This window comes from Molossus molossus, unplaced genomic scaffold (assembly GCF_014108415.1).
Source record: "Molossus molossus isolate mMolMol1 unplaced genomic scaffold, mMolMol1.p scaffold_m16_p_13, whole genome shotgun sequence".
NCBI classification, from domain to species: domain Eukaryota; kingdom Metazoa; phylum Chordata; class Mammalia; order Chiroptera; family Molossidae; genus Molossus; species Molossus molossus.
Window position 1 is genome coordinate 43,842,835 of NW_023425348.1, and position 140,894 is coordinate 43,983,728.

Genomic DNA, 140,894 nt, shown 5'->3' on the forward strand with positions numbered 1-140,894 from the left:
GCCACCCTGAACTTGTCTGGGTCCTCCAGCAAAACAATGCTCTCCCTCACTTCCAGGGCTTTGCCTAACTGACCTCCCTGCCCAGAGCACTGCCCATTCCCTGAGGTTCCCTCCTGACTTCGCTAACCCCGACTTCTGGCATGAGCTTGCCTATCACTCCCTCAGGGAAGCCTTTCCTAATCCCCTAGTATGGGCCAGGGGTCACCAGAGGTGTTCTTTCAGACTACATGCCTTTGGTGCCTCTTTTTTTAAAAATATTTTTCTTTATTGATTTTTAGAGAGAAAGGAAGGAAAAGGGGGAGAGAGATAGAAACAGAGATGAGAGAGAACATCGATCTGCTTAGATGACATGCCTTTGTGCATGCTGTTTCCTCTGCCAGGAATAGATTTCCCTCCTTGCCTGCCCAGTCCTTGCCAAGCAGCAGGATTTCTGTTACCTTTATACAGATGAGGCACAGCAGGGCCAGAGAAGAGAGGTCCAGTAACCTGTTGCTAGAATGCCACAGCGAGGAGTGGATAAAATCCTGTGCCAGCTATATGGTCTTGAGAACACCGCTTAGCCTCTCCGTGCTTGGCGTCCTCACCAGTGAAATGGGTTACCTGCTGCATAAGGTTGGTGTGAGGCTTACAGAAAAGCTGTACTGCGCGGCCTCTATTCTTTTGCTCCCGAGGCCATCCATTCAACATTGGCTCCTTCTGACATCAAAACCCTGCAATGCCTGCCTTGCGCCCCGCCTGAGCAGGGTGCTGGAACTCGGTATATATAAGTCAGACACAGCTCCAGCCCCAGGTCCCTCGGGAGGGATGGGAGCAGAGGGCAGAAAGGTCACTGACAATCCTCTGTCAATAGTGACGCTCCCTCTCCCGTATGGGGCTGAGAAAGGCGGCATGCTTCAGGAAGTCCTCTCTTTGTTTTCAAAAACTTATTTTTCACCGCTTCTTGAATCTGGACATTTCACAGCATCCAACGCTCGCCTCCTCGCGCTGAGCCCTAGCAGCGGGGGAGGGCGAAGAGCCCTGTGAGAGCTGTGTCCCACCTCTTTGGGGGGCTCCACTTAGCCCACTACCTCGGATAACCCACCTTTATCCTGCTTCTTTCCCTACCCCGACCCCTGTTCCTATCACATGACTCCCTCTCTCCCAAACAAGGCAGTCCCCATGCCCCGGTCCCAGTCATATCAGTCCTTTCCACCTCTCCCTCCATGGGGTCCCCAGGTTACTCCTCCGCCCCACCCCCGCTCGGCTCTGTAAGCTGCCCTAGCCCATCACTGCTCTCTCTCCAGCCTCACCTCTATACTTTTGGCCCCGCCCTCTCCAAGGTAGAGTCCACGTTCCGCAGCGCTCCGCTCTCTTCCCACTGTCCCATTGGCTCCTGCTGCTTGACGGCGCGGACGGAGGGAGGGCACCTGGAGAGGGTCCCGCCCCTTGCCCGTGGTCTGGACGAAGGGGGGGGGCTCGGATGACTCCGCCCTCTTTGGGCGGAGCCTCGCTTGCTGGCTCTGAGGCTCTGGGCGGTGCTGCCTCAGCTCGGCTGGGCCCGCAGCTCCTTTTGGGGTGGGCGACCGGGATGACAGCGGCGGGGGTGGCGGCTGCTGCAGCGCGGGGCTGAGCGAGCGGCGTGCGAGCCAGGGGAAGAGGAGGAAGTGGAGCCGCGACCCGGAGCTCCGGAGTCAGGGGCCGCGCCGAGATCCGCCCGGTTTTGCAGAGCGAGCCGAGTCCGGACCTGGGAAGACTTCCCTCCGGGCTCCTATCTTCCCGGCCCGGCTCCTGCCGCCGCGGGTCCTCGCTGGCGTCCTCAGCAGCCCCGCCTGCCCCGGCCCCGGATTCCGCGTCGGGACGCTTCCAGCCCCACGGTCCGGGACGTCGTGCCCGGGGCTCCGGAGCCCCCGACTCTGATTCGGTGCACCTGGGCGGGACGCCCCTGGCCCACCATACGGGTCCATGGTTGCGGGCTCGGTCCCAGCCTTTTCTAGTGTGTGTCGGAGCCCCCAGCCCTCCGCCCGGCGTTAACGCTGGTTGTCCCCAAGATCCCGACTGAGTGCAAAGGAGCCCGGACGCCCCCAGCCTCTGTTTCCCCGAGACCTGGACCAGCTGCTTCCCACCGGTGCTTAGGACTTGGGAGCGGCGAGCGCCCAGGAAGCCCCGGCCGGGTCAAGCGCCCCGAGAAGGCTCCCGGGCAGGTTGGACAATCGGACTGAAGGTCGGACTGAATCAGACCTGGGTGGTACTGCGAGCCGAAGCTGCCTCCTTCCTGCGGTCCCAGGCCAGGGACTTGGCGCTTGCCCCGAAGAGAACACAGGGGCCCCTCTGCCCCGGCGGCCGGCGGGAGCCGAGAGCTGCAGGTGAGAGAGCCCCGGGCAGCCTCCCAACCCATCCGGGCCGCGCCGGGGCCGGCTGCGGGCGCGTGCCCGGCGCTAGCGAAGGCTGGAGCTGTCTGGAAGGGGGCAAGGGAACGGAGGGGGGAGAGGAGGGCGAAAAACGGGCACTTATTGAGCACCCATTGTGTGCGAGTCCACGCTCCACCCTTGCGGAAGTGGTCCTTCATTAAGGCTCACTAATAATACTCGGTGTGATAATAGGTGTCATGTACTGTTATGGGCGCTTACAGATGGGGAAACTGAGGCTCAACGTGGTTGAGGGGCCCTGCTGTTTTCACTCTGGAGGTGAGACTGGGAGGAGGGTTAGGTTGGAGAGGGAAAGAAAAAGAAAATGAAGAGAAAAAGAAAAGAAATTAATAGCCACCAGGCAGGAGGTGGTGGAAAGTGTCAAGGTGGTGCCACTTGTCATCCTAGAGCTGATCCTGAGGCTGAGAAGGTAGCTTTTCTGGCCTCCCTCTCTCCCCTCTGTGGCCGTGTCACCACCCAGGAAAGGTGCCCCAGAGCTGGGGGCAGAGGTGGGAAACCTCTCGCTTCCCCAGCTCCCCTCCCTTTGGGCCTTGGGCCAGACAGGAGAGCATGGCCCCTGCCGCAGACTCCAGGGTCTCCTCGGCCCTCTGCAAGTCCCCAGACAGTGCTTGTCTGTTGGGGAAACTCCCTGTAGAGGTCCCGAAGTCAGCCTATCCACGAGGAGGCCCCTCAGCACCCGTTCAGCTCACCTCCTTCACATTACCAACAGGGTGTGAGTATGTGGGATGAGGGGTGGGAGTAGGGTGTGTGTGTGTATGTGTGTGTCTGTGTGCGCCAATTGTCCCAGGTCCTCAAGCAGTGAGTGAGTGGTTGAGCCACAATTACACTTTAGGAAACCTTCCCAAACATCCTTCAAGGCATCCACTCCCCCTCCCAGTGAGCATCTTCTGGGTGGGTGGCTGGGTCTTTCCCCACCCCTGATGGGAGGTCAGGCTGACCACATATGAGGCTGTTGTGAGAGTCTGTGTGGTTTGTGCTGGGTTCCAAGACATACCAGCAGCCTCATAGCCTTTGGCCCAGACTAAAGATCTAACCTTAGCCTCTCCTGGGCAAGGGGAACCAGCAAGACACCTCTGACCCGCGAGGGGAGAGCTTGCTCACCGGCTCAAGGCTGGGGCTGCCAGAGCTGGGGGCCCAGTCCTAGGTGTCTGGATTTTCAGGTAGGGGTTCCTTCTGCTACCCACCCCTCCCCACTACAGGGGAGTTCAGGGAGAGGGGTGTTGTGAAAGGCTTGGCATGGATTCTATAGGCTCTTGTTCTGGGTGGGATAGGGGAGGGGACACGAGTTCTCTGAGCCCTGTAACCTTGGCTGGGACTGTTTAACCCCTGCTGTGCCCAGCTTCCTGGAGTCTAGGGGAAACCACCTGGAAAGCCCCTGGGAGGTGGAGGAGAGTGAGTTCACCTGAAAGCTGGAAGCTCCGTCCGTCCGTGGGGATGGAAGGGTCAGGGGAACTGCAAGAGAAGGTGACTGAGGGGCTTGGGATTCCTCCCAATCCGTGGAGATTTAAATCCTCAAAATAATCCCTGCCTCTCAACAAAGCTCCTTGTTGATGAAATAATTTCACACCTTTGATCTCATTCAATGGAAAGAACCTGCACTGAGGCAAACAGGGTTGGGGAGCCACATGCACTCAAGCCTCCCAGCCTCACCTGTAAAATGGGGTCAAGGGAGGCTGTGTTACCGGTTCAGTTAATGGGGCTATCATATCTGACACACTGTCAAGTGCTAAAGAGGTGTGTGTGTTTGTTTTTTGTTTTATTGTTTACCGCGACTGGGATTGTTATTAATGCCTACCTTGAGTGGGACACTGAGAGGTGAAACCCCTCGCCTTTGAAACAAATGCAGAACCTTTGCATTTGTTTCACCAACTGAGTGCTAACTGCATACCAGGTGCCTGGAAGTTCCCCGATGGAAAAGGCAGTGTGATGACTAGCTCACAACTGGGTGGGCTAAGCGGCACAGGCAGATAGTGGTGAGACAGACCAGATGGGTGTGAGTTCGCTCTGCCTCCCACTGGCCATGTGGCACTGGGCAGATCACTTCACTCCTCGGAGCCCCAGCTTCTGCTCTGTAAATTAGAATTCTTCCTTTATGAGGTTGTTGTGAATATTAAGTGAGATATAAATATACAGTGCTTGGCAAAATATCTGCTTCCTTCCCTATAAGGAAAGGAAGCTTGAATTTTGACCAGGAAATCTGGGAAAATTCTCAGGCTTGCCTTAGATTAGAATGCAGGCTACTGTTGCAGGCTCACAGACCTAGGTTTGTTCAGTTGGGACTCTTGTGTGGGTCAGGCTCTCCTGTGCCACCTTCCTGGTCTCATGGCCCTCTGGAATCTGCTTGGGGACCCTGGCACGGGGCTTGGGAGACTAAGCCCCCACCCCAGGGCCAGGGTTGGGGAGTTGGTATTTATTCCTCTGCCTCTTTGTCTGGCCTCCCTTAGGCACAAAGGTCCAGTGAATAATTTATGGGTCCCCTCAGCTAGGAGGCAGGCTCAGAGAGAGTGCTCTGTGCCCAGCTGAGCTTCTGAATTCCGTCCTCCCCCCAGAGGAGGTGGTTTATTTCTGTTAGTGCTATAAGAAATCTTGGACATGGGGGGACGGAGACAGGACAGGAAGAAAGTGACCTGTTATCAACCCTGTCTTTTCTCCAATGGAAACCAAGTTAGCTGAGTTAGGGTCAAGCTGTGGGCCTCTGATTCCCAATGGGATGAGAAATGGCAGGGAGAGGCCCTTGATGACTGGAGTAACCATGGAAGGCTTCATCAAGGAGTAAGGGGTCTAGGCTGGGGTTAGTGGCAACTTGCTATAGAGAGTAGGGGTCCTGACATCAGCTCAGCGTTGAATCCTGGCTGTGCTGCTTACTCACTGTGAGACTAAAGCAAGACACCTGATCCCGCCAGGCCTCCATTTGTTCCTCTATGAAAGTAGGGTTGTTGTGGGTGACTGTGAGGTTATATATGTGAAACATGTGGCCCGATAGTACTTAGTGACGGGAACTTCCTTGTGAATGTGAACCACGAGTGGGCTAACAGCCGGGGAGATGGGATAGGGTAGTGAGCAGAGAAGTGGGTTGCACGCTAGGGTAGTGCTGCCAGGGGTTTATAGGGTCAGTGAGGCGTGTAGAGAACAGGGGCTGATGACCAGATGGTAGAGGGCCTTGAATGTCAGACAGATTTCACATTTCAGAAAGCATCATGGAGTACCTACTCAGAACCCTTAAGATGGAGACCGGGCCCCTTTGCTGTGTATTCAAGGCCTTGCCCACTGTAGCCACTGCATGGACCTCTGGCTTATTGCTTATCACTGTCTCCTAAACATACCACACATGGCCCCATCACTACTTCTATGCTTGTGGGGTTCCTCCTGTCAGAACTGCCATCCCTGCCTCTTTTCTGCTCACCCCCCCATCTGTTGAGGTCCAACTCCAGTCGCAAATTACCCCAGAAACATTCCTGGATTATCCAGCCCTCTGGCCACACCCCTCTGCATCTTTAACATTTCACATTATCGGTAATAAATAACACCTACCATTGCGTCCCATTCTACAGTCTATAGAATGTATCCACATACTCAATAATAACACTGTGACGATGACATTAATGGTAGCTAAAGCTTTGGGTACTTATTATGAGCCAGACACTGCTAAGCACTTTACAGACACTCTCATTCACAACTCTGGAGGTCACTACTGTCATCTCCCAGAAGTGGGGGCTCAGAGAGGTGCATTGGCTTGCTCAAGGTCACACAGCTAGACAGTGGGGAGTGAGGAGTCAAGCCCATGCCCCTACCTGGGACTAAACAGACAACTTGACAGCTTTTAGAAGATAACCTGTCTCCTCAACTGGAGCCAAGTACCTTGAGAGCATACTTTGCATGTAAAAAGCTTGGAAATGAGCCTTATTTTCAAAGCCAAGGAAGGGCCATGCTGGGGTTTACCGTGGGGCTCAGGAAGGAACCCCCGGCCAGGCATTCAGGGCCATGGGCCGTGCACTGGCTGGCTTTGTGATTTGGGTGAATCAGCCTCTTTCTGTGGTCCTGTTTTTCCACCCGGGAGTGGGGGTGGTTTCCGAGCTCCAGGAGTTCCAACTTCTGCAGTGTCCTTCATGACCCTGGAAGGTAGAGGAGGAGACCACAGCATCAGGGCCAGAGGATGTGGTGTGCTGGGCGGCTGTGATTCTTGGCCTGGCTTCTGTCTGGGACAGTGGGCTCTGTAGTTAGCTGCTGCCTTTTCCGAAGGAGGGTGGTGCCCTGTGCTGCTGGCAGCATGGTCATTAGCTGGGCAGAGGAGACTCTGTGAATTGGAAGCCAGCTGGGCCAGGCCAGGTTGGCAGTGCTGGAGGCAGGCTGGCCCAGCCACAGCAGGGTCATTGGCAGGGCAGCTGGCAGGGCAGCCACTGCTCCTCCCTTTGCAGCCTCCAGGGCAGTGGCAAGTACCCACTGGGCACCAGAGCTTTGTAGGCCAAGGCATGCCCTTGCTCTTGTTGTGGTGGTCATGGGAGTGGAAGAGTGAGGAATCTAGCCAGGCCCCAAGATGCCTCCTCCAGAAGCTTGCCAGGACTCCTCCCAAGTAGGCGGAATTCAACCCTCCTCTGCAGATCCATAGCCCTCGCTCACTCTCTGTGGTCTGGGAACGGGGGCTGTATAGGTCTGCTTTCCTTGCCAGCCAGTTGGAACTAGCTTCTGTGCCATTCCAATCCTCCCTCCCCACCACCCAGAGTGCCTAGCAGCATCCCTAGGCAACCACCTGGGCAGGAGAGGCAGTGTGCATGGCCCCTTGGGCAGGTCGCTCAACCCTTGTACTTATAAAAGGGGGCTAATAATAGGAAGTAGGAGTTAATTGGGATGATGGGAAGAAGATGCTGCATCAGCCTGAGTCCACTTGCCCATCCTCTTGGTAGCCCTGTGAACAGTGACTCAGTAGGAAGCTGACTGAAGAGTACAGCTAGTGATGCCGGGAGGGAGGGTGTGCCAGGTGGCAGGGATGGCTTCCCAGAGGAGGACACTTTGCTGTCTGGGGAGGACTTGTGTCAGGTGGGATTTGTAGAGCTATGATTCCCATCACCTTCCTGTGGATGGGAGAGGAGGAAGGCTCCGAGCTGAGTTCAGGACAGGGAACAGGATGTCCAGGGACCTGGTTATTCTCGCCTCAGCAGCAGGAGTGACCAGGTGGGAGGAGCCACCTGGGCCCAGCTTGCAGATGAGTCCTTCCTTAAGCAGCATTCATTTGCCCCTTCCCTCTTCAGCACCTAGCAGAGCACCTAAAAGACAACAGGCACTTGGGGAGGGCATATGGAGTGAATCCCAGGTAAAGGACAGCCCAGCAAGGAGAGAAGGACACAGAAACAGTGACAACACAGAATGTGGCAGGGAAGGACCTGGGCTGGGGTTGTCCAGTGCTGGGTGGGAGGAAGTCAAGAAAGGCCTCCCAGTGGTGGTGCTCCCAGAGCTGAGCTTAAAGGGTCCTTTATCACACGTGTGCACACACACGTGCGCACACACGCGCGTACTCTGGCACTGCTGTGAGGTCAGCGCTAGGAAGGAGCTCAGAAGTGGATGGTTTCTGCCTCCAGGTAGCCGGCTAAGGTAGAACTCAGGCAGACCTCAGGTCTGCTGGACTCCACAGGCCTCGCTTTTCCCACTGCCTCATGCGGTCTCGCCATCTGTGACATTCTGTTTGAGGGCACAAGGCAGGCAAGAAAGCAATTGGGGAGGAAGTGTGGGCCAAGGTCTGAGTGTCCCAGCTCTTCCCAGGCCTGGGACCAAATCTCCTACAGAAAAGAACAAACAGGCCTTGCTCCCAAGGCACACCCGCCAGCAGAGGTGGTCTTCCAGCGTTCATCCTGCAGCTGTTTAGCTCCAAATGAGAAGACTCTATTTTTAAAAATGCCAGGAAGAATTCCCCTCACCCTCCCACCCAGGAGGTTCAAAGGAAAGTTTTCTTCTATTGACTAGGGAGCCAGGGCCCCCCAAGTATCTTAAAAGTGGTCACCCCAGAGGCAGCCTGAAGTCAGGGCCTCCCTGTGCTGCTTGCACTCGTGGCTGACTGGGAGACCTTGAGAATATAAACTCATCTCGTATATTTTGTCTGTTCTTTGCCCTTCCTGCAAAATGGGGTCAGAGTAGTGAAGCCCTTCTCTCCTCCAAGAAGCGTGGGGGTGGGGCACTTGTGAGTGGGCATTTGTGCCCATGGTGCTCAAACTTTGCTGCACACATTAGCATCATTTAGGAAAATTTATTTTATTTTTATTATTTTTTCCTTTATTGATTTTAGAAATAGAGGAAGGAAGAGGGAGAGAGAGAGAGAAACATTGATAAGAGAGAACATCGATTGCCCCCTCCTGCATGCCCCCCACTGGGGATCAGACCCTCAACCTGGGCATGTGCCCTGACTGGAATCAAACCGGCGACCTCTTAGTGCATGGGTCGACGCTCAATCACTGAGCCACACTGGCCAGACTCATTTAGGAAACTTTAAAAGTCCTTCTTGGGCCTCACCCCACAATCCAGGGCAAGACCCAGGCATCAATAGTTTTCTAAAGCTCCAGGCAACGTCCACACTGTGCAACGGGCCTCCTGCAACTTCCCTCATGGCACCTGCCCATCCCCATGACAAGGAGCTCATTGCTTTCAGCTGCCCCCTCCTCTGTGGCACTGCCCTCCCTGGGACCTCCCTGCCTGGCAAAACCAGGGAGTGGAAAGACCTTCCCATCCAACACAGTTGGGTTCCAACACTCCTCTGCTCTTTGCTTGGGTATGTTCTTGGAGCCTCGGTGTTCTCATCTGAAAATAGGAGTGACAATAGTCCTTCTCTGAAAGGGCCATAGAGACCAAACAAGGCCACCCAGGAAGCACTTGCGCAGTGACCGACACGTCTACCACGTGCAGCACAAGGTCACAGACTGGCAGGGCCGGGCTGCACTCAGATCCTGGACTCCCCTGCATGCCGATCCTCCTGCCCTCGCCACCTGAGCCTGGAGTCTCAGAGATGGCTGCTGGGGGGAGGGGAGGGACTAACACCCAGTCTTGAGGCCCTTTCCTCCTGTTCCCCTTGTCTCTAAGAGATAAGACAGGACAGAAGCATTTTGTTTTGCTTGGTTTTGTTTTAATGGCCAAAGCTCTCCTTAACAATGAAGCCTTGTCTGAATCTGGTTGTTTTTCCAAATGGACACCCAACTGCACCGCCCGCTTGGGGCCCCCACCTCCCATCCCACCTGGAAGAATGTCAGAGGGTTTCTTTTTCATCTAGGGGAGGGGACTGGGGAGACACTGGAGGCCTCTGTCTGGCCCTCACCAATAATTGACCCCAATTAAGTCAGCTGGAAGCTAGTTCACTAAAATGATTTCAAGGTAGTTACCGGGATGGATTTTGGAGGCAGAAAAACTTGTGTTTGGGTCCTGGCTTTGTCTCTTACTGGCAATATGACCCTGGGTGAGTCATTTCAGCATTTTATTTTATTTTATTTTATTTTATTTTATTTTATTTTATTTTATTTTATTTTATTTTATTTCATTTTATTATTTTATCCTCACCCGAGGACATTTTTTCATTTTTTGTTCAGATAGAACGGGAGGGAGAGAGAGGAAGAGAGAGAGAGAGAGAAACATCGACGTGAAAGGGACACATCGAGTGGCTGCCACCTGCACGACCCAACCAGGGCCGGGGACAAACTGCAACCGAGGCACATGCCCTTAGCGGGAACCAAACCTGGGTCTCTCTGGACCGCAGGCCGACGCTCCAGCCGCTGAGCCAAACCGGCCAGGGCTCATTTCAGCTTTTTAGCACCAGTGTCCTCTTCTGTGAAATGCATAAATAGGATGCACTTCCTGGGTTGTTCTGAGAAGCAAATGAAGTGCTTGGTGTGTAAAGCTGAGTGCCTGCCATATAGTGAGCGCTCAGAAACGGTCAACAATCATTCTCACTGAGAACTGAACTCTGCCTTTGCCCCTTCCTTCACTGGGAAAGGTCCTGCTCCCTGTGCCCAGCCTGCTCCACGTGTGGGGCGGGGCGGGCTCCAGGTGGAGGCCTGCATCCTGCTAACTGCTTTTCTGTAACTTTGTTTCATGCACACTGTATCTAGAGAAGGCTCTGAGGGCCGTTGGTGGTAGTGCTTGGTCTCCTCTGTAACTTTGTTTCATGCACACTGTATCTAGAGAAGGCTCTGAGGGCCGTTGGTGGTAGTGCTTGGTCTCCTCTGTAACTTTGTTTCATGCACACTGTATCTAGAGAAGGCTCTGAGGGCTGTTGGTGGTAGTGCTTGGTCTCCTCTGTAACTTGTTTCATGCACACTGTATCTAGAGAAGGCTCTGAGGGCCGTTGGTGGTAGTGCTTGGTCTCCTCTGTAACTTTGTTTCATGCACACTGTATCTAGAGAAGGCTCTGAGGGCCGTTGGTGGTAGTGCTTGGTCTCCTCTGTAACTTTGTTTCATGCACACTGTATCTAGAGAAGGCTCTGAGGGCTGTTGGTGGTAGTGCTTGGTCTTCTCTGTAACTTTGTTTCATGCACACTGTATCTAGAGAAGGCTCTGAGGGCCATTGGTGGTAGTGCTTGGTCTCCTCTCTGGCCCAGCCAGAGGTGTATCAGCCCAGGTGAACTGCTTAGGCAATAGGGATGTAGCAGACACACCAAGGAGAGCACAGCACCGGGGCTAGCAGCCCCTGGGAACAGTTATGCCCATATTATGCCCCAGGCCGAAGCTGCACAGGGAGGAAGTGGTCAGCTCTATGGACAGGGCCTGTGGTCTGCAGTAGAAGGAATCAGTCAGCCCAGGAGAACTATTGGGGGAATAAAACCTCAACTATCCTTCTTTACTCCAGTCTCCCACTGGGTGAACCTACCCAGAAACCAGTGGCATGGAACCCAAAGCAGTCCCCTGAGATCAGCCTCCAGGTCCCCACGCAGGGCGGAGAGTGGATCTGGAAAGGCAAACAGGAGACATTTCTTACTCTGTCAGTCCAAAGGTGTGGAATCCCCTGGTCTCACCCTCCTTAGGATGCAGTTTAAGGAGCATCTGTTGTTCCTGGGCATTATGAAGGTAGTCTCTGCCCCCCCCCCCGCCCCGAGAAAGCCGAAGCACCCCCACTGCCACATCCCCTCAGGGAGGAGTTCTGGGGTGCCCTCTCTCCATCTCTGCCTCTCCAGCGGTGTCTTAGCACCCCTTCGAGATTGGTGCCCAGGTCCCCGCCCACTGTGCCCACCGCTTCGTCCAGCTCTGCCCCCATGGTCCTCGCAGGACTTGGCGATGAGTTTTCTCCAGCCTGAACGACCTATGTGTCTGTCCCTCTTAGTCAGGCAGTGTGGAGCAGTGGTTGGAACACAGGTTCTGGAAATAGACTTTCTCCTGAAATCCTGACTCCACCATAATATGGCCGGGGAGCTACATCGTGTGTCCCCTTAGTCTGTCTGAGCCTTGGTTTCCTCATCTTCGAAGTGGAGATAACAGAGAGCAGGGTTGTTGTGAGGACTAAATGAGTGAATCAGCGTAAGTGCCTAGGACAGTGAGGGTGCCCCGTAAGTGATGGTCTTCACCTTCTTCACAAATGGTACAGTGAGAGCCCAGAACACACAGTGTGGCTGGACCACTAGTGAGAGGGCAGGGACCGTCACCCCCTCGGTCTAGGTTCTGCTCCAGTGACGAGTTCCCACAGCCCTGCCACATGGTGGACACTCAGCTGTCAGTTCTCCACCCCCTCCCTGCAAACCGTGTCCTGTGAACAGTGGCCTCTCATTCTACCGAGCTGCAGTTTGCCCATCTGTAAAAAAAAAAAGCAGTTGGACTAGATGGCCCTAGGTTCTGCCCCTTGCCCCAGGGGCTGGGAGGAAGAGGACTTGGACTGTCCCTGCTCTGGAGGAGCCCCTGGAGGCTGGGGTGGGGACAGTGGTTGGAGCACAGTCCAACGCTCTTCCTCAAAGGGCGCGCAGGGCAGCCACGGGGAGACAGTGAAAACGGAACCCGGAGAAGAATGTGGGAAATCAGGGAGGCTTCGTGGAGAAGGGGACGTTTGAAATGAACCTTGACAGTAGGCTAGGACTCGACTGGTCCACATCGGATGGGAAAGGCCTTGTCAGAGGGGGAGAGTAAGCTTGAGGCAAGGAGGCTCGGCGCAGGCTGCAGCCGGGAACGGGGCGCTCAGCAGACCACAGGCAGAGTGATGATCCGGAAAGCATTCGGCTGTCTGGAGTCGGGCAGCCTGGGTTTGAATCCTGGCTCAGTTTTTTACTGTTTTTTTTTTGTTTGTTTTTTTTTTTACTGTGGGCAAGTGGCTTCTCTGACCCTCCGTTTCCCCATTTGTAGAGTAGGGGCAGTCGTCCTAGGGCTGGGCAGTGACAGGCAGTGTGCTGAGTGTGGCTGGAGAAGTCAGGCTGCAGAGAAGTCAGGGACCCGAGGGGCCTGTCTTGGTCCGTGCTTCCTCCCCTCGGGACAGCCTTATCTCCAGAGCGGGGCAAAGGTCCGGGTAGGCTGGTGTCAGGTGAGCTCAGGGGCCCCAGCTCAGAGATGGCCCTGGTGTAGCTCTCTTACGTGCCCTCCTTAGAGCTGGGCAGCCACCAGCAGCTCGGGGATCAGCCCCTGACCCCAGAATGAGCCATGCTGAGCTCAGATAGCCCGCAGGAGCCTATGAAGACCACGTGAGGGAGTGTGGGGCCAGGCAGGCCATGCACGTGTTGCTGGGCCAACACTATGGGCCCAGGACAGGGTGCCTAGATGTGGGATGTGGGGAGAAGATGTGTTAGGGCACGTTGTAGGTAAAGCCCCCATGAGGCCCCCAGGGCGTATTGTCTTGAGAGGAGCTGAGCAGGCCTAGAACACAGATCCCTTTCTTTCTAGCGGGCCACCACTGAGATCTCCATCTCCTGCCTGGCAGGAATGCTCCGGCATCCCTGCTCCCCCCTGGGTGTTTGAAGAGAAGCCGTGAGATGCCCTGGTGGTGTGTGTTGCTTTGATCCTCAAAGGTCTTCCTGAGAAGGGAGGTGTGTGGTCTTCTAAGTCAGTCCTGGCTTTGAAGCCCAGCTCTGCCTCTTTTGAGCACAGCTTTGAAGACATTGGGCAAGTCACTTAACCTCTCTGAGCCTCAGTTGCTCACCTATAAAATGAGGGCAGTAGCACTTACCTTCTAGGTCTCTTTATTGATTTTAGAGAGAGAAGAAGGGAGAGGGGGAGATCGATGAGAGAGAACATCGATTGGCTGCCTCCAGCATGCCCCCCACTGGGGATTTGGTCCACAACCTGGGCATGTGTTCTGACCGGGAATTGAACCGGCGACCTCTTGGTGCATGGGTTGACGCTTAACCACTGAGCCACACTGGCCGGACACCTTCTAGGTTCATTTTGAAGTTGAAATGACATACTGGATGAGGCAGCATCTTGTATGTTAGATTCCACAACCACCCTCATTCTGCTCCCTTTTTCTGTGCATTGTCCATTTTTAACGCAGCCTCGGGAAGTTCTTTTTTTTTTTTCCTTTTTTTTTTTTTGGTCTAACTTAAATCCGTTATGCTGCAACTGGAACCTCCTCCCTCATGTTAGGGCTCTGCAGAGGCAGACCAAGCCCTCTATTCAAATGTGCCCCATCAGTGCCTGCTGTGAGTGAGGCAGGGAATGGAGTAACTGGGAGTTTGTTTTGACCTTGGAGCCCAGAGGCTCAGCTGTCAATAGCTAGCACCTCCTGACCAGCCTGGAGTGGGGGTGGGTGCATCATCTTGGCTGTGCACACTGTTCTTCCTCTCCGTGCTTGATTCATGCTCCAAAGGGACGACTCTGGGGCAGTGGCCTGGGCTAAAAGGCTGGGGTCCCAGCATCTACCGCACCATTTTCATACTGTGTGGCCTGAAGCCAGTTAGCAACCTCTCTGGGCCACTGTAGGCTTATGAGGATGTCTGTGCCCAAAAACCCTGTCTCTCCGGTGAAGACTATGCAATTCCACCTGTCCCCAACCTGGGAAGCTGGGAGATTAGTGTCCTTCTGGGGCCACCTCTCCCCCAGGGCTCCCATGGCAGGCGGTGAGCTGGGATTCCTGGTGGGTTGGGAATCCCGGACCAGGGACTTTGAGGACCTGGATCGCCTCCTACCCCACCCCCCCACCCCCCAGCTAAACTCATCCAGCTCAAGGTCAGTGGAGTCCCTCGTTGAAGTAGCTTCTTTCCCACGTGAAGTCTGCTTTAATTCTTCATTTTGTGGGTGGGGAGCCCCAGGGTCAGAGGTGAGATGACTGGCCTGAGGTCCCCCGGCCTGTCAGTTGGGAGTGGGGAAGGAGTCCGCATGACCCCTGGGCCAGGTTGCCCCTCAGCAGGGGTGGAGCACAGTGGAGCCAGGTGGTTACCAGCAAGGCAGTTTCTGGTCTGGGAGGGGCCCCATGGGCTGTGTGGGGGTTAGCTGGGGCTCCGGGGCAGCCCAGTCCCTCTCCTTGGGAAGAATGTGGCCAAGGAATGCAGGAGGTGGAGGGATCAGGAACCCCAGAGTTCTGGGCTGCGGCCAGTTCTGAGTGCCCCTGTGAACTTCAGTGTTTGGTTTCATGGAGAAATCAAGACTTCTTTCTTGTTGGCTTTGGACACATAATAGTTTACCTTTTATAAAGTGCTTTGATATTCATGATGTCACTGAATCCTCACAGCAGTCTGTGAGAGGCAGCGCGGGACTTGCTTGGGAGGGCAAGGGGAGGAGCGGCTCTGGACTCACAACCCTGGCTCCCACCTGCTCTGCCCGTGGGCAAGTGAGTGACCGGCAGAGCCTCTGCTTGCTCATCCTGAAGGGGACAACCATTCCCCCTTCGGGACAATCATTCCTCGTAACAAACAGCAACAGCTGGCTTGCTGGCTGTGCACATTAGGTGAGATAAGGTCTGTAACCACTGATCCAGTGCCTGGTGCAATGTAGTAATTTTTGTGATTTTTATTATCAGCACACTTTACAGATGGGAAGATCGAGGCTCAGAGAAGGAAGGTATCTTGCCTGAGGTCATGTAGTGATTTAACTTGGTCCTTCAGATTTCCTATCTGTGGTTTTTTTTTTTTTTCCCTCCAACACCTCCTTCTCTCTCCTCAAGTGACCAAGTGTCCAGACCCCTCATTCATCTAGTCTTGAACACGCGGTGCTGTCTGAAGAGGACTTGTGTCCCCCTGCCACCTAATAGCGCTTCTCTGGCACACAGTAAGCACTTTAGAAACGTTTGCCCTAGGTTGGCCCAGCTGTCAGTGTTGGCCCGTGGGTGGAAGGGCCTCGGATTTTATTCCCGATCAAGGGCACATACCTGGGTTGCGGGTTCGATCCCTGGCCCTGGTCAAGGTTGTGTGGGAGGCAACCAATCGATGTGTCTCCCTCACGTCGATGTTTCTCTCTCTCTCCCCCTCCCTCCTTTCCTTCCACTCTGTCTAAAAATCAAAGGAAAATATCCTCAGGTGAGGATTAATTAAAAAGAAAAAATGTCTGTCCTGTACATGACTCTGCTGATAAATTGCTGTAAAAATGTAAGGCAGCTAAGGCTTGTGCCCCTAAGCCTTCCTGCTGCTCCATTTCCCCTTTACAAACAGCCCTTCCATTGTTTTGGTTGGAAGCCTTTGTGAAAAGAATTGATACTTCCTTTCTCTGCTCTGGTTAACCTCTCAGGGATGGGCTTTGGGGATACTGGCTGCTCGCTGGCAGTGCTGAGACATTGGCTCCCGCACCAAGGGACCCTGGGCTGCTGCACCTGTTCAGCGATAGTTTCTGCCTTTTTGGGTTTCTGGCTCTTTTCACCCTGACCCTTCAGTCTGCTGTCCACAGCCTTGCCTCCAGCACCCAGCACCTCCTTCTTCTCCGCGCGTGTGTGTGTGTGTGTGTGTGTGTGTGTGTGTGTGTGTGTCCTTCCGAATTTGCTGCTTCTACAGGTGAGGACTGAGAAATGGGACAATTGAGCTTGTTAGAATTGTTTCATCTATTCATTCATACCTATTCAGTCGGCCATTATTTATCCTGGGTTTTTCTAGGGATTCATCCACCCACCCATCCATTCATCTATCTACCCATTCATCTATCCATCTCCATCCATCCATCCATATATCTATTTATCCATCCAGCCACCTCCCCATCCTGACTGAGAACCTCTGCAGTGGCTTGTGATCAATCCGCACGTGACCACACCCTCCCGGCAGTGCAGGCGGGGGAATAAGGATGCACATAGCAAATGCCAGTACAGGACTTTACAGTTCGTAATCTGCCTCTGCCTGTATCACCACGCTGAACCTTCACAACAGCCCTGAAAATATCATCCCCATTTTGCAGCCAATGAAAGTACAGCTCAGCAGAATGGGACCCCCTGCCCAGTGGCCAGCAGTGAGCAGAGTACTGCGACTGGAACTCAGGTCTCCAGCCTGGCCTGTTACCTGTTCCCTTTCTGTGGTCCGTCGCGAGCTCTGTGATGCCCATTTATTTTCTGCTGCTATCACAAAGGATTGTAAGTGGCTTAGGCCAGACCTCCGCCTGTATGAAATGATCAGCACAAGGAAGTGTGGCCTTGGCTGTGTGCCAGCCGCAAACACCCTTTCATGTACATAGATTTTCCTGCAGTGGACCTGGGCACACCATCTAGTACACACTTCTCAAAATGTGCTCTGAGGAGCCCCCGTTCCCTGGGATGGTATCAGGTCCTAGGACGCATGGGCACACAGAGCCCAGATGTGCTAGGCCACAGAAGTCACAACAGGACTTCTCGGGATCTTGAATGTGTCAGCATGAAGTGGGGATCGCCAACAGGTGGTACGGTGAGCAGCCCGCCTTCCCCAGGCTTGCTTGGATACCAACTCCCTTGTTACAGAGCCGGGGACTAATAGCCTAGAGAAAAGGCTTCCGGAAGTTAGTGACCCTCACTTTCCCGTTTTGCACACAGAAGCCTCCAGCTATGGCCTGTGTCCTACCCAGGGCTGTTTGATTTTGAGAGGATCACAGGGAGCAGAGCTTAGCCCCAGGTTAGAACAGATAATGATGGTGGTGTTTCAGGCAGCAAGGAAACCTGGAAGGTGGAGATATTTTTATTCTTTCATCTAGCAAACTAATGAATCTCAGACATCTACTGTGTGCCAGGCACAAAGCCAGCCTTTGGAAATGCCAAGACGAGTCTGACTAAGAACCTTTCATTTTATTTCCCCGTGCCCACTAAGGGTTTTTAAAGAGAGACAAATACAAACCTTAAAAGGGAGAAGTGATTGTTTCCATTGTTCTGGGTCTTCGTGGGGGGTGGGTGACACATTTGCTCAGTGAAGCTTGAGGACCAGATCCTGAGGGGTGTGAGGGAGACAGTTCCAGGGACACTGGCCCTGGGCAGAGGGCACATATGTCGTAAGGGAGGTCAGTAGTGTGGGGAGGCTCAGAAGAGGGAGGGAGGGACACTTCTGGGATTAGCCTGAGCTTGGGGGTGTGGCAGGCAGCCAGGGGAGGGGGGAACTTGAGTGAGGCCTGCAAAGAGGGCAGAGGTTACCCATGGGGGTTGGGTGGGGTGGGTAGGCTCTGGCCGGCTGGAAGAGCAACAGCAGAGCAAAGGTACAGCAGTGACAACAGGAGGGTTACATCTTCAGGACACTGAGGAGCCTGGGGTGGCGGGGCAGAGGGAGGAAAAGGGGTGTTTTCGAAGATGGGCTAGGGAAGCTGGCCAGCGACGTTCTTGAAGGTCTGAGCACTGGCTGGGTGGGTGCCTACCTGACTGGGAGTGTCTTGAGGGCCAGACCATGTCACATTCATCCCAATGTCCCCAGCAACTGGCTGGCACCTAGTAGATTTGTGGACCGACTGGACTTTTCCACTGTGGGACCTTGGACAAGTCCTTCTCCTCTCTGGACCTTAAGTTCCTCATGCCAGTGGCCGGGCCGGGTCACCTAGCACATTCCTTTCAGCCCTGAAGGGCTCTCAGGGACTCTGGCATGTGTGCAGGGGAGACCAGACCGTGCCCCCCCCCCCCAGGTCTATGGGCGGCCCTCGTAGACCCTGGGGGAGGGCAGCCCATTTCTGGGTGGCAGTCAGGCTGGCTCCACTTTTTCTCTTCCCAGCAGTTGGCCCTCTGAGCTCAGGATGCAGTGCCCTGGTGTCCTTGCCGATGGCTCGATGGCTCGATGGCTCTCGTGTAAGGCCCCGGACTGCGATCTGGGGAGAAGGCAGGGAGCCAGGCTGGGGTGGGGGGGTGTGGGCTGGTGCAGGGTGGGAAGTTCTGCTGCTTCGCTGTGCAGAGGGGCAAGTTGCTTTGCCTCTGAGCTCAGTTTCCCGGCTGTGAGGCGGGAGCAGACTCCACACTGAGCTCTTGAGAGGTGCAACGAGAGAAGATCTAGGAAAGCACGCAGTACACCGACTTACCCACGTGCGTGGATTGTTGGTAATTACATTTATTGGTCCAATTTTCATAACCCCCAGGCCTCTGGCCCACTCGCCCCTTTCCCAGAAGTGCTCCCTGCTGACTGCTCAGTGTTCTCCGTGTGACTTCTCCAGCCGGTTCGTTTTACCAGGCCAGCGCAGCAGGAGCCCTGAATTATGTACAAGTCGCACATGCAGACCGGGGTGTGTGTTTGCACTCCTGTGTCTGTGCGCGTTTAAATAGCAAGAGAATCCGCCCGCTGGCTCCTCGGGCCAGATCCCGCCCCCTCCCCAGCTGCCTCCCAGAGGTCTGCAGAGTGGTAGGTCCGGCCTCAGGGGAAGTGTGGAGAGCACATGTCAGGAACTCCCCCTCCCCAGATCATCTGTACTGCTCTCAGGTGGGGTCCAAAAGGGCTTGCCCACATGCAGGGGACTCTGGCCTGTGTCCCTTGTAGCTGGGAGGTGAGGGGACATTGGGCCTGAGGGGCAGAACAAGGCTGTCACCCCTCCATCCCCTCCACTTCCCAGTTGGTGCCAAGAAGTGTCAATTGGGGCAACTCCTATTTCTGATGTGGATGTGATTTTATTTCAGCCTGGGGCACCCGCTCGGGGGCCTGGAAACTCACATCCAGTACTTGGTCAAAGCTGCCCTGCCAGGATGGGGAGCGGGAGTACAGGGCTGGGCTATGTCCAGCATCCTTCCCCCCAGAGTTCTGTGGGTCCCTCTCAATGCCCTTGTTCCTAAGTGGATCCCAGATGGTATCCTAGACCCACTAGGGCTGGAGTTGTGGGCAGACAGCTGGGCTCAGCTGGTATCTGGAGGCATCACAGATGTTCCCTCTGCTTGGGTTAGCATGGGGCACGGGGGTGGGGAGAGGGAGCAGGCAGAGAGAAGGATATAATGGAGGATTGGTGTAAACTTAAGCAGCTTATTGAGAAAAGAGCCCAGTGAACATAACCATCATTTCTCCACCGTCTTCAGAAAGCCTGACTCCCCTGCGTTCCTGTCCCAGCTCCATCCCGTGCCTGTGCCACCTTGGATTTGTGACATGGCCACTCTGAGGCTCAGCCCAGGCCAACCTCACCAGGCTGTGAGGTGTGTGGTCTAAGCAAACCACCCAGTGGGTGGGGCACCCAGCAGGGTGCTGGACGTGTAGTAGGCTACTGATTTGAAGAGAGGATCTAATTCCAATCCAGAGCAAAGAAATTGGGTTTTTAGATACTTGACCTGTGGTCTCTAAGCAGGAAGGAGGAGATTTCTGTTGAGCTCCTTGAATGGTCAGTGCAGCTTAGGTATGTTCTCAACTTATGACCCCAGCAGAGGATCCTCTAAATCACTGGGGCACAGGGGAACCTCCCTCTGGGGCCTGGCAAAGCCATGCAGCCAGGAAGCCTGGGTTTGAGTGCTGGCTGCACAGTCGCCTATAGCCTCGGGTAAGTCCCTAGTCTTTCTATACCTGTAAAGGGAGGTAAAGTATACCTGACTCTCAGCTCTGTGAGATTCCGATGAGAAATGATCTGTGAAACTCTACGGGGAAATAAAAGCAGCTGACACACAGTATGTTCTTGGGGGAGTCTGGGGTGGGCGGCCCAAGGTGGAGGTGAGTGGCCCAGGAAGCCAGCACTGGGTCCCCGTGCGGGTGACAGGCAGGCTCTGTGAGGCCGGTCGGTGGAGCCTCATTTGCTTTCCTTGATGGGGCAGCTGGCTGGTTAGCCTCTGAGTATTCCTGACAAGTGCCCACTGCACGTTCCGGACGCAGTCAGCCAGCCCCGCCAGACCGCGTGGTGCTCAGCTGGCCAGTCTTGGGCATGAGTCTGTGACCCACTGTCCTATCTCCTGATTTTCGGCTTGTCCCTCAAATGACCGTGTGGAGCAGTCACTGTGCTGGGGGAGAAAGAGACAGCCCTGCCCCTGGAGCCCTGGTTCCAGGTGGGTGGAAAAGGGGAATCTGGAGAAGTATCACTGGTGGGGACCTGACCAGTGGATGGAGGAGTCAGTGGGAACAATTCTGCCTGGCTCTGCCACCACCTCCTGTGACCTCGAGCACCTGACCTTTCTCTCTCTGGCCCTTAGTTTTCCATCTAAATGAAGATGTTGAGCCCGGCCGGATTGGCTCAGTGGGTTGAGCGTCATCCCATAGACTGACATTCGATTCCTGGTCAGGGCACATGCCCAGGTTGCGGGCTCAATCCCCAGTGTGGGGCAAGCAGGAGGCAGCTGATTGATGTTTCTTTCTCATATCGATGTTTTTATCTTTCTCTCCCTTCTTCTCTCTCTAAAAAAACACACTAAAACATATATTTTTTTATAATAAATTTTTCTTGCCCTGGCTGGTTTGGTTCAGTGGTTAGGGCGTTGGCCCGAGGACCACAGAGTCATGGGTTCGATTCTGATCAAGGGCACATACCTCGGTTGCAGTTCATCCTTGGCCCTGGTTGGGGTCTTGTGGGAGGCAGCCAGTAGATGTGTCTCTCTCACGTCACTGTTTCTCTCTGTCTCTCTCCCTCTCTCCCACTCTATCTGAAGATAAATGAAAAAATATCCTTAGGTGAGGATAAAAAATATATATATAAAAAAATAAAATAAAATATTTTTTCTCTATTGATATTAGAGAGAAAGAGGAAGGGAGAGGGAGAGAGAGATGGAAACATCGATGAGAGAGAACATCGACTGGCTGCCTCCTGCATGCCCCGCCCTGGGGATCAGGCCCACAACCTGGGCCTGTGTCCTGACCAGCAATGGAACCAGTGACCTCTTGGTGCACGAGTCGACGCTCAACCACTGAGCCACATCGGCCGGGCCCAATAAAAAAACGTATTTAAAAAAATAAAAATGAAAGAGGATGTTGAAAGTGGTGGTCCCAGGAAGCTGTGCCCTAAGGTGAAGCAGCTGAGGAATGATCTCTGAAGCCAGCCAGGCCTGGGTCTCACCCTGGCTCCTTCATCTCCCAGGCTTGACCTGGGGCAGGTCATCCAGCCTCTCTAGGCCTGTCTGACGGGCTCTGCAGGCTCTGCTGGCACAGGACAGGCGCTGATAGTGGACACCCTGCCCAGCAGTGTCTGGTGTTGGTGGGCCTCAGGATGGCTTTGGCCTGTCCCCTCCTCCTCTCCCTGTTTCTCCTGCAGTGCCCAGATGTTCCCCAGGAACGCTGGCCCCAGCGGATCTGGGGGTGGAGGAAGGTTGCTGGCCTCAGTGCTGGGCCTACCTGGGCTGTACCTGCCAGGGCCCCAGGGTGGGGGTGGAATTGACCACCCTCTGCTTCTGAAGGGGAAGGAGAGGGGCACACACTGGAGCCCAGCCTCAGGTCCTCGCCTGCATCTTGGAATCTTGATCCTCTAGAACCGTGGAATCATTCTATTCCCAAATCTTGGAAGCACTGACTCATGGAACTTAGAATCTTGACCCTTTGAAATTGAGACTTCAAGAACCAAACTGGACTTGGAAGTGACCTAGGGGGTCATCTGGTCCAGCCCTCCCTCCAGTGCAGGCAGCCCCTCTGCAGACCCCCCGGATCCCCTGGTGTCAGGGGTTCACCCTGCAGCCGCTTTTGTGGACCTCAGGCTTCAGTCCGTCGCAGGGATGCTCACATCTTCTTGCGGTTGCGATCGACCCCAGGCCCACACTTCTGGTGCTGGCGGCACATGGGCTGCAGGGAAGGAACTAGCCAGAGCCTCTGCCCAGCTAGGAATAGAAGGCTTCGTGTGACATCGGGCCCCCCAGGCAGGCCCAGGTAGCTCATTAAGAAGGATCTGGGGCCACCGCAGTGGCTCCTCCTGGGGGGAGGAGGGAAAGCAGGGCCGAGCATGCCACTGGGTTCCCCTGGACTCTCTCTTTGTTGCAGGTGATGATGATCTTACTTTTTCCATCAGTAAGCTTCATTGCTCCTCCCCTCTTGTCCTGGGGCTGGCTGGGGGTCATCACCAGCATTTCTGGGGTGGGGGGGGATCTCTTCTGGGAAGAGTTCTAACAAACAAACCGGCCTCTGAGAGGAGCAGGTTGGTGAAAGCGGCTTTGTCTTCAAGAAGAAAGCCAATGATGGCAGCCATCTATTAGGCGCCTACTGTATGCTAGACCCTGGGCTCGTCTGACCCTCACCAGGGCTCTGTGGTGTCCTTATTCCCATGATGCAGGTGAGGACACAGACCCAGCTAATACTTGGCAGAGCTGGTATTGGAACCAAGGACTGTCCCACCTCAGTACTTCTGGGGGCAAAGGATTCCTGAGTCAGAGGAAGAGGTGACAGTCAGAATTCCAGGAGAGAGCCCTGAGCACGGAGGACTTGGTCGCTCAGTGCAGTAAATGACGCTTTGCCTTACGTTAGAGTCCATTGCACTGTTGGTAGCCTGGAGCAGGAGAAACGGTTCAAGGTGGGGAGGAGGAATTAGGAACCCATCTCAGACATAGTAGGCACAGGACCTGTTTGTTGAATTGAAATGAAACCAAACTTCCTCTGTGAAGTAGACAGAAACTGCTCGGGCAGGACCGTGAGCTGCAGCTCCTGGATCCTGGCCCCTCCCCGGTGCCTCCCTTATTCCCCCTCCTCAGAGACTATTCCCAGTATGAGAGTAGAAAGGAGTTCTGAGTCACCTTCTGATAGTCCAGATGGGAAGGCTGAGGCCCCAGAAGGACAGGGACTGGCCCAAGGTCACACAATAAGTGGGCCTGGGAACACATAGTAAGTGTAAAAGAAATCTCTTCTTCCAGGCTCTGCTTTCTGTGGAGATCTGGGGGCCTGTGATGGGCCAGGGCATGGAGTCAGCTGGGTCCTGGGAGGGAGGCGGGGCCCAGAGGCCTCTGTCCGCAGTGCCCCAGACTCATCTATGCTTGCCCAAACCCTGCCCAGCTCAATGCCTCCTTCTGTGTGAGGCCTGCTTGGATTCCTCTCCCTAACGCCCCTCCTCATCTCCCTTGCTACCCCAAGCATGGGAATTTTTAAAAAACGAGGGTGAAAAGCACATAACATAAAATTTACCACCTTGGTTCTTTCTGTGTGTACAGTTCAGTAGGGTTAGGTGTGTTCACATTGTTTCACCAAAGTTCACAGGACTTTTCATCTGGCAAAACTGAAACTCTATACTCATTAAACAACAACTCCCTCCTCCGCCCCCGCCAGCCCCGGCAACCACCATTCTACTTTCTGTTTCTATGAATTTGACTGCCTCAGATGCCTCGTGTAAGTGGAATCATCCAGAATTTGTCCTTCTGTGACCGGCTCATTTCACTTAGCATAATGTCCTCTGGGTTCACCCATGTTGGCTACATGGTCATAGCAATGTGACGAGATTTCCTTCTCCTTTGTGGTTGAACAATATGTCATTGGATGCGCTGACCAGAGTTTCTCTTCCCTTCTGTTTGTTGTTGGACCCTCGGGTTGCTTCTACCTCTTGCTGTTGTGAAGGGGGTGGGAGGTTAGACGTTGAATGGGCCGGGGTTGGGTCCTGGCTTCCAGCATCATTTGAGCTGCCAGTCTGAGTCCTTTGTCACCTGCTAATGTGCCTAATGGGGTTGCTGGTAAGGATTAGACATTGTGCATATAAAAATGCCTGGTGGCAAGCTCCCAGTGAGTGGTAGGTAGGATTTATTCTCATTATCCACTTTCCTTCTCGGGACAGATCCCTTTGGGGGTTTATAGGACTGGATTATTGGACCCACATACCCAAGCTCACATCGACCCCCATCCATGAGGCCAGCTCAGCATCTGGTGTCTCAGAACAGTGCAGCTGAAGAGCACCTGGCCCAGAGAGGGGCAGGGACTTGCCCAAATTCACAGTCATGGCCATGCGAGGATTAAACCCACATCTCCAGCCTCCCAGCCCAGGGAGCTTCCTGGGGCAGTCCCCAGGGTCCACAGGTCTTGTCCTTAGGAAGGACTGCCCCTCCAGGGCCTGTGTAATCCTGCAGCATGTAGAGTTGCAGGAGGCAGGGAAAGGGAGATGAGCATCTCAGGCTCATCTCTGACAGGCAGAGGCAGGTGGCATCTGCCAGGCACCTCTGATCGTCACCTTCTCCCACGGCTATGGACAGTGGAGCTGCCCCAGTGACAAGGAGCTTGTGTCAAGCGCATTTGCATGGTGCAGGCTTGTCTACGTTCCCTGTGTTGCACCTGGGAGATCATTCTCGGGTGTTGCTCATGCAGTTTTCTTTTGCTTATTTCTTCTCTCAGTCACGCATTCGGAACTACTCCCTGGAGCCTGTGGTGGGCCTGGAGACCAATCATACCTCGGAGGCCGTTAGTAAGACATCATAGTGAATAGTGTGGATTCTGGGACTAAATTGCCTGGGTTCAAGTTCTGGCTCTACGAGATACCAGCTCTGTGGCCTTGAGCAAGTTGCTTAACCTCTCTGTGCCTCTGATTCTTCTCTAAATTGGGGATACTGATAGTCTAGTTACTATTGTTACATAACAAATCACCCTGAAACAGCGTCTTTATATAAGAACAATCATTTTATCTCACAGTTTCTGTAGAAAAGGAATTTAAGATGGGCTCAGATGAGTGGTTCTGGCTCAGGGTCCCACCGGATAGCAGTCAGACGGCAGCGAGAGTGGTGGGAACCAGAAAGGGTGGAGGTGGGCTGGGCCTCTCTAGTTTTCCATGTCGTCTTGGGGCTTTGTGCCTCTCCATGGCCTGCCTGGGCTTCCCCACAGTACGGCAGCCTCAGAGCAGTCCGACCGTGTACCTATGACTCAGGGCTCCAGCAGGGATGTTCCGGTGAAGGAGGCAGAAGCTGCATCCAATCCTATAACCTGGAACTCTCGTAGTGTCGCTTCAGCCATTAGTCCTCAACCCCAGATTCAAGTGGGGGTCACGCAGACCCTGGCTGTCCATGAGAAGGGTGTCAGAATTACATTGTAGGACGAGCAGGTGGGCAGGGAAATGTTGCTGCAGACGTGTTTGGAAATAGTCTGCCACGGTTGTGAGAATTAGTGGAGTCCAAACACGGGAACTGTCTGGAACAGTGCCCAGGCGTTGTATATAAGGGGTGGTTGTATATATGGTCAAAAGTAAGGGTGATTTATTTTTAAATTGATTTTTGAGACAGAAAGGGAAGGAGAGCTACATCTATCAGCTGCCTCCTGCACTCCCCCTGCAGGGGACAAAGCCTGCAACACGGGCGTGTGCCCTGACCAGAAACTGAACCGGGACTTCTCAGTTTATGGGAGGATGCTCACTCCACTGAGCCATACTGGCCGGGCAAAAGTAAGGGTGACTTTGAGAATATGTAATTTACTTGTAATGTGCTGCCTGTAGGACCTGACTCCCACTACAGAAGCCAATTCACTGAACAGTAGCATTTCCCATTTGGGTATTGAGGGATCTATAGGAGTTCACCAAGCAGAGACAAATGGGAAGATATTCCTTGCAGAGCAAACTTGCTGTGTAACGGTGTCGAGTTGTTAAGTAGAGTTCCTCAGGCAGGACCTTAGCTCCAGGTGGCCGGAGTTCCCCTGAGGTGATCAGGGGGAGGCCAGGAAAGTAAACTGAGGCCAGGATGAGAAACGTTTTTTGCATAAAGGATTTGATCTGTAGGTCCCAGGGAATCCTTAGCTATTTCTCGGGCAGCCATGTGAAGGGCTGGAATGTCCTAATCAGGAGCCACTTCTGAAGCAGAATGAGCAGGAATTGGGGATGTACTGGACTGAGGGGGGAATAGGGAGTGGACTGGAGGGGGGGGGAGAGGTTAGGAGTGATGGGGCTTAAACCCAGGTGTTTGCCTGGGGTGTTTGCATTGGCTTTGCATGTATGTGATGTACCCACCCTGGCTTGATTTCCCTCCTATTCTAATATGTTGGATACTTTGCGATTTTTCCCAGCTGGAATCAGCTCTCCTGCAGGGAAGGTTGAAGGATTAGAGGGGACATGTCTGCCTTGAAGACTGGGTCTAGAGGAGCCTGGCAGCCAACTCTGGGTCAGCAGGCAGGGCCTCTCCTCTGCCCTACCCCTGTCTGCAGAAAATAGCTCCTGCACCCCAGTGGTCTCCCCTTTCAACACCCCTCCCTACTCTGCAGGGTCCAAATGGAATAGATCCTGGGGGTTGTGATAACCAGCTCCCCTCACATCACAGATGGGGAAACTGAGGCTCAGTACACTCAGGGCTGCCTCTTGAGGGGCTGGCTCCTCCCTGTTAGATCCTCTGCTCACCGCTTCACCTGAAGCCCCTTCCCAGCTACCTTCAAAAGCCTCCTGCCGTAGCACTGAGAGGGGGGCTTTCTGGGGGAAGAGTTGGAGGAAACAGAGGGAAGGAAGGGCTGAAGCAGGCAGAACACCTCCAGGGCTGGGCCCTGTTCTGGGGGGTTTGTTCCCCATTCTCCTTCCCCTGCCCTGCATCCCTGAGAGACTTGAGCTCTGGCCAACCCAGTGTTAACTCGTGGAGCCCGGGGAGGACGGTGCCCCGAGGGACGCAGTGGCCCAAGTCCTTGCGGCTTTCAGGATGCTGAGTTCCTGTGCATCTGGCTGCACATCTGTGCGTACTTTCGTGAGCCCATCTGCTCATGCCTGTGTGCATTTACCTAGGTCTGTGTGTGAACGTGTGCTCCGTGTACTTGTATATGTCTCCCTGGTTGCATTTTTTTTTTATCCTCACCCAAGGACACCTTTCCATTTTTTGTTCAGATAGAGAGGGAGGGAGAGAGAGGAAGAGAGAGAGAGAAACATCAATGTGAAAGGGACACATTGAGTGACTGCCTCCCACACAACCCAACCAGGGCCGGGGACAAACTGCAACCGAGGTACACGCCCTCAGCGGGAACCTGATCCGGGTCTCTCCAGACCACAGGCTGATGCTCTAACCGCTGAGCCAAACCGGCCAGGGCTGCCTGTGTGCGTTTTTGTGTGCACACGTGTGAAGGGGTGCCTTGGTTCCCTCCAGGCCCCACTGGTCTCCTTGTCAATGACAGCTTAGAGTGTCTCTAAAAGGGGACTACGTTCTCATGTGTTTTAAGCCCTGGAGGGGCACAGCAAAGACTACCTCACCCTGTGGGGGCCTGTGGGCCAAGGGGAGAGCCGGACCTCACCCATGGGGCAAATTGAGCAGAAACAGAACTTCTCAGATTGGGAGACGCCTCCTGGAGGCTTCTCTGAGTCAAGCTCAGGCTGGGTTCTGGGACCCGAGTCAGATCGGACGCTGCCCCTGCCCTTCTGGAGGCAGCCTGGGCAGTGGGGGGTGCGGGGGGTGCTAGCATGGCTGTGACCTGAGGGCTGTCTGGGGCTCACAAAAAGGCAACATGATGCCCGAGCTGACAGGAGTGTTAAAGAAGGCTCCCCACAGGAGATCTGAGGGGTGTTTGGTGGGAGAGGAGGGGAAGGTGGTGGAGAACAGAGCAGGGCTTGCTGCCGGTTGGAACTTGGGGGTTTGAGGTGCAGGGAGGTGGGGAGGTGCTTCTCTTCTTCCAGGCCTGGAAGACTGGGAGAGGGGGAGGAGCAGGTTTGGGGGAATGTGATAGATTCCCATTTGGCCACTGTGGGTGTGCGGTTCCTGTGGGATGTCCGGGTGGGGTGACCTGAGGTTCACTGGGTGCACAGGGCTTGAGCTTGGTCTGGGCAGAGGCAGAGGGGGGGTGATGTGGCCCAAGGAGAGTTTCCTAAAGGAAGGAACAGGGCTTTGAATAAAGAGCAGTGACCTGGGGCCTGGGCAGGGAGGAGCCAGTGTAGGGGGGTGGGCAGGGAAACCAGAGCCGTTGGCCCCTGGAAGCCAGGGGAGGAAGGTGAGGTCCACAGTGTGAGGAGGACTGAGAACTGTCCAGTGAGCTTACTCACCGGAGGTCCTGGCTGAGCTTGGGGGTAGACGGTCGTTGGTTTCACAGCGGGTGGGAGGGGGAAGTGGAAACATCAGTGGAGACAACTCTTTGAGAAGCTGGGACGAGAAGGAAGGAAAGAAAGGGGGTGCTTGCTGGAAAGGGGTGGGGGGGACAAGCTGGATGGGCCTCCTCGGTGCTTCCTGGGGGGGGAGAGGAGATGCAGGAGGCAGGGGAGGGGGCCTCATCTGTAGGCACCTGCTGCCATCCTCTGCATCGGGAGGCTCTTGGAGGAGGCGGCATGGTGCCCTGAGTCCTGCCCTGAGTCTAACAGGCTCCAGGGCTTCCGGCTGCTCTCGATGCAGGGGGGATCCTGGGCCCTCACCTGTGACCTTTTAATTTTTTTTTTAATCTTCACCCAAGGACATGCTTAGAAAGAGGAAGGGAAGGTATGGGGAGAGAGAGAGAAACATTGATTGGCTGCCTTCCCTGCATGCCCTGACTGGGGATCGAACTGGCAACCTGGGTATGTGCCCTGACTGCGGATCGAACTGGCAGCATTTTGGTGCACAAGACAGCGCTCAACCAACAGAGCCACTCCGGCTGGGTAGGTGTGGGGACTTCTGACCTCCTACGAGGCACAAGCCATACAAAGTCAGAGCATCTTCATAAACCTGGTTCCTAGTCAGTGGTAGACGCTCAGGGCTGGGCAGGGCTGGCCTGCGGTGGCTTTGTGTCTCTGGTGCTCACTGAAATGGTGTCATAAATGCTTTAAACAAGAAAGGTTAGAACATGGATCCATCTGCTTCCAAAGAGACCATGCCCAATCCCATTCCTGGCTCAGCTCCCAATTACTGGGAAGTTCTTCTGGGTCTAGCCTAAATCTTTCCTGCTGTGTATATTTTCTGGTGAACTTGTTCAACCCAGCTCCGTGGAGCCAGGCCGACCAGCCGGCCACTTGGAGTGGCGGCCAGTGTTTTTACAACTTGTTTTCATGGAGCTGGTTTGAAGTCTCCCTGCATTCCCAGAATGTCAGACCCGCCCTGATTCACAAGGATTGACCAAAACAGGATCTGAGCCAACAGAGGAATCTGAGGACTTAGTCATCCCCCTTGGATCATCCACCGATTCTTCTGCTTTTCTTCCAATAAAAAAAAGAAAGAAAATGAGCTCAGATGGCCAGGAGGGAACGGGTGTTCAAGGGTGTAAATAGGCTCTGATGGTGCTGGGTGGACAGGACTCAGGGCTCGGGCTTTGCATTGGGCTGACCTCAGCTCAAGTCTTGCTGCACGGGATCTTTTTGTTGTTATTAATCCTCACCCAAGGATATTTTTTCATTGACTGTTAGAGTGCAAGGGAGGGAGGGAGGGAGAGGGAGAGAAACATGGACGTGAGAGAGACATATTGGTTGGTTGCCTCCCGCATGGCCCTGACTTGGGCAGGGATTGAACCTGTAATCCAGGTATATGCCCTTGACCGGGAATCAAATCTGCAGCCCTTGGGTCTGAGGGCCGAAGCTCTAACCGCTGGGTCAAAGCAGCCAGGGCTCCCCACGGGATCTTTGACAGCTCTGTCTCTGAGCCTCACCTTCCTCATCTCTGAAATGGGAAAATTAATGGCACCTACCTCATAGCTTGGGTGTTGTAGAAACAGGCCCAGGATTTCTGTCAGAATGATTCACATCAGAAGTTTTCCAGGAAAGAAAGAAAGAAAGAAAAAAACATGGCTAAGGGAATAGGAAGAAGAATCAGAACGAGGAGAAGCAAGAGTGTGACTTCAAGCCAGGCCCCGTGAGGGGAACTTGGCTTAGTCCCCAGAGCTGGCTGCCAGGGGCAAGGGTGTTGGACGGCTTAGACCCCCCACCAGGTCACTGGTAAAGGGGCATCCACTCATGCACCTCCGCAGCCAGAGTGCTCCAGAATGGTACAGAGGTCCCGAGAGGTGGGGGTGCAGCTCGGCAGAGGCCTCTCGTGAGGATCCGTGTGTGATCAAGTGTTGCCGGGCTGATTATGCAGAGCACGGGAAGCATCAGTAAGTGACAGCTCTTCTCACCTATCAGAAAGAGGGGTGCAGAATGGGTGTCCCAGGGTCCTGTGGTCAACGAGAGGCAGGACCTCTGAGAGCTGCCCTGTTCTCCCATTGATCCCCAGCATCGGCTCCTCGGCTACTCACTGTCTCTCAGCTTCTAGAAGCAGATCCCTCCAGAGCTCCCCAGACTGGCAGGCGGACTGAGGCCCCGCCCCCAGCTTCTTCCCATGACTTGGCTGCAGGCAATTTTTCCAGTCCTTCCAGGGCTGGGCTGGTGCCCTGCCATAGCCACTCCAGAGAAGTCTGCTTCTGTGCCACCCTCACCTCTGTGTGCACAGCCCAGTGTGGTTTGGTGAAGCGCAGGGGATGGCACGGGGCCCGAGGGCAGAGGTCTGGTCAGAGCCACGAGGCACTGAGCGCTGTGGAGGAAATAGAAGCCCCTGGGGCCCATCCCCACCTCAGTTAAGTTTGGTTTTTCTTCCCAGCCCAGCCCACCCCACTGTGGCTCCTAGGCTTTTTCCAGAAGGTACTCAGGGATCACTTCAGAATTTGTGTAGGTCAGTGCGGCCCAGGAATGAACAAATAGAAGTTGTGCTTCCAGGACTCCGATGACTTTAACTGGTGATGTCAGCCTGGGTTGGCCCTGATGGAATCTGACCCAACCCTTCTCTTGCCTCCCCCCACCCCATGATATCACAAGGAATGTCGCCCAGAATCTGGCCTCCCCTCTCAGGCTTCTGCAGAGCACGACAGGCCTGGTTCTAGTCCAGACTCTAGCACCTGCCGTTGACTTTGACCAAGTCACCTTCCCTCTCTGAGTCCCACTGCCCATGTTTTGAACCAAAATTTTGTACGCGCTCACCTAAATCAGATGATTTCAGCGTGGCGCTGAGCCCGTTTGACTGATGCCTGGAGAGGTGAAGTGATTTGCCCGTGACCACACAGCGTGAGTGTGGGGGTGCAAGGGCCAGGACCTGCGCCCTGCCATGGCTGGGTACATGAGCGCCTCGCCTTTATCCGCTGTGCTCTGGCCCCCTGCCTGCATCTGGTCCAGAACCTGAACTAACCTCCCAGTGGCCAGGACGAACAGAACCAGGCACCCGAGCAGTCAGTCACTTCTATTTAGTCTTAGCTCGTCTGGCAACCGTTTATTAAGCACCTACTGCATAAGGGGTTCTGTTCTCAGATGGGCAGGGTCCTACTTTCTCCAGGCTTAATGTCTAGTCCACATCAAGGCTGTGTCCCATCCTAAAGCCTGGGGAACCCACAGACCCCAGGGATGAGGGTGGGCACACAGAGGTGGCCCCAGAGCAGGCAGGGAGTGGCTGGCCCGGGTGGTGAGTGCAGGGGAAACAAGTTTGCTCTCTCCCAGGTGTTTGTTGCTGCCTGTGGTGGGTCCCGCTGGGTTAGGCTGGAAAATGGCTTTGATCCACTGGCAAGGTCCTCCTGGCCCCTCCCCAGGCTCCTGCCTCCTTCGTTCACAAACACTCTAGCTAGCATCTGTGCACCGTTAGACCTTAGGGCTTCTTCAGTAGAAGCTCTGTCTGTCCTCCGGGGCTCGTGGCCTCTCCTGACACACGAGCGCTTAGGAAATGTGGTTGGTGACTGGATTTATGTTGTCTAGACTGGCTTGAGAGTCAGAGTATGAATCCTGGCACCACCCCCTGCTTAGCTGTGCACCCCTGAGCCTCCATTTTGCCATCTGTGGAATGGGTTGCAGTGGGAGGCTAAGTGAGAGAACAAACTCTTCGCTTGTCTGAGCTATGGCCAGCCCTCCATAAGTGGTGGACAGTGGTATAGTAGATGACTCTGCACACGCCAGGCCAAGCAGGAAACACAAGAGAGATGGAGTTAGGCCCTGAGCACATGGACCAGCACTTTACAGTTTACAGAGCCCTGCTGTGTCCTGATTGCCGGATCCAGTCACCCAGAGTAAGGGGGCAGGAGGTGGGCTGGGTAGAGGTAGACTGAGTAGGGGTGCGGAGGAAGAAAAATACAGCTGTAGGAGCCATAGGTCATTCACCTAGCCTGATGTTTGGGGGCTACCAGCCTGGTGGACCAGAGGCTGCTGGGCCCTCCCATCAGGTGCCTTCACAGATGGTGCCAGAATGTAAGCGACTTTAAGGAAACTGGCCTGTAAGAGATGCTAGTCAAGTTGTGGTCACTGCCCTTGAGGGCATTTGAGTCTCTGAAAATAAGGTCCCCATCTAAGCATGCGGATGTCTCATGTATAGAGAACTGTCTAAAAGGCCTACTCAGAGCGCCCGGCTAGCTCAGTCGGTAGAGCATGAGACTCTTAAAAGGCAGACCCCGGAAGGCAGGGCTGGCTGGCCACAGAGCTGATGCTCAGCAAGGTGAAATGACCGGCACAGGTGCCCTGGGGCCCACAAACACGAGAGCCGGCAGGCAGGGAGTGGACAGGCAGGCCTGGCTCAAAATTGGCGGGGCTAAGGACACACATACAAATAGAGGTCCCTATATCTTTGTCGTGTGTTTTAAACTGTTACATAAAATAGTTTGATTTTCTCACATTGACAAATACATCTGCATAATGTAAATTGAAATATACATGTAAATTACAGTTTTATACTACAAAAGGACACAGTATCAAGGAGGAATGAGCTGAGCTATTGTTATACATCTCGGTGTTTTGGTCGTGGGCTAGTGATGTCCGGATGCCTAAAAAGACTTATAGTTCATACATTATTTATTTCATAAAATATATTTTATTGTCTTCATTTTAGCAAGATCACTATAATTATATTGTTATAATCAAGATTTTTACATCATTTGAAAATTGTATTGATGGCAATAATCTAAATGATCAAAAATAAAATGCAACTGTATTTAAAGAGTATAGAATTTGAATATATTTACATCAAAAATTTAAATTAAAGTAAATGTAAAGAAAGGAACATTTATATTTCCAAAAATTATTTTTCTTAAAAATATTTTGGAAATGAAAACTCTACATAGCATAATGAGCAAATAACAGATTTAAAATAAAATTATTTATTTTTTCTTTATTGATTTTAAAGAGAAAGGAAGGGAGAGGGGGAGAGAGATAGGAACATCGATGAGAGAGAACATCAACTGCCCACCTCCTGCGTGCCCCCCACTAGGGATCGGGGCCACAACCTGGGCGTGTGCCCTGACCGGGAATCAAATCAGTGACCTCTTGGTGCATAGGTCAATGCTCAACCAGTGAGCCACACCGGCTGGACAAAATTAAATTATTTAAATAGAGATTAAATATTCAAGTTTTTGAAGATTCTATAAATATGAAACGATTGACAGTTCTTGTGTTTAATGTTCATCTAGTTGCCAATGTAAAGAATTAGTGTTATACTTCATGTTACATTGATTTGAGTAATATGAGTTGCTAAATACAGCAGTCCCCCTGATCCACAGGGAGTCCATTCCAAGCCTCCCCGTGGATGCCTGAACCATGGATAGCACCACACCCTACACAATGGAGCCTGAACAACTTGAGGATCAGGGGCACTGACCCCTGCGCAATGAAACATCCGTGTATAACTTGAGCCGGCCCTCCGCACACACAAATTCCCAGCTGCGGATCGAAAATACAGCTGACGCTTGAACAACACAGATTTGAACTGTATGGGTTCGTTTATACTTACGAGATTTTTTTCAAAACCTGTGTTGTTCAAGGGTCAGCCATATAAACTATGTTTTTTTCTTATACATACGTACCTATGATAAAGTTTAATTTATAAATTAGTCATGGTAAGAGATTAATGAAAGTAACCAGTGATAAAATAGAGCAATTATAACAGTTATGTGAATGTAGTTTGTCTCTTGGCATACTAGCACGAAGTAGCATAATTTTATTTTTCTTATTAAATTGAAAACTTTCACCCTTTCACTTAAAGGAAGCACATTATGGCTTCTCTTTGGCATATTTGAATTTCCGGCATCACTACTCTTGTACTTTGAGGCCATTATTAAGTAAAATGAGGGCTACTTGAACCCAAGCACTGTGATACCACAGTCAATCAATAACCAGATGGCTGCTGAGTGACTAAGGGTAGGGCGCGTATACATTGTGGACACAGGGATGATTGATGTCCAGGGCCAGATGGGGGGGTGTGTGTGGCATTTCATCATACCACTCAGAATGGAGTGCAGTTTAAAACTTATGAATTGTTTATTTCTGGAATTTTCTATTTAATAATTTTGGGCCATGGTTGACCATAGATAACTCAAACCACAGATAAGGAGGGACAACTGTACCATGAGATGTCCCTCAGCCACCATGTGCATTTTCTGTGAATAACCACGCTGATCCATGAGTACTTTTAGAACCACAAGTTGGAATAGAGAGAAAAGCCCTCTCCCCCCAAAAGTAAAAGGATGCTCAGCATTACTGGGAAATGGATAGGGTAAGTCCTCACTTAATGCTGTTTATAGGCTCTTGGAAACTGCCACTTTAAGTGAAATGACATATATGAAAGCCAGTTTTACCTTAGGCTAATTGGTATAAACAAGAATTAAGTTCCTACCACATATTTCTGGTCACAGAAACATCCCCAAACTTATAAATAGGGACCCAAAATATTTCTAATATTAAACATTGAAATAAATGTGAGCTATACATACATCTAAGAAAGATGACTAAAAACAAATCAAATAATGAATTTTCAACCCACTTATTCCAGTTTAGGGTCAAGGATGGCCAGAGCCTCTCCTGGCAGTTAGAGTTTAAATCTAGGTGTCTGCATTCACTCACTCATTTCATTCATATATGCATTTGTTCATTTATTTAAAACCCCTATTCACTTCCTCCAGTTCTTCATCTCATTGTAGAATGCCAGGCCATAGCAGTCTTGTAGTGCAGCACCAGGATCTGACAGATGAGGGAACTGAGGTTCAGAGAAGGGTGCTGATATCCCTAAGATCACACAGCAGAGAAGTTCCCCTGGCGAGGTTCCACAGAGTGAGGATAGATGCTGCATTGGAGTTTCAGGTAAAATCTGACTGTGCCTCCATCAGCTTCCCTTCATCATACTCTGCTACCCAGGCCACCCTCTGCCGGGCCCTGGGGAGATCCTACAGGGGATTTCTGTTTGAAGAGCCACTTCCTGTTTGGGGCTGAGCACTTCCTTCAAGTGACTCACAGGTTCCCACTGGCCTCGTGCTGGGAAACCAAGGTGGGGGTGGAGGCAGTCCCAGGCTGTGCCACCCTCCACCTGCGACCCCAGCTGGGTGACTCTGAGACTGAGCAGTGCCATAGACTGGAGGTAGGAGATGGAGATGGAGGGAGGATGCTGAACTGTTCTCACGGCTTGGAGGGCAGGGCTCTAAGAGAGCAGGGAACAAGGGCTGCTGTGGGCGTGGCCTCCACATCCAGCTATTCCCACGTCTGGTTTCCGGTAGCTACTGCCCAGGTGAGGGCTGACAGCAGAGCTGGGACGACTTAGATGAATTCGTGACACTTTATCTTCCTTACAGGACAGTAAAGTGTGATAGGAACAGCCCTAGGCTTGGACTTGGATTTCTGACACCAACTTTTGGTGACTTTGTCGCTCTCTGCCCATCTCTGGGCCTCAGTATCATGTCTGTCTAATGGGTGTGTGGGGGCGGGTTTGCCGTGTGACATTTGTGGCAGCTTGGTATTGCAGGATTTACATTAAGAGGACTGGGTTTGAATTCTGACTCTGCTACCTTGCTGAGTGTGTCCACCTCTCAGAGGCTCCATTTAAAAGTTAACATAGCCCGGCCGGTGTGGCTCAGTGGTTGAGCATTGACCCAGGAGGCACCAAGAGGTCGCCAGTTCGATTCCCGGTCAGGGCACACGCCCAGGTTGTGGGCCTGATCCCCTGTGGGGGGCATGCAGGAGGCGGCCAATCGATGTTCTGTTCTCTCTCATCGATGTTTCTATATCTCTCTCCTTTCCTCTCTCTCTAAAATCAATGAAGACATATATATATTTTTTTAATTTTGAAATAACAGTTACTTAAGTCATTTTACATAATTTTTTTTTTTTTTTGGTTAATCCTCATATGGGGATATTTTTCTATTGAATTTTAGAGAAAGTGGAAGGGAGGGGGAAAGAGAGAGAAAAAAACATTGATGTGAGAAGGACACCTTGATTGGGATTGGTTGCCTCCTGAGCATGCCCTGACTAGGTCCTGGGATTGAACCTGAGACCCAGGTATGTGCTCTTTTTTTTTTTTTTTTTTAATCATCCTCACCCGAGGACATTTTTCCATTCTCCATTCAGGTAGAGTGGGAAGGAGGGAGAGGAACAGAGAGAGAGAGAGAGAAACATCGACGTGAAGGGACACATCGAGTGGCTGCCACCTGCACAACCAACCAGGGCTGGGGACAAACTGCAACCAAGGTACATGCCCTTAGCGGAAACTGAACCCAGGTCTCTCCAGACTGCAGGCCGATGCTCTAACCGCTGAGCCAAACCGGCCAGGACCAGGTATGTGCTCTTGACTGGGAATCAAACCCCCGACCCTTTGGTCCAAGAGCCAACACTGTAACCACTGAGCCAAACCAGCCAGGGGATTTTACATAACTTAATCCTCAAGCATCAACCCTACAGGTATGTATTATTATTGTTTTATGCATAAAGAGATTGAGACACACAGATTAGTAACCTGCCTAAGGCCACACTGTAAGAGCCAAGATTCTAACTTACGCAGTTTGACCTTAGCACCCATACCGTTAACAGCTGTAGTCTTGCTACTCAAAATGTGGTCCCTGCACCTGTAGCATCCGCATCACCCAGGAGCTTGTCAGAAACGTAGACTCTCAGACCCCGGCCTAGACCTACCGTGTCAACCTGCATTTGAACAAGGTGTCCAGGGGATTTGTTTGCACGTTGAAGTCTGAGAAGCCCTGCTCTCTTTATCTTCCCTCTGTCACCTAGGTCTTAGGATCACTGTGGGAGATGAAGGAGAGAGGGTGTTTTGTAAACTGTAAAGGGCAGTGTGAGAAACACAGGGGCTGGAGGTGGAGGGAGGCAGGGCTGGGGGTGCCCCAGGAATCTGTCTCTCGGTAACCAGATGTCACTTCCAAGCTGTCTCTGAACCCAGCTCTGCCCTCTTCCCATCCAAGGCTGAGTCTTAGCTGTGTGTTTCTGCTGGTGTGTGGCTCCAGGGCACAATCAGGTTGGGAGAGTTCTCATGTTGGCATGGGCTTGTGCTGGCCAGCAGGCCTGAGCCACCATTGCTCTGGGTTCTACAGGGCACCAGGAAACCTGGCTTCTAGCCCTGGCTCTGCCTCTGACGCTTTGTGTGACCGAGGCAGGCCCCTGGCCCTGCCAGCCTATGTCCTCGAAGGGCAGTGTGGCAGCATCCTCTGAAGTGGGCAGCCTGACCCAGAAGCCCCTCCCCTCTCCTCTCCCTCCCCATGGCCCGTTGGCACCATCTCTCCTCCCAGTCTCTGGGCAGGAGGGCCGCTCCTCAGGCTGTGGGAGCTGGTGATGGGGGAGGTGGTGCATGAGTCAGAAGTAAGCCACGTAATTTCAGTGCCCCAGATCCCGCCTCCAGGCTCCAGCCCTTCCTCTGTGGCTGCTTTAGAACAGCTGGTTTGGTGGTTACCTCTGGGGAAACAGGTCCCCGGGCAGCACGAAAGGGCCTCTGCCCCACAGGAGTGGGCACAGCTCCCGGTTTCGTCCCAGGGTGGCTGAGCTTTGGATCATGTTTCTGTGGGTCCTGGGTTAGGGGAGGAAGAATGGTTCGGGGAGCAGGTTACACTGGGTTTGGGGTTAGGGCAGGTTTGTGGACAGCAGGTGTGGAGGGGGGACTGCACGTGAGGGATCTCATGGCCCACAACTGGATCGTGTGTGTCTCCTACCAGCTTAGTGACTTCTCCAGGGCAGGGACTAGATGTGACCCCCCCCCCCCGGACCTCCCACCACAAGGTGGGCACAGGGTAGGGGCTCACTAAGGGTCAGGTGGGAGGGGACAACACAGGTGAACTGATGAGTGATCTGACTGGCCTTGTCTCCTTGTCCCCACAGCTCTCCCAGTGAAGTGACATCACCACCTCCCTGACAGGCCGCCCCTGGGAGCCCAGCTCACAGCCACTGGTACCTTCTTCCAGGTAAAGAAAAAAGAAAGGAGAAAGCCCTGGATGTTTTGCTCAGTGGTTAGAACAGAGGCCCACGGACCCAAGGGTCACAGGTTCGATTCCAGGTCAAGGGCATGTGCCTGGGTTGCAGGTTTCCCTGGCCCCGCAGGAGGCAACCAGTTGATGTGTCCCTCGCACTTCCATGTTTCTCTCCCCTTCCCTCCACTCTCTCTAAAGAAATCAATGGAAAAATATCCTCTGATGAGGATAAACCAAAAAAAAAAAGAAAGAGAGAAAAGAGGTGGGGAGAAAAGAGTTAAGAGACAAGCTACAAAGAGCAGCCCACTGGGTTCTAAAACAATGTCTGCCTCTTATGTGGGGGCAGCACTCTACAGTTTACAAAAAACAAAAGGCAGGGCAAACAGGGATTATTGTTCCATTTTACAAGCAAGAAAAATACCTGCTGCACTTGTTTACTTTAGTGTATCTGGACTTATCTAAGCACCTTACGTGTATAAGCTCATTTAATCCTCACAGCAGCCCATGAGGTCGGCACTATTTTTATCCCCACATTATAAATAAGGAGACTGGGGTTCGGAGGTGTTAAGGAATGTGCTCAGTTTGTAAGTGGTAGAGCTGGGTTTCAAACCTGGCAGCCTGGCTCTCCGTGCACATCCCCAACCCCTGTCATTTACTGCTTCTCTAGAGCCAAGTACTAAACTGAGTTCCCGTACCCTCCAACTTGGGTAGGTGTCATGGGCTCCCACTTCCAGGGGAGATGTGTGTTTTAAGAGAGAATCCTCGAGAGGGATGCTTTAGCCAAAGGAATGAATCGCAAATAACGGAATTGGAGGCCTCGAATCGTGGGATTGGCATGAACCTCGAAGGTGTGCTGGCCATCAGCTCCTGGGACTTTTCTTCCTCAGCATTCAAGCAAGGCTGGGATTCTTTGATTGCTGAAGGGAAACCAGGAGATTTGAAAGAGATCGAAAAGTTCAGACCCCATGTTCTCAGACTTGCCTGGAGGTAGAGGGGCTGCTACTCTCACAGAACTCCATGCTGACGAGAGGAGTCTGAGGTCACTGTGTGCTAGCCCAGGGACAGAAGTCGTGCACACAGATAGCAGAGGTTTAAGAACAACTTGTGGAAGAAAATACTCAATTGTGATTTAAAAAAAAAATTTTTTTTCTTTATTGGTTTTTAGAGAGAGAGGAAGGGGGAGGGAGAGAGAGAAATATTGATGAGAGAGAACATCGATTGGCTGCCTCCTGCATGCCCCCTCTGGGGATCAGGCCCACAACCTGGACATGTGCCCTGACCGGGAATCGAACCAGTGACCTCTTAGAGCATGGGTTGATGCTCAACCACTGAGTCACACCAGCCGGGCTCAATTGTGACTTTTTTTTTAAATCTTCACCCGAGGACATTTTTGCATTTATTTTCAGATAGAGCAGGAGGGAGAGAGAGAGAAACATTGATGTGAAAGGGACACATCGACTAGTTGCCACACACACAACCCCAACCGGGGCCAGGGACAAACTGCAACCGAGGCACGTGCCCTTAGCGGGAACAAACCCAGGTCTCTCTGGACCATGGATTGTCGCTCTAACCGCTGAGCCAAACTGACCAGGGCTCAATTGTGACTTTTTAAAGTAACTTGATTTTTCTGTAAATAGGGAAAGGCAGAGGCAGAACGGGGATCCAGCTCAGAGGGGCTCTGAAGGGGTGTGGTTTAAGAGGTCTGCTTGGTTCCTTCTTTCCTCCATTAGCACATTTAACCAGCTTTTCTGACCAACAGATACATGGGCACTTCCTCGGTGTCTGCATAGTGCAGGGACACAGTGGCTCCTCAGCAGGGACGGGGCTTGGGGTACCCCCATCCCCCTCTCCTGGTGCAGTGCAGGGCCACAGACAGTGTGGTTCTTCGCAAGAGCTTGGCTGAGTGGATCAGAAGTCTGCATCTGGGGAGGCTCAGCCCGCTGGGCAAGGCCGCCACGGAAGCAGATAATTACTGTGCACAGAGGCCTGTGATCACGTCTCAAGAGCTGTGCCAGACGTGTGAGCACAAAGGGAGAAGCAGTGGGCTTCTGGGGGGCGGGGCGGTCAGACTGAGCTTTGGGCAGGGTCCACTGGTTAGGATGGATGGGATGTGGATTGGGGTGGCGGGGAGGGTTTCCTGGCAGAGGGCCCGGCATGGGCACGAGCAAAGGCAAGGCTGTGGGAAGGTGGGTAGTGTGGTGTGCTTGGAACAGTGCAGTGGAAGGAGGGGCGAGGCGAGGGGAGGCAGACAGGTGTGAGTGGAAGGGAGCTAGAGAAAGACCCTTAAATGGTGGGACTTGCTTCTCTTCCCACCCCAGGGCCTGCTTAGGAAGACTGTTAGTGTAATAACCCCACTATTTCACATAAATAAATAAAATAAATCATTGCTCTCCATTCCCTCAGGGCACAAAAACTAGTCTGAGACAAGTTTGCTCAGTGCAAGTCTCTGCCAGACTCCCAGTTCCTTCTCCTCCTCATTCAGGTGGCCCCCACCCAGGAGAGGCCCTGGGAAAAGTCAGCCTGGCCCCATGGCAGAATCACTGGGCTCCTGGGAGCGGCTGAGGTGTCAGTCCCGGGTGAGAGGATGTGAAAATCTTCCCCTTCACCAGGCCCCTGGTCTGGCCCTTGAGGCCCAGCCTGAGGCCCTGGGACATTTGTCCAGGAAGAGCCAGTCAGTGCCAGGTTTTTGAGGGGTGGTGGGGAGGGCTCTCCTGCAGGCCGCCGTGAGGAGGGAGCCACCGGAGGGTGCAAGCCCGAGCAGGCGCTCCGCTGGGGATTTCTGCGGAAAGCCAGGCTGGATGCTGTGGCTGCAGGGCTTTCCTGGCGCTGACATTTGATGATTTTATCATCTGAAATCCAGGGATAGTTCCGTTGGATCACACCAGGATTCCATGATTATATGAGTCTTGGGTGAGGTGATTCTAAGACTCTGGTTGAGACCGTTTGCAGCTAGAACTTTTGAGTTCGAGACACTAAGCTGTGCTCTGTGGGCAAGGCCAGATCACGCCTGGTGACTGCGCAGCCCAGGCTCATAGCCCTGACCTGGGGAAGAGAGGTTCTTTCTGTGCCAGGAGAACCCGAGGCCCCAGGGCAGGGTCCTGAGCCTGGCTCCTGTCCAGCCTGCCCCAAACTGTCCCAAACATGTGGTTCTAGCCCCTGAGGGCCTTAACTGAGGGTGTGTCTCAGATATGTCCTGACCTGCACCAGCCTTGCCTCCTCATTCATAAAACGGGGCTCTGGCACCTTCCTGCAGACTTGGTGAGCTGCGTCCGTGAAATCACATGAAATCACGGGAGACTCTAAACAGCAAGCACTAGCCATGTAGTTATAATCGTGCTGTTGGTAAAGAGGTGTCCCCAAAAGGAAGGTCCATGTCTGAGTCTCTGTGAATCTCTCTTGGCTCCTACTAGTGCCTGCCTCACTCTGGAGGCTTCTTAAACATTTACTGAATGAACTAAAGAGCCTTAGATATGGGACAGGTGGTAGCAGAGGCCACAGTTCCCAGGGACAAGCAGGGAGCACTTTCTACAGGAGGACAGCCAGGAGGGGCAAGAGAACGTGAGAATTCATGACTGGGGTGAAGCGAGCCTGCCCTGTGATGCTGTCAGCCTGGCCTGCTCCCGAGGAAGACGATCAGAGGTCTCTCGGGACAGAAGTGTGTAAACAGGAGGCTCTGTCACCTCCGTGAAAAGAGATTACTAATGACCCTAATTATGGCATGATTGATTCTTGGAGGGCTCCTGCTGAGCCCCACTTCAGCCACTGAATGGTGCATGGACACGGGCAGGTGCTGGCCCATCTTGTCTCTACCTCCCAGGCCTCTCTCTGGCACCCCCTTTCCTAGCCTCTCCCTCTGGCAGCTGCTTCAGTGACAGACTTCCTTTTTGTCCTGCATCTGCTTACCTTCTCTATTAATTTCATTAAAATTTAGGGCTTCTCTGAGGCTCAGAGAAGTGCAATGACTTGCCCAGGGCCATAGTGTGGTGGTGGCAGCTCAGATCTCTCAATTCAACCTGTTTGATGCCTGCACAGCAAGAAACAGTAAATCTGTGAGCACTGGTCAAAAGCTAAGTGCAGAAGGCTGTGCTGGAGGGTGGTGAGGGGGCCAGAGATTAGTTGGTCCCACATTTCTCTGGGCTTTTCAAGCCTTGGAAAATGGGAAGTCCCAGAACGAACCCCGTTGGCCCACCTCCAGTCCCAGTGCCTGGGGTTTGTCTGGTTGTTTGGGGTTTGTTAGTTTAAGGAAACAGCCCAGCTAGTGCGATGCTTGGGGGCTGCCCCTGAGCCCCCAGAGGGCAGGAAGGATCCTGTTGGCACCAGACCCCCCTACTCCTCCACCAGACTGAAGCTATACGAGGCTTGACATTCTGGCTGGAGCCTGGGGACACCCTTGACCCTGCAAGAGGCCCTGCTCAGCCTCCCCGCCACCAGACTTTCCCTGTGTTGCTCCTCCACCTAGTGTCCCCTTTTCTCCCCTTTGTGCTACAAACCTCCCTTATTGTGAACTCTGCTTAGATCCTGCCCTCTCCAGGAAGCCGCTGTGCAGTGGTCAGTTCCCAGGGACAAGCGGGACCCAAGGAAGCACAGGAGCTGTGGGTCCAGAAGACCCTGATGCAAGCAGGGACAGTTTCTTTTTTTTATTCTCACCCGAGGACTTTTTTTTTTTGATATTTTGTTCAGATAGAATGGGAGGGAGAGAGAGAGAGAAACACCGACATGAAAGGGACACATCGAGTGGTTGCCCCCCCCACACGACCCAACCAGGGCCGGGGACAAACTGCAACCAAGGTACATGCCCTTAGCAGGAACCGAACCCGGGTCTCTCTGGACCGCAGGCCAACACTCTAACCGCTGAGCCAAACCGGCCAGGGCAGGGACAGTTTCTTAGAGGAGGGGCCACCCGAGCTGAGATGAGGAGGAGTTTGCAGGCCTTAAGGATGGGCAGAGGGGCCCAGAGCTGAGGTAGCTTCATCAGTCCACCTGCATTGGGAGCAGGGGTGGGCAAGGCAGTGAGGAGGACCCCAGGGAGGCCAGGCCTCAAGCATGGTGCGGAGGTGTCACTATGGCCTTTTATGCCTTGAGTTTTGCTCTCAGTCAGGTTTGGGGTCATCAACGTGAGTTATCCAGGCTGTGACTCCCTGTACCTTGGTCCCTGTGGAAGATGGTGGAGGCACCTGGGCAGGGGCAGAGCCCTGGCCTGGCCTCAGGATGACCAGCCTCCTACCTGTCACAGGCCTTCCTGCAGCTCTCATCCGAATGTTCACTGCTCGTGGGCCAGGGCTCCCGGCGTGAATGGAGGCGGGCTCTTAGGAACGCGGAGGGTTCTTCCCCTCCATCAGACAAGGACTGTGGGTTGTGCTTCCCTCCTCCCCGAGCTGTTCCATCTCCGCTTTTCTCCTGGGGATGAGGAGAGGGCAGGTAGTTAAAGGGTTTTAGAAGCTGAGCGCCAAAAAGGACTTTGGAGATCGTCGGGTGGTGTTCAGACCCTCCCATGACACAGATGGGGAAGCCGAGGCCAGAGGTTTGTGGTCGGCCTGCGGGTGGCTGAGCTCAGCCCCAGCCTGTCAGCCCTGGGGCGGGGCTGGCATGTAGGCCCCCGTGAGGCAGCCGGGGCCAAGGAGAAGGGGAGCGATTCCTCCTGCGCATTTGCGTTTCGCCTCCTCCCCGGGCCCTGGCAGGGTCTCCGCCAACCCCGCCCTGTGCCCGTGCTGGTGGCGGGGTTTCCCTCCCCCCCGGGTTCTTGGCCCTACTCCGTGCCCTTGCTCCCTTGGCGCCAACCAAAATAATGAGCTTGGCCCTTTGAGGTGCAGTTCGCAGTGACAGAGGCTGTGGCTGGCATAGACCTGGAGGGTGGCAGAAATGTGGGCAGACATTCCCTCTGGAGCTGGTGTTGTGGGAAGACTGGGCTTTAGAGTCGGCAGCTCTGGATTCAAATCCCTCTTCTGTGCCCATTAGCTGTTTCGCCTTGGGCGAATCACTTAATATCCTGGATCTACTGATCTATTGGTTGATTGATATAGATATCTAAATTAAATACACATATATTCAACTAATAGACTTTATTTTTCTTTTTTAAGAACAGTTTCAGGTTTACAGAAAAATTGATCAGAAAGTACAGACAGTTCCTACATGCTCTTCTTTCCTCACCTTCGTTTCCATCATTATCATTATTATTATTATTATTGTTATATTTCTCACCCAAGGGTATTTTTCCACTTATTATCAGATAGAGTGGGGAGAAGGGAGAGAGAGAGAGAGAGACAAACATCGATGTGATAGAGCCACATCTATTGGTTGCCTCCTGCACGACCTGACCAGGGCCGGGGACAAACTGTGCCCGAGGTACATGCCCCTGACCAGAATCGAACCTGCAACTCATTGGTTCGCAGGCCGACTGCTGAAACAACCAGCCAGGACAGTTTCCCCTATTTTTAACATCTTACATTAGGGTGATACATTTGTTACAACTGATGGGCCAATGTTGATACAATGTTATTAACTAAAGTCCATGGTTTGCATTAGGGTTCACTCTTTGTGTTGTATATTCTATAGGGTTTGATAAATGTATAATGACGTGTATTTATCATTACAATATCATAGAGAATAGTTTCTTTGTCCTAAAAATCCACTGTGTCCCCCACTCCCAACCCCTGGCAACCACTGATCTTTTTTTCTTTATTTATTGATTTTAGAGAGAGAGAGGAAGGGAGAGGGAGAGAGAGAGAGAGAAACATCAATGAAGAGAGAACATCAATTGGCCGCCTCCTGCGTGCCCCTCACTGGGGATCAGGCCCACAACCTGGGCATGTGTCCTGACTGGGAATCAAACTGGTGACCTCTTGGTGCATAGGTCGACACTCAACCACTGAGCCACACCGGCCAGACTAGTTCCCATTTCTCAGATGCATAAAGTAAGGCTCAGAGAGAGCTAGTAACCTGTCTGAGGTCACACAGAAAGTCAGTGTTAGGAGACTAAGCTGGAATGTGGACATGACACCTGGCCTGAGAGTCTTTCTACTCCCAGGAAAGAGAGTGTGCTCGGGGCCACAGGCAGCAGGATATGGGGGCAATGAGGGCCTGGAGCCTGGGATCATGGGGGGGGAGGGGGCAGGGAAGTGGGTTGGCTGTCTTCTCAGGACATCAGGGTAGGAGAGGGCCCTGCAGCTTTGTGGCCAGCGCTCACTGCATCTCAGGCCTGGGCTCCTGCAAGGCCCTTCCCTGTGCAAACAGGAGTCAGGGCAGAGACCAAGAATTCAGACAGAAAACTGGACTTCGGGTTGAGGGGGTCTCGAACATCAGGCTCGGAGGTAGGGGCCTCCTCTTGTCCCAGAGCCAGCAGGGGCTCCAGGCAGAAGATTTCTCTATCTATCTATCTATCTATCTATCTATCTATCTATCTAATCCTCACCCAAGGACATTTTCCCATTTTTTGTTCAGATAGAGTGGGAGGGGGAGAGAGGAAGAGAGAGAGAGAGAGAAACAACGACGTGAAAGGGACACATCGAGTGGCTGCCACCTGCACAACCAACCAGGGCCGGGGACAAACTGCAACCGAGGTACATGCCCTTAGCGGGAACCGAACCCGGGTCTCTCTGGACTGCAGGCCGACACTCTAACCTCTGAACCAAACCGACCAGGGCCAGAAGATTTCATGGGGACTTGGCTGATACCCTGGGGAGTGGCTTGGAGAAATCAATTGATCCTAAGTAATGCCATTGCTCTGGCAGGATGGGGGTGGGGGAGGGGTAGGGCCTGTTGTCTGGGACTTTGTTGGAGTTTGTCCAATGCCCAGTGTCTGAGCAGCACATCCCTGTTAGAACTTCCAGGCCTCCTCGGCTGCCCAGTCCAGGAAGCCCCAGGCCCCCCCCCCTCTTGCTGCCCTGTGCAGGCCACTGGGGATCTAGGATGACTCAGGCTAGCCCATGGGGGAGATGGACATGTCCACAGTACTCACGCAGGGTGCCCAGGAAGAATTAGGGGTGCTCAGGGCTCTGGGAGGCTGGGGAGTGCTCTAACCAAACCTGGTCTCAAGGGAGGCTCGCTGGAGGAGGTAACATCTGAGCTGAGATCCGAAGGGTCAGGAGATGTCAGTCAGGTGAAGGGACAGCAAGTTCTGGAGTGGTGAGGCTGGAGGAACTGAAGGGGCCAGGGCCTGGCTGTGTGCCAGTTAAAAATCTTGGGCTGGCCGCAGGTGAGAGCTTGGACTGATGGGCACTGCCTCCCACCCCCACCCCCTGGGGCAGTGGCCAACGGGATGGTGAGAAAAGGGCTTTGAGGGATATGAGAAGCATGTCGGAGGTGGTGAGGTCAGTGCTGGGTCTGCAGGAGCTGGGTGACGCCCCCAGAGACAGCCAGGAGCCTGCTCTCTCGGTGGAGAGGCAAAGATTGGGTGGCCTTGGCCGCACCTGGTAACTGAAGCCGTGGGAGTGGACAAGATGATCCCAGGAGAACATGAGAAGGAAAGGGAAGAGGTTTGCCTCCCAAAGATGCCCTGAAGTTATGAATCGTGTGGAATTTTTCCTGGGAGAGGCGGTTCCAAGAGCCAGTCAGCTGGGTCCTGGGCTGAGGCCTGGTGGGCAATTCTACTGCCCTCTTCACCAGATTTGAAGTGGAATTTCTGCTCCTGGGATTGTATTGCTCAGTTGTGGGGGTGGGCGAGCGGGGGAGGGCAGAGGACACATGAGAACCAGTCCCAGGGTTGGGGGTCCTGAGAAAGGAATGTGAGGCGGGGGGACCTGGGTGTGGACTTCTGCTTGCAGAACACCCGCCTGTGGTACCTCAGTCGTTGCAGCCATGTGCCCTCCTGGCATCCCCCCACCCCCATAATCTGGTCTCCTGTTGAAGTCCAGCAAAGGCTGTTACCCCATTTACAGATTCAGAAAACAAGGCTCAGGGAAGAGCCCCGAGAGGCCTCCGGCACGGAGCAAGCCAGTGGCCCACACAGGACGAAGCCAGCCCTCTTCCTGCGTGTCCGCTTCCTCCTCCCTGCCTGAGGAGGTGGGGGCAGGTGGGGCCGTCCACCTGACAGTAGAGGCCCTCGTCTGGGGGTACACAGGGTGAGAGCTGGCTGATAAAGCTGAAAGCATCCCATGTGCTCCCCAGGTCTCCCCAACCCTGTGGGAGCTAAGCCGACGGCAGCAGCATCCCCATCCCTGACTGTCCCCCAAGCCCTGGGCTCGGCTTGACTCAGAGAATTCCCAGCAGCTGCGCCATAGTCCACACGGCTCCCCAGGGAACCACAGGCACAGAGGCTGCACCAGGCATTTCCCAGCAATTAGGAGGCCCTGGGTCAGTAGATATTCCCAGCAAGCCCCTAATGCATCTCTCTCCTCAGACTGGAGGCCGTAATCCCTGTGCTGAGGTTAGCATTTGGTGGGGGTGGGGGTGGGTAGTCAGAGGCCCTGAATGAGGCCCAGAGGTAAAAGTAGTGGGTGCCTGAAGCCTGGGTGCTCCTGCGGTGCAGCCCCTGGGCATTTAGAAAGAGGCATCTTAATGGAGGGGCGGAAAGAAACATCTTGGGAGCTCATCTCATAGGCCTCAGCTCAGCGCTGCCTCCAGGAAGCGTGCCCTGACCCTCTCTGCCCCGTGTTAAGTGCCCACAGCCTCCTTCACTGTCTCTACTTGACGCTGCACTTATGAGCCATTATAGTCTGGTGGTTGCAGGGGTCAGCAGACCTTCCCCGTAAGGGGCCAGGCAGTAAGTATTTTAGGCTTTGTGGGCCTTCGGGCTCCGTCGTAACTACTCGACTCCAGTTATAGTTAAAGCCGCCATAAATCATACGTAAACGCATGAGCCGGGCTGCGTCCAACGAAACTTTATTTATGGACCCACTGAAATTTGACTCTCATATAATTTTCATGTGTCACAAATGTGTTCTTGTTTTGACTTTTTTTTCTTCTCAATTATTTAAAAATGTGAAAATCACTCTTAGCTTGTGGACTAGATAAGAACAGGTGGCTGGCCAGACATGGCCCACGAGGTACCGTTTGCCCCTGGTTAGAGCGAGGCCCCAGAGCCAGACTGCCCGGCTCTGCTGTGTCACCTACGGCAAAGGGCTGACGTGTCTGCGCTTCAGATCCCTGTCTATACAGCGGGGATGGTAATGATAGCGCTTTGGGATGTAAAATGGTGCAGCTGCTTGCTTTGGGAAACAGCTTTTGGCTGTTCTTCAAAAGGTTAAGCTATATGACCCAGCGAATTCCGTCCAGAGTACTGATTCACGAGAAATGAAAACATACGTTCATACAGAGACTTGTTCACAGCGGTTTTATTTGTAACAACCACAAAGTGGTGAGCAACCCAAAAGCCCATCAACCAGTGAGTGGTTAAAGGATCTGTACAATTGAATATTATTCCGCCATAAAAAAGAATGCAATGCTGCCCAGCTGGTGTGGCTCAGTTGGTTTGCATTGTCCCGTGCACCAAGAGGCTACTGGTTCGATTCCCAGTCAGAGCATATGCCTGGGTTTGGGCTCGACCCCCCCAGTCGGGGGCCTGCAGGAGGCAGCCAACTGATATTTCTCTCTATCTCTCTCCCTCTTTCATCTTCTCCCTCTAAAAGATTAAAATTAAAATAAAATAAAATAGCCCTGGCCGGTTTGGCTCAGCGGTTAGAGCGTCGGCCTGCGGTACAGAGAGACCCGGGTTCGGTTCCCGCTAAGGGCATGTACCTCGGTTGCAGTTTGTCCCCGGCCCTGGTTGGTCGTGCGGGTGGCAGCCACTCGATGTGTCCCTTCACATCGATGTTTCTCTCTCTCGCTCTCTTCCTCTCTCTCCTTTCCGCTCTATCTGAACAAAAAATGGAAAAATGTCCTCAGGTGAGGATAAAAAATTAAAATAAAATAAAATAAAATAAAATAAAATGAAATGAAATGAAATGAGAATGCAGTGCTGATTTATGGTACTATGCGGATGAACCTTGAAAACATACTTAGTGAAAGAAGCCAGTCACGCCCTGGCCAGTTTGGTTCAGTGGTTAGAGTGTCGGCCTACAGTCCAGAGAGACCCGGGTTCGGTTCCTGCTAAGGGCGCGTACCTCAGTTTGTCCCCGGCCCTGGTTGGGTCGTGTGGGTGGCAACCACTCAATGTGTCCCTTTCATGTTGATGTTTCTCTCTCTCTCTCTCTCTCTCTCTCTCTCTCCCCCATTCTATCTGAACAAAAAAATGTCCTTGGGTGAGGATAAAAAAAAAAGAAGAAGAAGAAGAAGAAGAAGCCAGTCACAGAAGACCACAAATTGTATGATTTCATTTATGTGAAATGTCCAGGCTAGGCACATAATAGAGACAGGAAGTAGGTTAGTGGTCATCAGGTCTTGATGGGTGGGAACGGGGGTTGCCACGGTGGGTGGGACGGGGGTGAATATGGAGTTTTGTTGGGGTGATGAAATGCTTTGGAATTAGATAGTGGTGATGGTTGCACAACTTGTGACTGTCCTACACACCGAAAATGCGAAATACTGAATTGCACACTTTAAAGGGGTGAATTTTATGGCGTGTGCATCCTATCTCAACAAAAAGATGATGTAATGCTTGCCATAGGTTGCTGTTAGTTAGGATATGGACGGCACTTGCAATGGTGCCTGGAGCATCGTAAGGGCCTGCTCGTTCCCCTCACTGGTCCTGTGAGGGTCCCTGGGGGGTCACCGAGTCTGTCTCGTTCACAGTGTCTCCAGAGCCTAGAATAGGGTCTGGCACAGAACAAATGGCTTCCATTTCTGGAATCCCACAGACCAGGAGTTGAGTCCTGACTCCTGGGGTAAATACTTTTTCTGCTGTGAGCCACAGGCTTCCCATTTGTAAAATGGGACAATAATAACAGTGGTGTTGAGAATCAGATGGTGCCTGACATCAGGGTGTGTGAGGTGCCCAAGCCAATGGCCACTGGCCCCACTTGGCCAATGCTGAGCCTCAGCAGGTATCTCCAGGGCACCAAGCAGGGCTGGGGCAGTTGCTCCTGGTGGCAGCAACTCAACCCACAAGACACATCCCCTTGTTCTACCAGCCTCCCATGAGCCACGCTGGGCTGGGGCTCCCTGAGCCCGAAGGAATGAACACTTTAAGGCACCAGATTCCCAGACTGACCACACCCAGCCATGCGACCACAGGCCAGGCGCTGCCCCTTCCTCTCTCGGAGCCTCAGGTTCAATGATCAAATGGGTTTGGGACACAGTCCTTGCCACTTTGTGACGGTGAGCTGGAACAACGGTTACAAAGTATTCACATGTACCTGGAGTATTTTAAGTGCTCGATACATGTCAGCTTTCATGAGAATTTATTTTAAAATGTTTATTTGGAAAGTTCTATGTGCTAGACACTGTTCTAGTTACTGAGGGTATAGCAGAGAATAAAACAGACAAAATCCTTGCCTTTAGGAAACTTACATCATAGTGACATAAGCAGACCAGAAACAAAATAAGTAAATTATGTTGGAGAACATGATCAAGACAGTAAAGCTAAAATTGGCTGGGAGAGTGTGGGAGGGGTTGCAGTTTTACAAGCGGAGACCTGGGGAAGTCTGACTGAGACAGACATTTGAGCAAAGACCCAAGGAGAGGAGGTGAAGGACTGAACCATGTGAGGTTCGAAGGGAAGAGCCTTCCAGGCAGAAGCAGCAGCAGCATGTGCTGGGCAAGCGTGGTGGGGGTGGGGGTGGGGGCAGGAGACTGTCCAGGGAGACCTGAAGGGTGGGCCCCTGACTCTAGGTGGGCCTGGGACCCACTGCAGGAACTTGTGCAGAGGCTGACCCGCCCTGACCTAGGCTACAGTGACTGCCCACCTCTCCCCTGACTCACAGCCCTGTGCTTTCTCCCACAGGACCAGCCTGGGGCCCCATGGGCTCCTGAGGGCCAGGCACCAGGGCCTTGGGCACAAGCATGGTAAGACACCAGCCCCTGCAGTACTATGAGCCCCAGCTGTGCCTCTCCTGCCTCACCGGCATCTACGGCTGCCGCTGGAAACGCTACCAGCGCTCCCATGATGACACCACACCGGTGAGCCACGCTGGGACCTGGTCAAAGACCCAGGGAGCGCCCAGGTCTGGGGGGAGGGGTGTCAGCTCTGTCATTCTGCTATGTGGCTCTGGGCAGGTCAGTGCCTCTTCTGGGTTTCACTTCTCCTTCTGTAAAATAGGCCCGTGATAATTCTTGAATCTACCTCACTAGGTGGGTAAGGCCATTCTGTCGTGGGTATAACCAGTGGTTAACTCTCCGCTGACAGCGTGGGGCTGGGTTGCTCCTGACGTCAGGCAGGGAGGGATGCTCTAGGAGGGGCACTCCAAGAGGAAGGGGTTACCCCAAGGTGAACAGAAGTTCTCGGTTTCTTGGCAGATCCAGACAGGCGGGCAAGCAGGTGGGGTGGCTGGAAGGGAGGGTGAGGAGGTGGGCCAGGCCATCAGGAGCCTGGGAGCTGGCAGGGTAAGGCCTGGCACCGGGGCCCTGTCACCTGAGCCACAGGCCTGCCAGCGCTGGCAGCAGGTGCTCAGCCCGATAAAGAAAGCCTCCTTCAGTGTTCAGCTCCCCAGGCCAGACTCCAAGTTGCATTTCATCCCAGGCGCTATCAGCCTGTGAATCTAGTTTCTTTTCTGAAGGAACCCAATTCCTTTAAGAAGGAACAGAGAGAAATTGTGTTTATGTAAAAACTTTGCTGCTTGAAAAACAACTTTCTTCTTCCCTCCTTCTGTGAACAAAGAAGCCAGCTTCCAAATTCAGCTAGCCCCAAACAGGCAAGAGTGGTCGAGGGTAGGGGTTGCTAGGGTCAGAGGGCAGGCATCACAGGGCTATCTGGAGGTTGGGGAAGCTTGTTCCCTACTGGTTCTCCTTCTCTGCCTGTGATACTGAGGGATGGAGGCTAGACTGAGTCAGGAGCCTGGGCTCATGACTCCCAAATGGTGAGAAGCAGGTACCCAGCTGGTGGGTACCTGGCCTGATTCATTGTCGTGTCCCCACTCTCAGCACAGAGGAGGCGACATGCCAAACGGAGGCAAGGAGAGCAGGTCAGCCTTTCCATCTCAGGTGCATGCAGGGTCTTCCCCACAGTGGTCCAGTCTGTGAGAGCGAAAGTCAGGCAGACCTCAAGTTCGAATGGTGCCTCTTCTCCTTGTACTGCTGCTGTAAGAAATATCCAAACCTGTAGATAATTTTTTTGGGGGGGGTGTAAATCCTCACCCGAGGATATTTTTCCACTGATTTTTAGGTGATAGAGATAGAGTGGAAGGGAAGGAGGGAAAGAGGGAGAGAGAGAAAGAGAAAGAGAGAAACATTGACGTGAGAGAGACACATCAATTGATCGCCTCCTGCGCAACCCCGATGGGGTCCGGGGATCGAACGTGCAATCCATGTACCTGCCCTTGACCAGAATCGAACCTATGACCTTCTGTGTATGGGTCAATGCTCTAACTACTGAGAAACCAGCCAGGGCCAAACTTCTAGAGAAATTTTTTTATTTTTTATTTTTATTTTTATTTTTTTGGTACATGCCCCTAGCAGGAACCGAACCTGGGACTCTCTGGTCCGCAGGCCGATGCTCCAACCGCTGAGCCAAACTGGCCAGGGCTAATCAACTTTTTAGAGAGAGAGATAGAACCACCAGAGAGAAACTTCAGTCAGCTGCCTCGCATGCCCCCCACTGGGGATTTGGCCCACAACCTGGACATGTGCCCTGACCAGGAATTGAACAGGTAACCTCTTGGTCCCTGGGACGATGTTCAACCACTGAGCCACACCGGCTGGGCGAGAATTTTAATATAGTTTTATTTGAGCCAAACTGATGACAGTGCTGGGAAGGAAGGTCTCAGAGGCTCCGGAGAAGGCATTTGGAACGAAGAAGAAAAGAGTAAATGAAGGTGGGAGAAAGCAAGGCACACTGGACTGCAGGGCAGTTAGTAAGATTATGTGCTCCCTGGAGGTTAGGTCCACTTCCCAGGGGCCCGAAAAGAGGCATTTCAAACAGGTGTGAACCTCGATGCACAGAAACAATGGACTGGGCTTGCTTCAGGCAAAGATAAACCTTTTACTAAAGAAGTTATAGGCCTGGGGTGTGACTTCACCCATCCCGCCCAGTTAGGAATGTGTGATCAGATCGCCCTCCGAGGTTACTTTCGGTTAGAATTTCTGTCCACAGTACGGACTTGACTCGAGGTCTCTCGCCAATGAAAGAGCACACACACCTCTCAAGGAGCTGCTGGGAGGGTGGCGTGCGACAAAGGCATGAAGTGAACAGCACAGTGCTAGCTGGGACTAGTCATCAAGACCAGTCATTCCTGAGCTCCACCCTCAGCCTCTCCATCCCCGAAATGGGAGAGGGGTTGGGTTAAGTCTTCAGAAGTGCTGGCCACTGCTCTGCTCTGAGCTGCCTTCTCCCAGGGGCGGGGCGGGGCGGGGCGGGGCGGGGCGGGCGGCAGGGCCTGCCCTGTGGGGAAAGGCGGCTGGAGGGCAGCAGTCAGCCTGCACCCTTGTGTCCTGCTCCAGGCGCTGTGCTGAGCACTGACTATCCTGCGAGCTAGGTGTCTTGGCCACCATTTCACTTGGAAATAGAAGCCGTTGTCAGTGACTTGGCCCAGGTCACACCCGAGGTTAGGGGCAGAGCTCAGATCTGGCTCCAGGCAGTGTGGGTCCAAAAGCTCTTGGTGGGGGTGGGGAGACAGCCGAGGCTAAGGAAGGTAGAGAAGAATGGCTGAGCTAAGGCAGAAAGTTCCTTGGCTGCTGCAGTAGAACCTGGAGGAAGGTGTATCTCCCAGGGCGCTCACACCCTGCGGTGGGCCCAGGGCCAGCCAGCCGTAGGCTGTGGAGTCAGGAAGGGATGGTCCTGGCTGTGGCCAGCACAGGGCCCTGAGTGGAGGAAGTTCTGGGCTGAGGCAAGTTTTGAGTTGACTGGGAGCCCAAGCGGTGCAGGCCCAGCCCGGCAAATACCAAGGTCTGAGTGTCACGTGTGGGGCAACGGCAGGAAGGGCCTCAGGAGGTCACAAGCCAGCTTGGCTGGGTGAGGGAGAGGGGAGACGGTTTTGCTGCAGCTCTGGGTGGCAGGGCCTCTGCGGAGTGGGCTGCGCTCACCTCAGGAGACCCTGAGACTCCCAGCCGAGGCTGAGCATCCTCCCCTTCCCTGTCACTCACTCTGCTCCTGCTTCCCCTCCCCTAGACTCCCAGCTGAGGCTGAGCATCCTCCCCTTCCCTGTCACTCACTCTGCTCCTGCTTCCCCTCCCCTAGACTCCCAGCTGAGGCTGAGCATCCTCCCCTTCCCTGTCACTCACTCTGCTCCTGCTTCCCCTCCCCTAGACTCCCAGCTGAGGCTGAGCATCCTCCCCTTCCCTGTCACTCACTCTGCTCCTGCTTCCTCTCCCACTTCCTGGGCTCCAGCCTCAGCTGACTCACCCTTTTTCTCCCTTTCTCCTCTCTTCTCCTGTCTTTCCCCAGCCCCTTGGAGCCAGCTGGGTGAGGGCTGTGATGGGTGCTGGGCTCCCTGGCCTGACACAGGAAAGGGAACAGCCATCTGGTGTCTCAGAGCCAGAGCTGGTGCAGAGAAGGTGCTCCGTAGATGGTGCTGAATAAATTGAGGCCCCGGAGTGAGCTGGGGGTGGGGGTGGGGGCCGCGGGTTAAGTAGGGAAAGGGAGCCAAAGAGCTGTGAGGGCTCCTGGTGGAGGAGAGGCCTCAGCGAAGGGATGGGGCCCAACTCTGAGCCCACTGTCCCCTCTTCCTTTGGGGACCCTCTGCTCTGCCCATGCCTAGGCCCTGCCTCCCCTCAGGTCCTCTTGGGCGAGCCCCCTGCATCTCCTAACACATTCTTCTGTGAAGCTGACTTCTCCGGGCCTCGGGCCTCGTGTGTGAAGGGGGATGCCAGACTGGTGTGAGTCAGCGGCAGGTCACTCAGCAGCAGTCTGGGAGTGTGAGAGTCAGTTACGTCGATTGAGCACCTACTGTATTGCATTGCCCCATCGACTGTTAAAACACCCCTGTGAGGCATGTTTGTCTTTCCCCATCTATGGATAGAGAAGCCAAGGCATAAAGCCATATCACACCTGGAGTCCTGGACAGATTTGCTGACAGATTTTCAGCAGGAGCCTCAGGGAGGTGGAGGCTATAGGGGAGCACTCGTGTGTTTTGAGTCTGGGTGTTTCTTCATGAGCGCTCGCAAGGAGAAGGAAGAAAGGGTGGAGAGGACTTGGGAACTGGCCCGATGGAGGAGAAAGAGCGCTGGGCCAGGAGCGGTTTGGACAAGGTAGGGGTGTCTCCAGTGGCACGCTCGGGACCCTCTGTCCCTGGCTGGGATCTGGCCCTGCAGTGCTGGAGCGGAGCCTGGGGAGAGAGAAGGGCAAGCAGACAGCTTGGGAAGAGACCCCTCCTCCCTTCCTGCCTCGAGTCTTTGCTCACACAGTCCCCTCCCCCAGGACACACACTTGACAAGTAAGGAGAAGGGAAACTGAGGACCAGCCAGGTGAAATGGCCTAGTCTCCTGCTCCCAGCTCAGTGAGCGGAGGAGCCTAGAACCAGGAGGCCAGCTCACTTGACATCTAGGAAGGGGAAGCAAAGCTTTTTATAACTGGGATAATTAATTGGTTGTGTCTGACTCATCACTAATGCTGCCGATTGAGGCCTTGGTAGGATAGTAGACAGTTCCCAGCCCCCCCCCCCCCACTGGGCCCCTGAGAACTGTGCGGCCGTGGGAGGCAGCACAGTGTCAAAACCAGCTTCTCTGGAGCAAGAGTGAGTAGGTCAGATGACTGGAGGAACTTCCCAGTCCAAGACACTGAAAGAAACAGTGACAGTCCGCTCTCTTGCACTTCGGTAGTAGGCTTGCCTTTTGGAAGCTGTTTTGAGCTTGTTTGACATCATCTTAAAGATGTGGCTCCAGAAAGATTCAGTGATTAAATCAAGCCGAGGACTCGAAGGCACAGCCTGCGCCGCCTTTGCTCACACCCCCACCCTTGCCCTTTCCCTGTTCTGCACCAGCCTTGTCTTCCAGGCAACAAGCCTTCAGGATACCTGCCCTGAGCCTGGAGGCCACAGGTGTATCAGACCTGGTCTCCCTTCCTTGACAGGCTCCCCGGCAGGCGGCAGGTGGGGAGCAGACAGACGAGAACGGCACTCCCGGACCACCCGGGTGCTCACTGCTGAGGCCGGGAACCCCAGGCAGCGCAGCTGGGGAGCTGGTGTCTGAGGGTTCGCACCATCATGCCAGAGAGCGGAAGTGTTGGGGTGGGGAGTGTCTTGTGCTTGGGAACTGAAAGCAGTTGGGCCCAGGTAGCTCCCGGTGAGGAGGGGAGGGTGTTGCCTGAGATTGTGGGGGAGCCTGCACTCACACTGGGCAATGGGAGCCCGGTCAGACTCGGGCTGTGCAAAGACCACGCTGGTTAAATCTGGAGAATAAGTGCGGAGGGGCCTTAGAGGAGGTGGGGAGGGCAGGGAGCCAGGTGATAAATGCTGAGGTCTCAGCTGGGCATAGGGGGTGCAGGGAGGTAGTGAAGGGAGGGGCTCTAGAGGCACCTAGAAGGTGCAGTCGACAGGCTGGCTGTGGAAGAGGTTGAGTCTCCCTGATGCCTCCTGTCATCCCACGATTTCCATCCTGGCTGGATGAGGCCGCCATGCTGTACGCAGAAAAGTGAGAGGGGAGCATGACCTCAGTGGAGTCCAGGAACAGTGCAGTGGGGGTGGGTGGGGCACAGACACTGAAACACCTGCCCCCAGGTGCTGCATCCTCGGATAGGAGCAGGAAGACGCAGCTGTGGGAAGATCCAGCAGCACCCCTCCCCCACATGTGCACGGCAGCCACCCCAGACCACCGGCCCTTCCACAGCACTGCCTTTGCTCCGGCTGCCTCTGGCCTGGGGCTCTCTGCCTCTGCCTCTGAGGCTCACTGCAAGTGTCTATTGCTCTAAGAAGTCCCCCTTCCCCGACCAAAAATGAGGCCTCCCTCCATGGGCTCTCGCAGCACCTGCCCGTGTGGCTGTGACCGGCTGTGTCTCCCGCTAGACTCGGAGTGTTTTGAGGAAAGGGCCTGGCTCAGGAGCAGCTGGCAAGGCCTGGAGGGGTGACTGAGCCCTGAGTTGAAGAGCGAGGAAGAAGCCAGTTAGGGAATGAGCTGCCATCCAGCTAACTGCCCAGAGAGGCAAGACCCCAGCGGGCTCACGGGCCGGGTGGTCTGGAGAGCGGATGCTGCCATTTCCCTGCCCTGGCTGGGGCGGCAGAGGCAGGTGCTGACTCAGCTGTGGGACCCCTAAGGGTGCCTGGGGTTGGGCTCTGCCAGTGGGCAGGATTCCAAGCTGGCTCCCACCTCCACTTGGGAATCAAGATGGGCTCTCTGGATGACGCAGCCTTTGGGACAGGATGTGTTTAGGGTCAGTCAGAAGCACCCGGATGGCCATTCCTGGCCAAGGTAGCTGCTTGCTGTTGGAACGCGACCCTGCCTCCTCCAGTGACTTGGTGTGTGACCTTAGGCAAGGCCAGACCCTCTCTGGGCCTCAGCTTGCTTGTGGGTCAGGTGGAGGTACAAATCCATGGCCCAGGGTTCTGTTAGATCCCCATGTGCCTCGTGTCCTGTATCAGAGAGACCGCGGCTCCGGCCTCCGGGAGACATGTCCTACCACAGACTTGCAAAGGGGTGGCTGTTCCCTTCTTTGGTGCTTTGAGGAAAAGGGGCCCAGCATTCAGAGAGGCACCCTCTGCACTTCAGCTTGACCACTTCTAAAATGGGGAAGATAAGACCCCATTTTATCCTTTAAACCTTACAGGGCTACTAAGAAGATAAGAAACTGGGAGATGATATTGCTGCATCCATGAGAGAGAGGAGAGGCCGACAGAGCCCCGGGTTGTGACAGCGCAGGGAGCCGAAGATTTATCTCTGCAATAAAGCCATGTCGCTTCCGGCCTTCGGGCCACCCCCACACCCCACCTAGCTCTTCTCTGAATGTTGTTGAGGGTGCCTGGCGTGGCCATGCCAGGCTCCTGGGGAAGTGGCTAAGCCTTGGTTGTAACACTCCTGGCTGCTTTGAGTGGCGGCTTAGAGTGTGGATGGTCAGGATGGTGATGGGGCAACAGCAGGGGGTACAGCCACCCACCACCCCTTGGCAGAGCCCTGTGAGGGGCTCTGGAATAGTCCCTCCTAAGGGTCCCCAGCTCTTCTGCTCAGGTCTTCCCTTGGACTGATGCAACCCACAGAATGGGCGGGAGAAACTGGGTGCTCCAGGCTGGGCCCGGTTCCATTCTCCTGCCTAATGAGCAGCTCTGAGTGCCCCTAGCAGAAGAAGGGCAGACACAGGCCTAATTGCCCTGCTCTCTGGAGCCCAGAAAAAATAAATCCAGCCTCTTAGGCTGTCAGGAGCTGGCTGGGGGTGGAGATTCTAATCCCTTTGCCTGCTAGGCCCTAATGCTGTCATACATCTAAACCTCCCTAGGCTGCCCCTCCCCCAAATCTCCTGTGTCGGGGCCAGAATAACCCCGCCAGGGCTTGCCCATCTCTGCCTTCCAGGATCCCCGCACCCTTCCCACCGGACATTTCCTAGGCTCTTTCTCTGCCTCCGTCTCCCTTTTGGACATTGGTGAGGGTGAAACAGGAACCGTGTGCCCAGGATCTGGCCTGCAGGTGGCAGACTGGACGGGTAGGCACCCCTTCTCTGCAGTGCGGTGCTGAGGGCATAGCTGGACTCTGGGACCCAGAGCAAAGCCAGGACCACAGGGGTGGCTCAGGGGCCTAGAGCCCAGCCACACGCAAGGAGCTAGCACCTGGGGGAGGGCGGCCTCAGGACCGACTAGACAACCTAGAAATAGTCCGCACACATCTGAGAACGTGCGTGTGTGCTAAGGGAACGTGGGAGTCGCCGCACGTATCACAAATGGCGCAGGGACAGCCGAAGCATCCGTTCGGTGGAAGCAAAATTAGATCCCTTCCTCTTACCTCAGACCAAAATAAATCCCAGATGGATTAGAAAGTATTTTTGTTCTATTTAGGAAGCACACATTTGTTGAGAAGATTTCAAACAACTTGGAAAGATGTAAAGTAAAAGAAGTTCCGGTCTTTTTTTTATATATATATATAATGTGTTGTTTTTTTCCTTTATTTATTTTTTTTTTTTAGAGAAAGAGGGAGAGAGAGAAAGAAACATCGATGAGAGAGAACATCAGTTGGCCGCCTCCTGCATGCCTCACACTGGGGATCAGGCCCACAACCTGGGCATGTGCCCCAACTGGGAATTGAACTGGTGACCTCTTGGTGCCTGGGTCAGTGCTCAACTGCTGAGCCACACCGGCCAGGCAAGATCTTCCAGTCTTAATGCTTTAGGGATAAGGCTTTCAAACCTCTCTCCATACACGCAGACCTCGTATGGAGTTACAGACAGATGGATATAGAGAGACGGGTTACAGATTTAAATGTAAACAGTGAAGCCAGGAAATTACCAGTGTCAAGTTTGAGTTATGTTTTCATCTTGAGCCACCTTCCTTAAACAGGACACCAAAGGCAAAACCTATAAAGGAAAAGAGAGATTTGACTGCCTAAAAACTTAAATTTTTATCCAAGAAATTTGATAACAAAATTAAAGTCAAGTGATAGAATAAAAAATATACACTATATATGAAGGTTAATAAATACTTACACAGAGAAAGCTTTGATTAGCCCATAAGAAAAGGAGCCGGTTCCCCCAAACAAAACCTGCCTGGTTCTATGCCTCTGCCTGAATCGAGGCTCCCTAACTTCATCATCCTAGCAATCCCATTTCTTCCAGCTTTGCTGTGGGCGTCTCCTCCCCCTGGAAGCCCTCCAGATTGTCCCCCTCCCATAACTGGCATAAGTGTGCTCCTGAGCAGCCAGCCCATGCTTACCCTGCTCACCACGCTCACTCCCAGGACCGGAGCTGCCTATCGGCTGGTCAGTCATCTGTGTGGGTGGCTCCGAGTGGAATCCAGGCCTGAGTTATATTCCCGTGACAGCACAAGTGTGTGGAATGACTGGAACAGAGATGTCCAAATGGCGAGGACCTGGAAGGGAGATGCTGGAATTTAGTTTGGTATAGGACAGGGTGAGGTAGGGGACTCGTGGGTTTTTTTGTTTTGTTAATCTTTACCAGAGGATATGCTTTCCATTGATATTTTTAGAGAAAGTGGAAGGAAGGGAGGAAGAAAAAGAAAGAAGGAGGGAGAGAATCGTCGATGTGAAAGACACATTGATTGGTTGCCTCTCGCATGTGCCCGGACCGGGGCCAGGGATCAAACCTGCAACCCAGATACGTGCCCTTGACTGGGAATTGAACCTGTGACACTTTGGTGTGCTGGGCCAACGTTCTAACAACTGAGCCACACCGGCCAGGGCTAGTTGTATTTTTCACCAAATAGATGTCCAAATGTCCCAACGCCTTCTGTTGGATTCTTTACCATTTCTGTGCCAGGTGACCCTGTACAAATCCTGTGTCCATGCTTCCAGGCCATTTCCCTCTTCGGGTCTCAGTTTTTGCCATTTCTTAACTGGACCTTTAGAGGACAAGCAAGATGATCTCTGAAATCTTTTCTAACTCTGACATTCCAGGGGTCCTCACCTGGCACTGTGACTTGCTGTGTGACCTCGGGCAAGGCCCTGCCTCCTGAGTCTATTTTCTCAGTCAGACAAGGATAATTACAGGTCCTGCTCCTTGCTGCTTTGGAACAGTTGGGACGGGGGGCAGCCAGACCCGAGTGTGAATTCTGGCTCCACCATTATGCTCACCCTTTGTGATTTGGGGTGAGTCCCTTCCTCTGTCTGAGCCCTGGTGTCCTCCGACCATCCTGCCTGCTCAGAGCTTGGAGAGGAGGAATGAGAAGGGGCAAGTAGAGAGCTCTTAGGAGCCCCCGACCCCGCTCTGTGAGAGCTGGTGCAGGGCTGTTCGAGGAGATGGTGCAGCTGCCATGGCAGGGTCTTCGTCCTCCACCGTGAGGGCTTCGGGACTGCAGCCTCAGAGCCGGACCCCAGCTGTGTCCCGATCACGGCCCCACCCGCGCTGGGGTGGGCACTCTGCCCGCTACCTCCGCAGCCGGAAGAATTCGGTGTAAAGTGAGGGGCGGGGGAAGACTTGATCACTGTCTTCACATAATTAAAGGGCTGTCGGATGCGAAATGATAATTACAGGAACGATCGTGGATTTGGCCATTTGCAGCTTACGTCTGTAATCTTACTCGGGCCTGGCAGCCCTCCTGTGAGGCAGAGGTGATGTCATCCCCGTGAACAGAGGAAGCTGAGGCTTGATGTCCTGACTGACTGGCCCACAGCCACATGGTTAGTGAATAGAAGGGCCGGTTCTTGATTATATGCCCCTGTGCCCTGGTCATTTGACCCCACTGTTTCTTGCCCTTTAGGGGGACTTGTTCTGTGATATCAAAGAACCAGCCGCAGGGGTGCAGTCAAGGAGACAGATTGAGCTGTGTCTGAGGGAGGGAGGGTGGGAGGGGGAAACTCCTGCTGCCCTCCCGTCGCCAGACACTTTGCAGGTCCTACTGGTCTGCTCAGCATGCCAGCCCTGCTGTCCCATTTCACAGAGCAGGAAGCTGGGCACTCAGAGATGACGAATAGATGTCTTCTCCGGGGTCACACATTCAGTAGGTAGCCAGTGTGGGATTCAAACCCAGTGTTGCTGGACCCCGAACGCAGCCTGCCCTATCCGGCTCCTGTCTTAGAAGCAGGAACTTTCAGTCCAGGGGACGACCAGGCAGCTTCCAGAGACTGCGTGCCCGTCCCGGAGCTGCAGGAGCTGCAGCAGGGTGAGCTCCTGTCCTGGAGACTATAGAGGCAGTCTCTGCCCGAGGTGGCAGGCAGGGAACAGGAGTCCAGCAAGACAGCTTCGGGTCTGTGACTGCGGATCTGAAGTCTGTGATGGTGCCAAGGCCGGGGAGGTGGCTCCCGCTCAGGTGCTGTCCTCACTCGGAGGTCAGGCTCCAGGTTCAGTTTGGGGACCAGGGGGAAGTGCTCCAAACCTGCAGGGTCTCCGCAGTGGGGGTGGTGTCTGCGCATCCTGGCCGAGGGTGTGGTTTGGGGCAGGAGCAGCAGCACTTCCTGTGTAGGGCCAGGGCGGGTGGCTCCAGCCATGCTCCCTGACTCCGTGCGCCCCAGCTGCAAACACACTCTTGCCCCTGTTTTCTCTGCGCACAGAAGGCTGTGGGGTGGGCGGGACAGAGATGAAGACATGACAATCAGCATGAGACAGAGAGGAGCAGAGCCTTGGGGAAATGGGAACACTGGTGCTCTGCAAGGATGGAGGGTCCCATCTTCCCGGAGGGTGGGGACAAGAATGGGAGGAGGTGAGGCTGGGGGTGTGGTGTGGAATGGCCATAGCCTCTGGGATTCTGGAAGCATCCTACCCTGTCCACAGCCAGGGCCCCTCCCTCCCCAGCTACTCTCAGCCTCCACCTTGTGCTGCACCTGTCCGCTTGACCTCTGCCCTGCTCCCAGGCGGCTGCCAGGCTCTGGAAGGAAGGAGGCTGAGGCGTCACAGGAGCTCCTTCCCTTCGTTCCTCGGGGTCCCCAGGCTCAGCCTGAGGAAATGTCTGGGGTTGGAGATTGGTCTTGTCCACTGCTAGCCCTGAAGCCTCCTTGCGTGACAGCTACCTTCACACGTCCTGTTCTACCAGCTCTGAGCACTACCTGGTGCCCCACAGGATGTGGGCTCAGGGCATGCGGTCTCCCCGAGCTGAGTCAGGCCAGGCTGGCTTGTCACTGTGAGGAGCAGCTCAGGCCTCGCCTGCTGGCCCTGACAAGGACCAGCAGAGCCATTGGGAGCCTTTGTCAGGGAGCTGCTTCCCAGCCTCCACTTCCTCCTGCCAGATCCCTGCCTTCCCCTCCCCCCGCTTCCAGCCCCTGTCATTCTGTTTTTCCTCTGATTGTTCTTAGAATGACCCTGTCTCCCTCCCCACTATGTTGGGGCCTCTTCATCCCCATCTACAGGCTCCCTGTGGCCAAGGGGCCCCTGGCTTCCAGCTCCCAGGACAGTTATCCCTAGGTGGCCCCCCACCCCAGCTCATGCCGAGTTCTGATAATGGGGCTCCTAGTTCCTCATTGCTCAGGCCCTGCTTCCATCCCCGCCATGCTCCGGGGGCCTCACCCATCTACCAGCTATAACCGCATCACCCTGGCTGGTTCCCAGGGGAGGGGCGGCCCCTCATTCCTGCCCCACCCTCGGGATCCAGCCAAGTGAGGACAGTGACCCTTAGTGTACAAGACCCCTGTGTGCCGTGGGTCCTCCTGACATCTGTGGTCGCCCTGGCCACCTGTCAGCATCCCCTGGTCCTACAGCATACCTCATCACAGGCCATCTCCCAACACCTGCGGCACTAACCCCGTCCCTGCAGCCAGCCCCCTGCTCCCACCAGCTAGTGAGCTCTGGGCTGCTTGCCTGGGACAGAACCCGTCGTAGGCCGAGGCTCAGCCCTCTCCCCGGCCCCTCTGACAACCTTTCTACCAGTCAGAGGTGCAGCGACCTTGTTCCACAGAGGTAGAGTGATCTCTGGACAGACGGACACTCACCACTACTGGCTCAGGGTCCACAGTGGACCAAGGCTCCTCTGTGGGGTGGGGTGGTAAGCCCCCAGTGAAATCTCTCCTGGATGGGCATACTCATTCAGGGGTAGGGGAAAGGGTGTTTTCTCACCTTCTGTTTCATTATCAAATCTTAAGTTCCCACTCACCCTGGGAATAGGAAGACCACCCAGCTCTTCAAGGCTCTTGCAGTACAGCAGGGAGACCGACACACAGACAGTTACAGAACTGCAGGGCGTGTGCTGGAACTGACGTGGGTGCAAGTGTGATGGGAATCTCCTTGTGGGGACAGGGGAGGCCTCAGGGAGGAGGAGGGTTTGCCCGTGGACTAAGTTGCTTTCTGGATGGTGGGTCTGGCTTGTGCAAAGGCACCGGGCTTGAAAGAGCCTGCTTGAGGAACTGGGTGAGTCGGTGTGTGGCGTGTAAAGTGTGTGTTTGGGGCAGAGGTGGGTTCTGGGGGCTCAGGACAGTGGGACTCTTGAGCTGGAGCATGACATCACCAAATTAGGACCAGTCTTTGGAGATCCAGATGTTTAAGTTGGCCTGGGACCTGCCTGCTGCTCTGCAGGAAATGGGTGCAAATGAATTCTTATTCGTGAGCAAATAAGAATTGGAGGTAGCGCCATGCTGGTGTGGCTCAGTGTTTGAGCATCGACCAATGAACCAAGAGGTCACCAGTTCGATTCCCGGTCAGAGCACATGCCCAGGTTGTGGGCCCGATCCCCAGGGGGGAACGTGCAAGAGGCAGTTGATTGATGTTCTCTCTCATTGATGTTTCTATCTCTCTCTCTCTCCCTCTCCCTTCTTCTCTCTCTAAGATCAATAAAGAAAAAAAAAAGAAGAAGAATTGGAGGTAGCAAGAGGGATTCAGAGAAGGACTTGGGGAGGGTGGATGGGGCCCAGCCAGGGTCTGGGTGGTGGCTCAGATGTGCCGGTGTGGGCCAGTCCCTCTGGAGCCAGGGCCCAGACACAGAAAGCAGGACTGCAGCCGGGCCCTTCTCTGCTCCCCAGACTGTCCCAGCCATCCTCTGGCCGGTGGCTGCCAGGGTTCCACTACTCCAGAAAGGCACTTGGCCGGCCTGCTCCTGGCCAGCGTTTCTCCATTCCTGAGCGAGGCTGGGCATTGCTGGGCCTGGAACTGGGGCTCATGCCATTCTGTGTCTGGGTGGGGCAGACACCAGTGGGCTACTCTCTGAGAGGCCACCCCCTCACCTGCTGGAAAGATGGCTTCCTCAGGTGCGGTCATCTTCACATCTCCTTAATGGACAAAGCGGAGGAGGCTGCTCTGTCTCCCAGGCTTGAGCCCTCCTGCCCAGGGCTAGGTCTGAAGTGCTCCTCATCATGACTTGTCCGGGTTTGAGGGCCTTTCCTGCATGCTGGGGAGAGGAGGGCAGACTTGCAGATCCGAGGAGGGGGCACCGACTGCTTGCCTGTTTGGAGCACTTGACTTAAATGATCTTACTGAATTCTCACGTCAACCCCATGGATGAGTACTGTTATTGTCCTCATTTCACAGAGGGGGAAACTGAGGCACAGAAAGGTTACATCAGCTTGCAGTGCCCGAGGTTATACAGCTAGTAAGTGGTGGGCAGGGAGTCGGGTTCCAGACACGACACAGGACTGCTCCACTGTGGTGCCTCTTGGTGGCGCGGGACGGAGGTCTCCTGGCGGTGAGTGAACTCGCCCGCCTCTCCTTCCCGTCCTAAACACCAAGGGAGTGGAGGCAGGCTCAGTCCCTGTCCTTGAGGACCCAAGGGGACGGCATGGTCCCGTGAGCAGATCACAGTGTGCAGAATTCGAGTTTAAAGACGGGTACGATGATGCTGTGGGAGCACCGAGGAGGGGGCGTGGCGGCAGGGGCAACGTTCAGGAAGGCTTCTCAGAGGAGGTGACCTTTGAGCTTCCTTTAAAGGATGGGAATGTTAGGTGAGCAAACCCAGGGGGCGGTGGCCCTTCCAGAGTGAGGGAACTGGTAGGGGATATGAAGCTGGGGAGGTGGGGTAGGGAGCACCCCCAGAGGGAACCCCTGCTTGGCTAGGCAGTAAGGAGCCATCAGGAGAGTGAACTGGGGTTGGAGCTGGAGCTGCAGGGCTGGCTGGCGTGGGGAGGGGAGCTGCAAGGAGCCCCACAAGCCAGAGATTGCCCAGCTGCTTCAAAGCCACCAGCCCATCAAGGGAGGGTGGTCTTGGGTCTCTCCTGCACAGACTTTCCCTCAAGGGCCCTTGGTCTGTTCTGATGACCTCAGCAGTTTCCCAGAGAGCAGGATGTCCAAGCTTGTTGTGCTTCTGAGATAAGGGGGCGGATGAAAGCAGGGATAAACCTGAAGGCCCAGCGGAAGCGTCTGCAGACCTCTCAGCCGGCCCTTCGGGAAGCCGGTGGGGGGTCAGCAGCCCCCACCTTCCCCATCCCCACCCCTACAGGAGACAGAGGAGTGGCCTGGCCCAGCCTTGAGGGACCAGTGCCTGGTGGGGATGACAGACACTGCATTTCCTCAAGTACAGTGTGTGTGTGTGGAGGGGGAGGCGGGAGGGGTCTTTAATCCTCACTAATTTGCTGTGTGACTTAGGCAAGTTGCTTTGCCTCTCTGGGTCTCGGTGTTTACATAAGTAGTGCAGGGTCGAAGTGGAGAGGAATAACCTGCTCTGTAGGCCTGTGTGAGGAGGGAAAGAAGTGAAGGCTCACCATACCAGTGGCACGGCTCTGGGCAATGTGGCCTGTGCTCCTGGCGCCATTGCCAGACGGAGACCAGTGCCCCCTGGCAAGGCCCCCGGCTGCAGCTACAAAGGCCAGCTCTGGGCTGGAGCCTAACCTGCTCCTCGCTCCCGACCTTCTCGGGCCTCAGGCTCCTGACACTGGACAGGACACGTCCCCTCTCTGAGCCTCAGATCCCTATCAGTGTGAAGAAGGCACTAACCCCTGCCTGGTGGGGGGTGACCCCACTTGACCCCTTTTCTGCTCTGTTCCTCCAGTGGGAACGCCTCTGGTTCCTGCTCCTCACCATCACCTTCGGCCTCACGCTCACCTGGCTGTACTTCTGGTGGGAAGTCCACAATGACTACGATGAATTCAACTGGTGAGTGCGGTGGGGGCAGGGCCTGGGTCCCGGGCACCCAGTGGCTGAGGCTGGGTGGAGGTGGGGCCGTGGTTGGAGGGTGAGCCTCTCTCCCAGGCTGGCCCTCAGACCTCTGCCACCAGCTGTGTGGCTTGGGGGAGGGTCCTCTGGAAAGACAAAGCCCAGCAGGAACTGCAGTCAGCGGGGTGACCAGGACCGCTTTCCGGGTGCTCTGTGGGAAAGTAGGCATGGAAGGTTGGGGCAGGGCTCAGCTGGGGGCTGGGGCCTCTGGCCCCCTCTGCAGACAAGAACGCCGAGGCCTGGAGATACACTGGCCTCAGCAGAGGAGGTGGCCCCAGATCCCAGGCCTCTTAACTCCCTGAGCAGGGCCTTGGGCAGGGCTGGAGATGCCATGGTTCTGGGACAGCTCAGGCTCTTTGTGACCACCAGCCTCAGGTCCAAGGGCAGGGCCGTCTGAGTGCTGTACCTGGGTATAGGAGGGCACCCGTTTCTTCCTCACCCCCACCCGCATCGCCTGTCTTTGTCAAAGAGAGGAGGGGAGGGACCCTGGGTTCTGGTGGGAACTCCTTCACTGACGAGTGTAGGTACTAAGGCCCAAGTTCACACAATCATTTGGGGGCAGAGTTTGGCTTGAAAGCCAGACCTCCTCGCCCCATTCAGTGCTGTGTCTTCCTTTTGGTCAGAAGTTCAGCTCAGTGTGCCTGTGAGCAAGTCTCTGGTCCTTTCTGAGCCTCAGTGTCTTCTTCTGTAAAATGGGATAACTCTGACTTCATCGGGTCTCTCTGAGGGTGAAATGAGATGACGCTCTGGAAAGGGCTCGGAGCTCCGCCTGAGCCTGAAGGCCCTTCCCGGGAGGCCCCTTCTCCAGCGGGAAGGAGGCGCGATGTTGGGGCTCCGGGCTTCAGGTGGGCCGTGGTCCTGGGGTTCCGGGAGGATCCTGAGATTCTGTTCATGGAGTTGGGCATCCACTCCCCTCTGCATGGCCCTGGGCCGCGCCTGTTATTAATGAACACAGTAAGGAGGGCTGCTGTCCTGCCGCAGCCTGGCGAGATGAGCCTCCGCCCCAGCTGAGTCCCAGAGGCGCCTCTGGCCTTTATTAAATGCCATCAATCAATTACTGATCCTTGTAGGTATCCACAGCGCAGGCACTGTGGTGGCGATACAGGGACATTCCTCTCTGGCCGACTGCAGACCTTGGACAGTCCTGCTGGACCAGGGGTTGACCACCTGGAAAACCACTGGGTCGGGGAAACGAAGGCCCCAAGGGGCAGGACTCACCCATGGCCACACAACCAGTTAGTACCAAAAAGACACATTGAGGACAGTCTGAGAGACAGACTCAGAGAGGTTAAGTAGCCTTTCTAAAGTCACACAGTGAAATGCAGCTAGCTCCAGGACAGCAGCTTGAGCCTGTGTTATGTTGTCTACAGAGCTACCCGTCTTCCCAGAGAGCAAGTCCCCAGTCACTGGGTGGCTCCGGCCGAGGATGGCTGCCTGCCCTGCCGGGGAGGCTGCCTGGGGCTGAGGGATGGCCTGAACACTGCTTGTCACCTCGGTTTCTTGAAGTCAGTCCTGGGATTCAGGAGAGCCTGGCTCAGCCCTCGCTGTCTCGAGAGTCTCTGGAGAGGGTATGAGACCTAGGTGGTCAGCGCTGGAGGACCGGAGCCAGGGAGGGCCCATCGGGGCTGTGCTGCCCAAGAGGGCCGCCTGACAAGGGAGAGCCAAGTGGAGCCAGCACACTTCTCAGGAGCGGTTACCAGGAGCAGGCCCACCCTCTCTGGGCCTCAGTTTCCCCAGCTGTACAGTAGCGTGCAAGCAGTGATCTTCCAGGCAGTAGATTTTCCTCTGGAATCTGAGGGTAAGGGCAGGGGACAGGCACCTTAAAAAGTTTACTCCCGCCCTGGCTGGTTTGGCTCAGCGGTTAGAGCGTCGGCCTGCAGCCCAGAGAGACCTGGGTTTGGTTCCCGCTAAGGGCACGTACCTCGGTTGCAGTTTGTCCCCGGCCCTGGTTGGGTCGTGCAGGTGGCAGGCACTCGATGTGTCCCTTTCACATCGATGTTTCTCTCTCTCTCTCCTCCCACTCTATCTGAACAAAATATTGAAAAATGTCCTCAGGTGAGGATAAAAAAGTTTATTCCCGTTAGCCCTGTCACTCTGTCTGTAGGAGTCTATCCTAAGTGAGTAATTGCTAGTGCAGAAAGATGCGAGCAGAATTTTCCTTTCTGTGTTAATTTATAATAGCGAAGAATTGGAAATGATTAGTTGCCATTAGCAGGAGGTTGGCTACATATGGTGTGCTAATTCAACAGGGGACCACATGGCGGTGGAAATCACATTTCCTCGGGACCTCTGCTGACCGCAGCAAATGCCTATGTTAATGAGAAGAGAATCGATTACTTACCACATTCGTCCTCAGGAAACCCTATGAAGGGCATTTGATCAATTCTAAGACCTCTTATTTTTACATTTTAACACTGAAATGAGCGTCACAATTGATGGCATTTTGGGATCAGTGAAGCCGGTCGCCTCCAGAGGAACCTACACGCCAGAAAGAGGCAGAGTGAATCCGAGTGCACCTCCTCGCTCCAAAGCCCAACTCGGACCACTGTGCTGTGTGCAGCGGGCTCTGCTGTTTATACAAATATATAGCATCAGGGTTGACCCACTGGGAGAAATGTTGGCCCAGTTTGGGAAATGGTTATTTCTGGACAGAATTGCGGGGATTGTTTTCTTTTCTATGCTCTTGACATGCCAGGTGTCCACCATGAACCCTCGACAGGCCTGGCTGCCATCAGGGAAAGTCACATCATTACAGAGTGGGCAAGGCCTGATCCCTGAGCCTGGCCAGGCCGAGGGAGCGTCCCGGGTCCTGGTGGAGGTCTGACCCCGGCCCCTTCTCCTCCTGCAGGTACCTCTACAACCGCATGGGCTACTGGAGTGACTGGTCCATGCCCATCCTCATGATCACAGCCACCGCCTTCACTTACATTGCGGGCCTCCTGGTACGTGGGGCTGAGGGAGGTCTACAGAGGAAGCTGGCTTTTCCCGTCTCTCGGGCTGCTGCACCCCGGTGGCTTGGTTCTTTCAAGGTGGGAGGCCCCCTTGCTTTCGCCCACCCTGGAGTGTCCCCGACCTGGTGAGAGCATCCGCTCCCAGGAGCCGCTGCAGACTCTCTCTCCCAGGAACGTCAGCTGCGGGTCCTGCTCCCTGTACTCTGTCCCTCAGACTGGGCGTCCCTCTGTTGGACTAGGGGCTCCTTGGGACAAGGTTCAAATGTACCTCAGCCTCATGGGGCCAGGGACTCCTACAGCGTGAATTGAGCAGTCCAAGAGCAGCCAGACCAGTGACCTCTTGAGGGAGAAATCCTAGAGGAGGAGGAGCTGGAGGCCTGGAATACTTGGGGAGGAGGCCAGGCTTGGGCTGAGCTGGGCTGGGCATTCCCGTCGCCTAGTGGGAGGCTTTGTTGACTTTTCTGAGCCAGGCCCAGAGCCGCAGTGGGGAGAAGGGTGTCTGGGGAGTTGATGGAAACCTTTGAGTCACACCTGGGGCCTGACTGTCGCCCTGTGGGCCCCTCTTCAGGTGCTGGCACTGTGTCACATCGCCGTGGGGCAGCAGATGAACCTGCACTGGCTGCACAAGGTAAGGGCGCCCCCAAGAGGTCAGACAGAGAGGAGGCCGGAGGCCCCAGCAGCAGGGAAGAGCCAGGCCCATCACCCCCGGTCTGCGCGCTCGCCTTGTGCCCAGCGCTGTGCTCACAGCCTGGCCTGTGCTCACTCATTCAACCCTCACAGGAGCCCTATGATGTAGGTACCACTATCCTGTTTTGCTGCTGAAAAAAACAGAGGTACAAAGAGGTTTAGTCATTTGCCCAAGGTCTCCCACCTAATAAGTGGAGGATCCAGGGTCCTAACCCTGGTGCCCTGCAATTAACCAGCACAGGTCCCAGCTGCAGCCCTCTGCCTGAGCCTCAGCCTCTCACTACTCAGTGAGCTCGTCCTAAACCGATCCAGTCCTGTTGTTCGCAGCTTAAAGCCTTTTCCACCACGCCCATTGCTCCCAGGGTGATCCAAACTCCCCGACCCAGCACCGAGGCCCTGCATGACTTGGCCCCTGCAGATGTCTCCCAGCTGCTGTCATGGTCGGTCACCCCCAGCTCTGCCCCATGAGACATCTCAGGCCCTGTCAGCATGTCCACCTCATCTCTTACTTCTTCGCTCTTGGTTCCCTTTCTCTCTCTTTTGGACCCTCCCTTGGTTCTCTGCCACCTGCTTGGGCTCCCCCAGCCCCGGCAGGACCCCCCACCACAGTCCTGAGCATCGCTGTTGTCCATTTCCACCTGGCTCTCCGAGTCTGGGAGAGCCCTGCCCAGTCTGGGAGCTTCTTGCAGGCCCGAATTGGCTGTGCCTAGCTCGGTGTCCCTAGTGCCCCGCGTGGGCTGGGCCCACGCAAGGAGGCTTCTTAGATTCAGAACCTCAGCCCTCTTGCTGTTCCTTGTACGCGTGGTGCTGAATGTATGTGCCTGATGCCTGCTCTTCTTGAGGCCCCTGTGGGCACAGTGGTGGCACGGAACTGACCAAGAGAGAGCCCTTCCCTCCCAGGAACACCTGGCCCTGGAAGGAGGGCCAGGCTGTCTCTTTGATTCCCAGAGCCTGGCTCAGAGCAGGCATGCCATTCAGGAAGGGGCAGAGATGTCCAGAAATAACCATGAACCCATGAGATGGGTCCAGAGTGAGTGAGGGGAGGGCTTTGTTCCAGCGAGAAGGGGGACAGGGAGCAGGAACTGGAAGGAGACGCAGCAAGCTCGAGTGGGGCTGCGTGGTGGGAGGTGTGTGGGCACCCACAGGGCGTGGAGGTCAGGAGCTGGGGAGTCAAGGGTGAAGAACAGCCAGCAGCCCAGGTGTTCCACCTTCCTCCCACTTGTCACTCGATCCGGAGGTCTCCTCTGGGCTTGTGAAGTCCCCTCTGTGAGGCACTTTTATCTCCCGGCTGCAAAGTTGATACTTAAAAGAACTGCACCAGATGGCACCTGGGTGGCCACCTCCTGTAGGTCATGCCTGGTTCTCAGCAGGTCCCGAGGCCTCCGGAGGCACTGAGCCAGCAGGGTGGCCGATCACTGCAGGGAGTCTTCCTGGGAGGGGAGTCAGATCCCTTCATCTGCACTGTGCCAGCTCCGGTGCCAGCCCTGCTTTCCTGTCCCCTCTGCCCCTCCCGCAGCATGCCCCTTCCTCTCAGCGCGAGGAAGGTCCTTCAGGCAGAGCTGATAACTAGCTGGGCCCCTTGGCCAGGAGGGATGCAGCTGCCTGGGGCTCGCAGTCGTCCAGTAGGGGCTGGACTCTCCTGTTCTGTTTCCATTGCCATTCAGCCCCTGCTCCTGTCCCGGGCCTAACCCTGGGTCCCAAGGTCTCCAGCAAGCCCCCTGCTGACGGGCCTGATGACATCCCAGTTGCTTTTCATTCGTGGCCGGGACCATGTGGCAGTGACTGGGTAAAGAGTGTGTACTTTTGTAATTGTGATCATTCTGGTCGAATCGTCTCTGCCAAGCGCCACCAGTCATGCGCCCTCGGCAGTCTATGGTTGTGCTCATCAAGTCACCCTGGCCCACAGGTGCTCGAAGGTGTGCCAGTCGATGGAAACAGTCCCTCAGCGTCGTCTCCATCTGCATTTCCCTGACGATGAGTGGGATGCAGCATCTTTCATGCGTCGGAGGCATTTGCCGTAAACTACCTCTTCACATCTTTCGCCCTTTTTGCTACAGGGTTTGCTTTCTGCTTACCGATTTGCAGGAGCTCTTTATAGATTCAGGAAACTGGCCCTTTGGCTGACGAACTGCAAAATCCCTCCTAGTGTGTCACTGTGCCTTTGATGTCGTCGTATTTTTGCGGTGGCAACTTGTTTATTCGTAAGGAGTCAGTCTGTCGTCTCTTTCTATGGCTCCCGGCTTTTGTGTGAAGAGTCTCTCCCATTCCGAGATTATAAAAAATCTCTCCCATTCCGAGATTATAAAAAATGTCTCTGTGGTATTATCTGATAATTATGTGTGTCCACTTTGTTAACATTGAAATCTTTTTGGAAATTACTTTCAGGTGTAGTATGATCTTACTCTGTTCTTAGACGGCTTCCCGCTGTCCCTGACTATCTATTGCGTAATCTGCCGTCCCTGCCAACAGGCGACGCCACTGTTATCATGTGCTATTTTCTTAAATCTATTTAGATCTGTTTCTGAGCTTTTTATTTACTTTCATTGATCTCTCTGGTCTTATACCAGTATCATACTGCTGTAAATACTGCACTTTTATACTATGCTTTCATCAAGATCTTTATTTTGAGAGCCGCCCCACGCCGAGGGGCGTCGCGGAGGGCTGGAGGCAGAGGTGCCCAGCACAGCCAGGCCCTCTGACCACCGTTCACTGGGCACTCACTCTGTGGCAGGCACTTTCCACACAGTGTTTCATTTACTCATAAAAATAATCCTGTGTGTCTGATATTATGCCCACTTTTAAAAATTATACCGCTGACTTTCAGGAAGCATTTACTATTTTGGTGCTAAGCACACCACCTGGACTTCCTCATCTATCTCCCTCAATCCCACAAGGGCAGGCGCCCCCTCTCCCCATCTCACGGCGCAGGAAGCGTGCTTTGAGAGGGTAACCTCCCCACCAGGCAGCAGGGACAGGATTTGACTGGTGGATAGACTCAAGTGTGTCCCTGAGCCCTGGCCAACCATCCGCCACAGAACCCAGATTCCAGGCACCCCAAGAGGCCAACCCGTGGCATCTTTGCAAGGCTGGGTTCCAGCTCCTCTTGGATCCCAGGACCCAGGCAAGGCTCACTGAACACATGGATGTCCCTCTGGGATCCATATCCGTCCACTGTGATCACACACCAGTCTCACCAGCACGTCCTCAGAGGACCGTGGGCTGCTCTGGGCCTTCTGGCTGGGGACTTTCCTTTCCAGCCTGATTTGAAGAGTGGTGGCCACAGTGCTGGGATGCATGTGGTTTAAGGACACGTGTGGGGAGAAACCCCACAGACACGGAACACAGCAGCAGTGTTGCAGAGCAGAGTTGTGCTGCCACAGCATCTGCAAAGCTCGTGATAAAGTCTTAATTGCATTAGGATTATGGGGAATTTGTTTTAATGTAAGTACTTCCACTAGCAATTAAATACAACAAGAAGATGCTCTCAGAAATGGCCCTTCAGAGACGCTTGCTCTGCCCAGGGCCTGCCTGGCGGGGCAGCAGGGGGCAGGGCGCGTGTGCATTGAAGGGGGGAGTCTCAGGGAGGTTAGGACACGGCTGGGCCCTCCCGCCACTGCAGCAGGACCTCTGAGACAGGCAGAATGGGGTTTGGGTCCAGATCCCCCCCTCTCAAAGCCACATGGCCAAGCAAACCCTTATGGTCGCTGAGTTCAGTTTGTGTATAAAATGAAGATGATACACACCTGGGATGTCAGGAGAATAAACATGAGGAAAACCACAATGCCTCCCACAGACCCAGGCACTCACGGGTTCTCCCTGGGCCTGTGTTTCCCCACTTCCCATGTTCCCTGGGCAGGCATCCAGTCTGAAAAGGCCCCTACCCATCTCGTCTCTTACTGGAACACTGGTTCCCAGATGACGGCCTGGATGACGCACCTGTGAAGGGAAACTCAGCCCAGGCCAGAGGGAACCTTCCCGGCCTGGCCGGAACCCAGACGGAAGGGCCGGCCCTGCCTCCCCATCTGGAGCCGCACACTGAGCTTGTTTCTTGCAGGAGGGTCTCAGTGCTGCCAAGAGGGGGCTAAGAAAGACCCTGCAGGAAGAGGGGCCCTGAGGAAGAGGGGCCCTGAGGAAGAGGGGCCCTGAGGAAGAGGGGCGAGGGCGCTGGCAGAGAGGGCAGCTTGGGGCAGGCACAGCCAGTGGGGAGGGTGTGGCGCCTGGGCTGGCCCGTTACAGAGGTGGGGGAGGGGCTTTGTGGTAGAGGTGTGACCTGGGCATTCCAGAGGCCTGCCCGGCAGTGCAGGGGCTGGGCAGAGTGAGTGCAGGGGAGGCTCTGGGGACCAAGGAGCCACAAACCACTTTGCTTAGTTTGGGGAAGCATCTTAAGCGGCATGAGATGTTTCAGACCCCATCTGTCCCCAGGGACCTCTGTCCTGTGACGGTTCCGTCTAGCCTTCTGTCCGTGCTTCTGTCCAGGAGGCGGCCGTGAGGGCAGCCCTGAGGATGCAGAGGCTGGAAGCGCCAACGCTGGGCTGAGAGCAAGCCTCTGTGCGGGGGCGGGGCGGGGCGGGGCGGGAGCAGAACCCTCCCTCACCTCTGCTCGCTCCGCCTGAAGGCCACTGTGGGCCTGGCCGGCTGGGTGTGAGCCTCCTGCCCTGGGGTTGCTGGCAGGGCTGGGGAAGAACTTGGATGTGACCTGCTGTGCCCAGGAGAGCCGCCCTCCCCCGCCCTGCAATTTGCTGGGTGTCTCCCCTCCTCACACCCGAGTGAGGCAAGCCCTGGGGCTGCACCTCCACCTTGCTCCAGCTCCCTCCCACCCCTTCATCCTCCCTTCTACCTCTTGGTCCTTGGTCCTTCACTGTCTCCGCCTGCCTGTCTCACTGTCACCTCTGTCTGCTCCCCTTCCCTGCTTTGTCTGCCTCTCTTGCACACTCCATCTCTTCCCTGGCCTCTCCCTCCCTCGGACACGCTGGGGACCCTCGGGCTGCCCAGTCGCCTCCTTGCTGACCCGGCTGGTGGCTCTTCCCCTTTCCAGATAGGGCTGGCGGTCGTCCTGGTGTCCACGGTGGTGGCCATGTCGGCCGTGGCCCAGCTGTGGGAGGAGGAGTGGGAGGTGCTGCTGATCTCCCTGCAGGTGAGCTGTGGGGCTGGGTTGCTTCCCCCAAACCCTCAAAAGAAGGCAGCGTCTTTCTATCACTTTCATTGTCTCACACTAAGACCCAGAGGGGCAGGGAGGTCAGAAGCAGGGAGGGCGCTACAGCCAGGGTCCCTGGACTCCCAGTGCCCTCCGAGAGTTCCCTGTCCCGTGGGGATAGGCCATCGGGATGTTGGTGATGAAGGTCTGGTGTGGCTGGGAGTCAGCAGCCCCTCTTGCTCCTCCCACAGGGCACGGCTCCATTCCTGCACATGGGGGCCCTGGCCGCCGTCACCGTGCTCTCCTGGGTCGTGGCAGGACAGTTCGCCCGGGCAGAGCGGTCCTGTAAGTACCCCTGGGCAGGACCTGCCCCCCTTCACCTGGCTGTAACCTGGGTGCCCTGGGAGAGGTAGGGCCCTTGCCCAGTGTGGGGTTCCGCTCAGTGGCCACGCGGGGCTGCAGCCTTAGGCAGCTCTGCCAGCTTCCTCTTCGGCGCCTGTGTCTGTGTGTCTGTGAGTTAGAGGCCGGGGCCACCTTTCCGGCAAGGATGGGGGATGCCCTTAGTTCAGGGTCCCTTCAGAGCATGTGTCATGACAGCGAGGGGAAGAGGGGTCCCCCCACATCCTGCCCAGGGCTCACGGTTGGGCCTGGTTGGAGCCAAACGCTCACCGGGCAGGGCTCGTGGCCTGTGTCTGCAGCCTCCCAGATGGCCATCCTCTGCGCCTTCTTTGCTGTGGTGTTTGCCCTCTACCTGGCCCCCCTCACCATCTCCTCTCCCTGCATCATGGAGAAAAAGGACCTGGGCCCCAAGCCCGCCCTCATTGGCCACCGCGGGGCCCCCATGGTGAGTGCACCCGAGGGTCCTGACAGACGGGGTGGGGTAGGAGAGCAGGGCTGCCATTCTGGGGGTGATAAGCAAAGGCCCATCTCCTTGTAGGAAATGAATATAATACATGTAATATAACAGCAGCAACACTTTTTAGACCCTTTGGGGGTGTATGGGAAGGACTGATGAAAAGTCTGGGGAACTTGGGATCAAGTCCTGAGGTTGTGGGTTAGGAAGGCCCAGAAGACTGCTGGGGGCGGGGTGGACAGCAAGGCCTGCCCGCAGGCTGTGGCCAGGCCGCAGGAGAGGTGGGGTGCAGCTCAGAGCCCACCGCTGCAGGGAAGACCACCACAGCTGCACTGGGTTGAAATGGAGAGAGGAAGGAGTCAAAGGCAGCGACCGCTCCTCTGCGGCCCGTGTCCCTGCAGTAGACCCTTCCCCCGAGGGGCCTACTCCAAAGCCGGTGTCCTCGGCCCCTGGCCGCGGCGGGTGCCAGCTCCTCTCGCGCACCCTGAGACGATGAGCGCCTGAGCCGGAGGCCCGAGGGGCAGGACCTGGGTGTGGAGTGCCCGGCTGAGGCGGGCAGACATCCTGTTATCTTGGGCAGGCCCTCCTCCTCCGGGCCAGGGTCTCCTCACCTTGAACCTGGGTTCTCAACAGAGGCAGCACCATTCCCCACCCCAGTGGGAGCTTGGGGACTTCATGAGAGGTTTGTGGGTTGTCACAATGATTGGGAGTTCATGGTGTTGATTTCAGGGTAGCCAAGGTAGCCTCGGTAACTGAAAAACGGATGTTGAGTCCGCTGGGGCTGCAGATCCCCCTAAGGGCCTCCCCTACTGTGTGCAGTGGGCGTTCTGTTCATTTTCTAGGTAAGACCCAGAGACCTGTGCCCCGAGCCAGATCCTGGGGCCTCCCACCACACCCCGCTCTGGTCACGGCACCTCCTGGAGGAATCCAGCTGGAAAGGCCACGGCTTTGGAGTGGGAGGGGTCTGGAGTGTGGTCCCGGTTTGCCATACGCTGCCTGTGTGTCTCAGGGTCTCCTGTCCCCTGAGGCTCGTGCCCAGAGGGGACAGGAGGATGTAGTGAGAACAGACACAGCATCCTGGGCATCAGGGCTCCTGTTTTCTCCAGGACCCAGATACCCACCCACCTGCTCTGGAGGCCAGGGGACAGGAGGGGGTGTTGGAGGAGGGGAGGAAGGACAAGGGGAAGCAGCAAGGTGGCCCAGCATGGGTGATTTTTAGTGAAACATGAAAGAGGAGTATAGTGAAGAACAGGTAACTAACTCAGTACTTCAGCGTCCATCGTACCACCTCGTCTCATCTCTTCCTGCATTTCTTTTTTTTCTTTTTCTCTTTATTGGTTTTAGAGAGAGAGGAAGGGAGAGAGAGATAGGAACATCGATGAGAGAGAACATCGATTGGCCGCCTCCTGCATGCCCCCCACTGGGGATCAGGCCCACAACCTGGGCATGTGCCCTGACTGGGAATCGAACTGGTGACCTCTTGGTGCCTGGGTCAGCGCTCAACCACACCGGCCGGGCTCTCCCTGCTCCCTGCTTTTCTTTTTCTGCTGTGATATTTTATCTTTTTTTTTTATCCTCAGCCGAGGACATTTTTTCGTTTTTTGTTCAGATGGAGAGAGAGAGAGAAACATCAACGTTAAAGGGACACATCAAGTGGTTGCCACCTGCACCACCCAACCAGGGCTGGGGACAAACTGCAACCGAGGTACATGCCCTTAGCGGGAACCAAACCTGGTCTCTCTGGACCACAGGCCGACGCTCTAACCGCTGAACAAAACTGCCCGGGGCTATTTTATCTTATTTTTTAATCCTCACCCGAGGATGTTTTTACATTTATCTTCAAACAGAGTGGGAGGGAGGGATAGAGAGAAAAAGACATCGATGTGAAAGAGACACATCGATTGGTTGCCACCCGCACAACCCCAACCGGGGCCAGGGACAAAGCACAACTGAGATACATGCCCTTGGCTGGAATCGAACCCGGGACTCTTTGGTCCGCAGTCCGACGCTCTGACTGCTGAGCCAAACCACCCAGGGCTGCTGTGATATTTTAAAGCAAATCTCAGACATCATATCATTATACATCCCAACCAACGTAATAATAATTCTTTAATATTACTGAGTCCATGTTCAGTTTTCCTTTCTTATCTCAAAACTATCTTTTAACAGTTGAGTTCTTGAAAATCAGGCTCCAGAGGGATCCCACCAGGGCATCTGGTTGACATGTCTTCTGAGAACGTTTCAGACTAGAACAACCCCTCCCTTTTTCCCATGTGCTGTTAGTTGTTGAAAGACAGTCATCTGTCCTGTAGAATTTCACACATCGTGCATCGGGCTGATTGAGTTCCTGGGTGTTTGTGAGGGGCTGGCAAAGGCACCCCACGTGTCAATGTCGGGCTGCCCGTGAGCATCGCCTGGGGAGGCTCTTATTCTGGGTCCACACATCTGTGTGTGAGAAACCCAAGTGCATGTCCCTGTCTTGGAGACGGTGTCCATGTGCCCCTGGGTGTCCTTCCTCTGTGTGTGTGTGTGTGTGTATGTGTGTGTGTGCGCGCACGCAATACACTTTAATATTTAGACTAACTCTAAAGCTTGGACTCTTAACCACAGTGGCCTTCCCACTTGAGTTTGTGACACCCCCCCCACACACACACACACTCACTCTTGACAGAACCACACGTGGCTGAACCCAGAGATGGAGATTAAGACGTCACCCCGGAACCCCACGTACTTCTGGGTGCTTCCTGGAGTCCCAGGACTAGCCAGGAAGGGCCAACTTTCCACACCCCTTTCTCTAGGAGGCCAGCACCTAATGCAGGGAGACCTGAGTTTAAAAAAGTTTCCAGAAAGAGACCTTGCCCGTTCCAAACCCTTCCTCTGTGTCTGCCTACAGTCTACCTTCTGCAGCCCCGGCCCAGGCAGGAGAGAGTAAGGTACTTCTTGGGTGGTCGCTCGTGGAGGCCTGGCCACAGGACATTTGGAAAGGAGGCAGGTGGGAAGCCCACGCCTCTCTGGATGCCTCTGGCCCCTCCACCTCTGGGTGAGGCCTCACACAGCCTACCTGACTGGGAGACAGGCAGCACGTGCCCCAAGGCTCCGCACCAGAAAGGGGAAGAAGGAAACTCATGGTACAGAGACCAGTGATGTCTGTTAGCTCACTATGAACTGGGTAACATAAGCCCACTTTATAGCTAAAGAAACTGAGGTTCCAAAAGATGTGTGATGGCCCAGGACTGGGAAATGGAATTGCTCCTTCTCCGCTCCAAAGCCCTTTCCATGCCAGGCTGCCTCGCAGATAAGGGGAGTGTGTTACGTGTTGGGGAACAGCATGGCCAGAGGGAGAGAGAATGGGAATGCGCGTGTCTGCTGGGAATGGGATCAGCCATGGATACCCTTCCCACCTCATCGCTGCAGTGGGGGGGGGGGGGGGGTCAGGGTCCTTCCTCTCCGCTTCCTGGCGCTACTCCTGGTCTCAGCCCCATTCTTGGTATGGTGCTGACCCCCAGTGGCAGCAGTGGGTATGACAGGGTCCTCAGACCAGACAGAAATTAGGGAGACTTAGAACCTTCACTCTCCCAAGTGCAAAGAGCCTCAAAGAACAGTGGATGTACTTTCTCAAGAGATAAATGGGGAAACTGAGGTCTATAGGAGAAAGAGATGCACCCAAGGTCACAAAGCTGGTTAATGGTAGAGTCAGCTAGAACCATGCTCTTCTGGTGTGTCTGCTATAGGGCTAGGAGTTGTCATTATTAAGCTGTCATTACGTACTGTATATCAGGCAACGTGCTAGGGGCTTCTAATCCATGGAACAGACCTGGAGATGGTCTTATCATTTTCTGTACAGATGAGGAGACTGGTCACCCTGTGAAACTGCCTCCAACTACCCTCTCCTCTCGCTCCGGGATCTCTATCCACCTAGACTTGGGAAAACGTGGCATTCAGCCCCAGCCAAGACTGTCATAGGGCAGAGGACTGCAGAAAAGCCTTCCCACCCCATATCTGTGTACATCAACACCAAGCACCCCAAAAGCCTGAGAGGCAGGCATGATTTAACAGATGGGGAAACTGAGCTTCAGGGACGGTGTGTGGTGCCCAGGTCACACAGCTATTGCTTGAGGAGGTAGAATCAGAACCAGGCCCAACATGGAAGACTTTCCATGACTGGGGAGGTGTACATCGCTAAATCAGCTCTCCCCTCACCACCCCTTTTCCCGGCAGCTGGCCCCAGAGCACACGCTGATGTCATTCCGGAAGGCCCTGGAACAGAGGCTGTATGGGTTACAAGCTGATGTCACCATCAGGTAGGCAATGGGGCTGGGAGACTGGTCCCACCCCCACCCCCACCCCCACCGCACCCACATCCGGTCTCTGTTGGAGAAACTGCAGGTCCCAGAACCTCAGGATGGGAGGGCAGAGAGGGCAGGCACCCTGTTCGTGACAATAAATCTTGTGCCAAACTCCAGGGTATAAAATAGAGGAAAGAACAGAGGCTCTTGGTTCAAGCAGGGCTGGGGGTTGGGAACTGGAGTCCTGCCACAGAGCCACTTGGAGGACAGACTGGATCGTGTGAAGGGCTGGATCGCAGACAGATGGAGCGCAGACACAGTGGAAGGAGCTCACGGCAGTGGCAGTCACTGTGCCGTCAGTTACACTGTAAAGACCGCATTCAGGTGGCTTACAGCTTTTCTACGCTAGACGTATGTGTTGTCAGTACAAAGGGCAGGACGAACCCACACCCGACGTAACAGATGTCCCTGGGAAGGCGCGAGGGGCAGGGCAGCCACGCAGCCGCACTGGCTGTGTACTGAACAAGGCCCGCTGAAGCGAGAACACCTTCCCGGTGCAGACGCCCTAAAATTATACGTATCAGAACTTTCTAGTAGATGGTGGTAGAACGCCTGAGGAGGGGGACATGGGAGCCTGGTACTGTCTCACTGAGGCACCATTAGGCTTAGGCCGCAGCAGTGGGGTAGAGCAGGACGTGGGGGTGGCATGGGTCGAAGGGGCCTGCATTTGCTGTTCTCATTATGGCATCGCACAGACTGGGTTCTAAGCCAGGTTCCACCACTTACTGGCTGTGGTCCTTGAACTAGGTACTTCCCTCTCCCAGCCTCAGTTTCCCCATTATCAAATGAGGGAGCCCCTCCCTTCCAAAGTAGCTAATAGGCTCAGCCCTCCCTCTCCGGCAGCCCCCGCCCCCCAACTGACCCTCGTAGAGAACTAGGAGTCATCGCCCACCAGCGCTCTGCCTTCCCTGTGCAGATGGGGAAGCGGAGGCCGAGGGGGCGGGGCCTGCCGGTCCCGTGTGGGTTGGTGTAAGTGGGTGGGCAGTGACGCGCTGGCCCTCTCCTGCAGCCTGGATGGCGTGCCCTTCCTCATGCACGACACCACCCTGCGGCGCACCACCAACGTGGAGGAGGAGTTCCCGGAACTCGCCCGCAGGCCCGCCTCCATGCTCAACTGGACTGTCCTGCAGAGACTCAATGCTGGCCAGTGGTTCCTGAAGGTCCGGTGGCACCTGCCCCAGTCGTGGGCGCGGAAAGCATGGGCGGGGACCCCACGCGGTGAGAGGGCAAGGCAGCCATCAGCTCAGGGGACCCCACTCCCCATGCTTCCCTCACAGCGGGGCTGTGGCCTCCTTGGGCTCCTGCCACTGCAGCTGTAATACCATGGTTGTCATTGTTTGTACTGGTCTGTCCCCCGCGCCAGAAAAAGCGGAGGGGATAATAGTTAATAGTTAAGATGGTCAACGCTGTGAAGCTCAGTAGAGGGAAGTTGGTTCTCTGGTCTGAGCTGTTACTAGAGGAGAAGTGTGCTGGGGTCTGGGAGACATTCCAAGCAAATAATCCTGGTAAGGGGCAGAGACGTTGCGGTCAGGGTCTCCCGAGCCCCAGGGGCCCCACATCAGACACTGGCAGCTCAGGGGTCTCCCTGCTCCGTAGCCAGGTGGGCACGTGAAAGCCCCTGAAGGGCCGGTGAGGCAGCCATGTGTGTCCTTGTCTCCGCCAGACGGACCCCTTCTGGACGGCCAGCTCCCTGTCACCCTCCGACCACAGGGAGGTCCAGAACCAGTCCATCTGCAGCCTGGCGGAGCTCCTGGAGTTGGCCAAGGGCAATGCCACACTGCTGCTCAACCTGCACGACCCTCCTCGGGAGCATCCCTACCGTGCCAGCTTCCTCAACATCACGCTGGAGGCCTTGCTGCGCTCCGGCTTCCCCCAGCACCAGGTGAGGCCTGGCAGCCCAGCCCACTGCCTCCAGCTGCCAGGCCCGGCTGGAGGATGCCAGCATAACCCGCCGTGTCCCCTCCAGACCTCAGCTTCCACATCTGTGAAATGGAGGTCGCTTGCCCCTCACGTCCCCAATGGGGTATCATAAGACAACAGGGGAAGAAGAAAGTCTTTAAAAATGTACAAAGAACAGGAGCAAGTCCAGGTTCTCCGAAACACTGTTACTTCCCTGAAGCATTACCCACATTCTTGTGGTGTTAACACTGGAGACGGGAGGAACCCCACACCAACCTAGGATGCACACTGGATGCCGGTGGCCCGCGCAGAATCACTGACCTTCGGGTTATCATCTTGATCATGATAAGGGTCTAGAGGGGAAGCTCCCTGGGTTGTTGCCAAAGCCACTCACAGCCTCGGCTGGAACCAAGTCCTCCCGATTACAATGATTATGTGTAAGCTTTCACTGTGCCAGGTCCTCTCTTTTAAGCCTTCCAGGTGCTTTAGGAGGGGCAGACGTTAAACCCATTTCATAGATGAGAAATCTGAGGCGGCCCCCTCTCTGCCTGCAGGTCATGTGGCTGCCCAACAGGCAGAGACCCTTTGTACGGAAGGTGGCTCCTGGCTTCCAGCAGACGTCAGGCTCCAAAGAGGCAGCTAGCAGCCTGCGGAGAGGTCACATCCAGTGGCTGAACCTGCGCTACACTCAGGTGTCCCACCAGGAGCTCAGGTGCCCGCCCCACCAGTTCAGCGCACCCAGAGGGGGACTGAGTTCCTCCACCCTGCCACGCTCGCTCGCGTGCACACACATCTGGGCAGTGGCGAGAAGCACAGGGGCTTCTGGTTAAAAGAGGAGGCGTCGGGAGCACACGGCAGACATGGGTTGTCTCTGAGCTGGGCCCCCCAGGAGGGAGATTCCTTCCTTGGGACAGTGGTGAGGGTCGCATCACGCTCTCCAGGCTTCCCAGAGTACCAGACTCGCGGCTGACCAGCCCCTCCCCTCCCCACAGGGACTATGCGTCCTGGAACCTGAGTGTGAACCTCTACACGGTCAACACGCCGTGGCTCTTCTCCCTGCTGTGGTGCATGGGGGTCCCGTCTGTCACCTCCGACAACGCCCACACCCTGTCCCGGGTGCCTTCCCCCCTCTGGATCATGGTGAGTGGGGGACTGTTGGGGGACACAGGGTACCTGGAGAGAGCAGGGAGCTGCCTATGGCACCCAGGGGGTGCAGACTCCACACCTGGGGCTCTCTGGTGAGGCCTCAGGCTGGGAGGAGCCCACAGAGAAGACTCAAGGCTCCTGGGGTCTGCACCGAGGTGCTGGGAGACGGGAGGAACCTGGGCCTCACCCACAGGCAGGACACATCACTGAAGGCCCCCAGAGAACCAGTGAACAGCCACTTGGCCTGTTTGGCTTGGGATGTAGTTTATTGTATTTTGTTTTAAAGGAAGGGAAGGCACTATAAAAAGTGGGTAACAGGGCAAGAACAGGGAACATTACAATCTCTCAGCAGTGACAGTGAATGAAACCGGTTCTCGGTTGCCGGAGCACCTGCCGCTGGGCTGCGGGGAGCCCTGATCTCCCTCGGGTGCTCACTGCCACCTCTCTGAGAAGGCGAAAGGCAGATGGAGGGTCTCCTCATGCCCAAGACAGTGCCAGGGTCCGTGAGTGAGGTCTAGGTCACGGTCGTCAAGCCATCCACCTGCCCACTGTCCTGTGAGACCTCTGAGGGTCAGCCCCTAACGAGCCGGCATAGCACTGGCAGCAGCGGCGATGAGCACACTCGAATTCTGGGGTCACAACAGAATTGTGGCCAACAGCAAGAGCCCTCACCCTGCTCGGTTCACCTGAGGTCCAGGTCTGCCCTCCGGGCCCCTCTCCACTGTCCCTGGGGGAAGCCCCCATGGCCCACACCCTACAGTGACCCACGTGTTCACACCCCCAGGGATGCCACACAACTGCACACCTGCAAGTCGGTTCCCTCTCACACTCACCTGTCTGTCTTTCCTTATTCGCCTCTTGTCTGGAGCCCCCGTAAGCACACAGACCCTCCAGGCTTAACACCAACCACCTCTACCCTGACCACCACACAGATCTTTAACCCTGTACACACACACACACACACACACACACACACACTCAGGCCCACAGCCCACACCTCCAGGTCCTCCCCTGCCCACAGGCCCTCACCCTGGAGCCCGGTGTGGACCAGCCATGACAAGCTGGCCGCGGGCCCTCTGTCCACAGCCCCCGGACGAGTACTGCCTCATGTGGGTCACCGCGGACCTGATCTCCTTCACCCTCATCATTGGCATCTTCGTGCTCCAGAAGTGAGTAGGCTCTGACCACCTTCCTCGGCCTCCCCTGCCCCAAGGCAGACCCGGCTCCCACCCCAGCCAGGTGCCCCTCCTCCTGAGCTCTGGGCCAGGAGGCCTGCCAGATGGCCTGTGTGGGGGGGACCCCTAGTGACCCCCAGCCTGCCCCCTCAGCCAGAGCTGGCAGCTTCTGGAATAAGCACCCAGCTGGGAGCCCAGAGCCAACCTCTGCCCTGATTCGCTGTGTGGACTAGGGCGCAGTGCAGCTCCTCCGGGCTCGTCTCCCCACCGGGTGCCGAGGCCAGGGTTCCCACACACTCAGCGTGCAGCTGTGCTGCAGCCCTTCCGCCCCTCAGACAGCGGCTGGGACTGTGGTTGCACTGGGGAGGCGAGGGTGGCCCAGGGGTCCCAACCAGCCATGAACCACGGGGAAGGGGTTTTACTCTTGACTGACGTTCTCTCTCTGTCCCATACTGCTCTGACCCGGCGCATGTCCCTCCTCTCTCTTCCCCACCTCCCCCTCTGCTGCACTCTGGTACCTCACAGCTATCACTTGATCAGGTAATTCTGGTGTGGTCTTCTCCCCGTTCTTTTCTCCCTCTCCTTGCCACCCTTTCTCTGGCTCCTCTGGACACCTGCACTGAGCCCGGTGCCTGGCTCAGGCTCCCTCCCAGCCGCCTCCCTCGCCTGAGCCTCCTCCCCCGGCACCCTCCCTTCTCCTCCCATCTTGCTGTGTGTGCCCCTCTGCTCTGCTCCTCCTGCTGTTTCTGCAGGTGGGAACCAGTGCTTCCGTGTAGGCTGCTGCCCTGGCCTCAGCACCAACGCATCTTCCTCTGAGGAGAGGGCTCTGCCTGGGCCCCGGGCCACTTACAGGGCCTGCCCACTGCCCGGAGCCTACCCTGCTGAGCTCCATCTCTCCCTGTCTCTCCCTTCTCGTCTGTTGCCTTTCCCATCACTCATTCTCCCTTGACCTTTCTCTGAGTCTCTCTCATCTTTTTCACTTTGTCTCCGATTCCCCCATACAGTGTCTCCCGCCTTCCCTGGGGAGGGCCCCGCCGTGGTTGAGCTTCCTGTCCTGGATGTGCCAGGCTGCAGAAACTCTGGCCTGGCACTGTCCTTCTGGGGTGAACGTTTATTTCCAAGATGAGACTTAGGTCTCGGGGATCCAAGTACTCCTTGGTCAAGCGGCTTCACCGACCAGCTTCTAGGAGAAACTGCACCCCGGGGACTGAGCCCAGCAAAGATACGGTCACCCAGTCCCTCCATTCTCGCCGCCAGCAGACGCCCTCACGGCGGTCAGGCCTTCACGTGCGAAGCCCCAGTGTGCTGGGGGGCTGGCCCGTGATGGCCCAGGTGCTGGAACAGACATGCTGAGCCCGCTCAGCATACAGCCAGGGCGGTGGCATTGTCTTCCCGGGGGTCAGGAAAGACCTGAGAAGGGGACCCTGGCACAGAGATCATGTCCTCATTCCTCCATCATCCACTCAAGTACTTAGGGCCCCTCGCCGCACACAGCAGGCACTGAGGTTGGTGCCAGGGACACAGCAATCAATGAGAGACCCAAGTGCTGCCCTCAAGGACGTGTAGGGTGCTAGCCCAGCCAGCGCGCAGGCTGCCTTCCCCTCTGCCTCCTGCTTTGCCCTTGTCTGTCTGCTCTGTTCATCCACCGTCTGCCTGTCCGTGTCTGTCCATTGCAGCTGCACTGACCCCATCTGGAAACAACTGATGTCTTGTGGAGTCTGGGCTCCCTTCATCCACCCCAGGAGGGCTCAGTGCCCTGGGGGGTTGGGTTGTTTCCAAGCTGACCCCCACTTCATTGGTGGGAGTGGGAATGGGGGGTCCGGTGAATCCTGTCCAGGTCACAGGGAAAATCTTAAGTTCAGAGGCCAGGGATGCGGGGCTAGTTCAGAGGAACGACAACAGGAGAACAGTGCCTGGCTCTCCCCGGGGCCTGCATGCCCTGGGCAGCCCCACCGCTCGGCCCACTTGCTTAACTTTACCCCAGTCCTGGCCTTGCCCCTGCCTCGGCCATCAGAGGGACCGACACCTCGGCCTGACCTCCCCATCCGGTCACTGGAACGGAGTAGCGGCAGACCCCGCCCCACGTCACTCTAATGCCCTTGGCCCTGAACCCGTGCAGACTGGGTCTGAGCAAAGCCTCTGCCATCTCGCCTCACCACTCTGCTTTCCTCTGGGGCTCCCCTGGCTTCACTCAGCCTGGTCACGACAGTGGGGCTGCAGGAGACACCAGCGGGGACTCCCCAGGACTGGGGACCCCAGGGTGGGTCCTCAGGGTCAGGTCAGCTAAGCCCTCCCCTGCCCCAAAGAGAGCCAGGTGCCTACTGGGAGCATCTGAGACAGAACCAACCAACTCCCCAACACACACGTCTTCCTGGGCAAGGGGAGCTGCCCTGGGCTTCTGGAGCTCAGGGGAGAGCCCTGGCTGAGTAGCGGACTGACTCCAGCTCTGCCCCTCGCGGGCCCCACTTCTCTAGTCAGTCAAGAGCCCTCTGGTCTCTCGGGCCAAAGCCAGAGATGCCCTGGAAGTGGGCAGGATCCCTGCTCCAGGGAAGGGCCTGATGCCCACGGGACCATCTCTGCAGGTGGCGCCTGGGTGGCATACGGAGCTACAACCCCGAACAGATCATGCTGAGCGCAGCGGTGCACCGGACCAGCCGGGATGTCAGCATCATGAAGGAGAAACTCATCTTCTCAGGTAGGCAGCCCACCGGCAGGCCGCGACAGGCCTGGGCTCAGCTCTCTGCCCATGCGCACACATACATTCACACAGTACGTACAGGCCGCGACAGGCCTGGGCTCAGCTCTCTGCCCATGCGCACACATACATTCACACAGCACGTACAGGCCGCGACAGGCCTGGGCTCAGCTCTCTGGCCATGTGCACACATACATTCACACAGCACGTACAGGCCGCGACAGGCCTGGGCTCAGCTCTCTGCCCACGCGCACACATACATTCACACAGCACGTACAGGCCGCGACAGGCCTGGGCTCAGCTCTCTGCCCATGCGCACACATACATTCACACAGCACGTACAGGGCCGCGACAGGCATGGGCTCAGCTCTCTGCCCGATGCGCACACATACATTCAACACACAACGTACAGGCCACAACCGGCCTGGGCTCAGCTCTCTGCCCTAGCGGGCACACACATACATTCACACAGCACGTACAGGCCGCGACAGGCCTGGGCTCAGCTCTCTGCCCATGCACACACATACATTCACACAACACGTACAGGCCACGACAGGCCTGGGCTCAGCTCTCTGCCCATGCACACACATACATTCACACAGCACGTACAGGCCGGGGAACGGCCTGGGCTCAGCTCTCTGCCCATGCGCACACATACATTCACACAGCACGTACAGGCCGGGGCACGGCCTGGGCTCAGCTCTCTGCCCATGCGCACACATACATTCACACAGCACGTACAGGCCGGGGCACGGCCCGGACATGCGGGTGCCCACACACGTACAGGCACACATTCACACCCCCCATAGGCAGCCGTGCCAGCCCCGTGGGTGGTGGGCAGGGTGGCACGCAGGAGTGGGATGAGGGGAAGAGTCTGCTTTGAAGGCCTATCCCCCTTTGCCCAGTTCACATAGGGGCCCCAAACATTGACCTCATCCCTGTCGCTGCCAGCCCACTGACTCCGTCTGATGGAGGCGGCAGCTCCATGAGCAAGAACACGGGAAACTGGGTGTCACTAGAGCTCTAACAGATGAGGGTGCTGAACCAGAATGGGGTACAGAGATGGTGAGGGCGGTTAGAGCTCCCTGGGGCAGCGAGGGGGGTCCTGGGAGTGGGGTTGAGGTCAGGGTGAGCGGAGGGAGGGAAGGAAGGGCGCCCCAGCCGGGAGCAGTGTGCCCAGAGGCAGTGAGGGAGCGGCGCCCAGAACTGAATACTGTTCCACAGGGCTTGAGGGGAGGGGCCTTTGGCTGGTTCACCCCGAGAGCGTGCGTGGGGTGGGGGTGCAGAGGTTCTTGGGCTTCAGCCTGAAAGCAGAGGGCTGCAGACGGGCTTTCCTGAGCTGTTCTGCAGCAGAGCTGGACCAAGTACCACCACGTGGGCGGCTCACATGTCAGGGGTTTGCTGCTTCTCACTCCGGAGGGGCTGTGAGGGCAGAGCCGGTCCAGGCCTCTCCCCTGGGCTCACGGGGCCGTCCTCCCCTTCACGCATTCCTGAGGCATGCAGCGCAGTAGTGCACGGGAGGGTTATACAGTATTTCCGGAGATCCCAGCTCTATTCCCAACTAGCCGTGTGAACCGGAACACTGTCCACCCTCCCTCAGCATCAGACTCCTTGTCTGGAAAATGGGCTAGTAACCCCCAAGGGCACTTCTGAGGGTTACTGCCATGCCGGCCGGAGGGGCACTTGGTAAACACTGCCCGAGTGAGAGCCCAGTGGGGGTGACTAGTTTAGGTGGGGCTGGCTCCAAGGATCGAGTGAGCGTCTCACTGTTCACTCTTTTACTATTCATTCCTCTAACAGGTGAATGCCAGGCACTGTTTCAGGGTTTAGGGTACACAGATTCTTGCTTACCTTTGCTCAAAAACCTCCTCCTGGGGAGCCTTCCCAGGGCATTGTGCCCGGCCGGTTCTGCCCGTCCAGACCCCCGCCTCTCCTGTAGTGCCAACGACCGTGCACTGAGCACTATGGGTGCGAGCCTGAGGACTCAGCCACAGTCCTCGCCCCTTGCCCACTCCAGGTGGAGAGCCCTCACCCCCACCCCAAGGAACCTCGGGTCCCCTGAGGGTGGGCTCAGCTCCACTCAGGAGGTCCTTCCGGGCCTCTGCTGTGTCCAGCACTGTGCCAGGCACTGGGGACACAGATGCCCAGACGTTACCCCTACCCCTGAAGTACTCCAGACAGTGGGGGCCACAGACAGTGACAGTACAGGATGTGGTGGGGAAGTGGGGGTGCGGTGGTTACGAGGAGGTCCTAGTCCAGCCAGGAGAGGCTTTCAGGAAGCGGCAATAACAGAGATGCGAAGAATGAGCCAGATTTTAAGGAACAGTATTGATGGGGACGTCACTCCCAGGAGGGGGTCCAGTATGTGCAAAGGCCCTGAGGGGAGATAAACACATGGGTGCCAAGCTCAGGAGGATGCAGATGGTTTTCTGTGGCTAGAAGGAAGAGTTCCAGGGGAGAGTAGACACCAAGGAGAACCTTGAATACCAAGCTCAGTACAAAACCTGAACCCAGTGGTCTCATCAGCCTCCGAGTGCCTGACTAGGAGTCACCGCGGACCCTTCCCACAGTATCTTCTTGCCATCCTCATTGACCCCGCTCCTGCCCCTACTCATATTCTGCCTCCTCTGGCCCCACAGAGATCAGCGACGGCATGGAGGTCTCTGACGAGTTCTCTGTATGTTCAGACAGCAGTTGTGACACATACGCCAACAGCGCCACCACCCCAGTGAACCCCCGAGGGACTGGCAGCCGTGCCAAGACCCTCAGGGACCGGAGTGGCCGTTAGCTGGAGACTTCTCCCCAGGCTGTGCCTAATGCAGAGACCAGGGAACCCAGAAGAGCTGGCAGAAGCCTGTCTGGACGTGGAGTGCTCTGGGAGCGGGCTCCACCCCTTGTCCGCCATGGCCTCTCTTGCAGGGGACTCCTCTCTCCCGAGGCCCAGCTGGGCCAGGACTCCAGCCTCTCAGATGCCCCTGCAGGCCTGGGGATCCTTCTTCTGAGAAGTGCGGGGCCTGAGCCCTGGTCTTCCCTTGCACCTCGACCTGGAAGCTTTGATGGGTCACCGGGCCACACCTTACCCCGTGACCATCCTCCTGTTCGTGCTGTGAGGCAGCCAACTTTTCCATGTTCCTCCTGCCTTGAGGACCTGGAGCTGGGCCTCTGCCCCCAGCAGCTCTACTCTTCACGTCAGTCTCAAAGCACAAGGAGATCCCGCCCAGGAGGAGAGGCTGCTGCAGTGGGAGACACTCCTTCCGGCCAGCCTCCCGCTACCCGTGGCCCTGCCCCCGGAGAGCAGCTGGGAATGGCCAGAAGAGCAGGCTCAGGGCTGCTCAGCCCCTAACCCAGGTGTCCAACAGGCCTCCAGGGCAGAGTGGCCACAGACTGACACGACCTCAGTGGCCACAGGGCAGGGGCCACCTGGGGTGGGCATGTGGCCAAGGTGATTAAAGCTGCCATCTTGACATGTCATTTCTGAATTGTCTGTGGAAGGATGGGGACCAAACTTACTGGGTTTGGGGACCAGTATCCCCATACTGAGGTGGGGGAGACGGTCTTGGAGAGGTAAAGTGACCGTCCAAGGCCACAAAGAACACACAGCACCAGAATCCCACCCGGGCTCTTGCCCCAGAGTGTGCGCATGTTCTGTAGCCAGCCGGGAACAGCGTGGAAGGTGGGGAGGGCTCCTGGGTCCGACACGGGGGCGGGCATGGGGCTGAGAGCCCTTCACAGCCACGTGGAGGTTCCGGTTCCTGAGCTCCCTGGCCTGTGCAGTGACAGACCTGCAGCCAGGAGATGGCGCTCCGCCATGGCAGAGGTTTGGCTTGGACTCCGCAAGGCTTCGGACTTGACCAGAGCGGGCCCACCCCATTCCTGGCACGCTGGGGTGTCTGGGCTGTAAGCCCCAATAGAGCCAACAGATGTCCCTTCCTGTCTCTCAGTCCTTGGACCTCTGCCCTCCACAAGGGGTCAGCAGTGGAGTCAGGGCCGGTCTGTCACTCCTACCTTTGTCCGAAGCGTCTGTATGACCCTGGGTGTGTCCGAAAGGAGGAAGGGGGGAAGCTGAGCCCCAGCACCAGCCTGTATTAAATAAACATGGTGCTTTCTGGGAACCGAGGGATGTGTATTTTCTCCAAATGGGTTCTTCTAGGTAGAATTCTTGGGGTCTGAGTGATTCTGCCATCTTCTTGGAGGAAAGGAAGAGAAACCCATCCCAAACGCTGGAGCCAGGCTGGGCCTCCCACTTCAACTTCCAGGACTGCCCCTCAGGACTGTGAAGGACACACGCTCCTTCCCCTCTGCTGAACGTCTGCCAGGGGCCTACCCTTCCTGGGCAGTGGTCAGCTCCCACCTCTCCTGGGCACAAAGGAGTATGAGTAAAACCTGGAACAGCTGTGTCAGGAGTGGGGGTTCACTGCCCTACCCTAAATGCCCAACAGCCTGCTCTCCAGCCTCTGGCTGGCCCACCAGGAAAGTGGATTTGATCCTTCAGGCCAGCTCCTTCCTGGCCGGACGTGGGCAACGTGAGACCGCCTGGAGTTTTCAGGAGGGGTGAAGCAGGCTGGGAGTTCCGTGTGGAACAGCCACACCCCTCACCAGAGCCCACTCCCCTATGCAGAGGCAGCTCCGCTTCCTCCCTTACCCCACACAATGGAGCGAGGATGGAAGACAGCTCCCACCGGGGCAGACGGCGGGCCTGTCTCCATCCTCAGCTGAGCCCTCAGCTGAGCCCTCAGCCCGTGGTCAACCCTGGCTCCCATTCCTGACCTGAGGAGTTACTGAGAACGCCACCTTCCTGATGGCCTCCCCTTGTCTGCAGAGGGCAGCCTGGCTGCCCATTCAAAGGGAAGAGGAAGTGGGCCCCCTCCCCTTCCACTCCCCATAGACCTGCTCTGTCCTCCTTCCCTCGGAACACAGTGGGTAAGGACTCCCCCAGGCTGAGCCCACCCTCCATGAACTCTCGGCCCCTCCTTCCTAAGTGTGGATATAGAGGTGCCTCAACCTAGTGGTCTAAGATGGCAGTGACATGGGAAGACGCTGAACCCATCCATGAACAAAATCAAGCATACACGAAGAGAGCGAGCAATTACTCCAAGACAAATGAGGACTGAATGAACGCCTTCTAAATATGAGAAAGAGGGCGAACAGAGAAGGCTGGGAAGCCATGGGGGCTCTCCAGAACCCACACGACTACTCTGGGGCTGGGGGCCAAGTGAACACGACTGACATCCCCCTCCACCTCCACAGTGTAGATGGGGGCTCTGTCCAGGTTCTCTGGTCTACCTGCAAGGTTGCTGCAGTGAGTTCCCAGACACATCACCTGAGCCCATTTTGGCTCCACACAAAGGGAGCAAGCAGGATCAACAGGACAGTACTGTACACACGTGGCCTCCTCACCTGGAGCAGCTCTGGGCTGGCCAGTGCCCGTATACCTTAGCCTCTGCTTAGCTCCTACAGCCTGCCAGAACCACCTGACACAGTATACACAGAGCCTGGCTTCTACATAAGTCATAAGTCCACTTTTTCAAGATGAAGAGACTCATATAAACACATATGGAAAGTCAAACAAAATAAAGAGACAGCGTGTCTCTCAAATGAAGGCACAAGAAAAATCTAAATTAACCAATGGCACTCCAATAAATTAAACAAAAAAATAAAATTAATAAAAATACCTTAAGGAAACAGAGATAAGTTATTTGCCTGATAAAAATTCAAAGTAGCAGTCATAAGGACACTCACTAAACTTGGGAGTGAACTAGAAGAATTTAGGGAGAACTTCCATGGAGAGTCAGAAAGTATAATAAATAACCAAGCAGAACTAAAGAATACAATGACAAATGAAAAACACATCAGAAGGAATCAACAACAGATTATCTAATACAGAACAGGTAATTGACCTATAAGATAGACTAGTGGAAATCAACCAATCAGAACAGCAACAACAAAAAAAAAAATTTTAAATACGGAATAGTTAAAGGGACCTCTGCAGTAATATCAAATGTTCAAACAGAGGCATAAAGAAAGGAACAAAAACTTGATTTAAACAAATAATGGCTGAAAACTTTCCTAATCTAGGGAAGGAAACAGACATCCAGGTTCCAGGAAGCAAAGACAGTTCCAAATAAAATGAACCCAAAATGCTCCACACCAAGACACAGTAATTAAACTGGTGAAAGTAAAAGGCAGAGAGACAATCTGAAGGAATCACAGACAACGATGAGTTATAGGACAAGGGAAACACCATACACCTTCAGCTGATTTCTCAGCAGCAACTTTACAGGCCAGAAGGGAGTGGCAGAACATCTTGAAAGTGCTGAAAAAAAGGAACTACAACCTAGAATTATTTACACAGCAAGGTTATCATTCAGAATTAAAGGAGAAAGAGTTTCTCATGTAAGTAAAAACTAAAGGAGCTCATCACAATTAAACCAGTTTTATAAGAAATGTTAAAGGGTCTTCTTTAAACAGAAAAGGAAAGGCTATATCAGAAATAAAATATGAGAAAGGGAAAAATCTCACAGGTTACGGCAAATGTTTAAAAATACAGTGAATGAGCCCGGCCGGTGTGGCTTAGTGGTTGAGTGTCGACCCATGCACCAAGAGGTCACCGGTTAGATTCCCAGCCAGGGCACATGCCCAGGTTGTTGGCCAAACCCCCAGTGGGGAGCATGCAGGAGGAGGCCAGTTGATGTTCTCTCTCATCGATATTTCCATCTCTTTCTCCCTCTCCCTTCCTCTCTCTCTAAAATCAATAAAGAAAATAAATAAATAGATAAATAAATAAATAAAATACAGTGAATAAGACATCTAAAAAGCTACTACAAATGTCAAAAGTAAAAGTATCAAACTACAATACATAGTTAGGAGATACACAATTCAAAAAGATCTAAAACAGCCCTGGCTGGTTTTGCTCAGTGGTTAGAGTGTCGACCCACAGACTGGGGAGTCTGGGGTTCTGTTTCTGCTAAGGGCACATACCTCAGTTGTGGTTTGTCCCCGGCCCTGGTTGGGGTTGTGTGGGTGGCAACCACTCGATGTGTCTCTCTCACATCGATGTTTCTCTCTCTCTTCCTCCCTCCGGCTCTACCTGAAGATAAATGCAAAAATGTCCTCGGGTGAAGATAAAAAAAAAAGACCTAAACATAACATCAAAAACATAAACCATCCCCAGTCGTGTGGCTCATTGGTTGAGCATCAGCCCATGCACCAGAAGGTCCCTGGTTCAATTACCGGTCGGGGCACATGCCTGGGTTGCGAGCTCGATCCCCAGTGGGGGGTGTGCAGGAGGCAGCCTATTGAAGTTGATGTTTCTCTCTCAGAGATGTTTCTATCTCTCTCTCCCTCTCCCTTACTCTCCAAAATCAATAAAAACAAATAAAGAAAACATAAACCATAGAAGGGGTTGTAAAAATGTAGTCCTTATAAAATATACTTAAACTTAAATGCCTGTAAGCTTGCCCGGCTGGTGTGGCTCAGTGACTGAGCACTGACCCATGCACCAAGAGGTCACTGGCTCGATTCCCGGTCAGGGCACACGCCCAGGTTGTGGGCCTGATCCTCAGTAGGGGGCATGCAGGAGGCAGCCAGTCGATATTCTCTCTCATCAATGTTTCTATCTCTCTCTCTCTCTCTCCCTTCCTTTCTCTCTCTAAAAGCAATAAGGAAAAAAAATTTAAATGCCTATAAGCTTAAAATAGACTGCTGTGGATATAGAATGATATACATAAACCTCATGGTAGCCACAAACCAAAAACCTACAAAATATATACAAAAAACAAAGAGAAAAGAATCTAAACAAAATACTAAAGAAAAACAGCAAACCACAGGGAAGAAGGAACAGAGGACTATAAAAACAACCAAAAAACCATTAACAAAATGGCAATAAGTATATATGTATCAATTACTTTGGATGTAAATGATCCAATAAAAAAGACATAGGATGGCTGAATGGATTAAAAAACATGACCCTGCCCTGGCTGATTTGGCTCAGCAGTTAGAATGTTGGGCCCTTAGACCAAAGTGTCACGGGTTTGATTCATTCAGGTCAAGGGCACGTATCTGGGTTGCGGGTTTGATCCCTGGCCTTGGTCAGAGTTGTGCAGGAAGCAACTGGTCAATGTGTCTCTCTCACATCGATGTCTCTTTCTCTCTCCCCACCCTCTCTTCCACTCTCTCTAAAATTCAATGGAAAAATATCCTGGGGTGAGGATTAACAACAACAAAAAAACCTAAAAACATGATCCATCTATATGCTGCTTACAAAAGACTCACTTCAAAAGACACATTGAGACTGAAAGTGAAATCAATAAGGAAACAGTGGCTTTAAATGACAATTAGACCAGATTAACTTAGTATTTTTTAAACATTTCATCCAAAAGCAGCAGAATATACATTTTTTTCAAGTGCGCATGGAACATTTTCCAGGACAGACCATATGTCAGGCCACAAAACAAGTCTCAACAAATTTAGGAAAACTGAAGTTATATAAGGAATCTTCTCTGATCACAATGGTATGAAACTGGAAATCAATTACAAGAAGAAAACTGAAAAACACAAACATGTGGAGGCTAGATAACATACTAAACAATGAATGAGTTAGCAACGATATCAAGGAATAAATGAAAAGATACTTTGAGCTAAATGAAAATACAATGACCCAAAACATATGGGTCACACCTAAAGCAGTCCCAAGAGAGAAATTCATAACAATAAAGGCCTACCCCAAGAAACAAGAAAAATCTCAAGTAAACAATATAAACTTACACCTAAAGAAATACGGAAAAAAAACAAGCAAAGCCCAAAGTGAGTAGAAGAAAGTAAATAATAAAGATCAGAATGGAAATTTTTAAAAAGAGGCTACAAGTAAAAAAGATCAGTGAAACCAAGAGCTGGTTCTTTGAAAAGATAACCAAAATTAATAAACCTCTAGTCAGACTCATGAAGAAAAAAACAGAAAGGGCCCAAATCAATAAAATCAGAAATGAAAGAAAAGTGACAACTGAACCATAGAAATACAAAGGCTTGTAAGAAAATACTACAGTCATAAGCCAACAAATTAGACAACCTGAAAGAAATGGACAAATTCCTAGAAACATATACTTTTCCAAGACTGAATGAGGAAGAAACATAAAATCCAAACAGACCAATAACTACTAATGAAATAGAATCAGTAATAAAAAATAAAAAAAATTCCCAACAAATAAAAGTCCTAGACCAGATGGTTTCACAGGTAAATTTTACCAAATATTCAAAGAATTAATATCTATCATTTTCAAATAATTCCAAAAAACTGAAGAGGAGGGAAGGCTCTCAAGTTCATTTTATGAGGCCAGCATTACTCTGATACCAATTACTACAAAAAGACAATACAAAGAAAGAAAAATTTAGGCTAATATCCCTGATGAACATAGATGCAAAAATATTAGCAAACCGCCCTGGCCAGTTTGGCTCAGTGGTTAGAGCGTCGGCCTGTGGTCCAGAGAGACCCAAGTTTGGTTCCCGCTAAGGGCGCGTACCTCGGTTGCGGATTGTCCCTGGCCCTGGTTGGTCGTGCGGGTGGCAGCCATTCGATGTGTCCCTTTCACGTAGATGTTTCTCTCTCTCTCTCTCTTCCTCTCTCTCCCTCCCACTCTATCTGAACAAAAAAATGGAGAAATGTCCTTGGGTGAGGATAAAAATACATATATATATATTAGCAAACCAAATTCAGCAATACTTTAAAAAGACGTATCAAGTGGGATTTGTTCCCAGGATGCAAGGCTGGTTCAATGTCCGCAAATCAATGTAATGTGATACACCACATAAATAAACTGAAGGAGAAAAAACACATGATAACAGCAGATGCAGAAAAGCATTTGACAAAATCCAACATGTATTTTTGATATAAACTCTCAGCAAAGTGGGGATAGAGAGAACATACCTCAACAAACCCAAAACTAACATCTTACTCAATGGTATAAAACTGAGAGCTTTTTCTTTAAGATCAGGAACAAGATAAGGATATCCACTTTCACCACTGTTTGTTTGTTTGTTTGTTTGTTTGTTTGTTTTTTGTTGTTGTTAATCCTCACCAGAATATATTTTTTTCCATTGATTTTTTTTAGAGAGAGTGGAAGAGAGGGATGGGGAGTTGAGAGAGAAAGAGAGAGAGAGAGAGAAACATCGATGTGAGAGATACATATCGAATGGTTGCCTCCCACACAAGCCCAGACTTGGGCCAGGGATTAAACCTGCAACCCAGGTATGTGCCCTTGACTGGGAATCGAACCCTGGATCCTTCAGTGCACAGGCTGATGCTCTAACCACTTGAGCCACACCAATCAGGGCCATTCACCGGTTTTATTCAATATAGTATTGGAAGTCCAAGCCACAGACATCCAAATTGGAAAGAAGTAAAACTCTCTTAGTTACAGATGACATAATACTATATAAAGAGCCCAGCCGGTGTGGCTCAGTGGATTGAGCACTGTCCCATGCACCAAGAGGTTGCTGGTTCAATTCCTGGTTGGGGTATGTATCTGGGTTGTGGGCTCTACCTCCAGTATAGGGCATGCAGGAGGCAGCCAATTGTTGTTTCTCTCTCATCGATGTTTCTGTGTCTCTCTCCCTCTCCCTTACTCTCTTTAAAAAAAAAAAGTCAATAAAACATATTTTTAAAAAATACTATATAAAGAGAACCCCAAAGAGTCTACCAAAAATTATTAGAATAAATGAATTCAGTAAATTAGCAGGGTACAAAATTATTCAGAAGTGAATTGCATATTATACACCAATAATGAACTATTTGAAAGAGAAATTAAGAAAACAATGCCATTTACAACTGCATTGAACAGAATAAAATACCTAGGAATAAATTTAACCAAAAAGATAAAGGACCTATATTCTTTTCTTCCCCCCTTTATTGATTTTAGAGAGAGAAGGGAAAGGGAGAGAGAGTTAGAAACATCGATGAGAGAGAACATCGACTGGCTGCCTCCTGCATACCCCCTACCGGGCATCAGGCCCACAACCTAGGCATGTGTCCTGACAAGGAATCAAACCAGCGACCTCTTGGTGCATGGGTTGACACTCAACCACTGAGCCTCACCGGCTGGACAAGGACCTATATTCTAAAAACTGTAAGACACTGAAGAAAGAAATTGAAGAACACACAATAAATGAAAGGATATATCTTGTTCATGGATAGGAAGACTGACATAGTTAAAATGTCCATACTATGCAAAGCAATCTACAGGTTTCAATGCAATTCCTATCAAAATACTAATGGCATTTTACACAGAAACAAACAATCCTAAAATTTATATGGAACCACAAAAGACCCTGGGTAGCCAAAGAAATCTTTAGAAAAAACAAAGTTGAAGGTATCATGCTACTTGATATCAAATTGTACTACAAGATTATACTGCATGGTACTAGCATATAAACAGACATAAAGATCAATGAAACAGAATAGAGAGCCCAGAAATAAAACCACATCTATACGGTCAATTAATCTAAAACAAGGAGGCAAGAATATGCAATAGGGTAAAAACAAGTGGTACTGGGAAAACTGGACAGTTACATGCAAAAAAAGAAATTGGATCACTTTCCTAGGCCATAAACCAAAATTAACTCAAAATGGATTAAAGTCTCAAATGCAAAACCTAAAACTATTAAACTCCTACAATAAAACATAGGCAGTAAACTCCTGGACATCACTCTTTTTTTTTATCCTCATCCGAGGACATTTTTTCCATTTTTTGGACAGACAGAGTGGGAGGGAGAGAGAGGGAAACATCGATGTGAAAGGGACACATCGAGTGGCTGCCACCCGCACGACCAACCAGGGCCGGGGACAAACTGCAACCGAGGTACATGCCCTTAGCGGGAACCGAACCCGGGTCTCTCCGGACCGCAGGCGGACGCTCTAACCGCTGAGCCAAACCGGCCAGGGCTGGACATCACTCTTAACAATGTCTTTTTGGATATGTTTCCTCAGGCAAAGGCAACAAAAGAAAAAAATAACAACCACATCAGCCCTGGCTTGTCTTGGCTCAGTGGTTAGAGCATCAGCTGGCAGACTGAAGGGTCTCAGGTTTGATTCCAGTCAAGGGCACGTACCTGGGTTGCAGGTTCAATCCCTGGCCCTGGTCAGGGTGCTGAGGGAGGCAACGAGTCGATGTGTCTCTCTCACATAAATGTTTCTCTCTCTCTCCCTCCCTCCCTTCCATTCTCTCTAATAATTCAATAGAAAAATATCCTCGGGTGAAGATTAACCAAAAAAAGGGAGGGACTACATCAAACTTAAAAGTTTTTGCACAGCAATGGAAACTATCAACAAAACAAAAAGATAACCTACTGAGAGGGAGAGGATCTTCCCAAATGATACTTTTGATAAGTTAATATCCAATATATATAAGAAACTCATATAACTTTAACACCCCCCCCCCAAAAAAAAAACCAAACAGATTTAAAAATGGGCAGAGAACCTGAATAGACATTTCTCCAAAGAGGACATACAGACGACCAACCATCATATGAAAAGATACTCAACATCACTGATCAACAAGGAAATGCCAATTAAAAAAAACCCACAATGAGTTATCACCTCACACCTGTCAGAATGGCTATCATCAATAAATAACAAAAAATAAGTGTTGGCAAGGATGTGGAGAAAAGGAACCCTTATTCACTGCTGGTGGGATTTTAAATTAGTGCCATCACTAAGGGAAACGGTGTGGGGGGTCCTCAAAAAATTAAAAATAGAGCTGCTACACAATCCACCAAGTCCATTTCTGGGTATTTATCCAAAGAAAACAAAAACATTAATTCAAAAATATACACCCCTATGTTCATTGTAGCATTAGTAGTAATAGCCATGATATGGAAGCAACTTAAGTGTCCATTAACAGTTGAATGGATAAAGATGTGGTACATATATACAATAAAATATTATTCAGCAATTAAAAAAAAGAATAAAGCTTGCCATTTGCAACAAGGTGGATGGATTATGCTAAGTGAATAAGTCAGACAGATAAAAACAAATACTGTATAACTTCCCTTATATGATCTTAAAAACACACACACAAATGAATAAACCAACAAAACAGAAATAGACTAATAGATATAGAGAACAAGCTGATGGTTGCCAGTGGGGAGGTGTGTGAAAGATGGGAATAAAGAATAAATAAATAGTTCTTAAAAAGTGCCTGAATCTGTCACACACCATCCTATTTTTAGGTAGAAGGGGGATACATCACTCCCTGGCACAGGGTCGGTGGAACACTGCCATGGCCTCAGAAGACAGACCTGGCCACTGTCACATTGGCCCCTCCCACCACACTGACTCCTCCCATCAGGACTCCTTCCACAGATGACCTACCTGAGCCTGGCCAGGGCAGGCTCCTGCAGCACTCTGGCCTCAGCGACTTCTCAAGGCACAAGGCTTTCTGTAAGACAGAGCAGAAATCTGGATTATCCCTCCTGTCAAGATGAAAGGCCCGGGCCAAGGGAAGGACTGGCCTAGGGCTTCCAGGCGACTCAAGGCAACAGCCAGAAACAGAGCCCCACTGGGGCTCTTGTCAAGGCAACCTCCTTCCAAACTGCTGTCCTCTTCCATGAAACCAAACCCCCTCACCCACCCCATAGACACCAGGCCCTGGGGCCCTCTGTAGAGAAAGCAAATGATCTGGCACCGATCTATGGAGTCACTTCCCTCTGGCTCCTAGAAGCCAGGCCAGCCCAGAGCTGCCTCCTTATCTCCACCCCAACCAGGCCTGTCTGGAATCACCATGCCAGTCCTACTGTGCTACCTCCAAGGTATGTACATTGTTGAGTGAAAACCTCAACTCATACTGAATCCCAGAGGACCACAGGATGTCCACACCCACCACATGGTCCAGACACAGACCCGTCATGCACACACATACAGTCCCCAGAGACACACTCGTCACACACAGAAATGAACAATCACATGGAGACAAAGAGACAGGGACAGCCCTGGCCGGTTTGGCTCAGCGGTTAGAGCATCGGCCTGCGGTCCTGAGAGACCCGGGTTCGGTTCCCGCTAAGGGCGCGTACCTCGGTTGCAGTTTGTCCCTGGCCCTGGTCGGTTGTGCGGGTGGCAGCCACTCAATGTGTTCCTTTCACATCGATGTTTCTCTCTCTCTCTCTATTCCTCTCTCTCCCTCCCACTCTACCTGAACAAAGAATGGAAAAATGTCCTCGGGTGAGGATAAAAAAATAATAAATAATAAAAAATTGAGAGACAGGGACACACAAGGCATATAACCAGACACAAGGTCCACAATGATGTCTGCTATCAGCAGTAACACAGACGCGGCACAGAGTCACACAGGGGCAGGAAGGAAACCTAGACCTCTAAGCCATGCAGTCACATTCTTAGTCACACCTGCAGCTACAAGGTTACACTCGCCCCGGTGCTATGCAGTTGCCCAGTCCCATGCACTCCCACACTCTCATTCAGGCACCCCAGAACACCTGAAAGCTCGCAATAACCAGGTTATACACCATGTCCTAGAAGAGGCATTCTCCTCCCCCCACCCACCCTCACACCTGTGTATCATTCAGGGACAGAGCCAGGGCCCGGTCACTCTGATCCAGGTACCCGGATCCTGGAGTTGCACATAGCCAAGCCCATGCTTATTCCTTCCTCCTCCCTCTTTCCCTCCCTTCCAGGCTGGTCCAAGAGTGAAACAAAAGCCCAGCATCCCCTTTCCCTCCCTCCTCTCCCTTCCCCTCCCCGCTGGCGTCCAGCCCCTTTGTCCTCCTGCAGCTGAGCCTGAGCGGCAGTCCAGGCAAAACAGCAGGGACATTGGAGCCCAGGCTGCCAGGGGTTCGGGCGGCAGGACTGACAAGAAGTGGTCTGTGCAAGAGCAGTAGCTTCGGATCACCTGGGAGAGGGCGTGACCAGGTAAGTGCTTAAGACACAGGGCTGCCTGTAGGGTGCCTACAAAGCTAAGCATGTGTGTGGGTGTGGGTGTGAAAAAAAAGGCAGGGTGGCATGTCAAGTTTTAGGGGCCGGGTCCCTCAGTCTTCATCAGGACCTATGGCTTGAAGTGCCTGGACTCTTAGCTGGAATGGGAGAATGCTGGATCAAGCCCTGCCTGGAATCCCTACCTTCCATGTTCTAACTGGGTGCCCTCCAGCCCCCAGAATGGGAAACCCCAGGGTAGAAACTGGGTCTGAGCTCCCTATGTGTCCAGTGCCCAGAGCAGTAGATAGCTATAGAATGAATGAAAATGTACTGGTGCATTTCCCAGGAAGAGGATGCCCTCACTCCCCAAATAGCCCCTAGTGCCCTAGGACATCTCTGCAGGGAGAAGTCCCTCCTCAGGCTGAGACCTACCCTCCTGCATCTCAGCTCAGAATGTGGCTGCTTTCTCAGTTCACGAAGAATAGAATGGGGGCAGCTTGCTCTGATAACCTCTCTCACCTACCTCAGCGGATCCTAGGCTGCTCCTTGGGACACGCCCCCCACTCTAGCAAATGTGGCTGAGCTGCTAGCCATGTAGTTGGAGCCAGGTGTGGGGCCCGCCCCTCTATTTGGGCAAAGTTAACTTCCCAGGACCCTGCCCACCAGAGAGCTCATTTACTGTGATTCTTAGGCAGGGGATCACTGCCCAGTATGACCCGGGCATGAGCAGTGAAAGCTGGGCAAATATGATCTCTAGGGCAGAGCAGTCTCATAGAGGAGAGCATCTGGGATCAGGAGAATGAAAGGAGAGGCAAGTGGCAGAGGCCAGAGCTGTGCTGCCCTGGAGTAAGTTACCACATAAAGGAGTGAGCTGCCTGTCCCTGGAGGTGTGCAAGCAGAGGCTGTATGTTCATAATGGCCAAGTCATGACTGGCGCAGCACAGCCCCTCAGTCTTAGAGTGCTTTCACAAACACCTCTCCTTGAATCCTCACAGCAACCTCGGACAGGCAGGTTCCCTCTGTGTACTTTCCATGTAATAAACGTAAAAGAGAGAAGGGCAGAGCTCTAAAGAAACTTTTCAGGGTTGTGAGGATCAAACAAAATTACACACACACAAATAACTAAGTGTGCTCCCTTCCCCTTAAGTAAAAGCCATGTAGAGAACATTTGTTGAGTTTGTACTACCCACCTAGCACTTTTTATACATTCTATTTAAGAGTAACAAAGTCAAAACAACACTGTGAGGTGGGCATTTATGATTTCATTTCAAATGAGGAAACTGAATGGACATGATCTGCACAGGTCACACAGAATCCATGTTAGAGGCAGGATTAGAACTCAGATCAGTCCTTATGGACAACCTCTTTCTACTTCTCCACGGCGCTTCCTTAAGAACAGAGAGAGCCAACTTCCCTGCGGGCCTGGGCTCCAACCTCGTATCCTCTTTCCCCCTAGGCCTTTGCACAGGCTGTTTTCTCAGCTGGAGACATTCTCCCTCCACTCCCCTCCCTTCACCTGGCAAATTCCACCTATCCTCATTCTGAAGACCCCCTCCTTGGGGGTACCTTCCCTGACTCTCCCCTCCGAGCTTAGTGTCCCTTCTAAGAGCTCCCCTAATACTCTGTACTTCCCATGGGACACCCCCTCCACCCCTGCCTCAAGCTATGAGCTCCCACGGGTCAGGAACCATGACTGCCTTGCTCTCTGCCTGGCACAGAAAAGGTTCTCCATGCATACTTGTTTAATACATTCACTTGACCTTGTACTGAGCACCTGCTATGGGCCAGAGCCTGTGCTGTTGGGGGAGGGGCAGGTATTAAATGGAACAAACGATCTGGGTTTGATCAATGGTGAGCACCTACAGGAGATAGGCAGGAGACAGGATGGGGTGAGGAGAGGGTGGCAGGGTTATACTCCTCCACACACACTGGGTCTCTGTGGGGTAGCCTGAATTCCTTGACCAAAGGCTCCTATCAGTGGCCCTTCCCTACACAGATATTTTGTACAGGTTCCTGTAGCCTCTCAGTCCTCCCACTTCAGACCTTGGGAGAGGGAAAGACTCCCTGGAGTTGGGAGCCACGTGGCACTGCTGCGTCCCTAATGGGCCTCCCTAAGCACTGTCTACACTTTGAACAAACCATTCCTTTATTAGAACCTTCTCAAATTACCCCAAATGAAAGCGTGCCAGCTGACTCCTGTCGACATTAATAGGAAACAGCTTGCAAATTTGAAGAGCAGGAAGGGCGAAATGGCTTAAGTGGGTGAATGGCTTAGCTACAGCCAAGGCAGCGCCTAGCACCTCAGGTGGGCTGGGGCTACTAGAACCTTGCAGCAGTCATTAAAAATCTGGGTGGGAGAGTGGAAAGAAGAGTAGCTGAATGAATGAAAGCAAACTACTTACCTGTATGCCTGCCCGTGATGAGGGGCCTCCTGCCCTATAGTTGGCCCCAGCCAGGTGGATTTTCCGACGCTAGCTGTGTTGTTCTCTACCCAGCAGGATGCTAGAGTGTCCCGTGCTGGAGGAGCCAGAGCCAGAGCCAGGTGCTGAAGCGCCTTGCGCGGGGTCCTGCCACGCGCAGCGGGTCCTGCAGACCCTCAACGCCTACCGGCAGAGCGGCACCCTCACCGACGTGGTCCTGCGCGCGGGGGGCCGCGACTTCCCATGCCACCGAGCCGCGCTCAGTGCGGGCAGCGCCTACTTCCGCAGCCTGTTCGCAGCCGGACGGCCAGAGCGTGGCCTCGCCGTGGTGCCCGTGGTGCCCGAGACGCCGGGCGCAGGGCGGACAGGGGCGGCACCGGCGCTGGCCGTGGTGCTCGACTACGTGTACGGTGCGGGCGTGCGGCTGCGCGCCGAGGACGAGGCGGCCGCCGTGCTGGAGCTGGCCGAGCGGCTGGGCGTGGCGGGCCTGCGCCAGGCCTGCGCGCGCTTCCTCGAGAGCCGCCTGCGCGCCGCCAACAGCCTGGCGCTGCGCCGCGTGGCCGCCACCTTCTCGCTCCCCTCCCTGGCCCAGCGCTGCGGCCGCGTGCTGCGCCAGGCCTTCACCGAAGTGGTGCGCCACGCTGACTTCCTGGAGCTGGCGCCCGACGAGGTGGCCGCGCTCCTGGCCGACCCGGCGCTGGGCGTGGCGCGCGAGGAGGCCGTGTTCGAGGCGGCCATGCGCTGGGTGCGGCACGACGCGCCGGCCCGACGAGGGCAGCTGCGGCGCCTGCTGGAGCACGTGCGCCTGCCCCTGCTGGCGCCCGACTACTTCTTGGAGAAGGTGGAGGCTGACGAGCTGCTGAGGGCCTGCGGCGAGTGCCGCCCGCTGCTGCTCGAGGCCCGAGCCTGCTTCATCCTGGGGCGAGAGGCTGGCGGGCTGCGTGCGCGGCCACGGAGGTACGCCCCTTGCCTCTGCCTGTCCTTATTCCCACATTCTTCAGTCACTTACTCGTTGCTCTGTCATTTTTCAATTGTGCCTCTTGAATGAAATTCGGTCATTCATTCAATAAACGTTTCATAGGCTTGGTGTTGGGCATTCTGCCCTTGAAGAGTTAACAGCCAATAGGAAGATGCAGGGGTCTCACACCTTAGGTACTTTTTCTCATGCCCATCCAGCCATAATTTTGAGTGCTCCCTTTGTGCAGGTCTTGTGCTGGGTCCCCGGGCCTCAGGAGGGATTTGAAAACACCCTATATGCTCTGGGAGCTCAGACTGGTAAGGAATATAAATAGGCAGGGCCTGGAACACCATACTGGGAGATTTCAGGTGGAGTAGTCCAAGATAGTCTGTCATCCTCCAGGGATAGAAAACAAGGGTCCTCTGTCTTACCACAGTATCTCCAACACTAAGCACAGGGCCTGGTACAAAGAAAATGCTCAATATTTATCATAGGAATTAGGTAGGAAACCAATGGCCGAAGGATTTGGGAATTCTGGTGGGGTCAGAAGACTGGGGGCTCAGTGGGAGGAGAAAATGCTTTGCTGAAAGGGTGTGTGGCCTGGTTCAGTGGGATTAGCGATGAGGATATGGAGTAATAATGTCTACCTAATAGAACTGTCATAGAGATTAAACCAGGTGACTTTTCTAGGCTTTGTAAAGATTCTTTTTCTGTAACTTAGAGGTCAGAAGAATGAGATGATTAGTGGCTATCATCCCATCAATAGCCAGGTTGAAAGTGTCTGAGTCCAGAAAGAGGATTAGGAAAGAGACACAAGGGCATGGAATGGGGCAGGAGGACCCTACAGTGTGGTCAGTGAGAGGGTGAGGGCCAAAATTTGGGCGCGGATCAATTGATACTGGGCTTGTCCCCATGCCAGATTCATGGACCTCGCTGAAGTGATCGTGGTCATTGGCGGATGTGACCGCAAGGGACTTTTGAGGTTGCCCTTCGCCGATGCGTACCACCCAGAAAGCCAGCGCTGGACCCCACTGCCCAGCCTGCCTGGTTACATGCGCTCAGAGTTTGCCGCCTGTACTCTCCGCAATGACATCTATGTCTCAGGTGAGACCAGGGCCGCATTGGGGGCCCCACAGGATTGGCTCTTCCTTACCTAAGCACTGTCCCTTTGTTTTTCCCTCCAACCAGGAGATGGGGGCGGGGCTTTTCCTGATAACCTACATTATTGGCTGAAATGGTATGTAGTACTGCAGAGCAGATCACTGGTGTGACTCCACCCTGTCTTCAGTAAAGTCAGCTTCAACTCATTAGTATTAATCACTTCTTTTTAGCTACTTTGTGCCAAGCATTTTATTCAGCAGCTTACATTAATTATTTAATTTTCTCTACAATCCCATTTCAGATGAGAAAGGCTCAGAGAGGTTAAGAATTTCCTCATTGTCTCAAAATTGACAAAGCTAGGAGGAGCTTTGATACCAACAGACAGTGTCTTCCCTGAGACTGAGGCCCTAGAAACTCAGAGAATAAAACACAGTCCCTGCTCCCCTGACATACCCTGGAGAGGGGGGAATGGACTTCCCTTTATGACCAGGTAGAATTTGATAGGAACTCTCACAGTCCCCACATGAGCTGGAATCCCGAAACAGCACAGACAAAGGCACGAAGGCAGGAACATGCAGAAAGGAACCCCAGGTACTCAGGGCTCTGAAATACAGGCTGACTGTATCTGGGAGAGGAGGGAAAGCCATGAAAGTGAGGGAGAAGGGGAGTCTGGAGTCAGATCAGAGAGGCTTCGGTAGACTGCACTTGATGTTGTAGGAGCTATGGGTGCCTGGGAAGGATAAGAAGCAGGAGACAGGAAGGCCTTAGGGACCATCCAGGCCACACTTTATCACTAGACAGTTTATCCAAGGCCACTGATGGCCTTTGAGCAACATATGGTGCCTCCACTAGGTGCCGCTGGAAATAGAGGAAAGGGCTACAAACCAGAGCTGTGGCTCAGGCCACATCTGCAGGGTACAGTCAGGATCGTGCCTGGGAAAGCTCCTTCTGAGAGGTGAGTCCCTGGTCACGAAGCCCACAACAGTCATGTAGGGGGAGGGAGAGTTCACAGGCTGCATCCCCAGTGGCTGGCCCTATGGAGTGTTCTGTGCCCTTCACTAAACCAATGTTGGGCTTGGGGATGGAAGCTCTGGTTCTGATCAATGCTCTGGCAGTGAAAGACCATGTGATCTTCGTTAGGTCATTCATTCCTGGTCTCTCATGCCTCATCTGAGTTTCCTATCTGCAAACTGGGTACAGTAATCCCAACACTTCATGGAGGGATGAGAACGGACATGAAGTCATGAAGATGAAGGCAGAAGTGAGACAGACTGGGTCACCCTCGCCCCCTCCCCATCCCAGTGTAGCTGGCTGTTTTCTCTGCCCCCGTGCACTCCTCATGCTCGTCTTGGACACCGTTTGTACTCTTACCTTCAGTGTTCTCAAATGCCCCCCTTTGCTTCCCTGAGCACAGAGCCTGGCACACCACCACAACGCACCCAGTGATTAGTTCCTTCTCCCTGAATCTCTCAGGCCTCTCCCCTTAAAAGTCTTTGCCTGCTGTCCTAACTCAGACTTTCCCACCACTCGTTCAAAGCACACTGTTTGGGTCACAGGCCCAAAGTCTCACACCAGCTCAGGAGGAAGTCCTTCCTGCTGTCTACTCTTACCCTTCCTTTGGACCTGGGAGCAATAACTGCTTCTCTCTCCGCAGGAGGTCACATCAACAGCCACGATGTGTGGATGTTTAGCTCCCATCTGCATACCTGGATTAAGGTGGCCTCGCTGAACAAGGGCAGGTGGAGGCACAAGATGGCGGTCTTGCAGGGACAGGTAGGGACATGCAGCAGCTGCTGCCCTGGGGCCCAGAGTATAGATCCATAGATGTCCTTAGGGAAGGCCCTCTAAGACCCTCTCTCTCTTTGTAAGAAGGGATCTGAGGTCTCAAAAAAGAAGGGAACTTGCCCAAAGTAACATCATAATACTAATGCTGATAGTAATTACTGTTGTGGTACAGCCTAGGGGTCAAGGGTGTGGGCTCTGGGGCCAAACAGCCTAGGTTTGAATCCTGACTATGCCACTTAAGACCAAACAAAAAATACACAAAAAATTGCCAGTTACCTTTGTAAGCTACATTCCCAACTCAGAAATGCAAATAAAAGTGCCTCTTAGAGTCATTTAAGGTGGACAACCCTTAACCACTAGCTATTATTAAGCGTTAACTTGGTGCCAAGTGTTTTACAGATTGATTCTGCATTCAGTACCCATTCTAGAGGCAGTCGTTATCCCCAGCTAACAAGAGGCAGTCTGCTAAAGGAGGTTCAGTAACCGGGCAATACAGTGCTGGGATTCACCCCAGGTCGGCCTGGCACTTATGCTGGGGTGGGATAGTGTCTGGCACACAGCCTCGGAGCCTGCCCTGACTCCAGTAGGGGGGACCCCCCCCCCTTGTCCTCACACACAGCTGTTCGTGGTGGGTGGCTTCGATGGCCTGCAGCGCCTGCGCAGCATGGAGCGCTACGACCCCTTCTCCAACACCTGGGCAGCTGCGGAGCCCCTCCCAGAGGCCGTGAGCTCAGCAGCAGTGGCACCCTGTGCTGGCCGGCTCTACGTGATCGGGGGTGCCAGGCAGGACGGTGTCAGCACAGACAAGGTGGGCGTGGAGAGGATACTGCTGTGTGTTGGCACTGAGTTGGCACTTACCCGAACTCATCCCTTTTCTCATTTAATCCCATCAACAGCCCTTTTTGGAGTAAGCTGCATGTTTGAGGTTCAGAGATGACCCAAGGTCACACAGTGGGCCAGCAGCACAGCTAGACCTGAATTTTTGAGCTGGTGCCATATGGTTTCAAGCGAGGGTGCCCGGCTGGGTGGTTCAGTTGGTTGGACTGTTATCCCCTACACCAAAAAAGGTTGCAGGTTCAATTCCCAGTCAGAGCACATACCTGGGTTGAGGGTACAATCCCTGGTTGGGGCACATATGGGAGGCAACCACTTGATGTTTCTCACATCAGTGTTTCTCTCTCCCTCTTCCTCTCTCCCTAAAACAAATAAACATATCCTAGGGTGAGGATTAAAATTTTAAAAAATTTAAGAGTAGGATTAGTTAAAATGTTTTTCTGCCATTCAAAAAAATAATACACGCATTATAGAAAACAAAGAAACAGAAAAGAAAATCACCCATAATTCCCCCACATAAGGATAACCACCATCAACATTTTGGCACACTGCCTCCAGGCTTCCTCTGAATTCACTTTTGCTTTTGTTTTTGTTTTGCGTTCTTACTGTTAGTAAAATTTTGCATTCTGCTTTGTATTCTTCTTTAAGTAGGAACACTTTCCACATGCTTAGCAAATCTTCATAGCCGTCATTCTATTTTGTATCTGTGTACTAGGCCACTGGGTGGATGAACTACCAAACTAATTAAGGATTTTTGTGAACAAAAGTTAATCTTCAAAATGGCAGTTCACTCCTTCCCCTGATGGCCTCACAGGCGTGTGGTCCTGGGATATGAATCTTTCAGACTCACTCGCCCCTCCTTGTCCCCTGACCCCATTTCCGCAGCACACCTTCCTGGGGCTGGCTGAACTGCCCCATTTAGTACCCTCATGCAGCACTGACTTGTCTTAGGCCATTCTGGGGTTCTCCAAAGAAACAACGGCAGTGGAGTAAAGGTGAGCAGACAGGTACAAGTATGAGCCCTCAGGGATTGTGAAAGGCGTCTTAAACAGATGTAGGACCGAGAGGCATGTGGACAGCTATAGTAATGTGCACTGCAAGACACCCCAGCTGGAATTTTATCATGACCTCATAACACCAGGAAGAGGGACAAGGGTTGACTGACAATGTCTGCATCCAGGAACACATCTCCATGGGGCACCTGCTCTAAAGACCCTCTATAGCACTAATGTAGACAGTACCTCCATCTCCTGGAATGGAGACCTCTCCTTGGACCTTGAAAGTTGAGGACGCCTTTGACACAGGGAGTCCAGGGGCAGGAGACAGAAGGTGGAGCTACACTTGAAAGCAGGGACAGTGGGTTTTCTCTACCTTCCCAGACACGCGCAGCCCTGGCAGACAGAGGCAAATTATTGTGCTGAATGAGTGTCCTAACGCAGAAAAGTGGGAGTGCATGGGCAGCAGGGCAGTTGGGGGGTGAGGCTTCACTACTGCTAACCCTCCTGCCCTTCAGGTGCAGTGCTTTGACCCCGAGGAGGACCGGTGGAGCCTGCGGTCACCAGCACCCTTCTCACAGCGATGTCTTGAGGCCGTCTCCCTTGAAGATACCATCTACGTGGTGGGGGGCCTCATGAGCAAAATCTTCACCTACAACACTGGTACAGATGTCTGGGGGGAGGCAGCTGTCCTCCCCAGCCCCGTGGTAAGTGGAGGCTCCTAGGCATGGCCCTGGCACTAGTTCGATTCAGAAGAGGGAAAACCCACTTCTAAGGAGCTGGTCTTGGAGCCAGCGAGTCTTGTGTCTGACTCCATGCAGCTCTACTCTAGCTTTGTCCTCGCAATGATAATTAGCCTTGCATTTTGCAGATGAGGAGACTGGCCTGAGAGATTCAGGCCCCAGTCCAAGACCACCAGTGACACCCGTTAAGGCAGAGCCTGGAACCCCAGTCCCAAGTGCTGTAGCATTAGATGAGGAACTTGGTCTAAATGACCTTGTACTCTCATCCTGAAGGCCACCAGCTGGTAGCCTACGGGAGGAAGAGAGGATGAACAGGTGGGAGGGGGGAACATAGAGAAGGAACTTGGTGTATTCCCCTGCCCCAGTGATATCAGAGAAGGGAGGCCCAGGTGCTAGATGGATACTCTGGCCCCTGTATTCCTTGTCTCTCCCACCTTTTGTCACCTCTCCTGAAACTCCAGAGAGACTATACAAGGGTGTGATTGCACTGGTAGTCCCTGCCAGTTATGACCTTCGGTGAGCCGAAGAGCCTGAGATTTCTGGCTTCCTAAGATGGTAGCGGTGATGTTTATTATTGTTGTTACTGGAGTGCTTACTGCATTCTAGGCACTATGTAAAAATACATGCTTAACCCATTAACTGTTAGGGGAACCTTGTGAAGAAGGTAGAGTCGGCCCTCAGTTATCGTGGTTAATCAGTTCCAGACTCTACCGCAATAAAGAAATTTCCGCAAAGTAGGATTCTTTATTTATACACCGTCATCCCTTGCCACTTCGCACTTCAACTATCGCGGCTACACTCTATAGCAGCTTTTTCCAGTATAGTATAGTACTTGAAAAAAACGCAATAGAGTGAAGCTGAGAAAATTGAAGCGCGAAGTAGCGAGGGACAACCGTACTCTTGTTCTTCTCAGATAAAGAAACTGAGGCCCAGAGAGGTTAACCAATTTGTCTGAGGCTATTCATTTAGCAAGGGTCAAGCCAGAGCTTCTTGCCTTCCAAACAATTTCCTGTTCTCTCTACCATCCAGATTGCTTGGTCAAGGTTTTGTTGTCTGGTCTGGCCAGCTAGGGACAGAGTGAGCCCCAGGCTGGACCCCGCAGCTGATTGTCTTTCTGTCTGTCCACCCAGGAGAGCTGTGGCATGACCGTGTGTGATGGGAAGGTGCACATCGTTGGTGGACGGGATGATCATGGGGAAAGCACCGACAGGGTCTTCACCTATGACCCCAGCAGTGGGCAGGTGGAGGCCCAGCCACCCCTGCAGCGCTGCACCAGCTCCCACGGCTGCGTCACCATTGTCCAGAGCCTGGACAGGTGATTCAGACTTGGGCAACCTGAGCCAAGAGGCAGAGGGAGAAGGGAGAACTCAGGCCTACTACTATGCTTTCCTCATGGCTCCTCCATGTAAATATTTCCTTAACTTATTGCCCCCTTTTCTTGTAGAAATAAAACCTCATTCCAAGGTTTGGTCTGTGTTCCAGCTCAAGCCTGCTTTGCCTGAAGAAGTATCTGCTCCTTGCTTTTGACTCTTTACTAAGCACCTTCGTATGTTGTCTCATTTACCTTCATAATAGCAGTGTGGACATACTTTTTAAAATTATGAAATATTTCGTGCATAAAAGAATATATATTTTTGTACAGTTTAAGAATAACAAAACATCTGTGTTCCTATCACCTAGCTTAAGAAATAGATGTTAACAGCCCTGGCCCATGTGACTCAGCTGGTTGGAGCAGCGCAGCATCCCATAACCAAAAGGTGTCAAGTTCGATTCCCGTTCAGGACACATACCCATGTTGTGGGTTCGATCCCCAGTCAGGTCACATGGAAGAGGCAACCGATCAATGTTTCTCACATAGATGTTTCTTTCTCTACCGCCACCCCCTTCCTCTCTCTGAGGGCAAATTAAAAAAAAAAAGTCTGTAAAAAAAAAAAGATATATATATCTAAAATGATACAAATGCCTTTGTAGGCTCTGGTGTCCATCCCCAAACCCATCCCCTTCCCACAGTCATCCGAAGTTATCAATTATCCTTCAATTTGTGATTATCAACACTTTTAACTTTTAGCGAGCTAATTATTAACATCTGTATTTTACAAAGTGCCTGCCTTGTAACATAAGGAGAATTGCCCAAAGTCACATACTTAGAGACTATGATTAAGATTTCCTGAAGCTTCAGAATCAATGAGGTACTTTTGGTTAGGATGGTTCTTTCTATAAAACCCTCTCAAATTAAAACACCTAGCAGTGATAGACAAAATTAAAACCCAGACAACTAAGTAAGCAAACATATCCAAGGACCAGAAACAGAAATGTAAAACCCTGAGGAAGGCAGAAATGTGAACTCTGGGGGGTTCAGGCTCTGTGGGATAAAGGCCTTGAAAACAGGACTCCAATCCAAGCTCAATGCTGGAAGCCAGAGCCGCGTGGGACTCCCCTACTCATGAAAGAAGCTGAAACAAAACAAACCTGAACAGCCTTGGGGTCCAAGGCTTGCAGCTGGGTGGTGGGTACCAGAGCCACAGGCCTTGAGAACCCAGCCACCTGGTTCTGCATCTGGACCTGCAAGAGCCCCAGCATCAACAGGGGGCTCGAGCTCCTGATGCAGTTGTAAGCACCTGGGTTAGCCTGGGGCTCTCCAAACAGACATAAAACTGCTGGATGGGAAGGGGTGCCGAGAGGGAATGAAAGATGCCACAAAGAGATTCTTGAGGCAGAGGCCCAGCAGTGCAGCTCCTGTGCCTGTGTTTCTGAGGCCCAGAGGATGGAGGACCTAGCAGACCCCATCTGGGGCTCCCCTTATTTGCACCCAGATTGCCTTTTGAAGAGCTATCATAGGCTCCTTGTAACTCCTCCAGCACAGGGCCAGCCCCACGCCCCTCCCATCTTCCAAAGCCCCAAGGCCCTGTCTGGGAAATCTTTCCAGCTGGGGCTGGCCTTTCACAGCCCAGCACAAAGGCCCAGATCCCAGCTGAGCTCCTACCCTCTGATTATCCCAGATTAGAGAGCCTGTGACCATCTGGACACAGTTGATAATGGCAAAGCAGGGAGGTGAAGAGCGTGGAAGTCCAGCTCCTCGGGCTCTGCTGGTCCCCACCCCAGGGATAACATCCAGGACAAAGCAAAGCACTGTATTCGTTGCCTATCCCCTTGAAAGCCCAAGTGGAAAAGATAAGGGCGAATCCGGGACAAGCTCTCCCTCACCTGGGATGGGCACTTCTGCGTGCCAAGCAGACTGCACCTCTTCCCCAGTGACCGTTCGTGCTCCCAGTGCTCTTTCATGCAAGCGCTGATGCCGGGGCAGACCTCTCACCTCTCTCCTGTCCCTTCCTTATCTGCCCCTCTTCTATAACCTGACCAATGGCCAGGCCTTTGTCTCCAATGTCCCAGACACACCCCAAGGATGCCCTTTGAGGCAGGAAAGGTGTCAGCCTCATCTGTCCTCCAGTGCCCAGAAAAAGGCCTCCCACTGAGTACATGAAATCAAAGTTTCCTGCTTTTCTACCTAATACCTGTGAGCTGGTACTACCGTCTACCCCACCACCACCTTTACAAACGAGCAGACAGACTCAGTTGTAAAATGACTTGCTTACTAAGGTCACTGAGCTGATGAGGGGGTGGCACAGCCAGGATTCCAACCTGCATCCAGCTATCTGCAATGCTGCTCTCTCCATGCAGCCTCTCCGGCCCTGCTCATCTGAGAAAATGAGTGTTGAATGAAGCACCGAATTTGTTTAGAAGTGGGAGAGACAAGATTTCCACCATGGATAATCCCAGCTTGGTAGAATATTGTTCCTGCCCTTAGAGGCCTCCTTGAATGAGGAGAGACATGGTTCATGTCCCTGGTGAGTGAGGCTCACAGGAACACAAGCACAAGGGGACATCCCGTATGTCCCAGTTTCCTAGACTGCTGGTTACAGCCAATACAGGGGTGAGCAAAATTAGGTTTCCAGGTGTGAGTGCAAAAGTTTACTCTTGTCTTACTATATTATTTCCCATCCAAACAACTGTAAACCTACTTTTGCCTATCCCTTACATTGTTCTCAGTCTAACAGCCCATTTGTGGAAGATCGTCCTGGCTCCTAGTCCCCTGCTTCCCCACTCCCACCACCCCGCTGCTGCCAGACCACCGCCCGGAGCATGAACCCCGCGCATGGCCCAGTGCACCAGAACAAGTATTCAACTTGGGTATACCATCAGAAGTCACTGGAGCCAAACTTAGTTTTTGAGTTTCTTTTTTGGGCAATTCTAATTATTTCTAAGGATTAATATTTTATCACTATTCTTTTTTAGTGGGCATCCAAGGAACAATGGGGAAATTTATTTTCTAAAAAAATGGAATAATATTCATTCATTCTTGCAATCACCATATGGAGTCATTAGATCCTTTGAACTTATTTTTCTGTATCTTGAAAAACTTTGCTGTTTCATCATCATAAAAACTTCACATTATTCCCAACTATGTCAAACAAGGCAAAGATGGTAAGAAAGTGGAAGAATGATGGTATTGCCTAGAAGGAAGATGTCATGAAATAAATCACCATTACCTCATGTTTCAGTTTCCATATATGGCCCAAAGTATTGATTATCATCTTTTAAGAAGGTATAAGTCTAGTGACATCAATTTAGAATTCAGGATTTTCACCTGGCATGTGCGGCTCAGTGGACTGAGCGTCACTCCATGGACTGAGAGGTGCCAGTTCCATCCCGTCAGGGCACGTGCCTGGGTTTCGGACTCAATCCCCAGTAAGGGACATGCAGGACGCAGCCATCGATGTTTCTCTCTCTCTACATATTAAAAAAAATCAATAAAAACATTAAATAAAACAAAAAAAGAATTCGGGACTTTTCATTTCCCATCCATAATGACAAGAGACCACAGAAGACATCTCACACGGATTACACACACTAGAAAAAGAACGGAGGCACACTGCAGCACTCCAGTCTCCAAGGATGATGGGATATCGGTCACAGAAGCAAAATCTTTCCTAGATGAATTTTCTCAAACTCAAGAATTGGTGAATATGTCTCTAAAAACAGACAGGAAATACGGTAATTTGCCGTAAGTCATTATTTAGTGAAGTCATTCAACAGATTTCATCACACAATTTTTATGAAAAAACCTGGACCATCTTGTTTTGCTAAAAGGTGGCCATCTTCTTTCATTTTTTATGATGCTTATGCACCCAGATTCACTTCATACTGTTTGTTACAGTTCATAAGTGTAGCTATGTTGAAGACAACTGTAGGTGACCGAAGGGAAACACATGCTCTAATTTTCAAAATTCATTAGCTTGGTCATTCTAATCTCTATAAATCTAAAAACTAAAATGTTTTAAAATTATGGAGCAAAGAACATGGCTGGCTGTTTTCTTTCACAAAATTATGGGCCATCAAAATATTGCATGTTGACAATGCAAGTGCAAAACAAAACTAAACTAGGGAAAAAAGCAATAAGCTAGAGACAATTGGTAAAGTATCTGGAATAGGAATCAGTTACATGACTAAGTTTCAGGGTCACACATAGCAGCTGATGAGCACTTCTATGCATTCAAGGGATGTTGCTCACTTTGGGTATATGTACCTTCAAAACAAGGGGAAAAAACTTGGATTTGTTTGCTGTTTTTTTTTATTTTATTTTATTTATTTATTTATTTTTTATCCTCACCCGAGGACATTTTTCCATTTTTTGTTCAGGTAGAGTGGGAGGGAGAGAGAGGAACCAAGAGAGAGAGAGAAACATCGATGTGAAAGGGACACATCGAGTGGCTGCCACCCGCACGACCAACCAGGGCCGGGGACAAACTGCAACCGAGGTACGTGCCCTTAGCGGGAACCGAACCCAGGTCTCTCAGGACCGCAGGCCGACGCTCTAACCGCTGAGCCAAACCGGCCAGGGCTGTTTGCTGTTTTAATTTATATATTATGTATGCACACACACATACACAAATATATGAATGACTTTATTGAGATATAATTCACATACCATAGAATTCACCCATTTAAAAAGTATAATTCAACGGTTTTTAGTACATTCAGTTTTGCTAATACTTGTGCTGGTCCTGGGGGCAGCGGATGGCCCACCAGTGAGGCAGGATGAATCCACCACAGCAGTCCTCCTCACTCGATGGACAAAGGCCCAGCTGCACCTGGCTGGCTGATGGCACAATAAAGGACTGAGCAGCAGGGGCTCAGTGGTTTCATTTCATCTTCGGAGCTACTGGGACCCCATCTTATTTGTGAACGTGAGGGTATGGGGTCAGTAAGTTGTTGCAACCTAGGGTCTTATGCTACTTGTATCTCACTCAAATCAGAAGTAGGGATCTTGAGATATTCTAAATATTTTTCAAACCCTAAGAGAAATCACACATTCCTCTAAGATGTATTGCAGGAGTTAAAACTGCTGTAAAGTAAGGTTAGTAATGGAATCTGCCCATTATAGGGATGTTGGGAAGATTAAATGATATTTTCACAGCAGGCTCACAGCACACAATAATTATCTTTTCAACATGGTAATGCTGCTTGTCAAGCTATAAATTGTTGGTAGGCTCTACTGACACAATAGTTGCATTTATACACAGCAACACTGGAGCTCAGAAACAATCACTATATGAAACATGACAGTAAAAGTCCAAGTTCATCTGTAAAACAGGGCTAGTGATACCTGCCCAGCTATGCCCACTTCCAGTAGAGGCAGAAAGCACATGCCCTGTGGTCAGGGAGGGCCCTTACAGTTAGGATGAAAACAATCCATTACCATAAAGTTAGCTATTAATGATTTCTAAGAGGATATGCTTAATTAAGTATTAACTGTAACAACAGCTAGCATTCATTGAGCACCTGGTATGAAGTCAGGCACTGTGCTAAGAACTCATACATGCAGATGAGTAAATGGAGACAGAAACCTGCTCATACTGCTAGGTTGTGGACCTGGTTTTGAATCAAGTCTGGCTTGAAGTCCTGGGCTCTTACCTGTTAATGTCTCTAAACAGAGATAATGAATATAGAGAAAAGACATGTATTGGCATTTAGATCTCCTTTAACTCCCCCTTCAGCCCTGTGAGATAACGAAAAATCAGAAGGGTCCAAAGTCTCAGTGAATCAGTGATGGTGTCAGAATTTGAACCCAGGTTTCTGATCACAAAGCCCAGCTTCTTGAATGCCCTTTGTAAAATGCTCTGCAGAGAAGGGCATCCTTCAATTCACTGCATCCAGCCAGGAGTGGAGGTGGTGAGCTGGGGTTTGTGACTTAAGTTTCTTGGACTTCCCCTTGGGAGTGAGATCACAGCTGGGAGGAGCAGGATCCCCAGACTATCACTCTGCAGTGGGCTCCAGCAGCCTTTGCAAGTGTTTTGCAAGCCCAGATTCTGTCTGGAGGTAGAACCAACCCCACCCACTCCCACCCCATCAAAAACTCTTTGTTTTCCTCTGACTGCAGCAGTTTGTGTCCTTTTCCTGGTTCTCCAGAGCTGTCTGTTGGTCCCCAATCCTTTCTTCTCCCTGGGTCTATTCCCAAATTCTCGGACTTCAGGTGTTTTCCTTGCCTGATGGGTCAATCAGCTCCCAGCTCCTGTGAGGTCTCTGTCATCTGTTGCCACATAACCTAATGACCACAAGCTAACTCTTCAGAGGTCTTTTGTTTGGTAAGGCTTCAACACTTGCTTACATATTGTCAACAGCCATATTTCCACCAGTGGGTCCCAAGGGCTATCTCACAACACAGATTTGACTGCCCAAGATGAACACCTTGCCTTCTGAGGGGAGGGAGGTAATGTATGAGTCTGGGCCTCACTTCCAGTATGAGAGCCAAAGGGGCTATCTTTCTCCTCACCTCTGGTAACTGGGTCAGATACCAGGTTTGGCCAGATGCTCCTACCTGGAACCTGGAAGGAAGAGACGTAAAGAAAATGACGGACGGAAAACCATTCACAGGAAAAAATGGGAGATGGTAGTGACTATCCTCTGGGTAGCTTGCACCTCTTGATGGGCTGTGGTTATTGAGTGCTCACCTAAGCTCTACATTTATTTTGTAGTTTACTGAAACGAGATTTTAAAAACTCCATCCCTTTCTTGATCTCAAATAATGGCTATACAGGGATGTTCATATTGACAATTCAAGCTGTATACTTAATTTGCATACTTTTCTGCACATCAGCAGTCCCCAACTGACAATGTTCAACTTATGATTTTGGACTTAATGATGGTGCAGGTGATACCTATTCAGTAGAAACTGTACTTCCAATTTCAACCATTCCAAGGCTAGCAACACGTAGTACACTCTCGTGATGCTTGGCAGTGTCAGCAGGCCGCAGCTCCCAGTGGGCCCCAAAATGAAGAGGGTAAATTGATACTCTACAGTGTACCATGTTGCTGGCGTTTTTTGCATCCCATCACGTGTATAAAATGCCCACCTGTCTCCTGCTTCTGGTGAGAAGAGGAAGGTAATTACTCTTAAGATGAAAAGTCAAGGTAATTGCTCAACTGTAAAATATAAGTGCTCTGAGCACATTTAAGGTAAACTAGGCTGACATCAGGTACATTAAAGGCATTTTTGACTTACGGCATTTTCTTTTTTTCTTTTAAGTTTATTATTTTTTTGTTAATCCTCACCAGAGGATATTTTTACATTTATACTCAGACAGAGTGGGAGAGAGAGAAAAAGAAAGATCGATGTGAGAGAGACATTGATTGGTTGTCAACCGCACAACCCCAACCGGGGCCGGGGACAAACCGCAACTGAGGTACGTGCCCTTGGCAGGAATCAAACACGGGACTCTTTGGTCCACGGGTTGACTCTAACAGCTGAGCTAAACCGGCCAGGGCGACTTATGGTATTTTCAATTTATGGGTTAACCTGGATGTACCGCAACGGTAAGTCATGGAGCATCTGTACTTCAGTAAGTTTATTTTTGGCTTCCCAAGCTGCTACTTGGGTGTTTATTTGTTGTTACAGCACCACCTGGTGGGAAGTTAACAGCACTACTGAACTCCAGATTGATCTCCAATTTTAGTTGACTGAGGTTTGCTGAAAACTCATTAGAAAAGTAAGGAATTTTTTTTTTTTAATTGTCAGCTGAGAATATTTTTCCATTTATTTTCAGACAGAGTGGGAGGAGGAGAGAAAACATTTACACAAAAGAGACATATCGACTAGTTGCTCCCCCCATGACCCCAACAAGGGGATAAAACCGCAACCAAGTATGTGCCCTTGACCAGAATCAAACCCGCAACTCTTTGGTTCGCAGGCCGACGCTCTAACCGCTGAGCAAAACCGACCAGGGCAAGGGATTTTTTTTTTTTACTATTGATTTTAGAGAGGAAGATTGAGAGACAGACAGACATACCAATGTGAGAGAAAAACCTACCAGCTGCCTCCTGCATACGCCCACCCAGACTGGGAATCAAATCCACCACCCTTCCGGATGATGCACCAACTAACCGAGCCAGGGCAGAAAGTAAGGAATTTAAAGATCACCCAATCTAATATACAAAGACCTGTGAATGGCTGTCAATACTGGATGCTAAGATCCTAGATGACCAGGATTGTCAGAACCTGTTGCCAGCACCCAGACCTTTAGATGCTTAAATTAGTAATTTCTTTAAAAACAATCCCCTCACAACCAAACTACACAAATCCAGAAATATAGAAAGCAGCTTAGCTCAGTTCAAACAGTAACATTTCTAGTAAAATAGCAAAATGCCAATAGCTCTACCCTTAAGGGATAAATAAGCCTTATAAAGGGGAATATCTCTAATGAGAAATAGCCTTAATTCCATCAATACTGACAAAACCAGTAAGATGTTCGTCTAGACAAAGTCAATATAAACATCCAAGGTTCTTTTAAAAAGTGAGGGGAGGGAGGCCCAGAGATACATTTGTCAGTGTACTCCCAACATAATTCATTAATTCACTCAATTAGGCCCTTACCACGTGCCAAGCAGTATAAACAAATGTGCAATTGTCTGTCCTTACAGTCTGGTCGAAAAGACAACCAAATGATCAGAGCACCACTCCCACTAGGCAGTCTGTGGGTCAAGTTATTTCACAGCCAGCCTCACAAGGATGGTGTGGGTACCTGACGTGGCCTTCCAGGCCCATGACAGCTATCACTAGGAAAGTCCCCTCTCTGCGATATATCAGCCTAGTTATCATTAGTCTTGTACAAATTATCATGCCAGTCTGTCCCTCATTAGTTTCACCTGAGTATACCAAGCACACCCAATTGCTTGTAAACAGACATCAACAGAAACACTTCTAAATATGACAGAAAAGACAGTTGACAATTTAAATATTCTTTAGTTCTGTGCTTCAGGCTCTCCATCACTGCCACAAATTCCCTTTACACTTCAGAGATGTTGAGAACTAAATAAATATGTGAAGCGCAATACCCAGAGCACAGTGCAGACCAAAATATAATGACCAGTATATTTATTTTCTGTGTGCAATGTAGATTTCCTTACGCGCCAGGAAAACAAATTCATCTTATATACTTCTTCAAACCAAGAGGATTTCAAGGAAAGCACAGAAGCATTGTGAGCCAGGCAGCCCTAGAAATCAATCGAGTAATGCTCTGACAGGGTGACGCAACAGTCTGATCACTGGATGTACAGTCTAGTCAGGCCATGTATCTTTTAAAAAGCTTTTATTAAAGGTCTTTATAGAGCAACATCCAGACTCCAGATCCAGCTGCCAAGGAGACCCTAAAACCAAATAAAGCACAAAAGTAAGAACAGAAATTTCATCTCAGTATCAGGTTCTTTCATTTACCAATTGAATATACACTCCCACTTAGGGTTTTTGCATGAAGACTAATAAACACAAAGAACATTTAGAAAATAAGAACAAAAACAGGCATTCTATTTTAAGGAGAATGCTAAAGGACAATAGCTAATTACTAGCAAGAGTACCTTCACATTTTTGAGTAAGTAAGAGGACAATAAAGGAAAATTTGTATTTCAAACACTGTAGTAAACAAAGGAATTCAAGAGACCAAGCCCAAACACCCACCCCCTCCAAAAGAATCCTGGGTTAAAAATGCCCCTGGCTTCAACCTGCATTCTTCCATGTAAATTAAGTGTAATCCAGTTATTATTCACCAAATGCTTACCACAGTGTGTGATACAAGTAATAATAGGAAGACAAAAGAATAGGGTCCTATTCTGCCCAAGAGGCTACCAGAGACATACCTGTTACGCTGTGGGTACTGGCTGGGGCATGGCAGGCGGCTCTGGCTTCCCACCCTTCTGTTCTGAGATGGGCGTGGTGGGCAGTATCTCATCTTTGGGTTCCACAATGCTCACATGGTCAGGCAGCGGCTTCTTAGGGCCTATCTTACCACTTGGGTCCCAAGGAAGCATGATCTTCACTTTGATGCCAAGCACACCTAGAAGATAGTTAGAACCATGGTTAGGACCTACCCGTGTTATCACTGGCCCCAACACAAGAGGACAGGGCAGAGAAAGAGAACAGTAAGTTACTCAAGTACCACTGGATCTGGTCCCTTCTCAGACAAATGCCTCTAATCAATCAATGAACAGGACACTTTTGCAAAAGGAACCTATGCAGTACCACAGAACATGGCACCGACAAGGACCAAGAGCAGGATGTGACCTTTCTGACTCGTCATCGTGTCATCACCGAAGGGTACACAGGTGGCTGAGACAAGGACAAACCAACTCTTGGATCTGACTGATCTCAACAATACACTTTACAGTTCAGTGCAGCTGAACAATAAGCCCAAGCAACACTAACATGTTCTGCTACTCCAAGGATGAATTCCTCAAACACTGAAGTGTGCATGGAAAACCACATCTGTCCACTAAGGCCCTTTGCCCTGAGAGCTCCCAGATGCTTACCTTGCCTGAGCAGCACATGGCGCACGGCAGTGTCAACATAGTAGTTAACAGGGTCCCCACTGTGGATCATCAGACCGTCAACAAACTTCATGGATTTAGCCCTCTGTCCTCGGAGTTTCCCAGACACCACGACCTCACAGCCTTTGGCCCCACTCTCCATGATGAACCGCAGCACACCATAGCAGGCTCTTTGGGAAAACAAGAGAGGTATCTATTTGTGTTACCACCAAAGACAGGATCACCCAACCACACCCCATGTTAAAATATATGACTTAGCCTTGAACAGCATGGCTCAGGGGTTAAGAGCATTGAGGGTCCCAGATTCGATTCCTAGTCAAAGGCACATACCTGGATTGCAGGTTCAATCACTGGCCCCCAGTGGGGCACATGGAGGTAACAAATTGATGTGTCTCTCTCACATTGATGCCCCCCCCCCCCACCAAATCAATGGAAAAAATATCCTGGGGTATAGTTTACTAAAACATTCCTCAACCTCCAGAATTCATGTTCATTAGGTACACAAACTACCAATTTAGGATCCTAGCTGCATTATTACCATGCTGGAAAAGCATGTCTAGGCCTATACCATTGATAGTAAGCCTTAAAATATTACGCCACCCTGACCAGTGTGGTTCAGTTGGTTGGGAATTATCCCGTGCATGGGAGGTTTGCAGTTTGACTCCCAGTAGGGGGTGTGCAAGAGGTATCCAATTGATGTTATGCTCTCACATCGATGTTTCTCCCTCTCTAAAAAAAATCAATAAACTACTTAAAAAAAAAAATTCATGCCCCCTAACTCATTCATTAGTTTACACCCTGGGAGATACTAATTTGAGCTAGCTGTCATTTTCAACAGGGAAGTAAAAGACTAAGACCTACCACCATTCTCCAGACCCTTTCACATGATCTTATTTAATCTTCATACAATGGTAGTGGTATAATGTCCCCCATTTAGAGACAGGAGACCCAAGGATCAGAGAAGTTCAGAAAGTTGCTCAATTCTCAAAACTCCCAACTCAAACTTCAGTGTGTGTAAAAATCACCTGGAAGGCTTGTTAAGACAGATGAGCTGGCCCTGGCGGGTTTGACTCAGAGGTTGATCAGTGGTTCTCAACCTTCCTAATGCCAGGATCCTTTAATACAGCTCCTCATGTTGCATGTGGGCGGACCCGCCTGGAGATGGATAGAGGAGCAGTGTCTCAGTTCCTAAGACCATTGGAAATATGTGTTTTCCGATGGTCTTAGGCGACCCCTGTGAAAGGGTGGTTCGAACTCCAAAGGGGTCGCAACCCACAGGTTGAGAACCGCTGGGTTAGAGCTGTCAGCCCGCGGACCAAAGAGTTGTGGGTCCTATTCCTGGTCAAGGGCATGTATCTGGGTTGTAGGTTTGATTCCCAGCCCCAGTTGGGGTCGTGCAGGAGGCAATCAATCAATGTGTCTCTCTCACACTGATGTCCCCCCCTTCTCTAAAAACAAATAAATGGAAAAATATCCTTGGGTGAGGATTAAAAAAAAAAGAAGACAGACTAGCTGGGCTACACTCTCACTTTCCAAGTCGGTGGGTCTAGGGTGGAGACAGAATTTTTTTCTAACAAGTTCTCAGATGATGGCAGTGATGATACTGGCCCAGGGACCCAACCATTTATTTATCCTCACCCAAGGACATTTTTTTGCATTTATCTTCAGACAGAGTGAGAGGGAGAGAGAGGGGAAGAGAGAAACATCGATGTGAGAGAGACATACTGACTGGTCGCCACCCACACGACAAACTGCAACTGAGGTACATGCCCTTAGCAGGAACCAAACCCGAAACTCACTGGTCCACGGGCCAACGCTCTAACCGCTGAGCCAAACCGGCCAGGGCCCAGGGACCCAACTTTTAAGAATCACTTTTTATAAGTCGTGGATCTGGCACTCAAACCAGGTGGACAGTCTTCTATACATCCTTGCCTATAGGCTTTCCTACCCATCCCAACAGCAGCCTGCCAACAGCACAGCCCTCGTGTCCTTCCTCTGCCGAAAAACCTCGCAGGGCTCTGCTTCAGGGACAACCCAACCCCCCCATGTCCTTGACAGTCCACCACCTCTCACACTACTATACATTACATACAGCTTACAGACAACTGATTAGATTTTAAGCTCTCTTCTATCTGCACTGTCATATCTCCTTACAGTCCCCAGAATGGACCTGAATGACTTCAACAGGAAGCCCAACCTCCTCTCCCTGGAATTCTATTTTTGTTTTACTACCAAAGCATTCACAACAGTTCTCCATTCGCTGACCACTCCTTTAAAAATGTGCTTCTTTACTAGTCTTTTCTGCTAAGTTGCCAGTTCAACGAGGACATGGATTGGAAATCTCATAAAAACCGAGACTAGCAGAGCCTGCCATGTAGATTTCATTTGCTGAATAACCAAATGGCAGACACACCATATTCCAATCCACAAAAAAGGGACACTCACCTCCGCACCGCAAGGCCTCCGAGGAGTTTGTAACGCAGAGACTCTGCCTGGGCAATAGCACACAGACCTCTTGTGGCCACCTTTTCGGCATAAAGCTTGAAGAAACAAGATATACGCTTAAACTTGTTATGTTCACCATTGTTTTCAATTTAAAAAACAGCACATTCATCATATAAGCATATACGACAGTATATATCACTGTAGCATCCCATAAGTACTAAAGCACTTCTTCTCACACCTAGCACACTCAGCGACATGGACCGAACCATTCCTCATTGCCCTCATCACTAGCTCTTCCTTACAGTCATACCAAGGAGACTGAAGGGGCACCCAATATGTATCGTTACCAAACTCAAGGTGAATATAAAATCCCTTAACCACCAGAATTGAGCAGAACAGGACTGTAAGATTAAGTTCACTTATAACGAAGACTTAAAATACCCCATTTGTAATGCTCATTGATCATGAATAAACAGTCTTCAGTGTGATAAGGGTTTTTAGAAGTACGGTTCATAAGCCAGGATCACTCACCTCTACACTGCCCTCAGGGAAGCCAAACCTCTTCTGAACCACAGCAGTCAATTCCCGGATGCGTCGGCCCTTCTCACCAAGAACATTCTGTGTCCTGGGGAAAAGTCAACAGTGACCGTTCATAGCTCTCATAATAGTCCAGATATAATTTCAAATCTTGCATATATGTAATAAAATCTCATTCATCAGACACAAGTATAAAGTTTGAACGACTAGATTTAAAAATGTAGTTTAAAAAAACCAACTGCATTCCCCAAAGCCAAATTCACTGGTTGCCCCCTTAAGACTAAACCATCTTAGTACATGTAATTATATGTGAAAAGCCAAGAAAATGAGTTTTTACCTGGTGGCTAAAATAATAATTTCTGTCCTGGTTGGTGTAACTCGGACCTCAACTCCAGAGTAGCCATCTTCTGCCAGCTCCCGAGTGAGAAATTCGTTCAGTTCAGCTTTGAAGATGCCATCAGCAACAAACTAACCAAAAAATAAAATTCAAAATTAGGACATAGGTGCAGGTTCTTTTCCCTGCCTAGTCTTTCAGCCAATGCAACCCTCATGAAAACTCAACACCTCCAACAAAGGACCCATCATCAATCATGTTACCCTTGTTTCAAACAGAAATGTAGCAACCCTTCTCAGACAAATGCCTCTAGGTCATCTTTTGGTGGTTACTTTGACCCAGGGCCCTTAAACCTGTGCCACAGAACGCAGCACAGAGTAGGGGCCACCCGGACAATAACACCTCCAATCAGACTCGTCATCTTCTCTTCATTGAAGGGTTTTTAAGACTATCTTTTTTTTTTTTTTTTTAAATCCTCACCAGAGGCTATTTTCTCAAACATCTTCAGATAGAGTGGGAGGGGAAGGGGAAAGGGAGAGAGAGAAACATCCATGTGAGAGCGATCAGGGCCAGGGATGAACTGCAATGGAGGTACCTTCCCTTGTCTGAACTCGAACCCACCACTCTTTGGTCTGCTGGCCGACACTCTAACCCCTGAATCAAACCGGCCAAGAAGAAGCTGTCTTTTATATATGTATACAAGCTAAGCAAAAACTGTTCTAAAATGGCACATTTACAACTCATTCATTCACACAGCAGGGACACCAGCAAGCGACTGATTAAGCCGTCTCACTGCAGTGACCACTCGGACCATGCGAGGAGTCCCAGCCAGGTCATCTGCCTTACTTGATGCTCCTGTCTTAGAGCCGGCAACTCACAAAAGCGTGTGGATTTCACTCTAACATAAAGGTATGTACACAAAGTATGACCAACTGCCCTTTTCTAGATATGTGCGGCCAAAACAAGCACCCACCTGCCTGTTTCTAAAGCACATGGGACTTTACGATTCTTTCCCGCGGAAAGGTGCAAAGAAACTCGATGCGGCGTTCCTCCCAGGTTTCCTCCCTCCACTAGCCCAGGCTTTTCCTCGGGCCCCAGACCGAGCAGTCAATTGTCAGCAGCCCGTCCAGTTAAGGTCTTTACGGTCAGAAGGCTGCAGACAAGTAAGAAGGCAAGAATACACTGCTACCGCCCCTTCCCAAAGGCACGGTGTTGAGATCCGAAGCGAACCGCTCCGCTCTCAAAATAACACACGCTCGCAAGGGCCTTCTCCGGGGCAAGGCAGGAGTCTCCGCTCTCCGCCCGGAACCGGCACTGCGCTCGCCTGGCTCGGGCCCGGTACTCAATCCACCGCCATCCGCAGTCCGCGGGAATGCCTCGCGGCCCAGGTCACTTCCTGGGGCAGGGCCCCGGGCCGCGGGTCCCGCAACGGCACCTCGAGAAACGCCTGACCCACGTGGCGCTGCAATCTCCAGGACCCAGACCCCAGCATCTCACCTTCCTCTTCTTGGAAATTTGCACCGCCATCTTGCCGCCCTGCACCGCCGAAGGAAAAGGAAGTAGCTCGTGGGCGGAACTGGGTATAAAGGGCGCGGCGCGACGACGGAGAACTGCGCGTGTCGACGCCTGTGGCCGCTCATGGGAAATGTAGTTTTCATGTAAAGGGAGGCGTTGAGAGAGGAGTAAGGGAGACAGCTACAGCAGGGAACAGGAAAGGGAGCACATCAATCAGAACTTGGGAATTGCAGGGGAGCTGACTGTAGTTTAAAAATAACGTGAGGCAGAGATGAAAAGTACAAATATAAACTCAGAGCAGCCGAATTCAACAAGCACGGAACCTTGGTCCCTACACTCTACACTGTAGTGAAAATAGATGGGATGAAAGTCCTCAGTGAAATTCATTTATACGCCCAGCTGTTTCAGTCTGTGTTCATCTCCTCGGTCCCAGCTGATAGCCAACATTTATTAAGCATTCTAGGAGCTGTTCTATGTACTTTATATTATTAACAAATTTCCCCACCTCCCTTTCATAAAGTCAGTTTCAACTTGTGACAAAATAGTAGTGCAAAGTAGTGGCTCATGGGCTCACAGTGCTTTTTCAATTAAAATATTTCACCCCACATTTTACTATGAAAAAAATTTTTTTTTAAATCCTCACTTGAGGACATTTTTGCTTTTATCTTCAGACAGAGTGGGAGGGAGAGAAGGAGGGAAAGAGAGAGAGAAACATCCATGTGAGAGAGACACATTGGTTGCCACCCACACAACCCCAACCGGGCTGGGGACAAACTGCAACTGAGAAAAGTTGAAAGAATTGTGCAGTGCACACGCATATACACATTACCTAGGTGCTGCAGTGAACATTTTTGCTATATTTGCTTTATCACATATCTATCCATCCCTCTATTCACCTACCAATGCATCTTTTGATACATTTTAAAAATAAGTTGCAGACATCAGTACATTTCACCCCCTAAACACTTGAACAGTATTATGTGAAATTTGGATAGTTTGCCTGCATTTAAAATCAGGGGATTTCTCTATAAAACCATTTTAGGTTATCCTCTTTTTTTATATTAATTTATTTATTTTTGTTACAAATGTTTCTCCTTTTTTGCCCACAGACACCTTCCTCCCGATCCTGCCCCCCGCCCCCAGCAAGCATTGTTGTCTATGTCCATTGGTTACGCATACATACATATAAGTTCTTTGGTTTATCTCATCCCTTCCTCCGCCCCCCTCTTCTATTTTAAGTTATTCTTAAAAATATAGAAAGATGTAGCAAAATATTCTACCAATCTACAGTTCCTCATAACTGTGCTCTCCTTCCCTGTTAGATGGCAAAGGGTTTTCCCGTGTGCCACAGTCCCTGGCAGCTTTTTCTTTCTTTTCTAATTTTTTCTTTATTTGTTTTTAGGGAGAGAGGGAGAGAGAGGTAGAAACATCGATGAGAGAGAACATCGATTGGCTACCTCCTGCATGTCCCCACTGGGGGTTTTGCCCACAACTTGGGCATGTGCCCTGGCCAGGAGTTGAACTGGCGACCACTTGGTGCATGGATCAGTGCTCAGCCACTGAGCCACACCAGCTGGGCCCTGGCAGCTTCTTTCATTTGTTGTCTGGTCCTAGAAGACATTTGTGCTTTTCTCCAACACTAAAACAATTCTGATGCAAAGATCTGTCCTATAATCATGGAATTAACAGGGTTCTGGGGGAAGCTGAGCAGAGGGACCAAGGAAGATGAAAAGAAGTGGATGAACTGAAGAGATAGATAAGCTGTGGACCTGATGTATATTGGTGATGGATTGAGGTTGAAGAGGGGGAATTGAGAATGACGCCCAGGTTTCTGACTCCAGTGGTAGATGCTTGGTGACAACCCTCACTAAGATGAGGAACCCGGGGACGGTTTTTTCCTTCATGTGTCATCTTCCTCTGCTCTTTACCTATTAATCGAGCTCCATGGCCTGTTAATTCACTGGTGCCGACATGGTTGTAACTAACCTAGGTATTAATAACAGGAGAGGAACAAAGGGAAGGCCAATGTCATTTGGGCAGCTTTATCAAGAACCTACAGCTTTACCCTTCCCAGGGAGCCACAGGTCCATGCCCCACAGATCGCTGGGAGAAGGGACTCTAAAGGGTGGAGAATGTAAAGTTGGGGGGACTAGTGAAGGGGTTTGCTGTCAGTCTCACCTGACACCTGCCACTGCAAGTGAGGGAAGATTTGGCATACTTAATTCCCTGAACAAAGGCATTCGCTCTCTTGGATTATTGCTCTCTTGGGCTCTTGGTTTCTCTTGCTTGACTCCTGGCTTGTGGGGATCTCACACTCCTGCTCCCCCGTATTCGCCCACATGGCTCACAGCTGTGTGGACCCATACACAACAGACTAACGGACTGCAACTAGCCTGATGCTGAACGCTACCTGGCTGCAAATGGAACGGAAACTCTGGACACTGGTTTTGCTTTTAGCTCTACTGAAACCCCAATTACACTTTTTCCAGGGCTAGATTAAGGGAAATGGGACAATGCCTGGCCAGTGTGGCTCAGTGGACTAAGCATGGGCCCATGGACTGAGAGGTCCCAGTTCTATTCCCAGTCAGGGCACATGCCTGAGTTGTGGGCTTGATCCCCAGTAGGGGATGTGCAGGAGACAGCTGATCGATGTTTTTCTCTCTAAAATATCAATAAAAAATATATATAAAACAACGGGAAATGGGACTTTGGAAATGCAGAGATGTAATTCCATGCAGATAAAAATTACTCATTCTTCCATGTGAGTCTCAGAAAAATTTTTTTCTTAAAATATCATAAGGATTAGCCCTGGCCGGTTTGGCTCAGCGGTGAGAGCATCAGCCTGCGGTCCAGAGAGGCCCGGAGTTCGGTTCCCACTAAGGGCACGTACCTCGGTTGCAGTTTGTCCCCGGCCTTGGCCACTCAATGTGTCCCTTTTACGTCGATGTTTCTCTCTCTCTCTCTCTCTCTCTCTCTCTCTCTCTCTTCCTCTTTCTCCCTCCCACTCTGTCTGAACAAAAAAATGGGAAAATGTCCTAGGGTGAGGATAAAAAAAAAACAGATATCATAAGGATTCCACCCCCCACCACTCAGTGGGGAAGGGGAAGGGGATATCCCAAATCCCCTGATAGCAGTTCCTGGTGGCTAAAATCTCAACCTTGGTGAATCCACCTTCCTGATTTTGCTATGGCCTCACTTGGGATGTGGGCACTGTGGAGGAGTACCTGGCTTTGCCTGCTGTAGTCAGAATGTTTCCTAATTCAGATATGCCCCTCACTCTCCCACAGTGCTTATTACAATCTTTGTCAAATCAGAACCTCTGCCTCATCCTCAGCAGTCAACCTCCCTCCTAATTTATTGACCCCCTAATATTGTACAGGCAAGAACTGCCTCTCACCTGCCCTGTAACTGTATGTTTCCTTGGCAAGCCTTCTCTTTTTCCCTCCCTGCTCAGAAAAGAGACCCATTTCTTGCCCAAGGTCAGCCTCCCCTGTGTGTTCTAGTTCAAGTTTAGACCTGGCTCTGGCAATATGCCCTCCCTTTCCCGTGATATCTCCTTTAAGGCTCTTTCCTTCTCCATCCCTCATGTTAAATATGTCACTTCCTCCAGGGTTGCAACTCTCCTAGTTGCTCCTAGTTGTAGAGTAAATAAAAATTTCATTTTACTGATTTTATATTATTGCTATAGGACACACTTCCGATACCCCTACTTAGAATAAAAGTAAGACCAGAGTGTGGAAGGGTGTGAGAAAACAAGCATCCTCACACTGCAGGTGGAGCTGGGCTTCTTTTTGGAGGGCGGCTTGATGGTAACCACCGCAATTTACCATACAGATTCCCTTTGGCCCAGCAAACACATTCCTTTTTATCTACTCCAGAAAAACACCTACACAAACATACATGGAGGTGGACGCAAGAATGCTCATTACAGCACTATTAGGAATAGTGACAACAATGAATTAAGAACAACCCAACGCCCCTCTGTAGAGAGCAGTTACAGAGTAAATCTAGTGATCAAAAAGAACGATGCGCCTGTATGCACACACAGAAAGGACACCAGGCAGTGTCCCTACGGGACCAACCTAGGTGCAGAATAGCCTGGACTCTATAACAGTGCTGTGCAACAAAACAAAACACTTATGCATGTAAACGCATAGAAGGGTAAATATCTACTTGACAGATAATTACATTTACTTCTGAGAATGGAGCAGTATTGGGGGCTGTTAAGGGGCAATCTACTTTATTGCTCAACTTTTTTTTTGTTTTAATCCTCAACTGAGGATATTTTTCCATTTATCTTCAGATAGAATGGGAGATGGGGGGAGAGAGAGAGAAACATCCATGTGAGAGAGACACATCAATTGGTTGCCTCCCGCATGACCCTAACCAGGGCCTGGGACCAAACCACAACCCAGGTACATGCCCTTGACTGGAATCAAACCCGCGACTCTTTGGTTTACAGGCCAGTGCTCTAACCACTGAGCAACCAGCAGGGGCATAAAGTCTCTTCTCTTAATCAGACTATAAGTCTCTGTCTGCAGTGGTAGCCACCGGCCTCACAGGACTATTGAGTACCTGAAAGGTGGCTGGTCTAAGTGGAAAACTGTTCTGTGTGTAAATCTAAACCACATGTCAAAGTATAAAAAAGGAATATCTCAATAATTTTTATATTGATGACATGGCAAAACAATAACATTTTAAATATATTGAGTAAAATAAAATATACTATTAAAATCACCTTTATCTTATTCTTTTCTTTTCTTCAAGTGGCTACCAGACATTTAGAATTTAGACTTACGTATGTGGCTTATGTTTCTGCCGGGCAGTGGGGCTGTAATCTTTCTTTTTTTTAATTTATTTTTTTTCTTTATTGTTTTTAGAGAGAGAGATACAAACATCGATGAGAGAGAACATTGATTGGCCGCCTCCTGCATGGCCCCCACTGGTGATCAGGCCCACAACCTGGGCATGAGCCCTGACTGGGAATCGAACCTGCGACCTCCTGGTGCATGGGTTGACGCTCAGCCACTGAGCCACACTGGCCGGGTGGGGCTGTAATCTTTCAACCAGAGGGGCCAATGGTGCTTCACTTCTCTTTGTTCCCATGAGACTTGGCACTGTGGTTGTCAGAGAGAGGGCACTTAGTTACTGTTTAAAGGCACATTATTGAACAAAAGAAAGTTTCCAAGGAATGTGACCAATCTTGTTCCCTGTTTGCCTGGGTCGCTGGGAAACTCAGAGCTAAGTTTCCTGCTCAGTTGAGTTCCTGGGATCCCCCCCACACACACACACACACACTCATGGGCGAAGGAGACCAATCATGTGGAATTCAGAATTATTTCTGGAGCCCTGGAGCTGGGAAAGTGAGACCATCGCAGCCCCCTCTTACACACACACACACACACACACACACACGCACACGTGCCCTTCCCCCTCTATAAACTGAGGCCCAAGTGGGCCAGTGGACGAGGAGAAGTGAACTCGATGAGAGCAGCCATCCATCCTTGTTCAGGTTTTTCTGAACAGCCTGTGTGGCCGCTGGATCCACACGATGGACCGAGGTATGGTTTTGAGTCCCGGCCTTTGGGGCCAGACAAAATGTCTCTCAGATTGAATGATGCTTTGGAGAAACTTGAGGTTTCTTTCATTCAGTAAACCTTCCCGAGCATCTGTTCAGTGTAGCATCGTGTTTAAGGTCATAGACTTGAGCCAGACAGGCAGGGTTCTCATCCCCGATCAGGTTGTTTACTGGCTCTGTGACCTTGGTGGAGTTATCTCTGCATGAGTTTTCTCATCTGTAAAACGGGATGAAAATATTAATTAACCCACCCCATGGGATAGCTGTGAGACTGAAACAGGTAGAATGAAATGTTCCCCAAAATTGCCCTGAGTCAAGCCCTGCCAGAATTATGGCAGTTATCAATAGGTAGCTATAAGACTATGGTCCAGGATTTAACCTGACTTCTTTTAAGTTTGTTTTTCAGATCTAAAGCCACAGATCACAGAGACAAACTCAATAGTTGGTTGGGAAAATTCCTTCCTGCACCCCATAATAAGTGCTGCACAATCCCAGAAGGCTTCACTTCACTGACATATACCCAGACACATTGTTCCAAAAAAGGGAAAAGCCTGCTAACCTATACCCTGACTGGTCAACCCCAGCAACTGCCAAGCAATTGCCATGTTCCCAAGCAGTAAAAACCCCTAAGCCCCACACTTGTCTCCCAAAACCTGGGACCTTATCTCAATGTTCTCACCCACTGCAGAGCCTCAATAAATCTGCTTTTGCTTTTACCAGTGTCCCTGATCTAAATCCTTTTATATCAGGAGATAAGAACACAAACTCTTCAGTAACAAAATTAAATAAAATAATGCAGGCACAGTCCTTAGCACATAGTAAAGCATCTGGAATATAGCAAATGCTCAATTAGCATTGCTGGTGGTGTTTTTTTACATCTTTTTTTTTTTTTTAATCCTCACCCGAGGACATTTTTCTATTTTTTTGTTCAGATAAAATGGGAGGGAGAGAGAGAAAAAGAGAGAGAGAGAGAAGCATCGACGTGAAAGGGACACATCGAGTGGCCGCCACCCACACGACCCAGCCAGGATCGGGGACAAACTGCAATGAAGATACATGCCCTTAGCGGGAACCAAACCTGGGTCTCTAGGGACCGCAGGCCAATGCTCTAACCACTGAGCCAAACTGGCCAGGGCTACATTGTTTTTTTTTGTGTCCTCACCCAAGGATATGTTTTTACTGATTTGAGAGAGAGAGAGAGAGGAAGGGAGAGAGAGAGAGGAAGGGGGAGAGAGAGAGAGAAACATTGATGGGAGAGAGAAACATGATTAGCTGCCTTTTTTAAAAATTTTATTTTATTATTATTTTTCTTTCTTTATTTTTAGAGACAGAGGAAGGGAGAGGGAGAGAGAGAAACATCGATGAGACAGAACGTCGATTGGCCGCCTCCTGCATGCCCCTCACTGGGGATTGGGATCACAACCTGGGCATGTGCCCTGACCCACGATTGAACCTGAAACCTTGGCATTTCAGAACAACACTGTAACCAACTGAGCACCCGGCCAGGGCAGCATTCATTTTATTGTTTGGATCCACCGCCTACGCCAGGTCCCTGGGACACTGATCGATCTGATTCAGCTCCTGTTCTCCAGTAGCTCAGATCTGAGGGTAAGGGGTGGGGATACAGATAAATAAATAAGCATGATAGGTATCATAATAGGATATGGACAGGAGAGCACTGAGGAGGGCAGGGTATTGGAAAAGATGTCACAGAGCTCCAATCCTTAAGCTGAGGCTCACAAGACACTTAGGTGTTTGCCAGACCAGCTGACATTTGGCAGAATGATGGACTGAACCCTTCAGGAGCAAACCCCCCTCCCCATAACCTAAAAATAAAATAAAATTTAAAATACATCAAATAATTAAAAAAATAAAATACATTAATAATAAATATTGAAAGAGGTAAAGAAGCAAGTAAGAACACCGTTATTCTGGCTAAGCCATGTTAATAATTTGGGGCACATGTTTCCAGATCTCTCCTTAGGCAGCAAGATACCCTATGGTGACTAGATGTGCATCAGCAATGTCACACAGACGAGGTCACCACAATGCACAGGTGCCATGAAAGATGCTGGTGCCACTCCAGGGGGGTGCCGGGGGATTCCACGGCTTGGTCAGAGGTGGGGCAGTGGGGAAATAGGGAGCCGCTCACTGTCGCATGTCCCAGTGCTGCCACCTACAGGCTTTGTGACCTCAGGCACGTCACTTCATCTTCTGGGCCTCAGCTTCTTCATCTGGGAAGTGGAGATATTGTTAACAAAAAAAGAGGTGCTATAATACATCATAAATTCCTAACTGGGCAAATCATAGTGGGTAGCCACTAAAGGCCCCAGGCCTTTAGCTTCTTTACTGGAAGGTTTTAAGTCAGCCCTGTCCATTGTTCTTGTGCCTCTAGGTTACACACCTTTGAAATGCCAGAAGCAATACTCTTTGAAGGCACAGTCAAGAGAGCATATGCATTTGTTAACTACCCTGTAATCCAGTCCTGCTTTGCTTTCCCCCATCTTCATACAATCTTTCTTAAATGTCCTCCTTAATTCCAAATGCAGAAAAGAAACTCCAACTGTTATTGCCCAGAGTATTTTATTTTTTTGTTAATCCTTACCTGAGGATATTTTATTTTTCATTGATTTTTAGATAGAATGGAAGAGAGGGAGAGAAAAAGAGAGAAACAGCAATGTGAGAGAGACACATTGATTAGTTGCGCTTGCATGCAAGAGAGAGAGAGAGAGAGAGAGAGAGAGAGAGGGAGAGAGGGAGAGAGAGAAACATCAATATAAGAAAGACACAGGGATTAGTTTTGACCCTGACTGGGGCCAGGGGTCAAACTGGCAACCCAAGTATGTGTCCTTGATGGGGAATCAAATCCAAGACCCTTCTGACTCTTCTGATGCTCTAACCACTGAGTCAAACCGGCCAGGGCTTGTCCAGAGCATTTTAGACCTTGCTTCTGGCAATTGTCAGTTTTGGCTCAAATAACTCTTATAAAAATCCTCTGCAGGTTTGGACATTTCTTACCTTGGCAACCTCACAGGATTTCTATGATCGAATTCAATGTTATCTTTAAAGCACTCAGCTCATGGAAAGTGTTCATAAGGTGGGACAGATCGTCATCACTTTTAGTGCAAATAAACAACTTGGCATTTAGGTTTACATTAATCTTCAGTGTTTTTGGTTAGGGTGAGTTACCTCACCAAGTCACTATCCAACACTAACACATGGGCTCTTACCTCTGCTCTTGCAGATGGACACACAATGTGACTACAAGCAAAAGGACCATACTTCTATAATGTATAGGGCAGAGAAACCTTTCTTAAAAGAAAGATGTGGGAATATTTGGGCCAGAGATCAGGCTGCTGAAGCAGAAAGATGTGGCCAAGGAAAAAAAAAAAGGCTAGGGAGGTCCCAAACCATCAGGCTTCCTCCAAGACTGGAGAGGGGGGGCCCTAAGAACAGCTGTAACCAGGCCTACCCAGGGACAGTGAGGGTTAGGCGGGGAGAGCTGAGTGTGTGTGTGTGTGTGGGGGGGGGGGGGAGCAGGTAAGAAACACCAGCTGGAGTGAGGTGTCACTGAGCCCATGTGGAGGGTGAGCGGAAACACATCGGGATACCCAGACAGTTAGTTTGTCCAGTTTAATTTTAGCACCCGTCCATAACTGGCTCTCCCAAAACGCTCCATGCGTCGCCCTCTGGCGGCGACGACCGGCAACTACAGTGCCTTGGTCCCCCCTCTTCCCCAGAAAGGGGTGGGACTGCTGCTCTCCCCAGCCAGCGCTCCCTAGCCCTTCAATGGGCTTTCTAGCCAAGTGGACATCTTTGGTGACTCCATTCAAGAGGCTGAGAATGTGGGACAGACGTAGCTGCGGAGGTAGACGTGCTCCACAGAAACAAGAGGCAGGAAGCTGGCTTCCCAGGATTTGACTAGTGAATCCCACACACGAAGGACTGAATTTACTGTGATTCCACTGAGGTGACCTCAGGACAGGAATAAGATGGTAGCAAGCCAGTGCTACCAACTGCCCGGCTTCCAGCCCAGAGGAAGGCCATGTGAACAGGCAGCCGGTTAGCTTGGAGACAAAGGGAAAGGGTAAGAGCCAAGGGCTGGCAAGCAGTCAACGCCGCCCAAGGGGCAGGAGCCAGGCCTGGGGTACTGAGCAGGAAGGGCTCTTTCTTAGAAATGAGTGCTTTGGGCTTTTGTAGAGAGAAGCCATTAGAACCATCTAACTAGTTCTCCAGACCTCGATCTCATAGGCTTGGGGTTCTGGCTCCAAGTAACCTCTGCTTAGCCTTGTGCTTCTGCAGAGAGACAACAGACATGTCTGCCTCATGAATGGTGCAGATCTCCACAGTCACGGAGCGTTGGGGAGGATTCAGACCATGGAACTGGCCTCCGCTGCTGGGGGAATGTAAATTAGCATAGCAGCTTTGGAAAATTTGTTATCCTTGAAGAATGTTGATTGTGTGTTTCCCAAACCCAGCAGTTCCACTCCTGGGTATTCAGCCTAGGGGCTGGTCTTCAAGATTTTGTGCTCACATTCTCCCTTACAAGAATATGAAGGGTGTGGTTTTTCCTTTGTACGTTCTAAGTTATATAGAACTTTAACATAGGTAGGCACTTTTCACCACGTTTAAATAAACTTGCAAAGACTATAATTTCCAGCATCATCACGTCAACATTGTAAAATAAAGCAGCTAGTCACTCTTATAAATGTCCCTATAAGAATACAAATGCCACAGCGATTTGATACCCACAATTATCCACTTAAAATATACAAAAACAAGTTTTTCTTCAACAGTTGCACATTTTATTTTGTTTCATTTTCTCCTTGAACTTATATTTCCATTTCGCACAACCCTGGGAGTCTTCACGCACCCTGGATAGTCCAGAGTACCCTGTGGAGTAGATCTATGACCTTCTCCCTGTCCACTCTCCTTGCTCTGGCTGGTTGTGTTAACTCGGGTTTGGTTTAGCTGGGAGATTTTCCAGGAAGATTCAGAACCAGCTGAGTGTTTTCCCAGGTCAGTGACCCGCTGAGACTTAATTTCTTTCCATTACTCCTTGTTTACTCATCAAGAGGGGTCTGAACCAGAATATTGTTTAATCTACTTACCATACTATTAACTCATTGTACCAACAAAAGGAAACTATCTTCTAAAACCAAAAATCTAGCCTGCTAAGTAAAATTACTTATTAACATCCGGAAATTTAAAGGGCTAGGCAATATCGTTTTCCAGATGTTATTGATAATTTTCTATAAACAAGAAGCCACAGTTGGAGAAGTTAAATTGTATCCATCTTAATTGTATTGAGACCTGGTGAGAAGATGGTAACTAGGAACCAGGACATCTTTTTTTTTTTTTTTTAAATCCTCACCTGAGGGCACTTTTTCCATTGATTTTTTTTTTTGTTTTTTTTTTTTTAGATAGAGTGGGAGGAAGGAAAGACATCAATGTGAGAGAGATATCGATTAGTTGCCTCTGGCACAACCCTGATCGAGGCCAGGGGTGGAACCTGCAAGCAAGGTATGTGCCCTTGACTGGGAACCGAACCCAAGACTCTTTGGTTCCACTGCCGATGCTCTAACTGCTAAGCCAAATCACCCATGGCGGGATCAGGAAATTATTAAATTTTTTCTGTAAAGCGACTTTGCATTAGCTAAAATCAAAGCAAGATAGTGAGTGGGATAAATGGTTGGGGACCACAAAGTGTTTCAGGATACCAAGTTCAGTCCAGTACCACCAGGAAGATGAGATGTCTCTAAAGAGCAGGACAGCTTGGAAGAGAAGCCGCTAGAGGGCGTCAGAGCACAAAGGATCCCGACTGATCTTGGGAAACCCTGCCTGGGTCCGTGGGGCGAACCCAAATGAAAAAGCCTGCACACTTGCCAGAATGGCTACCATCAACAGATCCTCAACAAGTGCTGGTGAGGATGTAGATAAAAGGGGACTCTAGAACACTGCTGGTGGGAATGCAGACTGGTGCAGACACTATGGAAAATAATATGATGTTTCCTCAAAAGATTAAAAATGAAACAGCCATTTGACCCAGTGAACCCACTTCTAGGAATATACCCTAAGAAGCCTGAAACACAAATCAGAAAGCATATATGTACCCCCATGTTCATAACAGCACTATTTACAATAGCTAAGATCTGGAAATAGCCCAAGTGTCCATCAGTAGATGAGTGGATAAAAAAAGCTGTGGTACATATACACAATGGAGTACTATGCAGCTGTAAAAAAGAAAGATCTCTTATCCTTTGAGACAATATGGAGGGACCTGGAGAATATTACACTAAGTGAAATAAGCCAGTCAGAGAAAGACAAGAATCAAAATATCACATGATCTCACTTTTTTGTGGAATATAATGAACAAAATAGATCCAGAGACATGGAAGTGGGAAAGAGGCTGACAAACTTCAGGGGCGGAAGGGCTTGGGGAGGAGGTTGTCAATGGGGAAAAAAGGAGGGACATCTGTAATATTTTCAACAATAAATAAAGGAAAAGCCTGGCAGAGAGCACATCTTCCTAATCAGCCTTCTGGTACAACTTCTCACAATGAAAAGGCGAGACAAGTGGCTGGAAGAAGGTTATGGACCAATGTTGTCTAATAGAAATATAAAATGTGAGCCACATACATAATTTCAAGTTCTCCAGTAGCCACTTATAAAAGAAAAAAGAAACAGGTGGTGTTAATTTTAATAATATTTTTATTTACTCCTTAGATCCAAAATATCATTTTAACATGTGATTAATATAAAAATTATTGAAATATCTTACTTTTTGGTATTAAGTC

General features: G+C 52.1%; 3 protein-coding genes and 2 non-coding genes across 8 annotated transcripts; 2 read left to right on the forward strand and 3 right to left on the reverse strand.

Annotated features, from left to right (window-relative positions):
* The first annotated feature begins 1,562 nt into the window (after nt 1-1,562).
* On the forward strand, nt 1,563-92,180 carry GDPD5 (glycerophosphodiester phosphodiesterase domain containing 5). 4 transcript variants are annotated; one of them, XM_036259726.1, is made up of 18 exons: nt 1,563-2,342; nt 38,475-38,557; nt 51,378-51,553; nt 67,015-67,118; nt 70,027-70,120; nt 70,698-70,757; nt 75,852-75,950; nt 76,202-76,295; nt 76,649-76,794; nt 81,022-81,104; nt 82,159-82,309; nt 82,813-83,031; nt 83,603-83,760; nt 84,041-84,188; nt 85,281-85,363; nt 85,895-85,909; nt 87,952-88,064; nt 90,704-92,180. In XM_036259726.1, exons 3-18 carry the CDS (start codon nt 51,437-51,439, stop codon nt 90,850-90,852), a joined length of 1,833 nt encoding a protein of 610 aa, XP_036115619.1. In that variant the 5' UTR covers nt 1,563-2,342; nt 38,475-38,557; nt 51,378-51,436; the 3' UTR covers nt 90,853-92,180. The 4 variants fall into 4 exon arrangements, with proteins under 4 accessions (XP_036115619.1, XP_036115622.1, XP_036115620.1 ...); XM_036259727.1 differs by lacking the exon at nt 1,563-2,342 and adding an exon at nt 38,072-38,159; XM_036259729.1 differs by lacking the exon at nt 85,895-85,909.
* A 13,297-nt stretch (nt 92,181-105,477) lies between these two features.
* On the forward strand, nt 105,478-113,290 carry KLHL35 (kelch like family member 35). Its single transcript, XM_036259525.1, has 6 exons — nt 105,478-106,355; nt 107,276-107,460; nt 109,112-109,230; nt 109,862-110,050; nt 111,590-111,778; nt 112,945-113,290. The coding sequence occupies exons 1-6, from the start codon at nt 105,478-105,480 to the stop codon at nt 113,131-113,133; spliced, it is 1,749 nt and encodes a 582-aa protein (XP_036115418.1). The 3' UTR covers nt 113,134-113,290.
* Nucleotides 113,291-122,440: 9,150 nt separating this feature from the next.
* Nucleotides 122,441-128,555, reverse strand: RPS3 (ribosomal protein S3). The gene is made up of 7 exons (XM_036259307.1): nt 128,502-128,555; nt 127,008-127,138; nt 126,665-126,758; nt 126,134-126,228; nt 123,671-123,858; nt 123,002-123,198; nt 122,441-122,515 (listed from the first exon to the last, which is right to left on the reverse strand). Exons 1-6 carry the CDS (start codon nt 128,529-128,531, stop codon nt 123,005-123,007), a joined length of 732 nt encoding a protein of 243 aa, XP_036115200.1. The 5' UTR covers nt 128,532-128,555; the 3' UTR covers nt 122,441-122,515; nt 123,002-123,004.
* LOC118629137 lies at nt 123,315-123,457 on the reverse strand. Its single transcript, XR_004959381.1, has one exon. It is a non-coding gene; the product is annotated as a small nucleolar RNA SNORD15 (small nucleolar RNA).
* LOC118629138 lies at nt 127,295-127,441 on the reverse strand. The gene has a single exon (XR_004959382.1). It is a non-coding gene; the product is annotated as a small nucleolar RNA SNORD15 (small nucleolar RNA).
* Nucleotides 128,556-140,894: the final 12,339 nt, after the last annotated feature.

Excerpts from the sequence above, each read along its gene's own strand:
- GDPD5 (XM_036259726.1), top strand. The coding sequence starts at position 51,437 with ATGGTAAGACACCAGCCCCTGCAGTACTATGAGCCCCAGCTGTGCCTC. Across the intron at positions 70,758-75,851 it reads ACCTGCACTGGCTGCACAAG|ATAGGGCTGGCGGTCGTCCT; the intron begins GTAAGGGCGCCC and ends TCCCCTTTCCAG. Across the intron at positions 82,310-82,812 it reads CTGGCCAGTGGTTCCTGAAG|ACGGACCCCTTCTGGACGGC; the intron begins GTCCGGTGGCAC and ends TGTCTCCGCCAG.
- KLHL35 (XM_036259525.1), top strand. The coding sequence starts at position 105,478 with ATGCTAGAGTGTCCCGTGCTGGAGGAGCCAGAGCCAGAGCCAGGTGCT. Across the intron at positions 107,461-109,111 it reads CAATGACATCTATGTCTCAG|GAGGTCACATCAACAGCCAC; the intron begins GTGAGACCAGGG and ends CTCTCTCCGCAG. Across the intron at positions 109,231-109,861 it reads TGGCGGTCTTGCAGGGACAG|CTGTTCGTGGTGGGTGGCTT; the intron begins GTAGGGACATGC and ends CCTCACACACAG.
- RPS3 (XM_036259307.1), bottom strand. The coding sequence starts at position 128,531 with ATGGCGGTGCAAATTTCCAAGAAGAGGAAG. Across the intron at positions 126,759-127,007 it reads ATTATTATTTTAGCCACCAG|GACACAGAATGTTCTTGGTG; the intron begins GTAAAAACTCAT and ends ACTTTTCCCCAG. Across the intron at positions 126,229-126,664 it reads TCCCTGAGGGCAGTGTAGAG|CTTTATGCCGAAAAGGTGGC; the intron begins GTGAGTGATCCT and ends TGTTTCTTCAAG.